Raw genomic sequence first — 144,179 nt, forward strand, 5'->3', positions numbered from 1 at the left:
TTATTTCTGCCGCCAAGCAGTAATGTTAGCATTACTGCGTTCCAGTTTTGAAAGGTAAGAATGATGGCAAAATTACATGTATAAGGGACTTGTCAACTCATGTCTCAGGATGACGAGCGCAGTGGCAGTGCCCCTCAGGTCTTTGCGCTTTACAGCTCTGAGGACACTGCAACTGTTATGGACAGGCGCGTAGCTTACCATCAGGCGCACGACTTGATCGTCCCGTCACTTGATGGTATAAAAAAAATGCAGATTGAATACAACATAAATACAGAATAATGCATTTTTTCATAGCAGTGAAATAGCGCTGACTCAGCACATGCCTAAGTTCCCTAAGGCGCTGATTTTGCGTCAGAAACAACGAAAGGTACTAAATCTAGAAGTTATTTGTAGTGAAGATCTAATACACGACCAGAATGGAAATTGTTCATTAAAATAATAAATGTAATAAAGAGTGAATAGTGCATCTAAAGTACCTATTCAATATGTAAATGCATGTATTTAAATATATGTAAGTGTAACTTTAAGTGAAAATTATGTTTGTGAATATGTTTTAGTGTAATGAATCAAAGTAAAAATGTTTATTTAGAAAGACTACGAAAAAGAGTACATGTGGATATGAAAACTAATATTAATATTAAAATTTCAACAAATTAGACAGAGTTTGTTTGGAAGACTGTTAAGATGTGAAGTTGTTAGTGTAAGAATGTCAATTTCTACTTACTCTTAAATCTTGTATTCATTTATATTTCTTTAATAAAATATTCCTAACTCAGTACAGAGGAATGTCACATGAAACTTTCATATTGTCAACTATAGTAAAGAAAAATGAGTGGAAAATTTAATTAAATTTTTAAATTAAACGAAGAAAAATTCAAGCTTAGTTTCCTGTCGCGCACTCCCCGCTGTTTGATACTGGCTTTTATATTTTTTTCTATTGTTTGGTTCTTGCTTGTTAGTGGCGTTGTTGTATGCAGTATTGTAGAGAATTTTTCTGCTGCTAATCAAAAGTTGTTGCATTCATATCTGCTTGTTAGCAACTCGAGTTAAATTAACGTATTATTTAATTTTGTAAAAGTTGGAGATAAAATGATTTTTTTCGATTGTAAAATCGCGTATATTTGTATTCTCAAACAAATCAAATGTCTCGGAATGTTTACAAGTTCCATGGTCACGGCCAACGAATATATAACCAGAAACAGAGACGAAATGTCTTTTAATTTATTTGAAAACTATTCTGCCAAATCATTACGGTGACAACTGCTCTCCGAATGGCTAGCCCGAATTCGAAACAATTGACGGGTGTCGTCAATTGTTTCACTTTAAATCGACCACTTCAACTAGAACTTTGCTATAATAGACGGAAATTGAAAAACTATGTACATATTTAATATTTAATTACCGATGAAAAGTGATTCAGTTTGTTTCGTAATTAGGTGTTTTGCTGTTTTTCCCACACCACCCAATGGAACAGCTTGCCATAGTTAGAGATATTATCTTTATTACAATAAATACATATCATTTTTGGAATGTACAAGGACGTAGACACAGGTCAGTTGTTGGCGCTGTACTATTTCAACTTTCTAATTTGTGATTTTAGTGCAAGCGAAAGTGTTATAAGGCTCATTTGAAGTCAAGGCTGATGAGTTGCCAGGGATGGATGGCCCTTGTTTCATCTCTATTTCTGGTTATACGCTCAATGGTCACAGCAAGCTGAGACGGTATTAGTTATCAACCAATTTTATTAGCAGTAGAGTTCCTTGTGAAAGAGTTCATCAAATATGAATTTTTATTTTTTATATTATTTACATATCAATTTATAAAGAGCGATCGTTAGAGTTATTTCATCAATTCTAAAAATCAGCTGAGTGAAGCTTCATAGATCTCTCACAGCACGTTAAACCAAATATAATACTGTCGTAACTCAAAAATTATGGAATTAAGAAAACACAATTCGAAAATTCAAAAAAATACTCACTGAATCTTGTTGCGGGAACAATGGGATCATTTTTATTTATTCATGATAATATTAAAATATTTTAAAAAGTACTGAATGGTACAAATTTTTCTTTTTACTTTCAAATCGTGTTTTTACGATTTAATAACTTTTGAGTTAAAACAGTATTTAATTTTACGTGAGAGATATTGCACAAAAACCGATAAAAACAATACAAAAGATTTGTAAAAAACACTGAGAAAAATTCGTAACGTCTGTTTACTCGATCTGTAGCTCAGTTGGTAGATCGCCTAGAGTAGAGAAGTTGGTTTGGCACAGACGTAGGTTCGACTCGTGTCAGGGCGAAGAAATTTTTCATTGTATTGATAATTAATCAATATTTTTATAAATGATGCGTGTGGTGTACATTCGCCAATTTGACTATTTTAAGTTTATGTTGGCTACCTATGAAATACAATACAATATAATATCAACTACATCAACCGCTGGGCTTTAGCCTCGACGTAAGCGGCATGTCACGAACTGATGGCAAACGGAAGGCACTGATGTGGGACGCCACACGTGTCTACACACTAGTCCCATTCTATCTCCAGCACACCAGCAAGAGGACTGGCTCCGCAGGCGAGCTGGCGAAAAGAATAAAGAGCAATAATTACCAGGACCTCGGGTCATCAGTGCAAAATTTTTCGGAAAAATTAATAAACAGTTTCAAAAAAGAAAAACAATTTGAAAGAGATAGATGGATGTTCATCACCTGACACCCGTACTTTCTTATTAAAAACCACTTTAGAGTGGATCTTAGTCAATGTGGAAATATAGAGGTCTAAAAAGATACCACTAACAGTATACTAAATACTTCCCGAAGCCATTATGAAGTTTACGTTTATTCTCCTAACAAATGTAAAAAAGGGTCTTGTTTCAAAGAAATACAAAGAGCAACAAAAGCTCTCGCTCGCACAAAATAATCATGTAAATTGTGCTCTGATGAATTTTAAACATCGCCGCAGACTGTATCGGTTATAATTTAATTGGTTTTTTAAAACTTTTCCAATCTACATTCGAAGTAGGGGGTCGTATTGGGCTGTATTTTTAAACCAACTTCAAAAGAAGATGGATTAGCTGTATTACCAAGGCAGTGGCGAAACTCCTTTTTTATTAAATCGTTCAATTTGATCGTAGAATATGATTATTCAATACAGGAAAGTGAGGATAAAGGACATAATAAATATTGGCCGTAACCTGCGTGGCACAGCACCAACATGACCGAACGATACCGATGACGTTGCTGTACCTGCCGCGACTGCATTAATAAAAATAGAAGTAATTAATTCGCTACTCCGGGAACCCAGTGACGGTTAACTCGTGCGAAATAGCTGCGCTTGGGTTGAATATTTTTTCAGGCAGTTAATTTTAAATAAAAATTAATAATATAAATAACACAAGCGTAACTTCAGTCACATACACCACCAGCAAATATACCCGATACGTGTTTCGCCGAGGTATCATCCGGGGCTGTTGGTTCCTCGACTGCATAACTCCACGAAGACTGAGGGATAGTGGAGTACATCAGACTAAAAGCCAAAAGCACCCCGAGGGTCAAGCGGTTGGAGTTCCGCCACAACGTGAATTTTAATTCATTTGTAGTGAGAATGCCGACAAAACATCTGTCGATCTTCATGATGGAGAAGTTTCGGTGTGTCATATATCAGCGATTCCGAGGCAGGTTATCTGAAACCAGATTGCGCCACACGACCCCGTTAAGTGGGTCATGTTGCCTGATTTAAATGAATAAAATAAAAAAAATATTATAATCAGTATTTATGTTGTATATTTATTAGAAATTATAAGTTTATATATATATTTATATATATATATTTGTCGAGTTAGGTGACGGCGCGAACGAGTCGTGCGCCAGATGGCAAACTACGCCTGTCCATAACAGTTGCAGTGTCCTCAGGGCTGTAAAGCGCAAAGATCTGAGGGGCACTGCCACTGCGCCCGTCACTCTGAGACATGAGTTGACAAGTTCCATATCCCTGTAATTTTACCCTCATTCTTACCTTTCAAAACCGGAACGTAGTAATGCTGACATTACTGCTTGGCGGCAGAAATAGGTAAGGTGGCAGTACTTCCCTGGACGAACTGGCTTTCCTCTGCCTCAAAGGATGTCTGGAAGAGATCGCTTTTTGCGATAAGACCGTCTTTGCCCACTAATCAAATTAACGAATTTGTATCCAAACTTTGTTCTGGCATTGAAAAGTTTATTCATATAAAATTAAACTGTATGTACATATGAATACGGAAACGGAAATTCTCATTCGAATACGCAGTGACTACGGAATTCCACTCATGGCATACCTCTTTCGCTTCCCATATTCTAATCACTTTTTTCATACATTCATTCGTGGTCCTTTTGACCTGACCTTTTTAAGGGATGTACTCGGTACGCTGAGGTCTACCTGATGTTTCGCTCGACGTTCGCTCTAAAAATTGTTTTATAAGAACAGTAATTAATAAATAACCCAGATAATCACACCAATTCATCAACATTATACCACTTCTGGGCATAGGTGAGCTGGGCACGACGACCTCGGTCGTCTAACGGTTTACACTGTGGGCGCTAGATGCGGAACCGATTAGGACCGACTTGGGAAATTAACTTTTCTAAATTCTTTCTGATCTGGGTGTTCTGTTACTCTGGTACTCAAGTACTCTACAGGTACCTATACCTGTAGTAATCAAATTAGTCTAGACAAGACAGTGGGAGTGTCTAGCACATTATTATTATTTATTTATTTAAGTCAAGGCAAGGCAAAACAAGTAGGGCACTGCCACTGCGCCCGTCACCCTGAGACATAAGTTGACAAGTCTCTTTTACGTGATTTATTCCAAACCAGAACACAGTAATACTGACATTACTGCTTGGCGGCAGAAATAGGTAAAGTAGCAGTACTTCCCTCGACGAACTCTTTCACAAGGAGCTCTACTGCTTCTAAAAATATAATAATATACTCGGTTTACTACAAAAAATCTACACAAATAGTAAGTACTTGTTAAGAAATGAACTAACTGTAAGAAAAAAAGAAAAAAAAATGAAAAAAAAGAGATCTGCAGCACATAGAAAAATTCGTTGGGTCTGCTAGTTCGTTTCGTAGCTTAGTTGGGCAAGCGTAGGCCTGGTATGCTGAAGACGCTGGTTCGAATCCAAACGGATCCAATTAATTTTCTCTGCGTTCGATCTTTATATTAATAAATAACTTCTTTATAAAAAAACTGACCTCAAAAATTCGTGGAATTACAGCTATTTGCTTGTGCAGCTATTTAAATCGGTTACCGGAAAGTGCGCGAAATCGGATTCATCCGCAAGTTTGCCACCCTTAGAGGTGGTATATTTCCTTCAAATTTAAATGGGACCAATACTGAGGTACCCTCTTTCCAACAAAATAAGAATCATGATAATCGGTTCAGAAATGCAGTCGCAATCGCGTAACAAACATACAAATTAAAAATAAATTCGAATTCAGAGTCTCTTCCTCCTTTTTTTAAATCGGCTAATAAATATTCATTTTCTCACTGAAATCTCTACACTAACCGGGAAAAGAGCTGATGAACTGTAAACAGCAGAACCGATGTTCATCAGACATAACCAATAACCATTCCCATAAAAGCAGCATTAAAATAAAAAAAACGCAACTCCCCTCTTTTTGCGTTGGTAGATTAAAAAGCTATTTGATTGAATGCTATAAATACAACACACAATATCACCAACAAGATGGAAATAAATCAATCCCTATGTATTTACGAAGTTTGGATAAAACCGTTATTCACCTACACTACTACGCGTTACATAAAGGGATTTAAATCTAGAAGTTTCCACCGACCTTCACAAATATCGCGGTCACACTTTTCGACCTACTTGTTGACTAAGCAATTCCAGATTTATAGCTCCACTGAGGAGCGCCTCTGTCAGCGCGAAATGTCACTTTATTACCTTATTATTCTTCCATTTTCCGCTGCAAAATAACTTTTTCATACACGTACAGGCCACCAGACGCCGGAGTCTACATACAAACTGCCACTTTTCGTTATTGCAATTTTCAACACTATATACACGTTATAAGGTATAATTTTCCACAATTTTGACAGTTTGTGTATGTCAATGTGTGGTCCTTCGTACAGTTGGAGGTTACGTCCGTGGCGGTGAGTTCTGGCAGATTTACGAGGGGATATTTCATCTGCGGCCGCCGGCGATAGCGTGATGTAGCCCCCCTCCCGACTGGGAGACAGGGGGGGACGCTCCCGACCGTTGGACGCTTCTGTGGTTGAAAAACTGAAAATTTTACTCACTTCTAGTCGACAGTCTGTCTTCATAGTGTTGTTAAACCAAAATTCAAGTGCTTCGGAAAATGTATTTTATTTGTTATTTGAATAGTCACAATTCACAAAGTCACATTATACCTGACCCTGATTATTTTCGACTCACCAATGTATTTTTTTATTCTAATTCAGGACAGAAGCATTTTCCCATTAAATTTAATTACCGTAGTTTGTGACGTGGTTGAGTAATAAACAGTTTCAACATCCAAATTTATGTAGTTATAATATTACTGATTTGGAATGAAAAGTATCCAGCCATTTAAATCTGATTCCAGTGTTAAACAACTGTTGATAACAAGCCTTAAGCTTTAGTATCACCTTCGCTAGACATTCAATATTGTCACGATTTTTGTGCTTTGTCCAATTTCCTATAGCGATTGATTCGCTGTCGACTCCCATCCCAGCTTAGTTCGTCACGAAGAAAAATATGTTGACCCTCTTAACGTCTATTCTTACGCGATTTTTTGTCAAGACATCGAATATCCAAGTTAGGGAAGCTCCGCAGTAATTTGTTTTCTAGAATCACTACTTTTCTTCTGATCGGTGGCTCGACAACATAATGTTTATTGACATAGATCACCGGAAGGAAATAAGCGATCGTTCTTTTTAAACGTTCTTATGATAATTGCCAAAATTATTTATCTCGTCGTCTGCACGATTAAGGGATCTGTTATCTAATCGATTTATCTAATATATTGCTTCCTCTAACGTCTTTTACTTTATCTTTATTTATCTTCTATTGTTACAGAGTTTGGAAGAGAGAGAGAAACGACACTCGAGTCATAAGGAGCAGCTGGCGCGGGAACAGCGCTATTTGCGACGGCGGTTGGCTCAGCTGCGAAACTCGCATGACGTCTCCACGCGCAGTCTTAGCGAGACCAGTCTGCCGCACCCGCATGCTACGCGTGCGGATTCGTTGTCTTCGCTCGAGTCCTCATCAGGGGTATCTACTGCGGATCGCTCGCCGTCCTCTGTTTCTGAGAGCGGTAAGTCTTCTTTGTTTTTATATACGCCTGGTGGTAAGCAACTACTACCTATGACAGTTACAATGCCACTCAAAGCTTTGAATCGCAAAGAACTGACAGCTGCCACTGCGCCCAGCATCCTTACTCTTCAAAACCGAAACGCAGTAATGCCCACTGCTTAACAGGTCTCACTTACTGAGGAGCTTTACTGCTGCTAACCTCTTGTTCAATTGCAGTTATAGCCAGCGACCGCGTAAATTGTTTGTATACGAAATATTGTTTCTTCTTGACCGCTGTGGGCGCTGTATAATTTCCCATACAAAATTGTGAAGTAATTTACGCGGTAGCTGGCGACAACCGTCACAGTAAACTCATGGTAGAGGCAGAGAACTGTTTATTATAGGTACCACTGTGAAAGGCAGCTATATGTATTGTTACTTTAGTTTATTTGGGAACAAAGAAAAATGGTTCATCGATACGTGTTTCCAACGTTCCAGTGACTTGCCTAAATCTTTGTTTGCCCTATAATAACATGCTTCCTTACATAATCACAGATTTAAATCTATATAAAGAGGCCATAGTCATCTCATTAATTTAGTGAAAGCGTGTAGTAGGAATGTTATTATCTTAGACACGCGATCCGTCTAGAATACAAATGACTCACAGACAAACATAATCCGGCTCAACGTTCATTCATCAGCGCAGTAAAACGTGTCATTCGTTCATCGTTAAATTTTGAATGAACATTCTGATGAATATTTTAGAATCGCTCAATGTGAGGTTTTGTTTGACAGGCGTTCGGTAGAAATTGGTACTTTACAAGCTTCCCGTAGAAGCGACGTGGCCTTTGAAAGGAGCGCCGATCGTTTTGCTCTAACGCGGTAGAGGGCGCGGGCGGCGTCGCCCTCCCCGGCCTATATTGTTACCTTTTATTTATGCATTAACTTTCGCAATTTAACTGTCAGAAGCACACTTATTCCTTAGGTCGGCGGACGCACATAAATTCCTGAAGCATTGTCGGTTACCGTTCGAAAAACTTTCTCCCCGCATCCCGCTTCGTCTTTTTATTACCATTTATACGATTGATATGGTAAACAAGCCAGTTTTATTGACCGTATAAATAGTTGTTGGGGCGATTAGTCGTCTCATTAAGCCGCTTTATTCGCCCGTTGGCTGCATGATTCGCCACAGGGTCGTATTTATGATGATCTAGCCGCGCCCGGTCTCGACGCGCCCCGCGCCCCTCCGCCGCGTCGTTTGCATGTTGATGTGTCCCTCGTAAAAATAAATATTTGCATCTCTATTGAATGTTTAGGGTAAATAGGAGATTGTAGGGCTTAGTTTCTTCATAAGTTCGCTGGCGACACAGCCGATATGTTCGTTTCCTATTGTCTCAGATCTCATCTTGCCGCCCCTTGGCCCGACCTCAGCCCTGAATTATTCTCGAGTTAAATTCTAACAAGTAATCGACTTTGTAATTAAACTTGAACTGCGGAGTTTTGATATAACTTTTAAGAGCATTCTGCAGTCGTCTCTTTCCATAATATGAGGTTTGAAATGGCACTTTTGACTTAATGAAATCTTTGTATAGGTATACTTTATGAGTTTAGCGCGGTTAATAATGCGTTTTAAATGTTTTAAGCTTTAAAGTACACATTACTCTGTTTAGACGACACTGTTTTATATCAAAGTCGTGCGCTTTTGTTTATGCGACTTGAAAGCCTGCTAAATACGAGATGAATGTTTATTTCGTATCTGAGCGGTGTACAACATACACAAGTAGGTGCGTAGTGTAGCCGGCGTGTGGCGGTAAGTGACAATCTTTCAACGGATATAACTGGCAATTTCCCGCGGCTGATGGGCAGGACGACGAAGGTCGGATCAATTACTGCCCCCGGGCACACGTCATAGATTACTCAGGGTCTCAGTCTGACATTCTAACATGTTACTTATGGATCAGCGGCAAAAAGTTAAAAGAGTCCTTTCGGTTAACGATTATAATTTCATAAATTATATCATAAAGGTTCTCTTTTTTAGTCCTGAATCAAAATTCCATTGCCTATGGTACTCGTCACTGAGCTGAAAAGTTTCATTGAAGTTCTGTACACAGAACTGTAATGAGCTTCAAAAAAAGAACGTCGTATTTTTGCTAATTAAAATATTAATTAGGACGTTATTCAAACGCTATACTGCCCCCTGATTGGTTAAATTGGCCTACAACTCTTGCCAACCGGGCCATAAATCTTTATAAAAAAATATATATTGGTTCAAATACATGCGATAGTGGATAGTAGATAATTTTTTTGGTGACTTCCTAAGCTTACGTTTATCTACAATTCCACCTTGAGAAAATTAGAAACTGGTATTACTAATATTGGGTCATGATTTTGAAAAATTAATATTTTTCCTATACTTTTGCTGTATAATGTTTTTCCAAATTTGACAGTTGACACCTGTCAAAAGTAAACTTTAAAGTCGAAAACGACGGAGCCATTATTAGTAATTTTTTTTAGCTATGATTCTTTTTTTTCGCTGTTGTCCAAATATTTTAAATCTCGTTTTTCTCGAACTTGTTTTTGGCTATACAGTTTTCTTTTATAATTCACGCTAAATAAAACTCAAAAGATATTCCTAAAATATGAGTCTTCGAATTATATTTTACCAACTTTTCCAATTTTACTGAAATTTTCCAGAAAAATTTCCACTATTTGAAGTTTTTCGGAAAATCACCCAACAGTAGTCATAGCTAACGCATGTGCATTACAGTAACATCCGAGAAATTGTCACCTAAAAAAAAACGCTGCTTTTGCTTAAGAATAAAACCGAAAGTAAATAAGATATTAAAAAACCGATTAGAGGGGGTTATAGCCCTTGTTCCGTTGATACCAGACATGTTAATAACACAATTTTGCTAAAATGTTGATTACGTTAGTTATGATAAGGGCAGAAGAGGTGGACGAAGATGATCCACGATTGCCTATAAGATACCTGTTCACCCAGTCCTTTGATATATCCAGCTTACATCGTCCAGAGCAGTAGCAACTAATTTCGATTTTATAGCGTTTTGATAATGATCATTAAAAGCTAGAGGGTTTAGTTATATTTGGCAGAAATTTAAGAGGGTCATTAATACCAACTTTGTTGTTACGAATCAAAGAAAAGGAAAAGCAGCATCACTCATCTCGCGGTTTTGTTCAACCCTCGTTCCTTATTCATTTTGGCAGTGTTATAACGTCATGTCCAGTGATTGATACGATATGCTATACCTTTTTTACATAGTCTGTATTTCTATACTGCATTTCACCGCACCAGGCGTAAACGAATTACAGGAGGCGCGACCGGCAGCAATCGAGTTACCATAATCGCGTGTGTGACGTCACACGACGTCATCGCACAGCTGCGCCACTAAACCGATTTGGATGCTGTGCTAAGTGAATTGCTTTGGAACGGATTTTGTTTTCATCTCGTTGGAGTAGTTTTGGTGGTGTTTATCGTTTCTTATTTAACATAGAGTCGTTTGGTTTAGAAATGTTAGCATGTTGTTTAATTATAGATTTGTCTTGCTATAAGCAAGTTGTGATTAGTTTTTTTTATGATAATAAGTGGATTTGTGCCTGCTCGGTCTTTGGAGGGAGCGATCCCATTTAGTTCATTCGGACAATTTCGGTATTCATTCGGTATTTTGTGTCCTTTAGTTCTTTTAGTTCCTTAGTTCAGTGGGATCTGGGAATTGGTAAGGAATATGAACCGTCTCGGTCTTTCAACGACACGGAATGTAATGATCCGCATGAACGACTTATTGATTTAAATAGGAATGTTTTCCATCTTTCCTACGCCGACTTTATGTGTTTTTGGAATAAAGGATTATCGTACTTACAATTATTTGCTTTGTAATTTTTTTCTTCAATTTCACGTTACAATTTTATTTCAAAATACGCATATTTGTTGTAATTGAGTTTGGTATTTTATATATGTTTATTAATATGTATATATATAACACGTACACCATCACATGGTATATAAATGTGTTCAATTTGATAAAGAAATTTAAAGTAAATATGTAACAAGTTTATTGTATAGGTACTTATAAGTTTATATTTGAGCCTTTAACGAGCTGGCAAGGCTCAATCGTGCATCTCACTCGAACTTGTACTACAAGCAATGATAATCCACTGACTGTCTCATTCTCACCGTCTCGCCTCGCGTCTATGAGCTGAAAAAATGAAAGAAGTAAAAAGACAGGTGAACTAATAAGGAACTAATTGCATTTCGGCCAGTGTCAGGAATTCATTTACTCACGAATTCAATCACAGGGACGAACAAGTCGTGGTGGTAAGCGACACGCCTACCCACAACAGTTGCAATGCTACTTAGAGCTGTAAATTGTAAATGTCGGCGGGCATTGCCACTGCCCCGTCACCCTAAGAAATAAGTTGAAAAGAGTCACCAGCACCCTTACCCTTCAAAACCGAAACGCAATAATGCGCACATTACTTCTGGGTGGCGCTCTACTGCTACTAAAAACTCTCGAATATATTTCTCAATTTATTAACACTGCCGAGGTACAAAACACGAAAAGCATGAGATTGACTATCGACCTGCGTGACAATCGACCATAGGTAATTGTTTGCGGTCACGTACATAACTACCAGACTATCACGGCTTAAATTGTACTATGAATTCGTCATTTTATGGTTACTATCGAGGTACAATATCGAGCGACCATTCATGTCGAAAATATGAGAAGCGTAATTAATAAAGACGACGGAACCCGGACGAACGGACACAGAATCTGCAAACCCCGTATTACCTTTAGGCGTGACACACACAGATAGCGGGTGTGGGTCGGGTCGGGACCGCGGCGGGTCTAATTCCGCCCGCCCGCCCGCTCGGTGTGTTGTCGTCCATATAAATCCCGCTCTCTGTGTGTTTCACGCTTTAAACAGGGTTCCAAATTATCAAGATATGATAAGATATTTCTTTGATAATTATCCTTGTTGATTCATTAATTTTGAACCGAAAATGAGAAACAGCGAGAAAATTAATAAACACAAAGAAAAATGTTTGGGGAAAAAAATTAGTTTTGGTACTTTTGTTTGCGATTGACATTTTAAACGGTTGGATAGGACTTTGATGCACGGTAACATTTCGTTGTTCCAATTAAATTTATAGTGAAAAGTCAGGTATAATATAGAGTTTTTGTAGCAGTATACGTCCTTGTGAAAGAGGTCGTTCAGGGAAGTACTGCCACCTTACCTATTTCTGCCGCCAAGCAGTTGTGTGAGCATTACTATGTTCCGGTTTTGAAGGAATAAGAATGCTGGTAAAATTATATGCACATAGGACTTTATTTATTTGATACATACCTACAGCTATTTTTACAGGACCATCCTAATACAATAGTGTACCGCAATCGTGTAACGTAATCAATCACTTAACATAATATTAAAAACTAAAAATAATAATTATTATTATAGAAAATGAATAACAATTAATTACAGCCAATTTATACTATATAATAATTATTAGTAATAATAAAATAGAATTAATTATGAACAAAACAAAAACAGTGTTGTCTTCATGAACTCGCTCTCAAAACAAATAAAAATGTCAACTTCTTCAGCTACTCGATTTAGTGTATGAATCTATCATAAAGTCGAAAATTTTTTGTCCGAAATAACGTTTGTTTGAATTATCATAACACCGAAAACCGAATTAAAACGAAACAGTTGTTCTTTCAGGATATGTTGAACGTTTATAGCAAAGACACGATTAAGTTCGGTTGGGTTAGGTTAAGTTAGGTTTAAAAGAAAAAACATTTTCCTCTCAAAATTACTTTCGAGGTTATGAAATTTCGACCAAACGTTATTTTTGGAAAGTGTTATTTCGGTCTACTGATAGGTAACCGAATGGTGCGGTTAAGAGGCGCCTTGTTGAGCAGATTTGTTGTTGAGAAGATTGTTTCCAAGTCGCGTTTGACAAATTCAAATACATCTGTATTTGTTCACATGTAATCTCAAATTAATTAAACCCTGCTACTTATTCGTAAGGCAGATTCCCCTGAGTCGAAAGAGTAAGAAATTTCAAGCCACCCCTCTCTTGGTAAATACACATTTGTATACATTGATCTGACTAGCTATATGTATATTTTATCAGGGTACAATGACGGCGAAAAACGATCACAAGGAACCAGCGTATATGGTACTTCCAAGGCCCCTATTAATAAACAGCTCTTTAATACGAAATTAAGTGCGGCAAAGACGTCACTCAGATCTACAGACACGTGTTAAGCGATACAACCTCAAATGGCTTTGTTTGATTTCGCATAATACTGAAAATGTTGAATCATTCAATTTGGAAAAAATATATAATAAAACACTGATTACTATAAATGAACTAAATAGAAAATAGAACACGTAGTATAACCGAATCAGTACGGAAAAAAATTTAATTCCTGTGTTCCTGTATTTACAGACAATAAATATTGGCATTTTGGAAGACACCATTTCAAATGACTAAGGCGATTAATACACTGCACCGCGCTCCGCGACGGAGCGCGCGACGCGGAATCACGCGCGCGGTGGCGGAGACGCAGATCTGCGTCAACGCCCGGTTTAATCCGCGCGGGATCAGCGGTCTAGCGGCCCGCGTCACTTAAACTACTCGCTTCGCAGTTGATCGCCGTAGTGATTGTATATGTAGCCGAGATCCTTCTTTGACATGAATGGTTAATAATACAGAACTGATTTAGGACGCTGCAGTTATACTGTCTATTTGTTTTTGTTTACTCAAATAAAAAGACACCGAAAATATGGGATACATCCCTTTTTACAAACCAGATCGATAACTGGATAATTTCAACTCCATTACAAAGATTTAAGAAAACATGAAGATAAATTTATCGACGTCGAGATCTATTGTAGAAAACTGACAAGTCCTTAAGCTTAAAAATCTGCGCGGTAGTGCGGAGCGCAGTGTGCCATACCATGCGGCGCGGTAAAACCGCGCGCGTCGGACAAGCGTTGTCAGTGTGTTCGACGACGCGTGTTTTCCATACAAACTGAGGTACTTCAGTACAACGTTAAAAACCGCAGCTCCGCGCTCCGTCGCGGTACACGGTACAGTGTGATAATCGCTTAAGATAGTCGACATTATTAAAGTCTTAATATCGTACACTTGGTATAATAATGTGTCAGATAATGCGCCAGACCATTTGCCTGGTCTCAAACTAGGGCATACCCTGTACTACGAGTACCAGAGCAACGGAAATCACTCTAGGGCACTTCCCAGTACACCCAGACTCTCTAGAAAATCGAGCCCGGGACCTTCTCGTTGGGTCGTTGATGTTGTCAAATTGCCACATAATATAAGCATACATCAGCAAATACTTTTATCACACGAGTCATAAAAATAATACCAACAACATGCTAATTTCGTTTGTAAAATGTTTGAACCTCTCTCCTGAAAAGTTGTCATTCCGCAGATATTACCTTATTACATCGATATGGTAGTTACTGGATTTATTGAATCGGATTTAAGTTGTGCTTCATTGCTCTATGATCGTCAGGAATCGGAAGAAGAAAACCTTTCAAGTTATACACATAGAGTAGATAATACCTCTCTCTGAAATGCTTGAACAATCAAAAATAAAAGTTTTAAATAAAAGCATTCTAAAAAACTTTCATAGGTTTCTCACAGATAGTGCTACGGTAAAAAGCCATTAAAACTAAAAACAAAGATCTGCAAAAAGCATATAGAATTCCTGAGGTCTGCTAGCTCAGTTGGAAGAGGGATATCGATATGGTTTGGTGAAAAGGAATTTTTATTTGAGTTCGGACGTTGTATCAATAGTATTAGTAGTGCAATTTTAAGAATATCAAAACAAAAAACACAATTACAAAACTTTTCTATTAAATACACGATCACAGTTAAAGTAATTGCTAGTTACACATAAAAAATATAGAACAAAATGCAATATAATAATTCCTCGCTATCAGAGCGAGGTATAATCAACTATATGTCCTTCAACTTTAGGTAAATACGCGAGTGCATGTTCTGATCTCCGATGCTCACTATCGAGGCACAGTGACAATCGACCATGGTGAACCAGCGCGTGTCGGGAGTATGGGTGGCGTAATTAATATAGCGGGAGGCAAGAGTGTGATAAGCCGCGCGCCACTCGTAAATCACCCTCGCTAATGACGCCCGCGCCGCGTTCCGGGAACGATGTTGTTCCTGCTGGAAGCGACTGACGTAGTTACCTATTTGAACGAAATTAAATCATATCGGATTTCTTTTTTTTTAATAATATCAAGTGACGGGACGAACAAGTCGTGCACCTGATAGTAAATTACACGCCTGTCCATGACAGTTGCAGTGCCACTCAGAGCTTTAAATCGCAAAGATCTGAGGTGCACTGCCACTGCGTCCCGTCACCCTGAGACCGGAGCACAGTAATGCGGCTGAAATAGGTAAGGTGGCATTACTACCCTGGATGTAACTTTCACAAGAAGCACTACTGTTACTAAAGTGTCTAGGCCGTGGATTCGAATTGTAATGGGTGAAATTAGCACAAGATCGAAGTGGATGGCACAAACTATTGGAGGCCTTTACCCAGCAGTGGGTGAAGTCGGGCTGTGGATGATGATTTTGATTACTTATTTGACAGCATTGACTTACAAATAAATGGACGATGGGTCTAATACAAAAACCACGAAAAAAATGTCCCAAGTCAACCTATTTAAACGTAGTGACATGTAAAGGAATATGAAAAAGCTAAAACGTTGAATTTAAATTGTAATGTTATCGCAGTACTGTCTAATTTTGCTTGCTTCGCTGTCAGTCGAACAAACGAAGACTAAAGCGTGTATGACGCTCTGTATACGATTTTAACGCCCTATAAGTTCGGACACTTTTTAGCGCGGACCCGACGTCCATATAATTGTAAGTCAATGTTTGACAGTAATTGTTTCGGACGTTTGTCGTACGTAGAACGAGAGTAGATACGAATCGGACGTAATGCGGGAACGCTCTTACGCAATCCGAGTAAAATGTTATTGTAGAGTGTGCGATTTGTGGTTCATCCATACGTCTTAGATCTCGGTTCGTCCGTCTCATTTCTGGCTCTCGAACAAACAAACAAACTCCGACGTATGCTACGCTCCTTCGCAGATAATAGTTATTAACGAGAGTTATTATTGCTCGATTTCTTAGCGCCGATGACTCTTCCGCTTGCAACCAAATGTTCTTAAAACAAATTGTACAAGCCATTTACGCAAATATATATGCATAAGTGTTGTGTGTTTACTTATTTATTTAGATACTCCGTCGGCTCGTACATTTACGTTGTATTTCTTATTTTTATATACGCTATGTTTTGCCTTTACGCCACATTATTTTTAGATGCCAAGTGACAGGACGAACAAGTCGTGCGCCTGATAGTAAATTACACGCCTGTCCATGACAGCTGCAGTGCCACTCAGAGCTTTAAATCGCAAAGATCTGAGGTGCACTGCCACTGCGTCCCGTCACCCTGAGACCGGAGCACAGTAATACTGACATTACCGCTTGGCGGTTGAAATAGATAAGGTGGCATTACTACCCTGGATGAAACTCTTTTACAAGAAGCACTACTGTTACTAAAATGTCTAGGCCGTGGATTCGAATCTAATGGGTGAAATTAGCACGCCTGTCCGTAACAGTTGCACTGCCATTGCGCCCGTCCCCCTGAGACATAAGTTGTCAAATTCCATATGCCTGTAGTTTCACCAGCCTCTTACCTCTCAAAACCTGAACGCAGTAATGCTCATATTACTGATTGGCGGCAGAAACGGGTAAGGTGGCAGTACTTCCTTGGACGAACTCTTTCACAACGGCTCTACTAAACTATATATATATATATATATATATATCTCGTGAGGTCCGCTGGTTCGTTCCGTGGCTTAGTTGGTATAGCGTCTGGCACGGTATGCTAGAAGACGTGTCGGTCCGAATCCGGCCGGATCGAAGGAATTTTTTCGGAGTGTTCTATCTTTGTATTAATATTTAGAACAAACTAGTGGAGGAATTTCAGAAAAATAATTGAATTCAATAAAAAATTAAAATACAGTGAATAGCGACATCTCTCGCCAGGACTGGTAGCTGCAACGGTATCTAACTGGGTGATAAAACTTTCATAGATTTCTCATAGATGGCGCTATGACTAAAAAGTCGTTGAAAAAACCAAATACAAAGACACGACAACAAGCACATAGAAAAATTCGTGAGGTCCGCTGGTTCGTTCTGTGGCTTAGTTGGTACAGCGTCTGGCACGGTATGCTAGAAGACGTCGGTTCGAATCCGGCCGGATCGAAGGAATTTTTTCTGAATGTTCGATCTTTGTATTAATATATTAACCTTATTTAATATTTGTATTTGTACAATGGCACACTACGTCTCCGGCTCCGATTAGCTGTCCTCTACCTCAAACGTTGTCTGGAAGAGATCGCTCTTAGCGATAAGACCGCCTTTGCCCACATTAGTTTTAAGTTGTTTATATATTGTTCTTGTTCTTGTGTGTGAGCAAAAAAGTGTATATCTATCTACCTCATCAAATTACCGAAATTGTATCCAAACTTTGTTCTGACATTGAAAAGTTTTCCTGGTTAAACTCTTTCACAAAGAGCTCTATTGATACTTAAAAATTAATAAATACTTAATCTACGTATATGATATGAAAAACTATATCGTACGTTAATTTTTTAAATTACTTTCCGAAATTCCTCACGTTGTTATTATATTATAGATGTCGTAGACGCTATCTTTATGTTAATAAAAATGTAATAATAATAATAATAATAACGCACACACTCGACATAGCCCCGCACTAGGGAAACCCTGTGTCGCGGGTGTCATGGACACACAAATAGACAATTACAAATTACACCCAAACTCACGAGACAAATAAATATAGGCCCTACAAATATTTCTCCCGGCCCGGAAATCGAACCTGGGACTTTTGCATGGCAGTCCGGCATGGTAATCGTTCCGCCACGGAGGCAGTTAATATAGTTATCTAAATGACACAGCACCCGCTGTTCTAAAGTAAATTCTCTCAGCTGAATTTTTATCGCAGCATTTCATATCGTATTTTCAGAAAATGGGTGACACTGACCGCCGACAGAAAAATATTACAGCAATACATTCTCCTACATAACTTAAATATTAACTGGCTAAAGATAAAAGCGAGATAAAGGATATGAGAGCCTTGAAAATAAAGAAGGAAAGAAACAAGAAATGTCTTTGCGTCGTTTTTACGTTTTTATAAACAGTATGTTAGTCTTAACGTCCCTTTTAACAAAACTAATGGATGTTACGTATATTTCTGACGGTAAAGAATTATTCACACCGCAACATGGAGCTCTGAACCGAATAACTATGTAACATATCACTATGATTGTTATGATGACCTGTAGTTCGCTTGCACATAAGAACGTGACTTATCAAATGTTGCTGTGTGTTCTAAATAAATAAACAAATAAACTTTGGGATCTCTGAGGCTATGGAACCTGTAAAGAACCCGAAACGTTGGTTTATTATTAAAAAGCAAATATATGCAATTATAGAAGCAATAACTCTTTTTTTTATTATATCGAGGGACGGGATGAACAGGTCGTGCACCTGATGATAAGCTACACGCCTGTCCATAACAGTTGCAGGAGGTTTAAATCGCAAAGATCTGAAAGGCCCTGTCACTGGGCCAGTCACCCTGAGACATAAGTTGACACATGGGACTTGTGCACCAGCGCCCTTCAAAACCGGAACACAGTAATGTTGACATTACTGCTTGGGGGCTTCTGCCCAAAGCTCCTTGTCAAAGTAGCCTTTGACAAGTAGCTCTACTGCTACTAATAACGTTTTTACAAAAAAGAAACCGACCTCAAAAGGTCGTGGAATTACATCTATTTGCCAAGTTTTATTGAAATTGGTTACCGAACCACCTCCACCACTTGCCACCCTTAGAGGTGGAATATTTTCTTTAAATTTAAATGGGACTAGTACTCAGACCAGATCAGATTTCCTCTTTCGAGTAATCGCGTAAAACCTTGTTTATAAAAATTTGTTTCATTTCCAATGTGTAGGCATCAGGAAAACCTAAAAAAACGATATTTTCTGTCATATTTCATTCGTGACAAACGGCACGGCATTAGAAAATTACTATTTGTTTTAAACGTATATGCAATGATTTTCGTCGCGTTTCCAATTGTAATACTATTATCTGTAGACGATCTTATGATTAGTGTTAGTATTACATGACTGCTTTCAATCGCGACCAGTGGACGAGCATGGAAGCGTTCTCGCACTCATTATAATTCTTTAACATATACGTAATAATTGTTTAAAAAAAATAAAAATAATTAAAATGGATTGTCGTCCAAATTGAACTTTGGCAGATACACATGGAATCCATGGCCAAAAATGCAGCTAGGAAGCTTGCCACCCTTTCCAAGGTGAAGCTTTACTTCACACCGGGACAATTGCTTGAGTTGTAGCAAGCACAAGTCCGGTCGTGTATGGAGTACTGCTGCTACATATGGGATGGCTCTGCTAAATACCAACTGACCACTTTGGATTCTATTGAAAATGATGTCGAGGCTTATAGGTAACTAGGATTTAGTAGAGGCGAAGCTGCAGAACCTTGAACACCGCCGTAAAGTAGCCTGCTTATCAATATTCTACAGGATATATCACGGAGAGTGTGCGATGGAATTGCATGAGTTAATTCCGCCTTCCCCTTTCCATCATCGGGGGACTAGACGTAGGATGGGGTTCCACCCCTGTGTTGTGTACATTCCCAGAATTCACACGAAGCGTTTCGCTTCCACATTTATACGACGAGCGGCTAGAGAGTGAAATTCCCTACCTGCGGATTTGTTCCCCGAACGCTATAACTTGGACCTTTTCAAGTCGAGAGTGAATATGCATTATTTAGGTGTGCACGTATCTTCGACCTCAACCGAAAAAAGAAGTCATATGGAACTTTGTACACCTATCCTCAATAATGCGCAAATATCTTTTCTCAAGGAATAAGATACAATTTTCATAATCGACGTACAAGTTATAAATGTTTGTTTAAAATGTTTATTTTAAAATTTTGGTGTGTTTAGTGAGTTCTCCCACGAATTACACTTATTTTGTTAATTTAGTCTGATGTGACCGTGAACTTTTTGCTATCCTGCTGTCAGACAACAACTACACAACACACTACTGATTTCATAAAACATACTTTCTATTACATATCGTATTTAATATCATACTGTTTTTGTAACTAGTGCTATTATAAGTTGATAAAATTGTGAATAAATTTCTATCCATGCCAACAGAGGCTAGCATAGTAAAACAGAGTTCACAATTTGCTAAAAATGGAAAGTTGCCAGAACCAAATTAGGAGGTCATTACATTTGAGGCGCAAAGAGATTGGATCCGATTGAAATTGGACGACAAATTGGATTTGACGGCAGGTTAGCGAAACAGAGGTTGGCAACCTCCAATGCTACCCAATTTACCTAAATGTCATTACGAATTGTGTTACGTGTAATCTTATAGACGGGTAGCTACATTATTAAAAAAGAAAGAAATGTAAAGAGAAAAATAATATGTTCGAAACAAGAAGAGTTTCATGTTATTGACATAAACATACAACAATAATTATTGAAAAACCAGACGGTCACACCAGACTAAATTAACAAAATAAGTGTAATCCGTGGTAGAACTCAATAAACACACCAAAATTTTAAAATAAACATTTTGAACAAACATTTATAACTTGTACGTCTGTTGTGAAAATTGTATCTTATTCCTTGAGAAAAGGTATTCGTGCTTTATTTAATAAAAGTTATAATAAAGCGAGAGTTTGATTACTCATATGACCGTACAGATACTCCCTTATCTCACGTAAAGACATATAATTTAAAAATAAAACGGTTCAAATTAAATGCAATGTTTATTTGCATTGAATAGGTAGTTATTACATTTGAGTTCATCTATTAAGCTATTATTCAAAAGCATGCAAAATGTAATCTTCTAAGTAATCATTTACACTATAATATCCTTTTTAACTAGGTGTTTATACAGGTCAGTTGTCATTCTTGTAAATGTCAGATTTGTTGTTTCAATTGATAAGTCTATTACAAATTTTCATGCACGAGTAATACGAAGTTTTTAAGTAAATTGTACTTTTATATAAGTCTGTCTGGGTTTCTTTTTGCGCGTAGATTAATGTCTATTGATTTTCTAAATAATTTTAGATATTAATAATAATAATAACGCACACACTCAACAGAGCACCGCATTAGGGAAGCCCTGTGTCGCGGGTACTATGGACATACACATAGACAACCACAAATTACACCCAAACTCACGAGAGAAAAAAATGTAGGCCTTACAAATATTTCTCCCGGCCCGGGAATCGAACCTGTTACCCCTGCGTGGCAGTCCGGCATGGTAACCGTTCGGCTACGTAGGCAGTTAATATTGGTCTGTTAACCTTTTTTTATGATACCGAGTGACGCGATTAACAGGTCACGCGCCTGGTGGTAAGTAACAGTCCATAGCAGTTGCTGTATCTCTCAGAGGTTTAAATCGAAAAGATCTGAGGACACCGCCTGTCACACAGAGACATAAGTTGCCAAGTCTTTCAAATTTCACCAGCACCCTTACCCTTCAAAACCGGCACACTGTAAACTGACATTACTGCTTGGCGGCAGAAATAGGTAAGATGGCAGTACTTCCCTGGACGAACTCTGTCAAGGAGCTCTTCTGCTATTACATATTAATTTGTCCTCAATCCGTACACTCGAATGCCCCCAATCACAACCGCTCGTGTTGCCATTTTAGAGCCAGCGCAAATGGTAGTAAACATTGTGATATTCAATATCCTTTTTCCTACCGCCGTTAACCCAATTCACGTTAGTTACGGTTAGAGTCATATATACATATAAATAAGTGCGACTATATTTTTCTTTTAGTTATCTACCTTCAGGCAATGGAAGAATGACAAGGTTGTTCGTGATAACAGCACATTAGGGGAAGGTTTCCCAATCTTGTTAGACAATGCGGTTCTCACTTCGACACGATTCCACTTGACACTGTGTTTGTTTGGCTTTACGATTGTAGTGCGCTTTTTCTTTATAACACCAAACGACTATACCAATTTTCTGGTCTCAAACACTACAGAACACTGGAAGTACTGCCAACTTACCTATTTTTGACGTCAAGCAGTAATGCGTGCATTACTGCGTTCCGGTTTTGAAGGGTACACATGGGACACTTATCAACCTATGTCTCAGGGCGACTGGCGCAGTGGCAGTACCCCTCGCATCTGTGCGATTTAAAGCTCTGAGTCGTACTGTAACTGTTGTGGACAGGCGTGTCGCTTACCAACAGGCGCACGACTTATTCATTCCATATAATATATATTATATAGTATCATTAAAAAAATATAAGTACCTGATTCGACTCCGGAACATCTAAACCTGAAAAGTTCACTTGTCAAATTAGTTCCACCGGGAATTAAACCGGGTCCTCCCCATCCAGTGCCCACAATATATACAGTGGGGCAACCGAGGTCCTCGGTATTAAAAAAACACGTAGCCTGTGTAGTTTCTCTTACAACAGTTATAAAAAAAACGCATATATAATTGAGAAACTCATCAAGTCATAAACAAGGTCACTTTAGATATCAAACTTATATCTGAACAGATAAGGTAAACATTTAATTGATTAGACATTTACAAGTTTTCTAACAAAATATCCGAACATTCAAATATAGAGTTATGTAAATTTTAATTGAATATAAACCTTGTGTCTAAGGCGTTCAAGCAAACTTTCAACTGCATTAGCAAAACGACGAGCGACAAATTTATAACATAATAGGTAATTTAGTACATAAAGTACATTGCATTGGAACATGTTAACAATGCTTTCGGCATTTTCCGTAAAAGTCGAACAGCTCCGAAGCTAGGACTAGAAAATAATAATTTTATATTATAAAGGATGCAAGCTATAAATATTTTGTTGTACAATCACAATGCGAAAAAAATATATTATTGTAGAACTACTATTATATACAATGGCGACGAGGAATTCCCGGATTCGATTCCCAATAGGAGCATGTCAGGAAATAAACTTTTCTAAATTGGTTTTCTGGGAGTGTATTGGTTTTCGTTCTGGGGCTGCCCAGAAGAGCTCTACCTCTAGGTGTTAATTGGTTTCATTGTTTGAAACGTTTTTATTAAATTAGTTCAACACAAAACAAAATTCCACTTTATCGCCATTGCACGTCTATTACGTTACGTAACAATTTTCCATACAATTATAAATCCGCATAACAATTTTTTGCATAATTTATAAATCTGCATAAAAATTATGCACATAATTACAAATACCTGCATAATTAACAGAGATTGCCGCGAGGCAAAGTATGTTCACCGGAACTTCAAGGAAGTGATATACTTAGAGTGAATGTAACCTCCCTCTATAAACCCCCGGATTTATTGTATTGTATTTTTAACCGACTTCAAAAAAGGAGGAGGTTCTCAATTCGTCTGTATGTTTTTTTTTTTGTATGTATGTTACACTATAACTCCGGTATTTGTGAACCGATTTTCATGATTCTTTTTTTGTTGGAAAGGGGGTACTTCCATGGTGGTCCCATTTCATTTTGAAGAAAATCATCCACTTCAAAGGGTAGCTGTTCACGCACGAAGATTCATTTTTATAAATAGCGCCTAACTTTAATTTAGGAGCTATTACTTTAATGGTTGATTTTGCTATTTCTCCAATTCAAGGCGTTTTTCTCTTAATATACTTTGAGTAATGAGAACGAATTTTTATTATCTCCAGTGTCAAGTCCTGTATAGTGGCGAACTAGGGGATATTTCAATAAAACTTAGCAAATAGACGTAATTCCACGTACTTTTGAGGTCGGTTTTTTTAGTACTCTGTACTGATCATTATGTTCAATATTTTTAAGGTGTAAGTAACTAGCAATTACTTTACTCCGGCAGTATAATTAGAAAAAACTTTTGCAACTGTAATAAGTAGTTTTTATATTATTTATCTTTTATGAGTACGCGTAGCATTTTGAATCGGCGTAACAATTTTGCCCATAATTATAAAGCTGCGTAACAATTTAGCGCGTATTCATAAACTGTAATCTATGACGGGAAATTATGCGGATTCAATATTACGTCTAAATTGCGGTTTTATAACTATCGGCAAAATTGTTATGCCAGATAATATAGACCCCTATTCCACAAATATTTCATTTAATATATACGAGTATAGTTATTATATAAGTACGAAAATCAACACGGGACATACTTTGTTAACTAGTGAGTGTCGACCTAATTAAACTTGGATAGTTAGGGGTAATTAGCGCCCTACCCGCACCCCTACCAGGGATGATAACGACGGCCTTATCGGACTGTCTTATCCCTAGCCCATAGCACCCCCAGGATATTACTCTACCCAAGTTTAGGGTGTCTTCTACAATGATTATTAAGCTCGATTACACTAGATTTTACATACATACTAACACGCCTGTCTCCCGCTCGGGTAGGCAGAGACTATGTAACGCCACTCTACAACAAAACCTCTTTCGCCTCTTATTTTAACCTGTTTTTTTAAGAACATCCCCAAACTGCACATTCGCTGTAATGTGTTGTCATCTTACCAACATCAATCCGTTCTACAGAACTAAACGGTCTAATAGACATCTACATAGTTACAGATTTGGATAACAGATGTTATACGACCTATTAAAAAATTTGGATTGTTAGAGAAATAAAAAATGTAATGGAGGAGTTGAACGTTCAAATTTCTGTGACGGCATGTACTAGACTTTAATTTCTAAATTACATTAATTTGTATGTGTTTTTTTAACCTTGACTATATTAAAGTATGGTGGGTGGATGCGGAAAACGGGTGATCGGGCACTATGGCGTATACTCGGGGAGGCTTATGTCCAGTGGACTGCAATAGGCTGATTGATTGATTAATTGATATTGAAGTTTTACTACTATGATATTCAATTATTTTTGTGAAAGTACTCCGATAGTTTGTTAAAATTATTAATACAAAGAGCTTCGAGCCTTCCCGCAGGACGTACTATGATCCCTGCACGTCTGGCGCACCCTGCTGGGTAATAATCAACGAGATCCTTACGCCGATTAGAGTCAAGCGGATGTACATGCACTAGCCTCAGTCATCGAGGATGAGTAGGTAGAGAACTGTGTAAATATACTGAATACACCCAGGAAAACTAATACAGTGGTCCTTCGGTGGGTTCCAAGCCACTCTGACGTCGAGGACAATGAGTCAGCGGATGAACTGGCAAACGCTGGTGCTAGGGAAACCTTTATTGGACCCGAACCCTTCATAGGGATAGCATACAACCTGGCAAAGCTCACTCTGCTAAATGAAAGCACACATCTCTCCCGAGGAGTATGGCTACAGAGCAAGGGTCTTGAGCATTCAAAAGCCCTGATATCCGCCTACAGGAATGACATAAGAATGCTCACTAACAGGGCATTGTGGCTTGAAGAAGTACATAGAAATATTGGGCAGAGAGAGAGAATAGAGAATGTAGATTCTGCCACAAGGCGGATGAAACTCAACAGGAGTTCTACTCACCCAATGCTACCCCGTGATGGGCGTACGAAGTCACAATCAGAGGATATTAAATCTGTCGGAGCCAGGAAAGTCCATCAGGTCTTCAATGCTGTCGGTCTTGACTCTGCAGTTTAATTAGTGGTGATTACAATAGATTAGTCAATAGTCGCAGTGATGAGGAGATGCATAGTCAGAATGAAGTCACCCTAATAATTATAATAATGTATTAAGAGTACCAATAGTTACTTCAAACACAGGCGTCATTCCCAAACAACTGCACAAGTCATTGCATCAGTGGCGAGGCATCCATATAACTCGATTCCCACCGGCTTGCCTAAAATTTTCCACGTATATTCAAAAGACGTAGTATATAAAAATCACGTATATAAAAATCGTACATTTCAAATAATTCATTAATAAACGCTTGAGTAAAGTCCTTCCGAAGCCTTTCCGGTGGATCTTAACCAATGACAGCACGAATAAGCCGCAATCGTCCCGGCATTTATTTCATTAACTGCCTCCGTGGCCGAACGTTTACCACGCCGGACTGCCACGCAGAGGCCCCAGGTTCGATTCCCGGGCCGGGAGAAATATTTGTATGACCTACATTTATTTCTCTCGTGAGTTTGGGTGTAATTTGTGGTTGTCTAAGTGTGTGTCCATGGCACCCGCGACACAGGGTTTCCCTAGTGCGGGGCTATGTTGAGTGTGTGCGTTATTATTATTATTATTATTATTCATGAAATGAATGAAATTCGCTCACATCAAAATACACGCACACATTTACAAAAAAACTTAATGGAATACGACTTTATACGACCTAATAATGGCGGTCCACAACCCGAAGATTATCGGGTTATCATCGAATAGCATTCACGTAAATCTAAATCTTATGTCACTGTATTACGGTTTATTTTTAAACACCGATGACTTTGGCGATAACCGCCAACTTACAAGAAAAAAACTTAATGTTAATTCCTGTAAGTTGCCAGCTATGATATTAGTACAACTAAATTAGAAATATGGTTTTATCTGTGCTTTGATCTGTGTCGTGAGTGCTACTCAATTTATTTGGGTAATAATTTTTATGAAAGAACATTATTTGTTTTTCATTCGCGAGAATAAAAGAGACATAAGATCTCGAAACGCTTGACAACTGGACATTGTTGGAGTCTGATGCCCGCGTTTTAATTATTACTATTACGAAGGTGTTGTCTTGAAATTGATGATTGTATTGTTTGGTGATTGTATTGTAATGCTGGTTAATTTCATAAAATAGTGAGTGTTGTGAGTTGGCTTTCAAATAAAAAACTTGCAGTGACTTGTGTAAAGACTTAAACAATATTGTAATCTCTCAATATTTTTGTGTTTATGTTTATGGGGAATTTAATAAACCCACTAAAACGCTCAAGATTCTGCTAATGCTGACCCAGCAGGCGGCAATAACATTACCGAAAGGTCCAAAAAGGTAGGTATGCAACTCAAAATTATAGAAATTAGGTATTGAAGCTAGTTACTTTTGATTCGTTTTTAAAAGTCATTAATTCACTCAACTTGACCTATTCTTATTGGTGTTGGTGACTTGCTTTTCTATTGTAAAGAAGGAATTAAACCTTATATGGAGTGATTTAAAAATTAGAGTAATTTCATACCAAATCTTATATTTAAAAAATAATAAATTTAGCTCTTGTAATACGCTTCGAAACGTTTTACGCTATGTCGTGGTTTTGAAAACGAATTGTTCTGCATTTATGACGGAAAAATACCCTCCCGAATCCTGTTGCTGTACGATTTTAACGCTCACGCGTTCGATGCATTTGTTGCGACGAAAAATGTACTCAGACTTACGTAAGAACGTAGATGTTAGTGTACAGACATGTGCTATCGTGTTATTATAATTAGTAGTTGCAATTAAAAATTAAAACTGCAAAACTTTCTTCACCGTCCCATATCGAAAGTTTGTTTTTAAATTTTTAAAGTAATTTTCTACATTTGGCACTGAATTTAACAGTGCAAAACAATAACTATATAAACTATAAATATGTAGAAACTTATATGCTAATAAGTGTTGTGTTTAAATGTTGCCAAGACGTTTTTTTAACGGGAAAAGAAGTTTTTGTTAAGTGCTTTTGGTTTAGCTCCGGCTTTACTAACGACAACTTTCACGCCTCGCATTCATTGCATTCTCTGAATCTCCCACCAAACATATACCACTTGTTACAAAAGGCAGCCATTCTTAATACTTGTCGCATTATCAGAAGGTTCTTGCAGATGAACGAGGACGAAGTCGGCATTTGTTACCCACCACCGTCCACATAAACTTAGTGCAAAAATGGATTGTATATACAAATGCTTCAAGGTCATTACACGTCACATTTCCTTCATATTTATACACTGACTTTTACCTAGACGTATAGTAACGCATGCAAATTAACGCCCTTGATAAAAAAAAATAAAATAAATAGAAAATGTTGCCATCACACTTTATAAGATACGAGTTTGAGAAAGTAAGGCGTCGATATAAGAGAGCAAACAAGCATATAAATTGTGTTACATCTAAATATTCGTAAATAAAAGAAAATATTTACGCCGTTGACAATTATAGAGGAGACATCGTTATTTCAAAGAAAATAAAAGAATATCTGAGAATCAAAATCACTTTCAACAAATTGCTTATGCAATAAAACTGTCTCCACCATAAGTCGTGGCAAAAAAAGCTAATAAAAAAGATTTATGTATTTACACTGACTTCCAAAGCCAGTAGGCGAGTTATTCTTACTAAAAGAAACTGGATAATTATTTGTTCATTTTCTTTTATAACCGGTTTTATAGAGGGTGTTATAATATAAAAACAAAACCATATTGTTTTGCTTAATTCTATACTCGACACAAGCACTCCTGACCAACGCCACCAACCTAGTAATGAGCTACACTCTAAGTTAGTTAGAATTTTGTACGAAAAAAAACAATAAGCTTGTTTCGCATGTTATGTTATGTATGTGTACAAAAATATTGACTTAAAGTAAATCATACCGAATTATGGCTCTGAAACAACCTTGTTAATACAAAAACAGATTTCCAAAAGTCATTTAAAAAAAGTTTCTTTCGTAAAAGAGAGAGATTACACTTTTTTGAAACAGCCTATATAAAAGGAGCTATAAATATTACATCCGCTGCCGACTTTCAGCTATTTTTTTATACGTTTCCGAATCTCAGGTATTTTTTGGGCAAAAACAAATAAATAACAAAGTTTTGTGTGGATGCTTCACAAAAGTTCCTCACTAAGGCAGAGGGGCAGAGACTATGTCACAAGGGTGTGGGGGATGTAAGATAAACAAGGGGTATCCGAAGTCTTGTTGTCACCCTGTTCCCTTCCAATAGAAGCTACTGTTATAAACCGGAGAGTGAACACATCGACCAACTTATCGACCCCTTTATCACGAATGGTGTAAGTTACAATTTTAACGGAAAGTTACCTATATAATAGTGCGATTCAGAAATTCAAATTCTCTATTTTAATGTTTTCGTAAAAATTTTAAGGATTTTTTATAATGTAAAGTGACAAATTCCGTTCGGATGGCCGCCAACGCAAAGAATAAAGATTTTTCTAACCGGCTTAATGCGATTCCCTGTCGATAAGGGTGGTCACTTCCTTATGCTCATATTACTTGGCGTATTATGGCAGTACTTCCATGGACGTACTCTTTCACATAGAGCTCTACTGCTACTAAAAACTGGACTACAACCAGTGTCTGTTGCCTCAATGTGGCTACAATCCAGAATACCAACTTAAATTAGTAGTTTTTTTTTTATTACTTAACAGATCTTTGGATAACTGTATGCCAATAATTGTACATGTTTCTGGTAATGCATATCCTTAGGCCCGGCGCCCACGAGGTAGCTCGGCAGGGGATCCTTCGGCATTAGGAATGCCACGCAAGCGCACACTGATGGCAATTATAACGCGGCTTTATTTTGCACTACGATCGTTATCGTTGAAATTGCAACTATAATGTCATAATCTATTTATATTTCTATTTATATTGTCATAATTACTATTCGTCACTAACGATAGATATGTCAAAACAGGTTACAGCCTGATATGCGACCTCTACAGTGCAATAATAAATAGATTGTATTCTTTACCGTTTAAGATCCCGTTATAGCGTCAATCAAAACTGAAAATAGCTATAGGTACTTAAACATTTTAGTTCTCTATTTTGATAGAGTAGTAAAACCTTTGTAGATTCAGATTTTACTCAAACAATAGCCATTGGCTACTTTCCTTCAACGATTTACGAGTATTTGGGACAAACAATCTGTAAATTATTGTCCCGATTTATCGGGAAGTTCCTGCTCGTGACAGGTGCCCACTAACTATAAATAACACCCTGTTTCTTGCTTGTTACCTGTACATTTTATTTATTTCCCTATATTCTTGTTACTTCATAGCTCAGTTATACACTCTGGGAAACGCGTGAGGCATTGGATTCCAGGTGGAAACTGTTAAGTAAACAACCTTTCATAGATTTCTCACAGGCAAAATAGTCGTTAGAACCAAAAACAAACACATAGAGAAATTTGTAAGGTCTGCTGGTTTTGTAAGCGTTCGACCTTTTTATTAGTAATTATAACAATTTAAAACTCAAAAAAAAATCCTAAATGGATAAATGTGATCATTTTTATTTATACATAAAACTTAATTATCCTTTTATAAACAAGAATATATATATATTGGTTTCATTCTCTTTTTTTAAATTTTCTAATCGAGTTTTCTCGTGAGTTTGTGAGCACGTTACCAAATTCTCAACGCCATATTCATTGTAAATAAGTACTATTTCGATACCTCCAATGAACACTATGCCAATTTACCTGTTTGGTTTTTATTTTCTTTTGTTTCTTTTTTTCATAAAAGTCATTTTTTGTTTTTTCCGTATTTTCTTCTTTCGAATTTATGTTTCTATATTTTTTTTCACAAAAAATTCGGGGAGCATAATATAGTATATGAATATGATTGTTTACAAAACATAATAAAATACAGATAAAGTTAAAAGTGTTTAGTGTACTATATGACACTTTTACAAAGGTAAAAAGGTAAAGGTATTGTAAAGTCATGGAACAAAGTTGTTCTTTATGATGTTAGTATAGTCCCTCGAGGTTATTACTATTTTAAAAATAACCCTGTGTACGTATTTGTCATTCTTTCGGCAGCGTCTTTGGCCCACTGGTTAATAGTGTGTACATATTTATTTTAATAAAAAATGATGATGATGTTTTTACTAGTCAGATATTCATTTATTTTTTGTGAAAATCCTCCACTGCTTTGTTATTATTATTATTGACACAAAGATCGAGCAGACCCAAAGAAATATTCCTTAGATCCGACGGGATTCGAACCACTGTCTGTTGCCTCAGCGTGGCTACAATATATATTATATTTATATTATAGTGGCATTGTAAAGCATGCCTGTACCTTGTGAGCGTCATCGTCTCGATACCTCCAATGAACACTATGCCAACTTAATTTTTGGACCAGTTCTGTTTTTATTTTGTTTCTTTGTTTTACAAAATTCGGTATTGTTTTTTTTTCGAGTTTTTTTTTGTTTCTTTAATTTTTTTCACGAAGTTCGGGAAGCGTAATGTTAGTAAAGAAATATCGCTGTTTACAAAAATAACAGAAAAGGACCAAAAATAAAGTTGGCGGCTACAGACTGGGTACATAGGCCTCACGTTGTTTATGCTATCCACCACCATTCTGTGTTAGCCTCACCCATCTGCCTGCAGTAGGTAATAAATACTACTTAATAAGGCGTTATGAGAAAGTGTGAGATTTGTATTTAATCATTTGTATGGGATGACAAATTATTTTTTAATACAGTTGCTCAAAACGTGGTATTTTTCGCACTACAAATCGTGCCGAAAGTTAGATTTTTCGCGCTAGTGCTTTTTACTTTTCCATTTTTTAATTTACTGTTGTTTCCAGTCTTAAATATAGAACTAAAGAGTTTGTATATTTATTTAATATTTATGTGCTTTGTGACGTAAGTCATTCGTCATTAAAACTTATATTTACTGACAAACATCTTATTTGGATAATAAAATACCAAAATATTTTCCATAAAGATGGCTGATTGCGTATTAACAATGACCGGAGGTGAGTATTGCACGAGACCGCTGCGCGCCACGCCACTAAAATAGTAATTTTGATGTGGCTGAATACTGGCAACAGTTGCCATTGTACTCTGAATTTTTATCAGACAAAGAAATGAAAAGATTTTTTTTAATACTGTAAAGGAGGGAGGTTCTTTCGTCCGTTGGATGAGGTTATCAAAACAAGCCAAGTGAAACTCCAAATTGTTCAGAAGATTTGTATTTTCACCTTGTATGTCGCCAATACAATTTCACCCTATATGCGGAAGGTCCGGGCAGTTGTTCCCAGAAGGGACTCGACTCCTGGAAACCGTATGAGCGTACGAAATATCACAAGATCCGGGTAGCAGTTTCCAAGAAGGGACTCAACTCCTGATTGCCTTACTGAGCTCTCTGTATTCTCAGATGTCTCTTCACATTAACAGAATTGTGTTCGAGTAGTCACCATTCGAGGGAAAATCTTAACACCGCGATTCAGAAATAACGCCAAATGGGTCAATGCCATCTAGCCGATTCTTAGAGAACTAAAAGTGAACAATCTTGCTTAAGGCCGTCTATTACATAAAGTAGGTTAGTTACACTTACTGTTTTATTTCACTTTCAATGTAGTTTTTTCGCCAATGTATTAAAAAACGTCGTTTGATACACATGCGAATTTGTGATTTTCGCTTGTCGCGAGTCTTGACCCTCTGGCCTCTGGCTCTGGCCAAGAAGCCTCGAGACTCGTGAATAATGACTAACTTTCCGCACTTGTATCAAAAATAACTATTCTTCGACATTGCGTCGTCCCTTTAATATAGGTACCTTGTTTTTCCTCGTCGCCACTCAAAAAGCTTACTTCATTATCAGCGAGTTGCAGAAAGGAAGGACCTTTAAATTTAGTATCTTCTTAAATATAATGCTAGAGACAGCAGTTTCTTAATAACAGGTTAAATTTAATTAATATTTACGTAATTGGGCGTATAATTATACTGTTATAATGCTGCTATAAAAACTAATTGTTTTAATTGTTAAAAAAAAACCCTTCGCCTGCTAATAAATGCAATATAAAACGACGTTAAAAAACTTGGTTTCCCTTCTTCAATTACAGTTTAATCAAACAGTGGGCTTTGATGGCAATCTCACGCTATTCTGCGATTCTGCAATACCACAAGTACGAACGCATTACAGTCTTGCTTACAAGACTACATGTATTTAAGTATATGGATGTGTATTCTGCATGCATATAATAAATTCAATACAATGAAACTAAAAATCACGTTATATTTACGCGTATACATTGCTCTTTTTTAGTCCCGTACTGGGCGCCATTTTTAAATAGACTTCGAAAGTTATCTCGAGTCACGAGTGTTAACTCGTAAATTTGTTGCTTAGTCGAATACAAGCACATAAATATATATAGGGTTTAACTGCTACTTACTTAACTTTACTAAACTGAATTATAAACACGTATACAGTTACGACACAGATGTGTTTAACTTCTACAGTTAGGAGGGAGGTTTTATTTTAGTTTCCCATTTCAATTCATTTAACTAAAACCAAGTTTTACAATATCTACTACCGTACAACATGGGCAGCGCGCGCCGAATTCCTGAAATACATATAAAATGGCGGCCAATCGCCCCAACCCCCACCCATCGCCTTAAACCAGACAACTTAATGCAAATGACATGGAACATTCAAGGCTCTAGTTTTAATCAGACTAGTCGACCAGCTCCGTAAATCTTTCAAAGAAATAAATCTACGTAACACTCTGAAAGCTAGATTAAAAGTACCTACGGTTGAACGCAACTTGGCATCACAAGACTTTAGCAAAAAAATATCTATAATAAAGTTGACGACTACAAACTGGGTACATAGGCCTGAACTAAGAGACACTGCTGCCCATTTAAGATTTTACGTTAATTAGTTTGATAGCTCTGTGATTATAAGATTTTACGTTAATTAGTTTGATAGCTCTGTGATGCTCGCTGATACATTATAATGCTAGAGACTGTTGCAAACAGCAGATGCCGACCTCGGTGGCCCAAGGGCGCGTTCTCATTATGCCGAAACGTTTTATTTATCGTCGATTGTCGCGTCTAGCCTGTTCCCATATCACGACTATCTATCATGACAATATCGCGGGCGTTTATTTTATCGTTAAAGACTGTCGTGTATAGCTGTTCCCACTAGATCGTGGCGACAGTTTATCGATTCACGACAGCCGCCTTGTCGTTTGCACGACAGAATCGTTTGGAGCTGCGATTATCTGTTGTCACATTTTTATCGTCTCGTTTTATTTATCTGTCATTCTAGCTCTTCCCATTGCCACGACAGCCTGTAGTCGTAACGCCAAAAAAGTCGTGAACGACAAGTTAATCGTGTTGTACTATGTGAACAACTTCATTTAAATATACAAGCCACGACACTTTAAACTACACGACTATCTGTCCTCACGGCATAATGCGAAATTCCCGATAACACCAATTCGAGAGATAAACTTTTCTAAATAGATTCTAGCCTGGGTGTTCTGGCAAGTGCCCCAGAGTGATTTCCGTTACTTTAGTACTCATAATACAGGGGAATCCCTAGTTTAAGACCAGGCAATTGTTGCGATCGTCTGACTCATATTATTATATGCGTGATTGAGGTCTGATAATGAGTAAAAAGGTAATGAATAAAGAGGAGGATAATGTAAATTATGTTAAGATGAATAGTTTTCATGAAAAATACAAAAAACAAACAAACTGGGTATTCTTAACAGTGATCTTCACAACGTATAGGCCTCAATGTATAGGCCTCTGTAATAAGATAGCCGAAAATTTTATGTACGTGATGACAAAAATACATTGTATTTGCCCGTTTAGCTCGTCCAGGTTTTTTCCATCTATATTTCGAATGAATATTATAGACGATAAATGTGAACAAATATTTATTTACAAGGAACAACCCATAAAGTTTCTTACCTATCCTTCTCAGAGGAATCCACCAGTAAATGAGATTAGGTTGTAGTGTCTAATCAATATGACAAGGACGTCTGTCCTCATGTTTGTTTCTTTAGAACTCTAAGGCTACAAATTCGCAACGGCGCGTGATGCGACAAGACTGGACAAGATTTTTCTTATTACAACAATTTTTTGAAATAAAATAAAATGAAGATGTAAAATAAAATTTACATTTCACGATAAATGTACTTGATATTTTATTTTGTACTTCTCTTTTCACCTTTCGTTGCGAACTAATTGTTTTTTATAATAATTGTTTTATTGTTCTTGTTACGTATTGATTGTCAGTGAATGTGTGTCGTGAATTATATATTTTTGCTATCGTTTCTTCGATATTTGTGCTCATTTCTGTCGCCTTCTTCACTCCATTCTCATATAGTCCACTTGACAAATCATAGTGCATAAACTGTTTGTACCTTGAGTCTATAGTACCTAAAATGGCTTTGGTGGTTCTGCATAACAGTTAAAGTGTTGAAACAATCACTTTTGAAAAAATATATAGTAAAATTGATTACTATACGGTGTAAAAACACGATTTCTAAAAATTTTCATGGTACAAAAATAACACAAACTTACCTCGAAATTTTACAAGAATACCGCTGTATTTAATACCAATGACTTTTTTTATATTAACTGAACTAAATAGAACGAGTTTTACACGAGGAGAAAGTTTTCGCGCGGCCGCCGCATGGCGACCTCCCAGTTACCACACTTTCATGTACATTAATGGCGGATCTGAATTCTATTTACTTGGCAACAACATTTAAATTCCTCTGAACTACAACCGCGCGGGCCGCCGCGTAGACCAAATTCAAGCCAGTCTCGCCCGCGTGCCCGGGACGTTCATTTAAGTTAAAACGTAGAAGCTAAATCATAGAGCGTATTTTGCCATGGCAGTTAGACGCACACGGTCGCTGCGCAGGGGCGAAGCGGATCCGCTCGGCGACCGCGCGGGGTGAGGCGATGAAATTCGTGTTGAATAAATGCGCCCATAGACTATACGATATATACCTTTTTCAAATGGCCTTAATTTTGTTGGTAAAAAAATTAATTCTGAAATAAAGCCGACCGAATGTAGTATCTATCGGCTCCGAACAAAAACTATACAAGTAGCCAAATGGACATATCTAGGTGATTTGAATATTACATTACATATTGATTTGAACTTGTGATATCGCAGCTTAATAACCCATAGTGTATTTGCTTAAGCCTACGAGCTCTAATTAGGATTATCAACAAGTATTATCTAGACCTTCATTAAGACTTGACCTCACAAAGGAACCTCTTTCTACATAGCACAAAGGGACCACTCTGTATAACGGTACTTAACACAAAGGCCCGTCTGAAACATATTATATGTATATACATATGTTTCAGACGGGATACATTATATGTATTCATATTTAAGCAACCTTATAGTATATTATATTAGATCATATATTTCACCAATACATGGGATTATGTAGCCATTTTAACCAGAAAATAGGAAGTCAAAAATATAACACACAATTGTTACATTTTACATTTTATGTTATGAAATAAAAAATCATTAATAAGGTAGTAGCATTGACTAACTAACAATTCAATTTCATTTTAATAATTTTAATAAGTTGTCTACTATTTAATTCTTTAACAGCATCCGGTACATAAATAATTTGGATGCTAATACGAACATCGTTCTACTGTAAAATTCCAAATTATAGCGTTAATTTGGCCGTATTTCTATTTGATTCCTTGTATTTCTAGGATTTCTAGTTTTGACTATATTAAAGTTACCTAGGTTTTGTTTCACATAAGCATAGGCCTCGTAAATATACATCGGTAGTATGGTTAATGTCTTTATCTACACACAAATCATAAACCCTCTATGATGTGTTCAAAAACCGCAAATTATGACCAGCATAAAGATAAACTGTTTTGTTAGAACAAATTTTGTTATCTGTGAAAATTTTGTTATTGCATCATTATAACATCGAATTCGATGTTATTATGACATTCAAATTTCGAACATCTCTGAAGAACAAAACAATTTGATTCGACCTCAATTCTAATATCAGTCGAGATGAAGTTTTATTCAAAATGAAATGTCAATAGCAAACAATTTTGACAAATGTCACACGTTACTTGACATCGAACGATATGATAGTTGGGGCCGACTCTAGTTTGTCTATGAATTAAATAAAAAGTACGGTTGTGTGAAGTTTTTATTTGCCGCCATTTCGCCTGTCGTAACATGCGGTTCCTTAACACATCACAGAGAGCTTGTAATATGTGAGTAGATAAAATAATCAGGCATTGCAACACTCGTGAGATGTTGAAACCCACACCCGTATTTTAATGCCTTTTAATGTAGCAGTCACATAAACTACCATTTCTTTTTTAATATAGTTTTCAATTAAGTAACTTTATAATTAAGGGTGCCATGTGTAATTACTGTACAGTGTAGCTCGTATGCTAGTAAACACTTGGCCGGGTACGCCGCACTGCGTTCCCCGTTCAATTTGGGAGCGGAATAAATTCAGCTGTCGAAATATTGTCCCGTTGTTGCTTTGTTGAATTGAATGTTTCGTTTGTGTTTGTTTTACGAATTTGCTATTCATTTTGGTCCCTTTTGTTTCCGTTAATTATTTTGACGTCACCTCATATCGTTGCTTTTCAAGAATACACAAGCCAAAGTTCATATTTTACGTGCTGTACAACTTTTTTGTAGCAATAGAGCTCTTTTTGAAAGAGTGCATTACTGCGTTTCGGTTTTTTTATGTTTTATTTATTAATTTTCATCAGGCAACATGTCCCATATAATATATACCTTAAGCACTAATATACATATAATACAATATAAAAAAAGTAATCTACACGAAGTGCACTTGTCGACGTCGTGTGGCGCATTCTGGTGTCAGGTACCCTGCCTCGGTATATGACACCCTTCGGCTAAAACTCCTTCATGATTTCACGGAACGCTTCCGCGTCCACCTCAGTGCGGCCTGAACATAAGGTTGCTGGTGAAATTACAGGCACATAGGACTTGTCAACTTATGTCACAATATGACGGGCGCAATTATAGTGCCACTCAGAGTCCCGAGTGTAAATTTATAATCAATTAAACTTAATAATATGTTTATAAGGTTTAAATTAAAATCTTAACGCAAACGCGATAGTTAGTTTACATATTTGAAAGCTTATACTAAGGCCTCCAGATCTTTGTGATTTAAGTTATGGACATACATCGCTTACCACTAGGCGCACCGTCCTCCTGTCATACCGTCACCTGGTATCATAAAAAAACTGTTCAGATTATGCAAAAATTTATTGTTAAGAAGACACCTAGCTTTTTACTGGTTAAAACAATCATGCGGCAACATTGGCGCAGCCTACGATTGCTCGGCTTTGGACGCCAGGTGCGACTTAGCGTTTTTAAAGCAATTCCATTTGAGTTCCAATTGAATTAGGTGTTTTTGAGATAGGCCATTATTTTGGTTAGACATAGATATAGGGCTTTAGGTTAGTCTATGACTATGAATTTGTGCCTAAAATTGTACAATAAAATTTTAAAGACTACTTCACTCATTTTAACCGCGCCGGTTTGCAGAAATAACGCTATTTGCTGAATTCGCAAAGTCTCCTATTGAAAAACAGTTTCGAAAGTTGTAACTTGTGATGGTGTACCGTCACATTCAAAACCGAATACTTTCGGAAACCGCGTTACCCGCTCCCTGCAACGGAATTTAATAACGTATTAATTTATATGGAAATATGGTATTTCCTAAATTTAATATCATGTAAATTTGATATCTGTATCAATTTGATCCATATTTTCGGGAAATTCAAATTGCATTTCATATTTATACTTATAAAAAGATGGTACATTACGATATTTCCTGACATAGTTCGGAGTGTACTTGTTTAGTGGCATAATTGACGTAAGCAAGGTGACATTAAAGATATTTAAAAAGAGAGACTTAAAACATTAGCCCTTGCACAGCCACTCTATCGCGTGTGATCAGGGGGCCTACCACAACCTCTTAAAACAATATTACTTTAACCTTACATTGACTTTTCGTACCATGACGCGCTTAGAGTAAGTAAATTATAATGTTAAAACTATGATGTTTTATTGGCAACTTCGTGACTATTTATATTCACTCAGTCATAGTACGTATGACGCGACTTTTGTTCTTATGTCAAATTTAGCAAAAAAAATAGTTGCTCGGACACAGTGGAACACCATATTATTTTCGAATTTATTGTCTAAGTATTGATTTGTAACGATTAAGATTTATGTTGAACTTATTTACTTACATAAATCTCTTCAATATTTTGTTTATTTTTTTATTTAAAAGTTTTTTTTATTTTTATTTAATAGTACATCGGAAATATCCTCTCGTTAAATAAAAATTCGGGATGTTTATTCCGTGAAATTATAACAGCGACATCTATATGCTCCTTGGCGACACTAACAGTTGACACTAGACTATAATTCCGACTTCAGAACGTAACTATCAAGACCCAGCTTGTTTTATTTATTTTTCTTCATGAATAATTGAAAACAACGTGATTTTAATAGATTTTATTATTACATACTTTTTTTAACAGTTAATTTTCTCTGAATGTAAAAACATTAAGTACTTAAACATTATACTACGATAAGACGATTCGCTTAGCTTACCACAAGGCGCCCGATCTTGTTCGTCCCGTCACTTCATATAAAAAAAAAATACTGTCTTACCATTGACTTACAAATAAATAGACGACGGGTCTAATACAAAAACCACGAAAAAAATGTCACAAGTCAACCTATTTAAACGTAGTGACATGTAAAGGAATATGAGAAAGCTAAAACGTTGAATTTAAATTGTAATGTCATCGCAGTACTGTCTAATTTTGCTTGCTTTGCTGTCAGTCGAACAAACGAAGACTAAAGCGTGAATGACGCTCTGTATACGATTTTAACGCCCTATAAGTTCGGACACTTTTTAGCGCGGACCCGACGTCTATATAATTGTAAGTCAATGTGTCTTACTCTCTCATCTGATTAGCAAGTTATACGTCACAAAACTGGGCACGGGTCTATCCCATGACGAAATTTTTATAATTGCAATTACAGATTGCGAACGGTGCAAGTTTTTTCCATTTTAGGTAGACAGTCACGAATGAATCTTTGAAATTAAACTCATAGGTACAACCCGCCATTGGAAATCGAAACGTACCTACATCTCTTAATAAGAAGCAACTATTTCCCCATTACGCTACCACAGCAGAGTACTTCTCCTTTGTTATTAGAAAGAATGTGGTAGAGTTGAAATGCAGATCCCCTGTTTTCCCCCGAGAGGTTACTAGGGTAATTCAAGTATAAATAAGCAACGTATTTGTATTTGATTTTATTCATAAATTCTCGAGTAAGAGATATGTTTGGTTTGATCTTGGAATTAGATTTTTGAGATGAGCTTTTGAATTATTATTCAAGATTAAGACGTGGGGCACGTAAACCCCTGTTCGTATGTGCGGGTAACTGAGTGGGGGTAATTTTGGGGTTATTGAATAACGAAATCGGTCGTGTTTTAGCTTCGGCAATGTTATAATATAACATTTAGATACATACAATGGAAATGTTTACTTTCGTCATTTTCTTTAAAAATAAAATGGCGAAGGAATTAATCCCTTAACTTACTGGCCGTTTGTTCGATTATCAGCAACAGCATTAATACACTAAAATTAATTAATATAATATATATAAAATTTAATATAATATAATATTTTATATATAAAATTTAATACATGAAAAAATTATAATTCATAAACTTAATTTACTTAATTTAGCTCGCAAGTTTTCTGACAATCGCTTCTAGATTGAAAATATATTGTCACCTACCTAAATAAATGTTATTTTAAATCTAATATATGACATGGGGATTTGATGTAAAATTACTATCTAAATGTTTATATCTAATTTTGCCCGTCTCTTTTTAACCGACTTCAAAAAAAAGAAAGAGGATCTCAAATCGACTGTATGTTTTTATTGTATGTATGTTTTTATTGTATGTATGTTACGCGATAACTCCGGTTTGTGAACCGATTTTGATAATGTTTTTTGTGGCATAGAGGGTACCCCAGTATTAGTTTCATTTAAATTTGAAAAAAAGATTCCACCTCTAAGGGTGGCGAACTAGGAGATGAATCCGGTTTCGCACACTTTACGGTAACCGATTTGAATAAAACTTGGCAAATTATATAACTTTTGGCGGTCGGTTTTTTAGTACTGTTTACTGAGATTACGTTATTTCGAGGAATAGTGCACTTTTTCAGGGCAAAGTTTTTCCTTTACCTTAAAACCAGTGGTCGCTTAGTTCTCTTATTAAACTCTGCCATTCTTTTTATTCCAGACGAAGTGGACGTGATAGGCTACACGTCGAATCAGAGCGACAGCGAGTCGCTTGTGTCTGGACACAGCGCTGACAGCGGTGTGGGCGGCGGCGTCGGCCGGCGGCGTGGCGCGCGATCGCCCGTGCAGTCCGCGCCCCACGCGTCCCGCCGCCGCGCCCCTGCGCCCGCGCAGAGCAAATATGCGTGCGAACGCCCGCGCCGCGCCCAGCGCTCCACGAGGGTTTAGGTAAGTATTTTTTATAATACAAGGGGATACAAATGGAAGATAGAACCTCTGAGGCCTACCCACTAAAAACCTGTGTATGCACTCTCACCCACCGTTGCTGGCTCGTGGGAACCCGTTAAAACTCGGTGATCCGATGGGTCCGACCTACATACGACTATAACATTATAAAACGCTTCATTTTGAAATACTACCAATCATTTAGTACCGACAGTTCCTTATTTTCAGAATCATCCACTAGAGATTTCTATTGTTTTACTTCACGCATATATTTTTCTCGTTTTCAGGTGGTAGGTGCGCGGCGCGCGGAGCGGCTGCGGCGTCGGCCCTCGCGCAAACAATTGTAGAACATTTTGTTGATACATTTACTAAGGCGTCTGTTGTTTCTGTGACTGAACTATGACCACGCGCCACCTTCACCCGCCGGCACCCTCATTCGTACCTCAACGACAACAATGGTGTCATATTTTCTCACCAGCGGCGTTCCTGTGCCAGTCTGAGATGTTGAGGTTGCTGGCTATGTGATCCAGCATCACCCACTAGTGAACACCCGCCGGCACTCAGAGGCGGCCGCCCGCGCTCGCCACCCTACGCGACCCTTTCACCGCTTCCTCACGCCTACTACGAACCATCACCGAGTACAAAATTGCCAAATACTTATTCATTTCTCTTCACGTTAATTTATCATGCGTTTCTCATTCCGAATGTAGACCCGGTGCGTGTCCATTCTTTGTGCCGGTGACGTGAAATTCCACGTGTTTCAACCATTTCTACTTGTAGGCAAGCTCTAACATCATAAGTTTCGTTTTCAGGGGCTTTGCCTCTCGTGAATTGAATTTTCGTCTATGCACTATCTAAAGTCTTATTTTTCTATTGTATTACTGACTTTTCTATCGAAATTACTCGTAACTATCATCTATTTGGACAACTTCAAAATTCTCTAGGTACTTATCGTTGTTGATTTCCATGAAAACAAAAAAAAAAGATGCTATATGTCGTAGCGAATGCTGTATAGATAAATATCAATTTTATATTTTGTATATAATTATTTTTCTTGTATAAATTAATCAAATAGTCCTAGATCTGTGGATTAGGCGGTCATAAATGCATATTATTTACATATTATTTTTCGGGTTCACACAAAAAGAAACCCACCAAAAAAATGTTTTTAGTAAGTATCAACATGGACCAGTAAGTCAAGAGGACCGCTACTTGCGATACAAGACAGCGTAGTCGGACATTTAGGGTCGTATTCCAAAACTCTACTCAATGCTCAAGGCAGGACTTGAGTATTGCAGTGAGCACTGAAAATCATACACAAGTCCTTGCCATTAGGGTCGTATTTCCAGTGCTTGTGTTTCCAGTGCAATCCTGACTTGAGCATTGAGTAGAGTTCTAGAATACGACCCTTAGATAGCTATTTTTGTGACTAATTTGTTTTACCTTGACAAGCTGCAACTTATCAAAGCTTAAGAAAATTATAGGGGTGAGGCCAGACGAGTGTAATTATGTGAGTTGAGAGTTGAGTTTTTTGAGTTGCGCAGTTTGCGCTCGACCGAAATTCGGTTGGAGCGCCAGACGAACGCATTTTATTCAGTTGCTTTTTAAGCGTTTTCTACCAAAGTGACCCCTTCCGTCACCCCTACCTCCACCCGCGCCAGCCCGTCACACGATGCGACCGAAAGTCAGTCGTCATTACGCCCATGAGTCGGCAGATAACTCATTTTGCGTCGTCGTCGTCGTGTGAAACAAACCGTACTTTTATATGAAACCGAATGCAGCGCAAATAACGCAACTCACAAAATTACGCTCGTCTGGCCTCACACTTATAATATGATTTCTAGTGATAACAAACAAATCAACTAGATGGCGCTTATTGCACCGATTTTTATAGATAGTGCCGGCTATAATTTTATTTTCGATTAGCGCCATCTACCCATATTAGGAAGAGTTAATTTATAAATTAGTTTGTAACACGCAACGTCAATAGCGACAAGCATATTATATATCAACATTCAGAAAATAATTTAAGCTCATTATCAATATTTGAATAATATTACAACGAAAAAACTGACTTCTTATTATTTCATATTAAAAAGGAATTAATTAATATCTACGATCATTATATGTATAAACTACTTCCAGGCTTTTGATCAGCGCCATCTAGAGAGAAGATGGAGTGTTGACCTTTTTCTGAGTCACGATCTGTATGTAGTACGGAGGTGAGCAGTCCTCTTGAGTCCACGAGGAGAGGTCCATGGTATTAACAAAAATTTTCCACGAATACCTACTAACAAAAAAATATAATTTCGCGGCTATGAAGTAAATAGAGATAACCACATAGTAAGTCGCTTATGTATAACACGGGACTTTTATTTCTTATTATAAAAGTACATAATAGTTCGCCGATAATCGATGGTGTAATTTATGAATTGATCAAAGCTAAAAAGCTACCCTTTTCACTTTAGTCGTATCTGTGTATTTTCAAACAAGGGAATACGGCGTGTTGGCAACAATACACATATAGGGACATAAATCTGTTTTTGATTGCAAGTTACATCAACTTGGGTGAAATGTAAAAATAAATTCGTACAACAAAAAAAACCTCCAGTTTACGAAGCCAGTACCAGTACGATCGAACTCGCTTACGTTTGCACATACAATCAGAGACTTGAAAATCAAAAAGGGCACGTGGCGCAAATCGCGAGCACTGCGTTACAATTTTTATGAAACTGAGGTGCTAACTCCCCGAGCGCTTGTGAATCGGGCGATAGAAACTCAAGGGTTGTATAAATTTCGACCTAATCCGCGCCGCAAATTCATTAAAATTTCAACGCAGCACTCGCGACGGGCGCCCCAATTGGTGTCCTTGTTTTACGAAGAAAGAGGCCAGTGTTAGTTTGGAGGTGCTGCAAAACAACGCCTGTATATTCCTTTGTATTATTATATTAAACATGGCCAACATTTATGTACGATACAATATCACCGACTAACCATCGTATTGTTAAGTATTAATAATGAATAATTATGATCTCACTTCGTCACACTCCCTTCCCAGTAATTCTATATTTTCACTTGTAACATTTTAACATTTTGACGCGAAACAGTACATGGCTCGTTGAAACCATTATCATAGTATAAATAGAAAAGCATGGTAATTCTATACAAACGCAGCAGCGCAATATGAGCGACCGCTGCGTGCTGTCGTCGCACATATTCCGCCGTCGTTCCACGCGCCTTTAAATGATTATACGAACGTGTGCGTCCGCACGAGGGTTGGTGCTGATGCAGGTTTTAGATTTTTGTATGCCTATTTTCTTTTAAATGAACACCCTTACTGTATCTATCTACATTAAAAAGCTTTCTTTTATCTTTGTTATTGCAATAAACTATTTTGTGACTTTTATAAACAAAAGAATAAATCTGCATGAAAACAATCAATCTACCTAGCTTAATCGTTGTGGAATTTTATCAAAGTTATATTTAAAAAAAAAAACAACAGCTGAGCTGGTTTTTCGGCTTACAGTCTGTTGTAAATGATTTCAACATCCTTTTTAAGTTATGTCACAACCCGAACATTCGCAATGAATATCAGCATCGATAAATGCGGCTGCGGATATTTTAATTCATGCAGATTATTGGATGCTGATGTTCGCAACAACCCTAGTTCTTGCAAGGCGCGCGGCGGGAGTGCTCGCATGCAAGTCGCGCTGCTCTATTTGTAGACTTGCCTTATTTATACTGTGCCAATACAGTCTCTAAACGAGAATGGGAAATGGCCATTAACGTTTCTGAAAAATAAATTTTAATTAGATAACATGAGATTCTCGATTAGTGACGGTATTGTTTTCTACTTACAATATTACATCGTTTAACTATCAATATTCTAGAATATCTGTTTTGGAATTAGATTGTAAAAAATAGTAAATTATTAAATTAGATTACCAAATATATTATTTAAAAAATGGAATTTGATGTATTGATAGTTAATCTTTGCACAAGGAGAATATTGAATTACTGACTAGGTATTTTTTTTAATTTATGTGGACATTCATGTACCAAAAATCAATGTAACGGAATGAAAGCAGGACAATATTACACTGTGTCGATACAAAAGCTTGCGAGATAACATCTAGAAGAGTACACTATATTTTTGTTATAAAATGTATCAATTGTTATTTCATTTTGTGAACGCGCGTTTGGGTATGTACAATAAAATTATGATTTGCCAAACATTCTGGGCCCATAAAAACAAACCTCTTCCCTTCAGGCCCTTTTGAATGTGTTTTTTTTTTTTCTCTTAATATATTGGATATAAATCTTATTGTAAATTGTTTTAGGTATGAATGTTATAGATAAGATAGTTGTAACGTATTATCATTTGTAAGTATAAAATGTTTGTTTTAGAAATGACAGTCTGATCTCTTATGGTTATGGATGCGTGTAACTGTCGATCTAGTGGAATTCACGGGCTTTCACATTCTCTCTGTCTTTTGATGAATTGAAACAAAAATGTGAAGAAACAGACTGAACACACCTTAGGCCAACCTGAAAGCAGGCTATCTTATGACGTCATCAGCTTGCTATAAACGTCTTACATTCATAACATACTTTACTAGGTGCACCAAACCTAACAGTATTTATATAGCAGACGCTGTTTTCTCTTTCTCTCATATTACATTAAAAGTACGCGAGAAAGAGAAAGCATTATGCTGAATATAATTCGAATCTTTAATCAGTATAATAATATAGTCTTATTTGATTTTTAGTTCAGGACTTAATCATGAAAAAAACATATTTAAATTACCTCGACGTTTCGGACGTATCGCAACGTCTATGGTCTCGAAATTACTGAGTAACGCCCGACAAGTCGCCGGATATTGCGGCTGTTGTGTGTCGCTCTAGTGACAACCCGAGTGCATAAATAAATAATGAAGACTAAGTGCGAATATTTAGAAAAATTCGTACAGCTAGTAGATGTTGTCACCCGCCTCGTCAGTCCCCTTCGAGACCATAGACGTTGCAATACGTCCGAAACGTCGAGTTAATTAAAATATGTTTTATACATCAAGTCCCGAACTAAAAATCAAATACTGTGTGAAAATCGTGACAGTTTAAATCAAAGTAGTACATAGCCATTGTATAGAAAGGAGAACAGTTTGTAATAGCTCTGCAATTCCAGTGGAACGACAGAGAAGCGGCTAAGCCGCGAGTTTCCGTCGGGCGCCACTCACGACTCGGCGACATCTCCTTGCTAATGGTCAGCTGGTCACGGTAAATTCTACGCTATTATTAACGCTAAACGTATTATTTTACGTCAAAGCTGGCTGTGAGAGAATTTTAGACTGCTATCCAGAGGCCAAGATTAACTATTCCGCTATTGTTTTGTGTTGTTAATAAATAATTAAAAACTACATTTTACTAGACGACATGAAACGTTGGCAGGGTTGAAGTGATGGTATTGTTTGAGTAATGGATGTTGGTTTCTTTAAGCATTACCAGGAATGCAGAGGAGTTCCAGCATTCAACATATTCGAGCTATAAAAACGTATTATTGATGGCCTCTAAGGCTTGAATTATATGCAGTAATTCGGCCGCGCGGTTCCTGTTTTCTCTTTCTCATTTATTTTAAAGCGAGATGTGAAAACAAAAGAAAACAATAGGGGCCGCACAGTCAAGCTGGTGAATGTAATTTAAGCCTAATCTCAAAATCTAGCGAAGCAATTATTTCTTCCGTCTACAGTTTTACGCTGGCAATTTGTGAACGACCAGTCACCGTATGGTCAGTATAATCGCTTATAGATCTTCGTCAGCAAAGAAATTTAGCGTGACAAGTGAACCCGTTAGCAAGGTATTAAAGTGCCCGATGCTTCCGTCAGCTAACCAAACAGGACCTATGCGCCTCTGTCAACTCATCCTTCGACTATGTCAACAAATACATTATTATTTATTTGACAAAATTTATTTATAACTATCACAAAAAATATTTATTTTTTTAAAAGTGCTTTGTCGGTTTTACGGTAAAATCTGTACCTATGTTTTGACTTGTGCTTCACTCAACATTTCGTCTGCGAACTTTTTAATACTCCTTATATTTGGGAAATAGTGTTATTTGTATAGCAGGCATGTAGCCGGGGATACAAAGCCAAGTTAATCCGTTGTCATAAAATTCCCTGATTGGAGGGAGTGATGAGAGCGAGTCTGACCTGGCTATGCGCCTGAACACACAACGTACGATTGCATCTTCGGTTTTATTTGCGACCGGGTGTAGATGGGTGTAAGCGGCGACGGGACGATTTAAGAGTACAAATTTTGTATAAACCCCTACTTGAGTGTTAATTCTAAATGTTAATTTTAAACACGAAACAGGGAACGGTATCGTCAGAGTACGAATCTAGTATAAATGTAGCGCGCGGGCGACTGTAGTTGCCAACCCAGTCTCTGCCTTCGGTGTTGTCTCTTCCTCTAGAACCTATTGCTACAGTGAGTTTAGTTGCTACCTTACGACTGTTCTAATTATTTAGCATAATCGACGCATAGAGCGCTCTTATGTAAGAATGGTATATCACTGTAACGATAGGTACCATTAGAACGTGTGTCGCTGTGTACGCGCGCACATCTTATTAGATAAGAAAATGTGTTATTAGAAAATTGAAATAAATTGTCCCAGCCGACCGGCGCGCGCGCTTGCCACGCGACTGTACTAACAAATTAATCGCTTAAAAATATTAGTCAAGCATGGTAAAATTAAAAAAAAATCTGTTGTAAATATTGGAGCCGAAATTTTTATACAAATTATTTGGAATATTTGGACCAAGCTACAGGGGCGCGGCGAGCGAGCAAAGCCGGGGCGTAGACTGCGGTACTAGATCAGCTCGGTGCATTCGCAGCGACAATGTTAATTAATTCGATTTGACAATTTAACACTGACAGTTCAGTCAATACGCAAACAGATCGCTATTTTTAACACAAATATACACAATAAACTTATAGTGAAAATATTACTAGACCATTACAGCGTCGTTCGACTGAGCTGTCTGTGCTAATTTTTCGCGAGTGAATCGAGCAACGACGTATTTTCGTTGTAATGCAGTCAAGTCGTTGTCTGAACGTAGAGGCAAACATTAGGTACTTGTGACTACTGCCACACTAGCAGCATTATTCAATGTAATTGACGAAACGTGGCACATATAATTTACTATATGTAAAAAGTTATAGAATTAATTTAATAAAATTATAAATAAAAAATTTCTGTTGTATTATTTTAGTTAATGTGACACCTTTTCCAGTTTACGTAAAATACGTAATATTTTTTATGGCAAATTGTACAGCGCTCCTAGCAATCACAAGATGTAACATTTGTAGACAATTTTTTTACGTCGCTAGCTACCGTCATTGTAAACTACCATGAGGTAGGCGCTGAAGGCACTGTATATTATGAGAATAATACTGACATAGGCTAGAAAAATTATAAAACTACTAACGAAAGCAAAACACGAGCAGAATAAATGTAGAGGAGCCTACAATTTTGTATAATTTGCTGTACAACGTTTAAATATTTTAAAAATATAAAAAATGCGAATAATTCGTAGAAAAGATACATTGGTATTGGTATTGGTGCAACGGGCTAGTTTCCGCAACTCGACGTCGAGGCGCCTATTTTGCGTGTGGTGGGTGCAGGGTCCTACTCGTGCCACCCAAGCTCCTCCAGGAATCTCAGCAGCCTCTTCGGTTTTCTGAAGACTTCGGGGAGCGACCTCGGCACTCCAAGGTACTTTGCCCTGTAGTTGGCCACACCGGAGCACTCTAGTAGGATGTGTGCGGCCGTTTCCTCCCCCTCCATGCACGCTCTGCATAGAGGACTGTCCGTGATACCTAAATTGAAAAGGTGTTTATTGTATGGACCATGACCCGTTAGAGCGGCAGATAGAGTGCGCAGCTCTTGTCTTTCAAGTTTGATTAATTTACGAGATAGACTGGCGTTGAGCGTTGGGAGTGCTTCCCTAGCCTGTCTACAAACCGTAAGGGTTGTCCATATGTTATTATGAGAAGATTTTGTACCTTTGAGTATAGTTGTTCTTGACCATTGGTTGGGGAGGGACACTATGGGTTCTGGCCCTACAGCATCCGTCTCCGACCCTTTTCTAGCTAGTTCGTCTGCTGCGTCGTTGCCACGTGAGCCGCTGTGTCCTTTAATCCACTGTAGAATTACGTGGTTGTGTGTACATACCTCCATGAGTGCTTGATGGCATTCATATATAAGCCCTGAGTTCATGTCATAGCTGCTCAGCGCTTGAAGTACTGACATGCTGTCGGAGAGTATTCGAATGGAGTGATTCTTTACTCTTCTCGCTATTATTGCTTCTGCTGCCAACTTGATACCCATACATTCAGCCTGGAATACTGTGTTGTGGTCACCAAGCGGTGTTGATATTCTGATGTTGAGGTCTTCTGAGAACACCCCAGTACCTGTTCCTGAGTTTGTTTTTGATCCGTCAGTGAATACGCGGACCTCTCTGAGGTTTAGTCCTTCGTTGGGATCTTCAAACAATTGTATCCTGTATTTTTTGTCAAAAATGTATTGTTTTGGGATCCTATCCACAGTCGCCTCCAGTAGCGGTTCCTCTTTGACTATCTTGTAAAGGATTTCTGTATGTGGGGTCCTCATGTGCTTCCAAAGGCCGGCTCTCTTTAGTCGCACTGCTGTTGACGCCGCTTCCTGTCTGATAAACAGTGGGAGGGGTCGCAGGTCCAGCATCGCTTCGAGCGCCGCAGTTGGAGTTGTCCTCATGCAGCCGGTCGTCGCCATGCATGCTAGCCTTTGGAATTTGTCCAACTTGTCAGTTGCAGTCGTCAGCTTGGTTCGTGGCCACCAGGCTATCGCACCGTAACTAATCATAGGTCTTATCACCGTTGTGTAAAGCCATAGTGTTATCTTGGGTGAAAGTCCCCATTGTTTACCTACCATTCTACGGCATTGCCAGAAGGTGATAGTAGCTTTTTTAATTTTGTTGTCCAGGTGTTTGTTCCAGTTCAACTTGTTGTCCAGAATTACTCCCAGGTACTTGACATCAGTTGATAATTGTATTTCTGTACTAAAGAGTTTGGGTAGTAGGTAGTTACCCAGTAATCTTTTGTTTGTAAACATTACTAGTTCTGTTTTTGTTGGGTTAACTGTTAGTTCATATGCTCTACACCATCTTTCCACAATCCGGAGTGCAGCTTGTGTGATGTCACAGAGTGTACTGGCATAATTGCCTGTTATCAGTATGGCTATGTCATCAGCATAGCCTATTGTATAGAAGTGTTCTTTGTTAAGGTTGGTGATGAGATCATTTACGACCATGTTCCATAGCAGAGGCGACAGTACTCCTCCTTGAGGGCACCCCTTCGCTACTACGGCCCATGGGGTCTCTTTCGCTGTAGTTCTTATTGTTCTTTGTTTGAGCATATTGCTAATCCAGCTGATCAGCACTTCATCCACTTCGTGTCTTCTTAGTGCTGCTTGTATGCTGGAGAAGTTGGTTTTATCAAAGGCTCCTTCGATATCTATAAAGGTGCCTAGGCAGATTGCCTTGCTTTTAAGGGCCTCTTCTATCTTGCCGACAACGGCATGTAGGGCCGATTCGGTGGACTTGCCTTGGCAGTATGCATGTTGGTTTCCGTGTAATGGAATGTTCTTTAGAGCTCCGTCCCTCAGTTCTCTGTCACATAGCCTCTCTAGCGTCTTCAAAAAGAACGATGTGAGGCTGATCGGCCTGAAGGATTTTGCATCAGTGTAGTCGTTCTTACCTGGTTTTGGTATAAAAATGACTTTTACGTCTCTCCAGCTATGGGGCACATAGCCGAAGGCTAGACAGGCCCGAAAGATGTCAACCAGGTGCCGGGCCAGTGTATCCCCACCCCATTGTAGGAGTGCGGGAAAAACTCCATCTTGGCCCGGAGCTTTGTATGGTTCGAATGTGTTCACTGCCCATTTTGTTTTTTCGTATGTTACTACTTGTTCAGCGTATCGCCAGTTTCGGGTCGATGTGTTGTAGTTCATTTCTTCGCGCCTGTCATCTCGGACGAACCTGCATCCTGGGAAATGTGCTTCCAGTAGGGTTCTTTCCGTTTCTTCAGGGGAAGTTGTGAATGTGTTGTTTGTTTTACGTATTGAACCTAGTTCACTTGCATTTGAGTTCGCTAGGATTTTTCTTACTCTGTTCGCTTGTGCACAAGACGTGATGTTCCCGCAGTAGCCTCGCCATGACGCGGTGCTCCTGAATCGTATGCGTTTCTTTAATTTGGATTTGGCCGTCTTGTAATTTTCCCAGTCCTCATCCGCGCATGTGTTCATTGCTCTATTGAAGTGTCTCCTTACCCTTCTTCGCAGCCTCTCAAGCTCAGGCCCCCACCATTGGTGGCCTTGTCGCGGGGCTGGGTCACTTAATGGGCATGCGGAGTTGTAACTCTTCAATATGTTTGACGTCAGTTCTTTAACCTGTATTTCTATCTGCGCTGTGTCCAGCAGTCTTCCCGGTGCTACCGGTTTCTCCAGGCTCTGGTGTAGTTTGTCAGTGTAAATTTTCCGATCGGTTTTTCTGGGGTTCCGTTTCGGTTGTTGCACTTTGATAACTGTTTCTAAGTTGAATCTTATCCATCTGTGGTCCGAGAGAGATGCTTCTTCGGACACGTGCCAGTCATGGACAAGATTCGCTGCTCCGTCTGACGCTAGGGTTAGGTCTATGATGGTTCTACTCCTTTTATTTACAAAAGTTGGTGTTGTACCTTTATTGAGAATTTGAAGGTTAGTTGTAAATAAGTATTCTGTTAAGTTCTTACCTCTTTCATTCGCGAGTTCCATGCCCCACAGCGGATGGTGGGCATTGGAGTCAGTGGCCACGACAATGTGCTGGCCGTTCTGCTCGCAGTGGTTGATTAGCTGTACCATTTCCTGTGGTGGTGGCACATCAATCTCCGCCATATAGACAGAGGCGAGTACCACTTCAGGCAGGCCCGTGGCCGCGTCAGCTAGAAGCTTTACGGCACACAGGTCTCTGGAACAGAATTGTGTTAGTGGCTGTATGTGTAACTTGTTTGAGTAGTATATACATGTCCGTGGTTTATCTGAGATAGTAGTGGATAGTAGCTTACCTCTCAGATGTGAGAGTCCATTTATTTGGCCGCGGGCGCCGATCCACGGTTCCTGAATCAGCGCCACGGCTGTGTCGTTTGCCTCCAACCACTTCCGAAGCTGAACCGTTGCGGTCTGACTGTGGTGGAGGTTGCACTGGATGACGGTACAATTATTGGGCGAGGGGGACACCGCCATCAGCCGATAGCAGTATGTCGTCCTCATCCTCGCTCAGGCAGATGTCTCCCATCGCCGACACACACTCGTCCTCACTATTGGACGCCACCGTATGGCTGGCGACGTCCACAGGGACGGGGGTCAGGGAGGGCCCTTTTCCTTCTCTGGTGAAACCAGTGGAGGTAGAGGGCACCGGGGAGGCATCTGTTTTGTTGGTTGATGTACCTGCCTTTTCAGGCGGCACATCCGTGTACACTCCTCTTCTGGACCTGAATCGGAGGTAGACCGTGCCTAACTGAAAAGTAAAGCGCCGGCCATGCCCCACGATAACAGGTACCAGGTCCTCAGGTAGGCTTACCACCACAAAAGTGTTTTCTTGTTGCTGTTGCAACCTGTGGACAACCCATCTGTGGACCTCCGCCCACTTGTTCTGCCAAGTGAGTAAGTGTCCGATACGGCGCGCTTCCTCCCAATGACCGGGGATCAGCAGTCCACAGACCACCCTCCGGGGAGCCTCCACCCCATTTTTCAATGAGAGGGGCTCCCCGGTGGGCAGCCTGATGGTGCTGATTGCGTCCTCTAGCCATTGAAAGGTGGCATTGTCCTGGCACCACAGCTTTAGGGACCCGTCGCTATAGACGGGTTTACCTCGGAACTGTGGGCCGACGTCCTCCTCACCGCATTCCTCTGCTCCTTGAGAGAGGCGCTCACAAAGGGCCTTCTGTATCATGTCTGATTCAGGGCTCCTTATGTATCCAGTCTTGGCCGAGGTGATCACCGCTAGAAGTTCCGGTGCGGTGGCCTCGGCATACGTTCTTGACTGGGCGGGCCTCTCGACTTTTTGCCTTTTGCGCTCGCCTCTTGGAGAAAATGTCTCGTCAAGACGGGCACGTTTGGCATAGGTCGAGGACCTCTGTGCCTTTTGTGTTTGTTGGTTCCTTGGGGGGAGGGGGGCCCTTCCAGGGGCGTGCGAGTCCGGTTCAGTGGGTCGCACTAACGCGGTCTCTGCACCATTCCCGCCACCCGCTGGGGGCCGCGCCGCTCCCTCTTTCGGATTACCCTTCATCTCGCGGCGTTCACGTTCACGGAGACGACCCCGTTTGTTCTTTCGGGCAGGGCGTCCCCTGCTCCCGCTGGGAGCTGGAGGTGGTCGCTCGCCTTGGCCACTTTCCCCTTCCATATGGATGGGTGCCGTGGTTTTGGGCTTGCGACTCACCAGAGTCCACCCTGCCTCAAGGGCAGTATATGTTGGGTTCTGCGATGCAGAGCCAGGTGTCTGAGCGGGGGCCACAGAGCACGAGGCTCGGGCCGCTACCGCTGGTGTAGGGCCAGCACCGGCATCGGTACGCGGTTGGCCTTGGGGTTTCCCCTTTGGCCTACCACTCACCGTAGGGCGCTGCTGTACGTTCGAGTTTGTGTTTGATGGGGCACTTTTGGGTTTCCCCTCCAGTACCACCGGTTTTGGGTGATTTGGTGATTTTTGTTGATCTGCAGAATCCATATTGCAGTGTTCTTATGATTCACTCTCCTGATTTCCCACCCACCACGGAGCCCGCACCTTTGGGGATGTCCCATTCGGGACACCAGGATTATCAGGAGAGTATAGGTGCAGAGGTTAGGAGCTCACTGCGCGACATCGGGGGCTCGAAATGTGCGGCTGGCTGACCCGATCAAAGTCAGCCAGGTGTTCCGCACATACTCACCCCGTCAGCATGGCCGAGTCCGTCCCCCCCACACCTCGCCTGTGGCCCTCTGACGGGACACATTGCCGTTTCCCTGTGTTGGCTAGTCACAGGGCTACCGTTTGGCAGGAAATCAGGGCCAAAGGGGGCGTATTGCTTGCCGGGGTCCCCACCCCGCTCGGGCTCAACCCCCCAGGATTCCTTCATCCCTGCGTACGGCGCTCAACTGCGTAGGCATGAACGCAGGAGGATGTAAATTAAGACCGCCCACCACTTGCCATGGTCCACCCTCATAAACGCATGGCCGGGCCGTGTTGATCGCTTCGCGCCCTCACTGGTAAGACTCAGACTGAAGCCGAGAGTTGTCAGTGTTGGCCCCAGGGTGTACCGGCTACACCCTTGGGCTTTCTGTGACAACATGTCATCACAGACTGCTCAAGGACTTCGCACGCGAGAAAAGATACATCTTGCAGTAGTGGTTTTTATTTGTAAATCATGACGACCTCGGAAGCCCAGAGGTTAGACCACAGACATATATCTACATAGACGCCGCAAGTACAGCAATTTGTATGAAAAACCGAACGTGCCACTTTTTATGTATCCACCATGACGTCACAAGAACTATTTAATGATGGGAAACCTTGTCGGGTTCTTGGATGTGAATTAAAGAACACCGATCGTATAGTAATATGTATATTCACTAAAAATGACGCAAGATTGTTTTACAAGTTTGAACACCAAGCAAGTTTTTCACACACGGAGCCGCCATGACATTCTCTATTTTTCACCTCTCTTCTCTTATTGGTCAGCGGTGCTCGCAGGCGCCGTCTCACGGTGGAATGAACTTGAGGGCGCGCAAATTTAAATGTGATTCGCCACAACCTCCTTCCGCGCTAAATCGATTGATGGAACGGAATACACGTATTCCATTCAATTCATTACAATCAAATTTATTACAGTATGTTTGCAAGAGACTGGTTCCTAAACTAAGCCGAAGCCTGTAATATAGGTAACCAGGGTAATTAAGTAAGTAATTATTATGACCTTAGCAATACTAAGGCCATAATAATTTTCGTCCCTTTGTTTTCAAAGTCGATCAGAATCGAGAACAGTGTTGCCTAACGTATACATCACTAAATGTTAAATTTGGCCAAAAGAATGTACAAGCGGCCGTACCACAAAACTGAATGCATTATACAAAAGTGCATTCGTTCGATATTCATGGCGTATTAACAAAGGATCACAAGTATGTCGCGCCAAGTAAAAGCCGCAATGTATTACAAATCATGAGACATACACTGGGTTGCATATTTGTTTCCTCGAAATTCATACAAAACCAAAATAATTGTTTTTAAAATAATTGTGCATTTTGTGATTACAAAATGACTTGCCCGTGGAAGGAAACGTCCCTGTTTACCCTTTTACCCACAGTTATGGTGCTTTTGCAGTTTGTAATGGCTCAATTATGCATTTTTCGCATTTTCGACTGGTGTTTATCTACGAAAACGGTCGAGCGCGTTCTAAAGTGTAGCAGCGGCAAGTGAATTTCACTTACTTTAGGCACGCGAAGTACGTACACTTTCGGCGTCTATCTAGATATATGTCTGTGGGTTAGACTGTGGGCGCTAGAAAAGTACAAAATTTTTTGAAATTGATTCTAATCTGGGTAAGGACCCGGATTTTATTTTGTTGCTCTGGAATTCATAGTCTAAGGACTTATTAAAGGTATTTGAAACTGAACATTTACATTTTTAGGTTTTGAAAACAAAAATAGAAATATGATATTTTATAGGCTGTTGCGCTGTTGCGCTGCGGTTCGTCATTCCATCGGGTCCACCACTTTGGACACTTATGGACAGTTGTTGGGGTCAAGTAAAACTCGTAGTCGGTAGAAATCCGGGAATATATTTATTTATATTTTTTTTTTGAAACTATCAGTTTTTTATTATTACTGAAGATTAAACAAACTCAAAGAAAAACTTTTCGCAAGCTAACTTAGCGTAGCTCACGTCGGCGTCGGGGCATCTTTGCATACTTCGGTTCACACCGTGAAGTAACCTAACCGAGCTAACTAAACTAATCCAACGATCCCGCTAGCTATGTAAATATCGTATTGACGACACCCGTCAATTGTTTCGAACTCGGGCTGGCCAATCGGAGCGCAGTTGTCACAGTATTGATATGGCAGGATAGTTTTCAAACAAATTAAATGACATTTCGTCTCTATTTCTAGTTATATACTCGATGGTTGCATGCTAGATAGCTAAGATAGCTAGCTTGGCTAGCGGCGTGGCCTGCGCTTAATGCACAATACATATCTACGGCGGAAAGGTCAATAAAGAAAAACAAAAACGTCTGGATCAAATACTTCTTTATTATTTCTAAACGACACAATCTGGAATTATCGACCAGCGAATGACCAGAGCATGTTGACTTCGATCTTATTTTACAATTAAAAAAACAACCACGCAGAAAACATTGGCCTATTCTTTGGTTACACAAAATACAGTTGAGGTCAAAAAAGACAACGACTCATCCGAAGAACAAAGTCCGATGTGATTATATAGCGAAAAGAGAATAAGTACGTTACTAGAATAATTTCATTATTCAAACTAAAGCCTATGTGCCTTCACATGTTTTGAGAATTTATCTGATTTTGTTTCGGAAATATAAAATCGAACAACGGTCGATCTGACATCCACAGCGAAGAAGAACGAACGAAATGTAATATGTCCTGAGAACAAGTAGTCTTGCACATAGATCTTTGTTCTACGGATGAGCCCAATTAGACATTGATTCTAATAATGTTAGTAGCGCTCTGGGTCGTGACTTATTCAACAGATGTCTATTGCCATCCAGCAAGCCAACGCTGCTGTATAATGGTAACTTTTGAGCTAGCACGACACTAGGCGGTTTTTGTTTTTGGATTAGAAGAATTTGAGAAAATCTGTGGTAAATTCCAGTTTTTGTATTTTAGTAACTATTGAGGCAGCAAATACCTGACCTTTAGGTTGTAAATTTAAGATCTTTTTTTCTTAATATCTGTTTTTATTGAATACAATTTGCTTTTATAATGGTCATTAAAGTTCAACCTTATTCGTCAGTACTTCAACACCGTTACCATACAAGACAGGGCTCGGCAACCAGCGGCTCTTCCGATGTGAAGTTGCGGCTATTTAGTTCCATACGCAAATATTAAAATCAAATTAAAGTAAGGAGCCAACTAACAAATGAAAATCTAGACTCGTGAAACTGAAAACAACTAGTTATGAGCCAAATTTATCGAAACTTTCAAAAGGCATGCAAAGCCAACGCTTCCATTGATTTACTATTCAATTCTGTAGTTATATTATTTAATTATTTTCATTTTCGAGCATGAGTGTATGAATAAATAGATATTATTTCTTATTTTCAAGTTTTTTATTTTAAATAAAAATCTAATACCTTTATATAAGCTAGACATATTGACTAGAAAAATTTTAGTGGCTCTTTTAAAACTGAAATTGCAATTTTTGGTTCTTTTAACTCAAAAGGTTGCCGAGCCCAGTAGGGCCAACCTTTACGTGCTGTTAAAATGGTTAGGTTATTAAGACTGACCAGGTTTTTTTATGTTCCTGTGCTATCTTCATTTCAATATCATTTAAATAGCTGCTCTCATAATAAAACGGACTATTAGTTAAGAAATGAATACACAAGTGAAGAAATAAGCACTTCATATACTATTTTTTTGACCTCAACTTTAACAATTAGTTAAATAAATGGCACCAACTACAACACCGTGATTTCCACTTAAGTTTTGTAAGTACATAATATACAATTGACTTATTATGCTAAACGAGTATTTACTTTGGAATGTTAACGGCAATACTTTTAATAAAATCAACGAAACTTATACAGGAGGTAGCAAAAAGGTACGACTGTACGACCACGTTGTGTAGGAAAACCACAAGGAAAAGATATTGTGCAACAAAATTTGTTAATTTTTGACTATCATAATATAATGTACTATTTTAATTATTTTTATTGGATGTCACGATGTTTGACCACCATGTTATTCAATTATTTTGTGTAATAGTTCCACTAGTTTATTGTAATTATTAATATGAAGAGGGAACACCTAAAAAAATCTTTCGATCCGGCTGGATTCGAACCAACGTTTTCCAGCAAACCGTGCCAACCGCTATGCCAACTAAGTGGTACGAACTAGCGGACCTTACGGTTTTTTTTACTTAATTACAATTATTAAGCGACATCTCTGTCAGTCGCTGGTAGCTGTAAAGAAATAGACTTCTCACAGATGGCGCTACGGGAAAAAAGTCGTTAAGAACCAAAATTAAAGATCTGAAACAAGCACAAAAAAATCATAGGGTCCGCTAGTTCCTTCTGTGGCTTTCAGTTGGCATAACGTCTGGCACGATTTACTGGAAGACGTTGGTTCGAATCCAGCCGGATCGAAGGTATTTTTTCTAAGTGTTCCCTCTTTGTATTAATAATTATAACAAACTAGTTGAATAATTACACTAAATGAATTTCATGGTGGTCAAACATAGTCACTTTTTATAAAAAACTTAAAAAATTAATAAATAATCCTACTTATATTATGATAGTCCAACATTCAGAAATTTTAAGTAAATCTTTGTATTAATAATGACAAGAAGTACGATTAACATCTGAAATAGGTATGATCGGACCTTTATGGTACACTCTTGCATAATATTAAATCTGGTTTTATATGGGGTTTTCATTGCTAAGGTATTTTGATAGTATGGAAGACTTGGCAAAATAAGTCACGTTATCGAGTACTTTAAGAATCACATGACATTCTATCAGCACGCGTTAACTAGTCGCGGTGGTGCAAAAATGATATGAGAAACTTGTGATAAAATCACGTTTAGTGTTCAAGAGTGTTGATGTTTGTTATGTGTTTGAACACTAATTTTTCCCCTTCGTTCCATTTTTACAATTGATAAGACTTAAATCCAACTCTATGCCGCTTACGATAAGAACGGTCCAAAGCACAAAGTGTTAAGCTTGACGTGCTCTTGACTGTACAACTATGAAAACCCTTTTTAACCAGATCTCAAGGAAACAACGCCGTAAGCTCGTTGAAAGAGCACCGAACATCAATAATATGCAATATCCATTGCAACATTAATTACGATTAATCCACATCTAATAATTAGCTACAAAACCTTAAAATCATTGTACAGGAAGAAATACTATATTAATAAAAACATGGCAAAATATCATTATTCATATTTTTTACATTAAAATACTAATTTGGATTTCAGCCAAACATCTAACAAAGTAATAAAATTGTAATTAAAAACATATTAATCTTAGTGTCTACTTTCAAACCGCAAGAGGCCTAAGAAAACATTTTAAACAGAAAAAGATATTCTAGGATTTATAATCAATTTGTAACAATTGCATACCTTTAAGTATGGCCCATTGGGCAACCTATCACAAACTAGATGTTTTTTTCCCGAAATACCGTTTGTTCGAATTTTCATTACACCAAAAACCGAATTATGACGAAACCGTTGTTCTTTTAGGATATATTGGATGACACAAAGACTCGATTGGGTTCGGTTAAGTCAGGTTTAGAAGAAAAAACATTTTCCTCTCAAAATTACTTTCGAGATTACGAAAATTCGGGCAAACGTTATTTCTGGAAAATGTCATTTCGGACAACTGATAAGTAACCAGCGCAGTGTCCTGGTTCCTGCTGAGAAATAAAACATAAAAATACCATGGACAACATTGAATATTTGAAGGCATCAGCACAGTGTACATTGCTGATATTTACACAGATCTATGTTGTTCAACACTAAATGGAATATCAACAAGCATAATATGCTATCGACCACTGACATACAAATAAATGGACGTCGGGTCTAATACAAAAACCACGAAAAAAAATGTCCGACGCGAACCCATATAAACGTACGACAATCGCGCTGTAAGTCGAACAAACGAAGACTGTTGCGCGATTGACGCTCTGTATGCGATTTTAACGACGTATAGGTATACCTTCCCGACGTCCATTTGTTAGTAGGCCAACGCTATCAACAGAAAAAGACTTTTATCGTTTAAAATAAAAAGGAAAATAAAATATGAATTTCAATAAGTACTTACGGTGTTCACATCTAATAAAAATTATTATCTATTATTTTCGTGGTATGCGCTATTCTAAATTAAACTAATATCTTTGGGTTTACTAAAGCTATTAACAATTTTATATTACTAAATAATACCTATTTACAATACACTAGATGTACCTACATTTTTAGATTTAATAAATGAATAGGTTGTTTGACCATAATTGTTTATTACAAAGATATATCAGTTCTCGTACCGGTCGCGAAAGGTTCATATGAAACGGTTTCTATATTAGTAATTATTTATTATCATTGACTAGTCATTCTCATAGATATTGAATGGAAAATGACATTAATTGCAGAGCTTACTGCGTACTATCAACAAAATTGAAGCTTGACCAGTTCTAACCTTTGTTAAAACCGTTTGATTATATTACTAACATAACTTTAATAGCTAAATTTCGCGAGTTCGTCAATTGCACCTGGCACACACATCTTGGACATCGTCTATAAGGGTGATAAGTAGGCAATTACAAGAGCATTCAAGAGGGCAAGGCCTTAAATGGCCCGAACGTTTGTTATTGTTATACCGCCCGTGTGTCATATAAAGGTTTTCGTCACACTTGCAACGAAGTTAAAAAACACGGAAAATAACATTTTTTGCTCTTTTTACATTACATTGGGTGAAACAAAATTTGTTTTTTTTTATGTATGCTACGGTATCTATGACTAGGTACCTGATAAAAAATTATTATTGAAGACAGTACTTTATTGCATTTGTTGAGATTTTTTGTGAAATAGCTCCATTAGTTTCGTTATGATTATCGTGTCGTTTTGTTATAGTACAAAGATCGAACACAGAAAAATTTTTCGTCGACCCGGTGGGGCTTGAACCCACGTCCATGCTGCACGGTAGTATTGTTCTAACCATCTGAGCCAGTTTCTGGTCCAGTTTATATATTAATACTATTTTCAATAAATAATATCAAGAAGTCTACTGCTTTTTTGTACTATGTATTTGGCGCGAGGCTCCAGCAGACGGCGGTAGCCGAGTCGGCAATGTGTCTGCGCTCCTAGCTGCCTACGGAAACCCTATGATAAAAACACCACTTAGTTCTGCTACATGTTATATTACTATTTACGAGGAAGTGTGATGAAATATATACCTATTACGTTTCAATAGTCTTTTGTTAGTTGACATGAACAAACACGCTGCGGGCGAGACCACTACGTGCTCGCAATTGCCTTCGTACAAAAAGAACTCTTAGGCCACAAATTCGCAATGGCGGTAACACATCCAACACAAGACACAGTATAGGCGCGAACCTTTGACGCCCCGCTGATTGCACCACTATTCCGTATTTGCGGCCTTAAGGTGGCGAAGCGTCAACTTTAGAGATAGTACCTTTTGCATGGCCTTACTTTCTTTAAGTGTCCTTTCCCCGCCACTGAAAAGGGTTGAGGATATGGAAGACACAGATTGGATAAGATCAAACAGATCGCTGTGAGGCTAGCCTCTGTTTATGTGTTATATGTCTAGTTAGTACATTATGCAGGTTTTTCCGATATATTGGCATCTAACAGAAATATCTATTAATTCTGCCGTCCATTAACTAAAACGTGGCTAAGTGACAAATGGTCAAATATTCGTTTATAGCATAAGATAGAGCACAAAATTATCTTTTAAAAACAGTTAAAATTAGTTAACGTACGAATAACGTACATACAGTACGAAAAGTGTTCAATTTAGGTCCGGACTAATTTAGGTTTGCATTGTCCCTGTCCAGGGTATGCCGCGAATATAACGAAATCACATATAAGGCTCCTTTCATAAATGTTTTCAATGATTCGCCAAATGTTTTTAAAATTATACTTTTGCACTATTTAAATGCCGCATAGGCTCTTTTAAGCATCGCATTTGGATTTATTAACTTGGAATTTATTGTTAATGTTTTGTTAGTTCTTGGCAAATGTTGTATGCCTATAATTGGCAAGCATAGTTATAGGATACCACTGTTTATAACGTATTATGATGCGAATTCTTATATATGTTTTGCTGTTATTGTACGTTTTTATAAAAAGTAAATAAAAACATGTTCGACTGTATCGGAACTTTACCTAACGATGCCTAGCTCAAATATCATTCAACAATTTCAATATACTAAAACTGGGTTATGGTTTTTTATGATATCTCAATAAAATACTTTGTCACTTTTACGAGTTTTATTATTATATTATGTAGTTAGCGGACGGCAGAATTATTGACCATGCATGCCATCACCTATTCATTTACCAAAATTGACTACAAATAACACCATTCTAAGTACGGTTGGTATAGGATAAGTTCCAGTGACTGAGCATTTCAAATAATTACTATAATGTAGAACTTAAAGCTCTACAATGTAAATCGTTAATGTTTTACTTTGCGCTCTAAACTATTAGTATTCAAATGTGTTTGTTTTGAACCAATTCTGTCATGCATTCTAAAAGGAGGTATATAGGAATAAAAGTTATTAAGTAGTTTAACAAGAATTATGTCGATGAATATCTCACATTTCCAATAGAGTACCTCTTACAATAATTTGTGAAATATGTATGAGTTATATATTAAGTACATTAGTTTACGAAATTAGCTCGAGATATGCAAGACAGAACCGGAGTCAAATATTAGTTTGAATGGCGTTTACCTGTATTTCTATTTTTTTTACAATTTAGAAGCAGTTATTTTTAACTATAGGTTTTAGGACAACACATACACCTTCAATTAAGTACTATATCAAATCCTGATATCGACACGTATACAGTCAAAACGAACACTGCCTTATCAGTTTTTCGCGAATCAGCTCTAGCTCACGGAAAGAGTATATTTGTCACTCGAAGCGATAAGGCACTTTTCGTGGTGACTGTACTTATTCTTACCATTTCCAATAACGACTTTAGAACACCCGTATTGACTTACCACAACTATAATAATCAATTTTGGTTCATTTCCTTTTTAAAAAAGAAAATATATCTTCATAATCGTTGAAATATTTAATAATAAAGTACAGCATAAATTATTTTTAAAAAGAACTTTAAAATCATCTCACACGACTGTTTAAAACAAAACAATTTTTCTTTTACTGCTGTCCCACCACTATTTAGTAGTGCCGGCCAGGCGTGGTTTGACCTTTAACGGATTTTTTTGTTAAATATGTTTTTATGTTAAATGTTCTTATGTTCTGTTTCCCCAACGTATATCGTAGAAGGGAAAAGGTACATGCTAGGCAAGCGAGTACCGTTCTCGTCCACGTCTTCCCTTACCACCAGGTGAGATTGTGGACAAACGTAAGCCTACTGTTTAAGGACATAAGGGTTAATTTCCACCAAGACTAATTTTCTATGCAACATTTTAATGGGCGAATACGTAAAAGAGCTACTAAAATAATGACAACCAAGTTCTGAGGCTACAAATATGCTTGGATAGGTAGTTCATCACTTGATCATACTCCAATTGCAATTTAGGAGGCTTGTGATTGGTCAAAGTGTCTATAGACAATAATAGCAATTGGATAGGACATTCAGAGGTGTGAATCGAATTTAAAACGGCTTACGAATGACCAAAACAGCTCAAAGACTAGACAACTCTACACAGCTTAAAAGAGCTGCATATATGTTTTAAGTAACAAGGAAATTTCTTTCGAGTTAATCGGACATGGTTTACATATCGCCATTCCGATATTGGTGGAAGCATTCCGAAGACAAAGCGCAAATATCAACAACAAACATCACGTTTCAGTTGAAAGTGGTTAGTAGATTCACTTTCGCAATTCTTGACTGCACTATTGCACAACTTGCAAATATGATTCACAAAGCGAGAACTGCAAACATGTTCTTGTTTTCAACATTTTCTTATCTCCACCAAGGAAATGTTACTTATCACAATCCTGTACAAGCTGCACGCTGTCTTCGTCCCGCCGGCTGGCGTGTGGCCTACGCAGTGGCAGAGGGTGTTGAAGGAGGGAAAACCGCTCGCTCTGCTGGGATTGCTTCTTGCCAAGCGCTGTGCGGATGTGGCTATCTCCTGGAATTAATACGACATAAAATTTCAGTAGCTATAGAGCTCCTTGTGAAAGTGTTCGTCTAGGGAAGAACTGCCACCTTACCTATTTCTGCCGCCAAGTAGTAATGCGTTCCGGTTTTGAACGGTATAAGGGTGCTGGTCAAATTACAGGCACACGGGCGAGGTGGCAGTGCCCCTTTGCAATTTAAAGCACTGCAACTGTTGGACAGGCGTGCCGCTTACCACCCGGCACACGACTAGTTTGTTCCGTCACTTAACATTATTTTAAAAAAAGAATACCCGGATTAATAAAGAGTAAATAATATCGGTATTCGTACGTGTGTGTATAATTGTACTAACGTGTCAATGTGTGTTTACATGTGAGTGAGGTTGAATTGCTACTTACATATATACTTATAATAATAACGCATAGAAACCTAGTCCGCACACGCTAAGTGAGGCAAATTGAAGCGCGCCCAATGGGCCTACACTAAACTAAACTAAAACTAAACTAAACGTCAACTTGCACCGCGAACAGATCAAGAATTTTAGCTAAAAATGACGAAATGTGCGGTAAATAAGTGTAAAAATCCGTCAGACAAACATAAAATAGATACTAACATCACATTCCACAAGGACGTAACGCGTTTCAACTTATATTTTTATATAAATATTCACTAAAACCGAAAATTAACCTACTACTAAAACTAGCCTACATTTTTGCCTCACTTGCGACAGTTCGTTTGATATGAAACTATCATTCTATGCGTTATTATTCTATGCATAAATATAAAGTAATAGAGATTTTGCACCGCCGTTAAAATACTAAAATAAGTGACATTCACTATTATAACATTACTGAACGTAAAATTTGATTTACACGTCAATAAAACCGTCGTAATTGTAATAAATAATTAAAAGATATCTATTTAACTCCTAATGAGTAACACTTTATGTGATCTAGTTCTGCCAAAATAGCACTTATTCCAAAATGTGAAATATTTTTCCAATTTAATCTTAAATATATTTGTCAAGTAGAAAATTGTTTAAGTGTCTGTAATAAACTATAATAACCTATACATAAATTTTAATGATCTTTCACGGGAAGTGAGTAATTAGTTTTTCGTCGTTTATGACAAAATACACTTTTTGAGTTAATACACTATTGTAATAACAGTGCGATATCTCACCTGGTAAAGACAAAGGGCGTCCACATAGACTCAGATCGTGCGATTTCGGGGAGACCGACCGCGATGATCTCGGCCGTCCAGGCGTGTTGTTGTTCCGGTTCTCGTCGTGCCGCGCGCTGTGTCTAGGAGACCGACTGCCTAGCAGCTCCTACATACATCATATTTTATTGCGTTTCATAAATAATAACAACACAGACTGAATCCCAATCTGGGTAGTTCTCAGTACCCGAGCACCAGAATAGGTTAAGTTATAGGTATATATTTTTTACCTAGGTATTCAAAATACTTATAAGTCAGAAATTCGAATAAAAATTACACTTATTGGCCCTCAATATCCCGTCACGCGTTCTAGAGACACATGATGTCCCTAATGATTTTAGGAAAAGCATGTACAAGCAATAACATGTACATGTTATTATAATGTTATTCGTTTTGTATGAAAAATCTTTGTTGTTAAATTTGACCAACTTCTACAGCCCTAATTTTTTTCTTACGGTACAATGAAATCATCCTTATAAGAAACTGAGCCTATAAGCATCAAAAAACTCATTTACTGTTCTGTACAATGAAATGACCCTTTTATGAATCTGAGTCGACCATTAAAAAAAAATTTCATCAATTTTATTCATTTCTATGGACAACTCAGGCTTGACCAAAAAATTGACTATTCCAAACTGGTTTTCACAAAAAAAAAGACTTAGTGGTTCCTAAGGATGGTTAACTACCTCCGTGGCCGAACGGTTACCATTGACTGCCACGCAGAGGTCCCAGGTTCGATTCCCGGGCCGAGAGGAATATTTGTATGACCTACATTTATTTCTCTCGTGAGTTTGGGTGTAATTTGTGGTTGTCTATGTGTGTGTCCATGGCATCCGCGACACAGGATTTCCCTAGTGCGGGGCTATGTTGAGTGTGTGCGTTATTATGTTATTATTATAAAGACAGTTTCCTTGTATCTTCTATGGTTTCGGATTTCCCCATACTGTCCTATTTAAAAAAAGACACTGTATAGATATGATTTTTGTTATGGTGGAGGAAAACACAGCTGCGCGTTGGAGTCGTCGAATCCTAAATAGTTAGTATTCTCTAAGACGTGTGACGAGATACGAGTATTCAGTTGAGAAACAAAATTAAAACAATTACCAAAAAATAAGCATTCATATTTAACTAATAGTATTTAAAAATAATAGTTTAACTTGCTCTACATACCAACCGCGCGCTGTTTGCTGTCATTGAATCACGTTCCTTGTCCACGGGTAACAAATACACATACAATTGTACCATATTAATATAGTGGAAAAAAAATTCATGACCTTGGATTCAAGCCATTTAGTCAAAAATGTTAGTGAAAATCAACATGGAAAGTAACATAAAATTTTAATAGTAATATCATAGTACTAGAATAAAATAATAAAATCCTGTATCTTTTTGCTACGTCTACTATCAGTAAACTGCATACATGCGAAGACATTTTCCAATTTAGCTCAAAATCATATCGACGGCAGAAAGGCAAAAAAGGCCGCTTAAGTTGAAAATGACTTATTCTTGGGTAGTAAAATTTGTGAATAATATTACAACGTTATCACATGTCATCAAATCTGTTTTATGGATTTGAAATCATAATTTTAGCCGAAAGACGGTCCAGTGGTCTAGTTCTCTCCTAAGATCGGCACAACGATCAGCCTTGCATTGTACGAAAACTGGATTCTTCCAGAAAAAAACAGGCTTTTGACTCTTTCAAAAAGGCTTTTACCTGAGAAAAAGCTGTATGCTACAAATAAATTTGTAATTTTTTTTATTTGTTTATTTATTTTAAATTATATTTATTCTATCTAAATTATTATCGCAATAACTACATTTCAAAAAAATTATAAATAAAATTCAGCACTTATTTGAAATTATTTTCAATTATTTTCAATTATTTTCATTTATTTTTCAAGGTTGTAAGTTGTCACAGAGGATGACTGACACCCATAATACAGATTTTTTCTAGACTCAGTGGTCATTTACTTTAAAATGACACTACAGCGTAACTTGTTTAGTTTTAGGTAGCTAGTTTGTAAAGTTAGACCTTGCTCCATAAATTATTATTATTATTTTTACATACATTTTGTTTTCTTCGTTTTAAATTTGGAGAGTGTAATTTTACACTAACTTATTACTAAGACTAATATTGCCGTGCTGCTTACCTTGTTTTTGGATAGTGGTCTATTGTAATTCAATGTAGTCTATTAATGTGCTAAACTGTACCAGTTACGATGTGAGGATTACATTACCTTTAAAATAAATAAACGTATACTTATGTTGAATAATAACATAGCTTTGAAAAATTATTTTATTACAAACAATCTTTTTCATAAGGATTTTAATACTATCCAAAAATATTACCTACCTATAAATATCACTACTTAGCTTCTTTCACTTTAAACAGTCAATATTCAAGGTTAAATTTGTACTCACAATATCTGCTTAACGCGCCTGAATCCAAGGGCATACCTGAACTTGTAGTTGGAGTAGTTTGCGAATCAAGACTCGTGGACAGGGAAAGTGTTTATCGTCCTTATCAGGAATGTATGTAACTTATATTGACGAAATAAAGTTATTAACAACATGTAAATAAGGGGAGACAGAGCAATAGCTCTAACTTCCTGGAATATTCTTCAACTCACTTGCTCAATGTCGCATGAAGGCATGTTCTCAAGACCAAATAAAACACATAGCCTAAGTAACGCTGTAAATAATTCGATTTCGTCAGAATTGCAAGTAAGGCTCCATTTACATTGACGCGGAACGGAATGAAAAGTATTTTAACCGACTTCAAAAAAGGAGGAGGTTCTTAATTGACTGTATTTTTTTTTTGTTACACGATTACTATTTGTATATGTAAACCGATTTTGATGATTCTTTTTTTGTTGGAAAGAGGGTCAGTATTGGTCTCATTTAAATTTAAAGAAAATATTCCACCTCTAAAGGTGGCGGTTCGCGTTGAGACCAAGACAAGAGACCGAGACGATAGACAGAGACAGGAGACCGAGACAAATATCTTCGTCTCCGGTGGTGTACTGTGCGCCAAGACATGCTCAGACAGCGACCACTGTTTAATCAGTATTGCGTTGTCAGTCGTTGGGGACCCGTATACTGGAAAGTTTTGGACAGTGTATTGGAAAGCTATACAGATATCAAGTATAATAATATAATTATTATTATAATTATGTTAATACATAATATTATACTTTAAATTTTCTTCCCTGAATGAGTCAAGCTGCGAGTGAAATAGCGCAGGATGTTGTCATAACATTTCAATTAATTTAGCAGTTTCTTCATCAGAAAACGACGTTATTTTTCACAATAGCGCACGTGCTTTTCGAACGAGATTTCGATACCACGGGTCGCGGTAGAGACAGTCTCACTGTCTATGGTCTCGCGTCGTAGTCGCCTGTCTTGGTGTCACTCACGAACGGAACACATACAAAAGTCTAAAGTCAAGTAAGGATTTTGGTCTCCCGTCTCGGTCTCCTGTCTGTTTCGATGCGAACCGCCACCTTAAGGGTGACAAACTTGAGGATGAATCCGGTTTCGCACACTTTCCGGTAACCGATTTGAAATAAAACTTGGCAAATAGATGAAATTCTGAACTTTCGAAGTCGGTTTTTATTTTAATTTTAGTTGTAACGAAACTGTACATAGCGTAATGAACTGTATGTCATTTGTGTAACGTACAAACTAAATACGCTACGGTAGTATATATAGCGAAAATTCTCCGACAAACGCACGACCTATTTTTTGGCTCGTATCAAGTTTCGACGCCTCCTACGTAAAGTATCGTATGTCGAAATTGCCAAGTTTACTGGGGAGTGTTTTAAAGTTCTCCGTTTCATTCGGCATAGCTTGTTACTCACATAGAGTGATCCTCTAATAGATCATCTAGCCGATATCTAGGATTTTATGATACTCAACGTGTGTAACGAGATTTGCCGAACAAAAGTGAGAAATCTAAAGTCACGTGTTATGCTTATTTCAGTGAATTCAGAACTTTAAAAAGCTCCCCTGTAAACTTGGCAATTTTGACATACGATACTTTACTTGGGAGGCGTCGGTTTGTACGTCTTCTTTCGTCTATTTCTGCTTGCGTCAAAGTAAATTAAGCCTATTGGTTTAAGAGAGAACATAGGTAACTCCTACACCGCACAGCGCTCAGTGTGTAAAGCTGGTAAGACACATAATAGCATGCAAAGCAAAAAGGGACACAATACAAGCATAGGGAGTTTTTGGTTAGGTATATTAGTAACCTTTTCCTGTGAATTGACTGAGTATACGCTATAGGAGAGCGGGCTGGCCGCGCTGAAGTCGAACGCCGACGCTGCTCGGTACGACAGCGAATCTAGAAATTAGTATAAGCGTTTTTGGCTAGTTTAGGTACACAGGTTAAGCTATAAAACAAACTGACACTTTCTACACGACGTAAATTACAATTTTCAACCAAGTAATTTCATGAACCGGAATGAACTGAATGGGAAAAAAACCTGTATTTTTATGATGCCGATTGAAAGGGTCAATCACAAGGATCAATTCTTTTTATACACTTTTTAAGTAATATTACTTTAAAAATTTCAAACAATGTGTCCATGAAGCAAAATATTTTATCTGCAATATTTAAAAGTACTTTCCCTCAGTGTCGCATAACTGTGGGCCACCTGTATATGCCTCATGCGGTTGGTCTGGGAGTATCAGAGTATCATTTACACTAACACTAATCAGACTCTTTACGGGTCCCATAGTCACAGTTAACTAGATCCGAAAGAGTTCTTTGCATTATGCAATGAGACTGAGATTCTAATTCATTTGTGGTCTTTTCTTAGTTACGATTAGACGTGTGTCGATCGTGATCGATCGAATCAAAAATGATTCGAACAGCACCTTTGACCCGATAACCCAGGTTACTAGCTTCTAAATAACCCTATCATTTTAGAGTTTTATGGATCATGCGCGCAATATTCGACTTTCAACAATTCACAATATTATTGTTGCCTCGTTCACTCTCACTTGAAGTCCCCACTCACAACACGGTTCGCCTTCTCACTCTTCGTTTGGGTCGAACATTTGTTCGATAGAGCATTCGTTCGATCGAATCAAAAAGTCAAGCAATCGATCAACGAGTCAATGGGTCAACGGGTTAACGGATTAATGAGTCTACCAATCATTAATCCTAATTGCTCCGTGGCGTAGAGTCCATTACATGGTAATTTTGTAAGTTTAATCTGTTAATTTGGTATGCTGTGATTACTTATAAGTGCACTAGCCAATATTAAAATATTAATGAATAATAAATTAGTAATTTTGAAGTTTTTTGTATTTTTGTTTTGTAGGTGTTACTTTTCCTAGAATGAAATTTTAGTGTCCTAAATGTGGTTTATCAATGATGCATTTAATTTTATACACATTACCCATCAGCAAGAAAGAATAAAAGCTAATTGTATAATTTGACACTTTTAAACGCCATATGGAAGTATAGTGACGACGAGTGACCCACTAAAAGATCGAACATACTCGTATTATGATCGAATCATTTGACCCGATCACATTACGCATGGGTCATAATCGAACCGGGTTACCAAAAATAATCAACCGACATGGGTCTAGTTAGATTTAGATTAGATGATAGAGAAACCAAAGGACAGTGGTTCAAAATATCTCAAAATAATTTTGAGAGCAGAGTCTGTAGAGCCTCTGCACCTCTTAAGCCAATGACTTCTCTAATGGGCATACAATACCAATTTTTGGGCAAAGGTATACCCCAGTATTAAAAAAAAAATGTGCAACGGGCTGGTATCCGCAACTCGACGACAAAGCGCCTATTTTTTTTTTTAATAATAATTACACTAACTTCACACACATAGGTTCCAGAGGCATAGTGTTTAACCTAGTGTAATATTTCTTTTTTTTTGTGATAACCTTTTTTACTAACATAGGCTATAAGTAACTAACATGATATGGACAATGTCTGAAATATATTTTTTAATTTGATTTGATATTCTAAAAGCAAGAAGACGATCAGCTGGTTTAAAATATACACGAGCGAAGCATTGTTAGAAATAATGCCGAAACACGCCAAATAAATGTTATTTCTGTTACACAGCGGCACAATTAAGAACTTTCAACATAGAATAAATAAATTAGAAGTAGTTTAGCATCGATTAGCTTACGATAAGAAATTAATCAGTCAAATACGTTGCCGACACAATTTCCCTATTAGATTAAAGAAGGTAATCATCGAAATAATTCCATCAGTTCTAGTATGAAAATGTGGCAATGATATTTTTAATTACAACAATGCTATGTCTGTTATATTACATCTCGAAAAAAAAGATAAGATGAAGTTAGAGCAATTTAATAAATTCGAGAATTGTGAATAATCTCTATGTTACAATTACTTTAAAAATGTGATTTCACGTCACTTGTATTTATGTTATACACACACTGATACAAGTAGCGGAACAAAAAAGTGAGAATATAATATTTAAATAAATAAGAATTTTTAAATATGTAAGTTTGAAAATGTGTATGTAACGTACATATGCAAATGAAATATATAATATGATATTTATATTTACGATTGCTTTAAACCAAATCAGCAATAATTTATTGTTTGTAATTTCGATACTTAAATGTGGAGGTTTCTAACAGACTTTTTGATATTATTTATATACCGTTTTTTTTTATTATAGCCGTAAACCCTCCCGAAATAAGTAAAATAAAAAAACCAATACACATAAACTAGAAATTATATTAACATTGCCTTAGTGCAGTCTTACTTAACTTTTTCAAAAACTATTTTTATTTAAGGTTTTTTTTTTTTCGAAAACAAACCCTCAAACTGTTTTTTGTTTTAGTTTATTCGTTGAAAATTAAAATAAATTAATGCTAGTTAAACATGTTTTTATTTTCAAATAGACGTAAAATAAATGAACCGGCCCGACTTTCGAGAAAATACAGCATTATTTGAAATTTTATTAGTGCTTCGCTAAGTGTGCCGGTGTATGTATATTTAAAAAAATGCTTTCATTTTTATTTCAATAGGCACGCAAATATTTCAAGCCTCTCAATTGTTTAACCGCTACTGTTAGTAAATAATATTTGAGTGTAAGCAGGTTGCGAAACTTTTTCTTCTTTTTCAAGCGTTTTTTAGGATTGTGTTTCTTTTTACCATGGGGCCAACAGCTGGTGGGTGGCGGTGACCGGATCATATGTTCATGGACTTCCTTAAGGGTGATAGGGTCTTCTTCTACGAAATCTAGGGCTGTACTTCCAAATTCCTGAAAATTGGAGAGAAGTTTGATTTAGGTACATTTAATTAATATATTCAATAGTAAGAGCGGTGGTAACTCAAAGCGAGAGAGAATGAATGCTTCCCAATTTTTAACTGCCACGGGCCGTACGCTTTCCATGGTTTCCGGGTTCGATTCCCTGGCCGGGAGAAATATTTGGATGACCTACATTTATTTCTCTCGTGAGTTTGGATGTAATTGTGGTTATCTATGTCAGTGTCCATGGCACCAGCGATACAGGGTTTCTCTAATGCGGTTTAGTAGTCGTCGATACGAATCCCTTTAGTAACATGTACCTATGACTCCAATTTTCAAGTTACGTACATTTGTAATTGTTTAGTAGCATTAACTCCCGTTGCCCTGCAGTGAGAGGTATAATGGGTTGACGGAAATGATGATTGAATTTATATTTATTTAAAATTTGTATTTTTTGTCACTTTAATTGGCCTTACCAAATAACGTTTTTATTTGTAAGTGGATTTGTGTAATGTTTCATATAAATAAATTTAAAAAGTAAATAAGACATTGCCTCATAAGTCATCATCATCATCACAGGCCTCCCCCAAAGATTTCCAGACCAGCCGATGGGACGCAACGTGCAGCCATCGGTTACCCGCCGCCCTTACCAGGACATCCGTCCATCTAGTAGGGGGCCGTCCTACTGAACGCCTTCCGGTTCGTGGTCTCCATTCAAAAACATTTCTGCCTCAACGGCTGTCAGTTTTACGTGATCTCCTCATTTCTGATTCGATCACGTAGAGAAATGCCGAGCTTTGCTCGCTCGATAGCTCGTTGAGGGACTTTGAGCTTTTTATGAGGCCCATAGTAATGAGCCTCATAAAAAAGTGACCACGTGTCAGAGCCGTAGGTCATCGCTGGCAACACGCACTGCTCGAAGACTTTTGTCTTCAAGGACTGTGGTATTGCGGACGAGAAGACCTCCCGGAGTGTCCCGAAATTGCCTCATTACCATTTTATAAATTTCCTGCTCTAATACCCTTTCTTTCATTCATCTCTATCAGTACGTGATGACGGTTATTCACTGTCTTTATACAAATATCATCATTTATACAACCCGTCAAACCTTTGTTAAACCTTATTACCACTTGAAGTTCAAATGCTACATGTTTTTTAACATGTGATATTAAAAATGAGATGTATTTACCGTTGACTTACAAATAAATGGACGACGGGTCTAATACAAAAACCACGAAAAAAATGTCCCAAGTCAACCTATTTAAACGTAGTGACATGTAAAGGGATATGAAAAAGCTAAACCGTTGAATTTAAATTGTCAATGTCATCGCAGTTCTGTCTAATTTTGCTTGCTTCGCTTCAGTCGAACAAACGAAGACTAAAGCGTGAATGACGCTCTGTATACGATTTTAACGCCCTATAAGTTCGGACACTTTTTAGCGCGGTCCCGACGTCCATATAATTGTAAGTCAATGTTATTTACACATATTTTCATGAAAACTCCGGAAAAGTATAGATTATGGAAGAAGAATAATATTATCTAATCGATGCCTTACTTTCTCAAACTGTTACCTTATGAAGAGTGATTATTCAGGAGAAGGCAAAACTTTCTATTTATTTCAAATTTCTTATTAAGGGTGTTAATTTGGATGCGTTACTTTAAGAATAGGTAAAAGCCAGTGAGTAAATATGAAGTGAAATCGGCCTGCAAAATTGGTATATACAATCCATTTTTGCATTTCAGTAAGAAAGTAAGGCGAAGATATCCAACCAGTGAATTAGCTCGAAATCTTTACAGTCATGGAAAAATGTTCATACATACAGAAAAAAATTTGGGAAAGAAATTTCTTCTTTATTATATATTTTTTCTGAAATTTAAAAAAAATATTTTTATTCAAATTTAGAATTTTTTTTGAACAGTTGCTCAACACTAGTAATTCCTCAAAAATAACAAGTAATAATACGTGAAAAAAAATTCAAGATTACCTGTGACATTAGTATCGTATCATCAGCTTCACACTCCTCTGTATGACTTTCTATGAGGCTTTCTCTGCTTGCCATTATTTGCTGAAACAAAATTAAATACTGTAATTAAATTTACACACAATATATAAATTTAAAATAACGTTTGAGAAATAAGGACAGCAAAGTTCTTTCCTGTTTTTATTGATAAATTAATTACACATTTGACCTCTTGATGGAAAGTGACGATGAGGTCGACGATGGAGCATACACACCTATATAATGCCTATTCAATCTAAACTTTAAAATGCTTATAACGTTCAGGGAATAAATCTGCAGGCAAAGAAATCCACTCCCAAGTACGCTATACAAATGTGGAAGCATAAATTACTGCCTGCTTTTTAAAGTTATCCAGCTGATTTTATATCTAGGCATATACAACTAACTGCATTTACTTAGCACTTAGCATTACTTAACTTAACAACTTAGCATTACTGTGTGCCGGTTTTGAAGTGTGGGTGCTGGTGAAGTTACAGGGCACATGGGACTTGTGAGTTTATGTCTCAGGGTCACGGGCGCAGTGGCAGTGCCCCTCAGATCTTTTCGATTTAAAGTTCTGAGTGGCACTGTAACTGTTATGGACAGACGTGAAGCTTACCATCAGGCGCACGCCTTGTTCGTGCATTTAATATTTTTAAGCTGCATTTCCAAATTAGGCCACGGTGTGGACATTTCACATTTTCATCGCCGTGATGGGTCAAACCCGCGCCTCGCACCGCGCACCGCAGGTGGCAAATGCTATTTATTAGTCGATAACATGAACGGTGTGGACCTAACGAACGCCTGTTGCCACTTGTTTTTAGGATTTTTGATAGCTCATCTACGTTTCTAGACATAAAATAAAATAAATACGAATAATAAGTTTCAATTTCAATTTAAAAGTATCAAACTAAAATCAATGTAAAATCAACAGACGTATGCTGTCGCCGTTAGTTGAAACAGCGCATGTGACAAAAGCTCAAAACCGAGAAAATATTGTTTTAAACATTGAAATAAAATTGAAAAATACCTAGTTTTTTCTTTCGGTAACTTCATACCTTATCCACCTAGAAAAAAATAAAAATAGTGACAGATCGGTCTTTTATTACTGACCACGGCATAACCATACATAACATTTTTTTTTTAATGTCACATTCACCCTTTCAACTATCGGCGGCAGTATGTCAGTTTTAGGCGCGGCCTAAACGTGACACTCGAAAATTCTAGCCGGCGATGAACGTGTTAAGGATTAATTTATTTGGCTAACTGCATTAACGGTGTCGTCAAAAGTTAACGCTATCGTATCACGGCCCAAAACAACCTCGGCAGGTCAAGGACGCGGCTTGAAGGTAAAGTATATTTTCCTTCATTGTGAATACACCAACGTTTTCAAGTAGCCCAATTTCGATTGTCGTTTTCAGATTAAAGTTTGGGATCTTGGGAGATATGGCTGACAAGTCCCGTGTGCCTGTAATTTCAACAGCACCCTTACCCTTCAAAACCAGAACCCAGTAATGCTCACATTACTGCTTGGCAGCATTGATGGTGTTGAACTTTGAACGATATACTAACAGTGTAAAGTTTAAATTATATTAACAATTAAGATTTTCTTATTTCTTTTTAAATTTGAATCTACGGCCAATCAACATCAAGATGTTGTAGTGTTTTGGCGACAACGGTTCTTATAGTAATCAAGGCCTAAGGCACTTCCATTGCTCTTTTTTTCTTCCGAGGTATTATTAAAAAAACGCACTTCAATCGTAAAGCCAAATACACAGTGTGTAGTGGAATGGTGTCGTATACATACACAAAAAAAAATAGTCGAAATGGGAAAAATAAAGGAGGTATTTGAAGCCGGTTAAAAAGGTTTTCATATTTCAAGAAATTTCATCAACTATATAAACCCAGTAAGACCAATAAATTAAAACATATTAATGGCCATGCGTGCACTGCACGCACATAAATTATCAGTGATATGAATAACAACGAAGCTTGATGCAATTATTATGTTAATGATGTGCTTTCACTTGATAATAACATGTGCAATGGAAGTTTACCACTACGATTAAAGACTTATTTGTTTTCTCTATGTCCTCGGACATGTCTGTGAATTTACGATATCGAAATATGAGGTACAACGACGATGTCTAATGTGGTCGTAATACATTTCTAGGATGCTAAAAATAATATAATAATAATAATAATAACGCACACACTCAACATAGCCCCGCACTAGGGAAACCCTGTGTCGCGGGTGCCATGGACACACACATAGACAACCACAAATTACACCCAAACTCACGAGAGAAATAAATGTAGGCCATACAAATGTTTCTCCCGGCCCCGGAATCGAACCTGAGACCTCTGCGTGGCAGCCCGGCATGGTAACCGTTCGGCCACGGAGGCAGTTAAAAAAATATATGACTATTCTCTACTTTACACAGTTAATTAACATGCCGTGGTTTTTATATTGATTCAATATAAAATGTTCAGTTTATGTAATCAATCAATTTTGTCAATATGTTGTTGATACTCCTCTATGGAAAAGCAGCAGGCGGTAACCGCGCAAAAAGTGCTTGGAAATCACTCTGTAAAGCCCGTAGTTGGTTTTTAAGATCCATTATAGCGAAGCGGTGCGTTCCGTACTACATGTTTAAAACATTCATAATTCGTTACTGCCTGTTTATCAACCTGGACCCGATTCAGAACTCTTCGATATTTTAACCGAATCGTTCCATTGGATATTGTTCTTGAATCGAATGGCGCTTTCCAAGCTACTCTGTTAAACGTACAGCGTTTACGGAGCTAGTCGGTAAAATATATCTTTTATATACATTTTTAAGACTTTTAAGGTCCATTTGTTTAGGTACTTAACTAAATGTAAATAATCTTAAGATGTGTATTTAATGAAATATACATTTATAAAATGATTTTTACTTACCTTCAACTGCAAAATACAAATACTTAGCTTCATATGAAATTGCATGCCTATTTTTATTACCTATTGATTTGTAAAGTATATGTTTCAATAAAAAGATGTATCGAGATTCTTTACATTTAGATAAGTACCTAAACAAATGGACTACAAAATATAGGAACGAATTAGTCTTGTATTAAAACAAAGTTAATAAAATTGAACAAAATCCAAACATTATTTAAATTAATAAGAGATTTCCATATTAAATCTTGCTTTGTAAACAATACGTTCGTTCGGACGTTCGGTAACTTTCATTCGGTAACTGTGTTTTGAATAGCCTTTGCCGATCAAGAAGTTCCGAGTAATGGTACGGGTGTGTCCTCATTTCGGTTCGGTTTCGAATACGACAGTTTGACGTTCGATTCGGGTGTTGTGAATAAAAATTAAAAGAAACCGTACGATATCAAATCGAAACAGAGACCCCCTGGTTTTATAACTGCTACTTTTATTACGTTCAATAATAATAATAAGGCATTTATTTCGAAAATTTGTCTTTTTTTATGATATCAAGTGACGGGACGAACGAGTCGTGCACCTGATGGTAAGCTACACGCCTGTCCATAACAGTTGCAATGCCACTCAGAGCATTAATCGCAAAGATCTGAGGGGCACTGTCATTCCCATTACCCTGATATTTAATTTCACCAGCACCATTACCCTTCAAAACCGGAACACAGTAATGGTCACATTACTGCTTGGCGGCGGAAATAGATAAGGTGGCAGTACGTTCCTGGACGAACTCTTTCACAAGGAGCTCTACTGCTACTAAATTTATAATTTATATAAAAATAAAACAACTACATAGTTATTATAATTTAATTATGAGATAACTTGTCTAATTCTTAAGCCAGGATGTGAGGGTCTTTTTACATCTATCTTATTCTATAAAGCAAAGTAGCAATTTAAAGTAAATGGCCAAAAAAAACTTTTGATGGTTATGTGTTTTTTTGAAACCAAGGGAACTTGTAAAAAATATAAAAATATCATTGTTTATCCTTTTATAGCAAAATTTTTATTGAATTGATATTCAATCATTTTTTAAGTGAAATACTCCACTAGTTTGTTATAATTATTAATACAAAGATCGAACACCCAGAAAAAATTCCTTCAATCCGGCCGGATTCGAACTGACGTCTTCTAGCATACTGTGCTAGACGCTATACCAAATAAGCCACGGAACGAACCAACGGACCTCACGAATTTTTCTATGTGTTTGTTGTCATATCTTATTTGGTTTTTTAACAACTGTTATGCTTTTTATGATGTGAAATTGTCATTCTTACAACTATTGAAGTTCTAAAATGAATTTTTCAGTTTATACACTGTTCACTGAGTTGATTGTGCTGGATACTACCAGTTTACATCTCATACTAAATATAATGATCTTAAGACATGAGTGAACTAATAGATAGGGTTATTGGTAAAATACAAATGACCTTGCAGAGTTACTGACTAACATCATAAACGTCAAGTTTTGTTCTATACCAAACTTTTTACAAAACATAATAAATTTACAAAAAATAACCTTTAAGCGCACAGTTACACGAGGAGAATGTTTGCGGCCGCCGCGCGGCGAACGCTCAGTTACCACGCCTTGATATACATTAATGGCGGATCTGAATTCTATTTACTAGGCAATAACATTTAAATTCCTCTGAATAATACAACCGCCGCCCGGCCGCCGCGTAGTTCAAATTCGGGCCAGACTCGCCTGCGTGCCCGGGACACTCATTTAAGTTAAAACGTAAAAGCGAAATAAATTTAGCGTATTTTGCCATTTTTTTTTTTTTTAAATTTTTTTTTTATACCTGACAGGCAAATGACTCCACTCCACCTGATGTTAAGTGGAAAGTGTTATCCAAACGCGAAGGAACCTAGTGCAGCGATGGAATCCTCACTGCACTAGCCACCTCCACCCTGCCTGCCTACAATATGCCTCTTCACGCCTCGTTTGAAGGACCCCATATCATAAGAGGGAGGGAAGACATATGCTGGAAGGGAGTTCCATTTGTCAACAGTGCGGCAGAGAAAGGAGCCACCGAACCTTTTAGTACGCGATGGAATGCGGCAGGTAGTGAAACGGTGACTACGAAGGCCAGCACGCGTGCTTCTGAGCAGGAACGGGGAAGGGGGGATGAGGTTGAACAGCTCCTCAGAGCACTCACCATGGTACATGCGGTAAAACCATGGTGCATAACAGTTAGACCGCGCCTTGGCGACCGTGAGGCGGCCGCGCGAGGTGAGCGCGACAACATTCATGTCGAAGAAATGCGCCCTTAAGTTTTTGTTGTACTATGACACTTTTTACGTCTTTGACTTAATTGTAAGGAGTAAGTAGCAGCACTGGTATTTACGCCAATGCTTTCTTTTGTTACTGCACAGAGTTATGACCATGTAGAGCGATCTATTTCAACATTTTTATTTTTAAATTAAAATAACATCTGGTGAATTATTAAAAGTAATGGACAAAAGTCTATATATATGTATGTCTATATATATATATATGTGTGTGTGTGTATAGTATTTAGAGTTAGGTATATATATTTGCGTGTGATGCACTTTGGTGGCATGGCTTAATGGGCTGCTATCGCTCACCTACATATATGGTACTGGCAGAAAACCAGCACTGTTTGACTTCTCTCGGTCTACAGTATTTATGCTGAGTCAGGGCCATTTTAGCACAAACTGTAGTCTTAAGTACATTAAAATTTTATCAGTTGTTATAGTATTTGTTTGTTTTTCTCACAGTATTTGTTTTTCTCGCAATATGTGTTTTGTATAAATGTGTATAAAATTAATAATGAATGTTCTATGTGCTTTTATTTTATACTCTGTGAAGTGATTGTAAATGTTTTGTTTCTGTTTGTATTTGTGCTGAACAAACGTGTTATCTATCTATCTATCTATCTAAAAGTTGTTGTTTATGATCTTAGTAATACAGTCCTGAGAGATTGTTAGTATTATAAATAATAATAATAAATGATGAAACCCTACGTCGCGGGTGCTATGGACACTCACATAGACAACCACATTATACTCAAACTCATGAGAGAAATAAATGTAGGCCATACAAATATTTCTCAAAGCCCGGGAATCACACAAGGGACCTTTGTGTGGCAGACCAGCATAGTAGCCATTCAGCCATCGGTTTTATTCACCGACTCCAAAAAAAGGAGGAGGTACTCAATTCGACTGTAGTTTTGATTCTTTTTTTGTTGGAAAGAGGATACCTCAGTGATGATCCTATTTAAAAGCAAATATTCCACTTCCAAGGGTGGCAAACTAAGGGATGAATGACTTTTGAGCTAGATTTTTTTAGAACTATGTACTGAGATTGTTTATAAGATATTTTGGTGGTGCCTTATCTCAGTATTTTAGTACTAGTGACTATTTTATTTATTAAAATTTGGATGATAATTAAAATTTCAACTGTATAAAGACAAGTTCATTGTAAAACTGACCAGACCTGTGATCCCGAAAGGACTAACTTGGATACTGGACTTCTTTAAATTGGTTCTGGTTTAGGTGTTACAGTGCCCAGAAGTCAATATAGTTGCTCTAGTAACAATAGGGGCATCTCTTATTATAGACTAGGTAACTAGTATGGTTGTCAGGCACATTACGACATTGTTATTAATATTTCTCTGATGAAAATATTGTTTTGGCTAACATAATTAGGTACCTGTAAGTATGGGTTATCTTGTCTAGATAATCTTAGGGCTTCCATGTCCTGTGCTATGTTCCTCGTCCTTCCAGGCGTTAACAAAACAGCCGAAGCACTACCTATGGCTGGAGACATCACTGCAAATATAAATAAAAGCGTTTTTTCAATGATCCGAGCTTCGTAAGTAAGAGTGCATAAATACATAAAAAAATATGAACACTAACCCGATAACGAGTCGTTGCTACTATCCATTTTATCCTAATTTATAAGTTACTGCACTGTAAACACGATTTAAAATCTCGTGGACTCCATAAACATGAGATTTCCACAATATGAATATATGAATAGGTGAGATTTTTCTACCACTATTTTCACACTTTTTCGATATTTATTCACCTTGAACACTATTGGAAAATTTGGTTATTGTATTAAATTACGTGTTGGTTTGTTTTTATAAGCGTTTTGTGGAAATAATCTACATCTTTTGCGAGTTAGTGAACTGGAAGGTGATAATGATAACGATTGATTGACAGAGTTGACAATCATGTGTTCGTTCAGAAATTACACACTGACAAAACATCTGTTTGCCCGTCAATTTACGTTCGGGAATCGACAGCATTTTTTTCGGGACATTTGGGATGTTCTTACCTTTAGAGGATGGAAAACTTAAGAGAATGGAAATGGAAAATAATCTAAGGGGATGTCACATACAAAAACATAACATAGGTACCCAAGCCTAGATAAATAAATCTTAGAGGATAGTAGATTAGGATGTCGAAGACGGATCCCCTGGTGAACCGTCCCGTCAGTCGATAGGCGCCGGGCCTAAGTGGTGACTGTCAGGATGGCTGGTCGCCTGTCGCATCTGACACTGAGTGTATATTCAAGAATTGCTACCGACTTGCTACTATTTGTTTCTTCGTAAAATTTCCATTGGTTATATTTTTTTAACTAATGTAGATAGGAAGCGTATATCTTTAATTCGTGAAGGTAGCAATAATTGGTAATATATACTTTTTGGAAAATCTGCTCCCTTCATGCTGAACAAAGTGGCAAGAAGCCATCCTGAGGTCAGAATGGCTGGTCAATATTTTTTTTATTTCTTAGAATATATCAAAAGTAGCAATTATTTAGAAAAGGTGGCAAATAGGTAGCAATTCCTAAATATACTCTCAGTGCCAGATGTGACAGACGACCAGCCATCCTGACGGTCACGCCTGATTGTAATGTTGCTAGAATTTATTCAATTTCTTACCGAAAATCAGGGAAATTACTGCACACGCGCGCTTTATTCCACCGTGACCATGATCGAGTTTTTGAAATTTGAGTTATTTTATCCTACATTTTATAAACAAAGTTGCGATAAATTCTAAATTTTCACGACTAGACTAATTCAGTTATAACTAGGCAAGGAGCTGTGGTTATCGAGATTCAAAAACGGTGCGGACGAAATAAGTTTGCTCCAGTGAAGACAGTATAACACCTTAACAACTTCAAAACAACATAACGACTAAACTAGTTTTTTAAGACAATAACCATAGATTTAGTATATACAATAACCGACTAAATCACAACCTTTTTTTAGCGCAATCAGATCCAAGCTAGGTTTCGTGGTTCTCGAGCTTAGACTATTCTATTATTCTTTGTTTTCCATCCTCAAGATCTCGAGATTGAGAAATGGTGCCGCGTGGAATAAGCTTCTTCTTCTTCTTTATTCCAAGGTGGACAGCAGTGTTGGGCAAAATTTAATTGTTCTGGCAATTAAAGATTGACAATTAATTAATTGTCAATTGCGAAACAGCAATTAACGATTGATCAATCGTTAATCGCGTATATCTACAATTAACAATTAATCAATTTTCAATCTTTTCAATGTTTAACAATTAACAATGACAATTATGACAAATTTATAGGGCAATTGGGGGTAGGTTAGGGGGTGGGTTAGGTTAGGATTTGGGTTAGGGGGTTACGGTCTGGGTGGGGGGTTCGGGGTGAGTTAGGGGTCTATTAGGGGGAGGGTCAGCGGGTGGGTTAGGGGTGGCTTATAGGGTGGGTCAGGGCGTAGGTCACGGGGTGGGTCAGGAGGTGGGTTAAATGGTGGGTAAAAGGTCGGTTAGAGGGTAGGTGGGTTGGTGAGTGAGTTTGAGTGGGTGGGTGAGCGGGTGAGTGTGTGGCAGAGTGGGTGTATGGGTGGGTTCGGTTAGGGGGTGAGTCAGTCACCCCTGATCGCCCCCAAACCGGCCCCCCAACCCACACCCCAACCGACCTCCCAACCGGACCCCAACCGGCTCCCTAACCGGCACCCAACCGGCTCCCCAACCGACCCCCCAACCGGCTCCCCAAACCGGCCCGCCAACCGGCCCCCCAACCGACACGTTTATTCGGTAATTTCGGTTTTAATTGTTAGTTTCAATTGGTTCTTAGAACTAAAAAAATTAATTGCAATAAAAATCAATTCACTTGATATCAATTGCAATTAAAAATAAATTGCAATTAAAATCAATTGAAATTGATTTCAATTGATTTTTTATTTTAATTGAATTTCTGATTGAAATTTAATTGATTAACGTCCAACACTGGTGGACAGTAAAATAAAGTAACGACGCGGCAGCGGACAGGCTAAATCTAGTTTGCCCAAAGTATGGATTAAACTGCTGATTATCATAACCGTGGCCTGCGACACATTGCTATTTGATCAATTATAGCAACTTTCCAATGTCGTTATAAGAGAAATCCAGGGGAATATGAAATAAAACGAATCATATGAACACAATATATGAATTTATTAATCTGAACAAAGGCACTACCTTATCTATGAAGGCACCTTCCTGCCGGAACCAGTCTAGTGCGGCAACAATATTGTAAATAATTCTTTTAGTGTCTATAACAAACTCGAAGCAAACTCTATTTACATTATAATTTATGCTTTTCATTGTCAAGTGAGAACAAACAGTTACTACCATATTGAAGAAACTAGCGATGATGTTAAATGTGTAAATTTATAAATGTATAATATATCATAATTTGTTCGTTTAGTATTCGTTGTCGGTCAGCACAAATTGTGTTGCGCTCCCATACGAGAGTATCCTGTCCTTGAGGCCCTTTAGTTTTGCAATATACTGCTTATGAGTTTTTGTATTCGTCCTTTTGTAACGAAGCGCCGTTATCATCTTATCCACTATGTAGTGCAGCCACAGAATATTTGTGTACGGCTCGAAATTCTTCCAATCATTTCTGTTGACAAAAATGAAAAAATTAAAAATGTGGTAGAACTCAACACCAAATGATCTGTGCCTCAAACAAGAGTTTACATGTCCCAAATTAGGGAATTTTGAGTACTAGAATACCAGAAAAACAAAAGTGATTGATCAAGATGATGAGATCGAAAACAATTTAGAAAAGTTTGTTTCTAAATGGATACTGCCAGGAATCGAGCCCGTGATCTATACATTTAGCATTTTTAAATCATATATTCTTTAGTTTACCAATATTACTGGATTTAACATGATAAACTAGCGTGTCAGATATTTACAAATAACAATAATGTTAACTACTACCGTGTTACTAGGTGAAGCCGAAAAAACCCAATACAAAGTTCTATAACAAACACGTAGAATAATTAGCTAGATCTGCTGACTCGATCTGTTGTTCATTAGGTAGAGCGGTAGCCTCGATTTGGCACAGACACAAGTTAAGGTTTTGCTTTTCTTTGCAGCTATATACATTCAAAAGCTAACAATGCTTTGCGCATCCAATATAACACCGTCAGGATGATGTTGCGGCTGTCGCGATTCTGTAGTGCCTCGAACATGTTTGTTAAGGCACGCAAAAACGGTTTCAACGTGGTATTGCGCGAAAAACGAACTCGTTTATAGACAGTGTGGGGCGGCAGTAACAGCATCTAGAAGATGATATCGTCGGTTAAAAGGTAAAACTCACTAATAGCCTAATTGGCCAAAGGGAGATAATTAAGATTTTGTATTTTTTCATTATGAAAAATCACTAAAGGACTGGTATGTATTAAAACATGAAGGACACCACAGACTTACTGAATTTTTCTTGTCATAGATGTTCTTCCCAATAAAGCAAAATTGAAAAAATCTAGTTTTTGAACAAAATGTCACTTAATGAGTTTTACCTTTTAACCGACGATATGTAAAAGATTTGATTGTCCCTTGATGTGGGATCTCACTCAAAGGCTAAGAGTTACTAACACAATTGTGGACCTACTTAAGTTGTCAGGATTATAAATAAATAAATAAAATAACACACACACTCGTGATTGGTCACGCACTAGGGAAACCCTATATCACGTGTGCTATAGACAACTACAAATTACATCCAAACTCGCGGGAGAAACAAATATAGGACATACAAATATTTCTCCCGGCCCGGGAATCGAACCCATGGTCCCACCCAGGTCGAAGGATTTTTTTTTATAATATCAAGTGACGGGACGAACAAGTCCTGCGCCTGATGGTAAGCTACACGCCTGTCCATAACAGTTACAGTACCACTACCCTTACCGTTCAAAACCGAAACACAGTAATGCTGACATTACAGCTTGGTGGCACTGCTATCCTGGACGAACACTTTCACGAGGAGCTCTACTGCTACTAAAATCTCATTTCGCAATGCAGAAATAAATAATACGGACCCCAGCTTATCTCGCATGAGGCGGTAGACCTCGAACTGGTAGTCGCCGACGGTGCCGAAGAGGTCGTCGTCGGCGCCGAGGTCGTTGTAGAGCGCCGCCGACTCGCGGCAGTCGCGCTGCTCGGGCGCGAGCGGGAGCGACAGGCGCGACAGCGAGTAGTCGATGATGGTGGCCGCCACGCCCCGCCGCGGCACGCGGTGCGCGCGCCCGCGCAGCACGAACGTCGCGAACTGCGCCGGGAACAAACGTATTCGTCACTCATCGACTATAACACACTCAACATAGCCCCGCACTAGGGGAACCCTGTGTCGCGGGTGCCATGGACACACACATAGACAACCACAAATTACACCCAAACTCACGAGAGAAATAAATGTACGCCATACAAATATTTCTCCCGGCCCGGGAATCGAAGCTGGGACAGTCCGGCATGGTAACCGTTCGGCCATGGAGGCAGTAACTAAAAAACTAAAAAAGTCGACGACTTCTATTACGGCCTACTCCTACAGCCCTGACTGGTTCGCCTGGAGCTGCAGATTGTAATATCGCACCCTTCAAGGAAGAATGGTATAAGTGGAGTTACGTCAACATGTTGATTGCTCCATTAGATACAGAAAAATGTAACAGCACATTGCAGGTAGAGTTACAAGAACTGGAGAGGATGTAGTTATATTTTTCTGTGTCTAATGGAGCAATACACATATATGACGTAATTAATAATTATGCAAGGTTATTCGTAAAATACTATCAACCTCCCAGATACATATTAATAACTAGATATTACTAACATCAAGCAACCTGTGACTAATGTTAATCTGAATTCTGGGGCTCTAGTGAAAAGAGGTACAAGTCAAACAAGCCAACTTTACAAGGGAGACGCGAAAATGAAATATGATATTTAAGCGTTAAGTGTTTTTGGCGTCTCCCGTCAACTTTACAAAAGTTGGCTTTTTTACTTGTACCCATGTTCACTTGAGCCACAGCTATTATATCCGAGTCTCTAGTTAAAAGGGGTACAAGTCAAACAAACCAACTTTACAAGGGAGACGTGAAAAAATGTTATGATATTAAGCTTTAACTGTTTTTCCCGTCTCCCGCCAACTTTAGAGCCACAGCTGTTATATCAGAGTCTTTAGTGAAAACGGGCACAAGTAAAAAAAAGCCAACTTTACAAGGAAACACGAAAAGTACTAAATGCTTAATATCATATTAAGCTTTAACTGGTTCCCCCTTTTCAGTAAAGCCACAGATATTATAACAACGAAAATTTCAAAATATCGGTCATAAGAATTTTGCAATGTGTATGAACGTATATTCATAAAGAGCAACCCCTAGTGTTTCTTGGTCATTCTTCTAAGGGAATCCTGTCTTACGAATGTTTTATCAATATAGTGTGTAGTTTAATCAATATGACGTTTTCAAGTGTAATTTGCTTACCTATGAAATAAAAATTATTTGAGTTTGAGCAAATAATTTTAATGTATCTAACCTTTTGATCAGTAGGCTTTATCAATACGTTTCCCCAGTGCAAGTCGCGATGTTCGAACTGGAAGGCTTCCTCCCCCACTGCCAAACCGAACGCAATCTGCAAATGACAAATATAATATAAAACATCGATTATATAGGATAATTAATTGTACAAACTGTTGTATATGACTTTGTTATTGAACAATGTCATATAAATAAACCATTATTTACGCCTGTTTTTATTGTGGGTTTGATTTTTATTCGCAATTTCAACATTACATCTACATATATTTTAAAAATAGACGACACAAAGCTGGGAACACATTTAGCGAAAATTGCGCCGCTGAATATCGTACGCGCATTAACGCCCGGCCACTGGGAATTTAAAATACATTGCAAGCGATACGTTGCAACTGCCACATCTAACCGTTGTTAAATTCTTATTACCGTTTTGTCCCTCGCAATGCGTTGGCGTAAAATCTTTACTGTCATTTTAAATGTTTGAATCCTTTAACGAACGAACGATACTATACTGGTCTGCCACGCAGAGGTCCCGGTTTCGATTCCCGGGTCGGGAGAAATATTTGTATGGCCTACATTTATTTCTCTCGTGAGTTTGGGTGTAATTTGTGGTTGCCTATGTGTATGTCCATGGCAGCCGCGACACGGGGTTTTCCTAGTGCGGGGCTATGTTGAGTGTGTGCGTTATTTATTTATTTATATCGACTAACGATTCATGATACATTGATAATACAATCTGTCAGACGGGACGCAAGCGCATGTCAAAGGTATCAAATAAAGATCCCCAAAAACGGAAAGTACCATGGCAAAACAAAAACACAAATCAAGTAAAACATATTGGCGAAGAACAATAGTGTTTGAACAAAACTCTCGCATAAATCTTTAGACTGTTTTCAAAACTTATTTTCGAGGTCCAGTGTTTAGTGACGCAGATATTTTAGCGGTTGAACAGTGTTAATGTGTTAGAATTTAGATTATCAAAAAAACAGATAGCACATTTGAAACAATTGCTTTTATATTAGTTTGCTTTTAATGTTGCGTTCAAATAAAAAAGGGATTTTTGTATGGCATTCATAGGGTCAATTCAATGCTCAAGTCAGGATTTGAGTATGGTTTAAAGCACTCGAAATCATACTCAAGTCCCTTCCATTAGGGTCGTATTTCCAGTGCTTTAAACCATACTCAAATCCTGACTTGAGCATTGAGTAGAGTTCTAGAATACGACCCTTAGTCTATCGTGCTATGGCTACGTAACAACGCAACGCATATTTTTTTACCATTGCAAAAGCGCGTAGAAAATCATAGAATGATCGAACAACTGCAGGCGACGTATCTGTTTCAAACTGGCTTTTAAGTTTTGTTATGGATGTCGCAAAGTACGTCGCTTATTTTGGCTTTTTAACAATCTTAGTAGGTTAGAACAACATGCGAGTGTTTTATTCGAACAAAAACAAAATAAATTATTAAACAAAAACAATCACACTTGAACACCAAAAGCAGGAATGGTCACCGCAGAGGATAAGTGAAAATCTAGTCAAGATAATGGAGACACTTGAACTAAAAATTCACTTATCATCCGAAGGAACCAACGGGCCATGCAATCGGGATACTGAAAAAAAAAACAAAAACTTGCGAGCCTTTTTAATAAGATCACCATAAGCAATATACACATAATAAAGATGGCGCCAGGGCAGTGGCAGTGCTGTACTAGTGTTGCCATACCCCACATAAAATTGACGCAGTGCTGAAGCATGATAATAAATAGAGTGTCACCCTAAACATTTAAATTCGCGAACGTACATTTACAAATATGGTCTTTAAGTTTTAGTGTGGACTTTGTAAAAAACTCTATACATTTAAGCCTTGTCAGCTAGCAGTTAATAGTAGGCAGCAAAATTAAGCTTTCAATATAAAGAAATCCATTGTTAAGTAACCTATAGACGGAGATCTTCTTGAAAAGGCTCGACAAATAAAAAATAAATAAATGCAAAGATCATTGCTAAAAAAAATTATGACATAAATGCTGATAAGTAAATAGTGCCTAGTGTCCATTGTTCATTGTAAATGAGTCATGAGTTTTTTTCTTTATTTGCAGCTTAGTCAAATGAATAACGCGAAGTTGTGGTCAAATCATCAGGATCCCACGGCACCCATAACACCCAGGCTTGCGGGCAACGCCGATGGAGTTTCAATGCGGTATGCCCCCCACTATGGGGGAGTCCCACGTAACTTCGGAGCCACCCCAGCCTCGGGCGTAAAGTATTTCTCCACCGCAAAAAAAAAATAACATTCAGATTACAGTGTTAAAGTCTATAGCGACTGCGGAAAATATTTGTTTATCTTGTGACCGCCATAGGGTGCTGTTTAATTAACCATACTTATAAGTCACGCGGCCTTAAGACAAAGTTTCAATTTCTCTTCCTAATACCCTACCCTACTTGGCATTTTTGGAGGGTGGGCCAATTAATTTTAGTCCTGAATACAAAACAATTAGACGGGAGACTAATATTCAGAAAACGGTTTATACGGTAATATGGTGTTGAGGTGGTGTATACGGCCTAGCTGTTTTGAACAATAAAACGTGTTAATGTTATCTATTTTTTTAAATGTGACCATAGCCTCTTGCTCAATTGCGATAACCATATCAAGAACGTTTAGTTTCTCTGATATTTTAGATTATTATTATAGACAAGGCAATGTAGATTACAGAATAGATACAGCACGTGAATACGATAAGTAATTTTATTTATAACTATCGCATTTTAATATTCGTTCATGGTTATACATTATAAATGTAATTCTTCATAGTAAAAGGTGTTCATATTGATATGTTTAGTTGACATCTACACCACTCATATGAACAAATGGTAAATTTTAACTGCATGAAAAAATATTCAATACAAGTGCAGGTATTTTGCACGATTTGACCTTGGTGTAGTAGCAATATAACTTAAATCTATGTTTATTAACGCATAGACACGTTCCAAGTGCCTAAAAATCCGCATGACTTCATATCGAATTTTAATGAGCCCGTTTTAATTATTCAGTTGCATCGAGTATATAAACAGAAATAGAGACGAAATGTCATGTAATTTGTTTGAAAACTATTCTGCCAAATCATTACAGTGACAACTGCACTCCGATTGGCTAGCCCTAATTCGAACCAATTGACGGGTGTCGTTAATTGTTTCACTTCAAATTGACCAGTTTAACTTGAACTTTGCTATAATGGACAATTAACGACTGCGGAAAATTGAAAAATTACATGTTTAATATTAATTACCAATGAAATGTTATTCCGTTTGTTTTGTAATTAGATGTTTTGCTGTTTTTACTACATCACCGTATAAAACAGCCCAAAATAGAGATATTATATTTATTACAATAAATAGAGAATATTTTCGGAATATACGGAGACGTACTTACAGGTCAGTTGTTGGCTCTGCACTTATTCAGCTTTCTAATTTGTGATTTCAGTGCAAACGAGAGTTGATATTTAAAAGTGATATAAGGCCCATTTACCTGATGCCAGGGGTGGATGGCCCCTATTTCGTCTCTATTTCTGGTTACGTACTCGATGTTCAGTTGAGACAAAGTTGATTTTCGTTAAATGCATAAATATTTTGAGGAGTCTTGAAGTAAAAATATATAAGACATGACCATTTTAAATGTATGGACATTTATTGCTAGCACGAAAGTTCTATTCTAGAGCGGTCCCTGGACGCAAAACACTCAGCCTTTATGACTCTTTAGTAGAGGAAAAGTTTTACAACATGTTAAAGTAATTAGGAAGAATGAAACGACAACATAACATCGATCTAAACACAGTAGTAAAATATGAGTCATGTGCCCGACCGTATGATTAAGCCACGCGCGGCGATTGTTCTAGCGATTACGTCGTCCGCCGGTGATACGTCAGCGTGGAATAATGCATCAAATATACAATTGGGCGTACTACCGCGAGGCTATCGCATTGCGTCATATCGGCACAATTTCGTAAAACGATTCGATCTTTAATTCACGGGTAATTAGTTTCGAATTCCTATTTATAAACATGGCGTGCATTTTCAAATAAAGGTAACTTCCGCTTTGACGGTAAGAAGTTTTTTAAAATTCTATATTGTGATGCAAATAAATTATGTTTTCGTAAAATTGCAAACAATGTCCATTAGTGTTGTATGTCATGATCTTATGAAGTCCCTTGAGCTTTTTATTACAATTACTAACCTGGGTTTCTCTTGGCTCAAATTTAGTCAACGATATAGAGGAAATTCAGCTACGTCTATTAGAATTTCTGAAAATTTACTCCTAATTACCCAATTTTAAGCCAAGTTATGTTGGGCACGGATCTTTAAATAGACGTTACTAGTTAGTAGTTACATATATAAGTAAAACGAAAGACCGTCATATTTTCTATTTGTGAATTGATTCGTATCGTAATTTGCATAAAATTGAATTAAATAATACCTCAGAATAATAGAACTAGTCACTTTAATGGATTTCATTTGTTTACAATCCATTGACCTGGTTTCAAGATCTTTGGCCTCTAGTTCACTGAAAGTAAACCGCTGTCACGGTTACGATAGACGCAGGGCAGTTTTATCAACAAACTTGTAAGATAAAAGAATCGATTTCGGCAAGAAGAGGTGTGTAGGTGACGCAACTTACGATTTCGGTGAATTATATTATTATTATAACATTGATCACGAAACTCTCCGTTGAAATACACAATTACGTCCAGTCCAAGAGGACAATATGGCTGACACAAAAAGTCAATATAGGTAGCTAACATAATGTAAAACAATGCTTAAGCGACGTAAATACACTGGCTATTTGTACATGCAGTAGCATTTGACACTCCAGAGAAGAAAGGGCATAAAAACCATCTGTATTATGATAACATTTTAAGCTTTTTCGATCTGTCTACATGAAGTTGGAAAAACATAGTTATGAAAATAAAATAGATCTATAAAAATTATTATGATCAATAACATTTCTGTTTTTTACACTCGTCTCTTCTCTGAAATATCGATATCTCTTCCAATGCCACTGTACGAATAAATGCATGTGTAATATGTACTGTGTTTTTGATGGTTTCATCTATTTGCACTGTACCTGAAAAAGTTAAGGATGTTGCCAGAGAATAAGAACCAATTAGTATTATCACTAAAAGAAATGTCTCTTGTAGTTTATTTAGATAAAAAAATATGCAAATTGAAAAGGCTGTCAACCTGATTACTGTGGATATGACCGCCCATAGATATGTGCGAGAGCAAGCAAATATCTTAGTATCGCAAATGTATTGCCGACCTTGAGACATACGATATTAAGTATCCTGTAACACAGCTAGCTGCCATTTTCATTATTTACAAATAGTAGTGTCTGAAAATAAAGTTGATTCTTGTTTGCTGGAGTTGTCCTTGAACCTTTTTCAGTCGAGTGTACTGCTACAAATAAAAATACCTGCAAGAACAGCGCATGCGCCTGTTCAGCGCTGTTGAACTGATAGCTCTCGAGATCTTGTCCGGCGTTGGCAAGTTCCAGCACAATGTATTGCTGGTCGACGGGCAGTATGGCCGGGTTATCGTTTTCCGAGCCGTTGCACTCGTCGTATAATTCCCACAGATCGAGTAGTCGGGATGGATAACTGCCGTATACAGAACGTACAGCTAGCACCTGTAATTTAACACAAAGTTGTGAAGTTAGCTGTAATAATCAAGTTGAAAAAGCGCTCGCCTCTCATGGCAGGAAGTTTGGGCGGGATTTTAACAATTGAGTCATTCAGAAAATGTGAAATCTTGATCTAGCGTGCAGCTTCACCAACTTAGCGATTTTTATTTTATATTTAATTCACTAGATTAAGCGACATTTTATTTCTATTTAACGACTTTTTTGGTGCCTATTTAATTAGTAGCAGTAGAACTCCTTGAGAAAGAGTTAGTCCAGAAGGGCTAGCACGACAGGTCGCGACTTGCAGGGACATACTGCCACCTTACGTTCCGGTTTTGAAAGGTGCTGGTGAAATTACAGGCACATGAGACTTATCAACTTATGTCTCGGGGTGCAGTGCAGTGCCCCTGACATCTTTGCGTTTTTAAAGCTCTGAGTGGCAGTGCTACTGTTATGGACAGGCGTGTCGCTTACCACCAGCCATACGACTTGTACGTCAAGTCACTTGGTATCATAAAAAAATCACATTCATCTTTTAATATAAGTTAGTGAAATTATCTGAATTATTTTATGCGTTACTCAATATGGTAAGTTTCTCATTTGTGGTGTATTGATATTTTGTCTGTGCTATGACCATAAAGGTCTCGCCAGTGAAATGATCCTTATATTGAGTATCATGAGCGTCGATTTTCCATATGGAGTGGAAATACACTTTTAGCGACAATTAACGACTTTTGAACGTTCTGTCTAGCGACATTTACTTTAGTCTAGTTGGCAACACTGTTAGCGTGTAAAATTGATTACCGCAAGGCTGATAAATAAGGTAGAACTGACAATGTACCACCGAAAACCGAAAACAAAAACATTGTAAATTATTATTGATACAAAGACATTGTAAATTGTGGTGTATCCGTATGCAAATTGTGTTCCATAACGTTTACCTGTTTCGATCTCAGATTTAAATAACATTTACTAATTTGTTTCCTGCACGAGGTGAATGAGAACATCGTGAGAAACCCAGCACAATACATCTTAATAATGACAGTGAGTGTGGGACTGTACTGCCCTGCCTCCCATCTTCATTATCTTCGGTAAAGTTCTAACATTTGCCTATGTCAAAATTCGTATAAGAAAGCAAATTATACTGAACCAACATTGGATCACGAACGTGATTAGTTTGAAGTCACGCTTTCCGATTGGTCAGATCATGCCCGCGAAACTTCTTCGTAGATTGAGATTAAAATATGAAAGCGATTAATTTTGCCTTAGGCGATGTTATAACTTCACTAACTATATAATGTTACTGTTTTGCGGAACTGACTGGATCGGAAGATGCGATTTATAGTAACCATAGCATAATTAACTTTATATCATTTGTGTAACGTACAAACTACATAGATACGAGCTCAAAAACAGGTCACGCGTATTCCGGACAATTCTCGTGGCCTCACAATACACATTTACTAATCATTTCCTAGATTTGCAAGTTAAGAAAAGCATCGAATTTTTTTGCCAATAAAGCTTAAAAAAATATCAATATACATACATATACGTAATACTAAATGTGAACCCGGATTCATTGTAAAGGAACTAGATTTTTTTTTTGTTTTTATACATATATCAATAGTAATTACTTGCCAGATATAAAAAAAAAGATTTCATAAAAAAGTTATTATAATTATAAGCAAAAAAACCTGAACTAGAATTTCTCTAAAGCTTTAGTAATGAACACCCGGTAATTCGACACTTACCAATAAGGAACGTGTTACTATGATAGAAAATTTTGTTCTAAATTTTATTAGAAATTAGAAATTAATTTAAAAAAGAAGTCTAACATTAGCGCGTGTCGGTCACTGCCGGCACCACCTTAATTACTCAATAGAAAACATATGGTAAGAACGTTTATATTAATGTAGAAGTGTTTATTATTAAGTATGTAATTAGTAAACGATGTACACGTGGCAAGATTAAATTACAAGCCGTGCATAGCTGACGTCAGTCATATGAAATGCGTAAATTATAAGACAAGTGACCTTGTTTCATTGCCATTACGGATAAAGTCGTTTGACAACTATGCACGCAAATATGACGCACATGTCAGTGGCGTTTGCGTTAATTGATGACGTCTTAGTGTTATAAAAGAACCCATCACAAACTGGTTCCGATTTCATCTATGGTCTTAGGTTTTTATAAATAGATCTAGAACATGTTTTTTGTACGTGTTGTATTCATATTTTAGTAGGTATTGCTTTTTTCTATATTATGGCGTCAGTTTAATTGTTAAATAATTGCAAACTAAACCTAATTTAAGTATATAATCAATTGCTAATTACCCTATACTACATATTAAACAATGTCATCTTTGCTTATAAATTTAAATGTTGTACTCTGTACCGCAGAGGCTAAAGACTAAGGCCTTCAACCAGTGTGTCCTGTCAGTATTCACCTATGGCATGGAAACAACGACTCTAACAAAGAAATCAGCACGAGTCGCACAGAGGGCAATGGAAAGAGCAATGTTAGGAATAACATTTGCTCGATCGGATACAGAATGAGCGTATTCGACGGATAACCAAAGTCGGGACGTTGTTCACAACATTGATACTATGAAATGGAAATGGGCAGGACACAGCTAGAATGGATCCAGATCGGGGGATAAGGAAGATCATGGAGTGGCGACTATGGGCCAGCACGCGCGGTAGAGGTCGTTCGCCCCTTCGGTTGAATGACGTTAAAATTGTAGCGGGCCGTAAACGGATGCATGTGGCACGGGAGCGAGGTAAATGGAGAGATACGGAGGAGGCCTATATCCGAAGATGACTAGAGTAGAGGCTGCTTGATGATGATTGACGATGAAGGACTTTGTACTTACGTAATTTGTGGATATAAAGAACTTACTATTATCGATAAAACACAATAGCCGACTTTCGTTTACTTTTGTTGAGATTTTAATGTACCTACTCATGATTTACATGTATGTGGTCTTAAAATATGCATTCGTTTATGGACGGTCTAAACAAAATGACATCACCTGTGTACTTTTGTTGAATTAAAGGAACTTTGTATATGTTCCGCATTTGCCAGAATCAAAGTCAAAAAATCTTGACGTGTCTAATAATGTCAGGACTACAGGAAGGACAGGAATACAGGACTCGACTTTAAAATTAAGAGGTTCGAGTTTTTGTCAAAAAGACTCAGTCGTTTTCAGTGAGTTCTAATTCAAAGAAAACATTACAATATTATTATGTGTGTTTGATTGATTGATTAATTTAACAAAAATGTTTCAATTTCTTACACCATGCGTCTCATATGACTCGCGATTACCGAGACTATAAGGTCCTTTTATTCCTATAAACATTTTAAGTAATGATTTGGTTTTTAATCCCTGCGGTTAAAAGACTTCCACTCAAATTAGACTTCAGTTTTAATCGTATGACTCAAGACTTAAGGGTTAAAATTCTAGTCTAGTTGTGAGACATTTAAAATAAGTCGAGCTTTTTTAATAGGCCTTAAAAAGACTGAGTCTCTTTCATCACTATATTTTTCCCATTTCACCAGTTTAATTGCACAACATCCTTTATATTTATATCCAAACAATACTATAACAGATGAAGCGGAAATTACTGTTCTAAGACAGTAAATAAAAGAAGAACAATCCTTATCTATCAGGGAATTTTTAAAGAACAAAGACGTCCGTTTATCGCACGAGTCTATCATAGAAACGTCTTATCAACGTCTACAGACAGACATTTTGCCCGTTGCCCCCTTCATTGCGTGATAAGCGTGCTGCTTTGCCGTTTGAAATGTCACGCTATATCTGCCAGTCTCATTTAAATAGTAGACTTGTTATATCATTTCGTAAATTGACTAATGATAATAAATGAAGGTGAACACATACTTAGCATCGGATACATTATATACAAATTATGAAGGATAATAATAAATAGAGTTTATATCGAGTTCTTAGGTTTTCGCGATTGTTACACATAGGAAATGAAACTATTTTTCCGGATTTAAATCGCGTATATTTGTTTTTTCAAACAAACCGACGTTTCGGGCCCTTTACAGGTCGCATGGTCACGGTTGACTTGACACGGTCACGGTTGTTGTTTATGTCAGTAACATATGTTCTATTGACGACCTCAAAGGCTCAGCGGACAGCTGTGTGGAGGTCCCGCTAGGGTCAATTTGGGAAATAAATTTTCAAAATTCCTTCTGGTTTCGATGTTCGGGACCGATAATTCCCAAAGTGGTCATATCGACCCCCAGAGGCTCAAGGCGTCCATGTCACCGGAAATAATACTTATTTTGTACAATCAACTTCTATACCAACGTGTTTTCACAAATAAATTAAATGATTCGTTCTGTAGCTCAGTTGGGAGACCGTCAGCCACAGTCGCTGGTTTGAGTCCAGCCGGATCAAAGATTTTTTTTCTCCGTTCGATCTTTGTATTAATAATTAGAATAAATTACAGTTATTATGAATTATAAATGGCTATCAGTATATGTAATGTAGCCTGGAAGAAATTATTACTCAGCAAAATGGTCGCCTATCCTACATAAGCTCATTACGTTATACTTAAATTACTGTTCTACGTCGTCATTGTAATTTTAATGTGCAATAAAGAATATTTAATACATTCAATGGATATACTCGTAAATAATACGTTGCGCCAAGTGATTGAAATAAACAAATAGATACATACAACATTTGCGTCCTTCTTTCCAGATAAAGACGATAACGGCTAAATATGCCCCACATTCCGTTATCAAAACCTTGGAACAGTCTTCCCATTGATTGGAGTAATTCGTGCGGATCTAATTCATCATTAACTCATTATACCTCCTACGGCTGAGCAAAGGTCTTCTCTTCAACATGCAAGTTTCATGGCAATGTTTTACTTCACAATTAGCAAGAGGTATTACTGGTAAACATTCACGAATGTACGTAATTAATTAATGTCATAAAGTACCTGCAGTCACAGGGATTCTTTCAATGGAGAAACAACATTCTCCCACTGGGCTACAACGGCTCAAGATATAATTAGTTGTTTCGAAAGCCAAAGAAAGTTGCAACGACAATGGGTTAATGCAATGTCATTAGAAAACACCGCCTTTATTATAGTGAATAGGTTACAGTGAGTTGTTTTCTATGGCGTGTTTAAAAAACCGTTATCTTCCAACAATAGTGATTTACAATTAATTGTTGCATAAATATTTGACGGAACGGCACGGTGAACTTCAGGTTTAGGTTTATATAATACCATAAACTCATAGCAGGTTCCACGGGTGGGAGCATGGATATTTGTAACTAGTGTAGCATGCACACAGAACAATAAATACAGTGAAAGTGGTTAGTTAGCGTCTGACGCGTATGTCTCGATAGACCTATCTGAGCTCAGTCCGCCATTTTAGCTTTGTATGGTATGGTTGTGTCATTCATTCGTCCAAATTCTCTAAAATCCTAAAAAAATGCCTTATAGTGTGTATGCCCTATATGTTTTGGAGTGCAATTATATTACCCTTGGTGGTATTTTACATCATCCGAAAATGTCATTTTAATAAATTTTCAATTGTGTTCATCGAATTTTTTTGTTGCGAGAAACGTAAAAAGTAAAAAAAGTAAAAGTAAAGCTTATACTCCTGCAATAACTCCAATTCATCGTCGTTCAGCAATGAACCGCTAGATGGCAGTATATTGATTGAAATTTCAATATAAAATTAAAACGTCGTAAGTTGCAATAAAGGTATTGAACTTTCAACGATATGGTGACAGGATAAAGTTTAAATTATATTAACAATCCAGAATTTGTTATTTCTTTTTAAATTTGAAACTACGACCAATCAATCAATATCAAGATTTTGAATTGATTGGCATCGATCTCTCTCAAAGATCATAACAACGGCCTAACGCTGCCCACATCCAGGAATTTCTCGTAAACCTGGCCGCCCCTTGACAGGCAAAAGCTCCTGTGGCATTCCTGCATGCAACTATACTAACAATTCTTACGCGGTTTCCTTATTAGGTATGCCCAAACATGCCGACATAATATCGTGCTCGCCCCTAGCTTCTCTTCAGATCAGTCGCAACGTAGCAAGCTGGTTTATTACCAGGTTTATATTTAAAAATGGTTCCGAAATATCGGGAATAACGCCTATATAATATCTCATAATCATTATATTTTTTTCGGCTGTTTTCGTGATAACATCGATTTTGAAATTGCTATTTGCATGTTTTTATTTAGAAATTCCGCATAATTTACATACTTCTCAATAACGAAAAAAACCTTAACTGATACCATAACGTTGTGTGGCGACGGGTCTATCGACTTCACTAAAGCGAAATACTAAGAAACAAAAGGCGGTCACGCGTTAAGGCGCTCACTCCTGTCTACTAAATCCTATACATTTATAGACGTGGTCAGAACGACTTCAGTATGCGTCACGCCTTAAAAAATAACAAAGCACACGGAACGCGAACCGCGTGACCCCATTCTCTTTACGGAGTCCCTTATAAGAGCTTCGGCTCACCAGGCTATCTCAAACTTAGTGTTAACCTTGCTTTATTCCAATTTTGACAAATAAGTAAAATAAACATTGTTTTTGAGATAAACCAAAACCACTCCGTATAGTGGACGTGTATTTTATATAAAAGTCATACAAATGATATATGATACAAATTGGTTGTACGGAGTGAAAGTGCGTCCATATGCACGAGTGGCGAAGTCGTGGTGGGGAATGCGTCGCTAATCATCGCGTTACGTCATTCTAGGAACACTGCTGATTTTACCGAGTCTTGGCATTTGAACGGTACAGCGGGTATAATATGAAGCAAACAAAAGCGTCGGTCGTTACCGGTCTCTTTCACTCTTTACATCAAACAAAGAAAGATTAAAGATTATCTGGCAGTTGTTCTTAATCTCCTCTAGACTTTAGAGATTTACATCTAAATACATTGGAAAATAATACTACGCATCTCAATCGGTGTTGTGGTTCAATGGACGCGGTCTGACGTTAGGTTGCTTATTTTATTTAGCTGATTATGTTTCTTGTTATCGACTGATAAAAAAGCTTCTACCTTTCCTTTGCAGCATAATAATTATTGTCTTCTAAACTCTATAAAATATACAAGTAAATGTTTAACATAGAGTGTAGATATGGGGCATAAACTAGATAAATTGTGTCTCATTCACAGTAAAAGTAGAGACAGTTAAAAAATATTTGATATATCGTGGGGGATAGTGCAAATCCGCGTATGTAGTATTGCACTAAACCAAATTTTATAGGAAAGGGATACAATGTTATTATTTTGTTATTTTAATGGCTCCGACTTTCGTTTTTGCACACTAAGCATTAATTAATATTGTCTACGGACTGATAACAACAGATCCCCGTAATGTGTCCCAAATCACAGTAATGTGGTTGCCATGACATTTACGTGGATTTGATTTGGTTACTAAAGTATTGAAATTGAAAGTCATAATCGAATGCTAGTTACGCGTAATTGCACTATCCCCGACGATATTATAATCTAGCACAGATTTGGTATTGTACTGTATGAATATGTCCTAACGATGGACACAGGTGTCCTCTAAGGCATAGATTCAATTTTTTCTTGACTTAAGTTGACTCACATTTATCCGCAATCTCTACTAATGGAAAGTGAAGATGTGGTTGGTACACGCTCGTCTAGGTGTCCGTTCACTTCAATATTTGATTGAAAATTCCTTTATAAATACTTGAAACCTTATTGATGATATTGCGCACAAGTTTCGTGCTAATTTTACGATCTGTAAACAATCCGATTTTTAAGATTGTTGTCAAAATGACGGTTTACAAAACCCAAAATTCGCGATCAACAACCCTACTAGTATCATTATAGGTCACACGAATCTACAGATACTATTGTTTTTGTATGCGTGGGCCTTTAATGTTTCGAAGAAGGTTGTTCATAAAATTTAAGTTCTTGCTTTTAACATAAACTTGAATATTATGTGACTAGTTTAATCACACAAGTTTAGGTTCATAACTGAAATAAGGGCCTGTACGACCTTTAGTTAAATAAAAGCTCTCAGCGATCTTCAACAAAATCAACACGAACATAAACGGTAACTTAAGATCATATCAACACAAATTAGTTGCGATGGTTAGGTTATGTTAACTGTTAAGCAAGATGGAGATACCTTACCTAGGATATATCTGTTCAAAAACTAGAATTTTAAAGTGTGCACGGAAACGGAAATAGACGCAGACGGCTCGTAAATAATTACCAAACGGTGGGAAAAATAAAAATCCATAGTAAAAACGTCGAGGTCAATAAACATGACATTCGCTTTATATCGTCACTCTGCCTCTGATGACCAGTTGTCGTAATTAGCATTTGACAAAATCTTCAGAGCCACATATTTTCAATTTGACATTTCACTGAGGTATTGCTAGGGTGAATCTCTATCTCGGGTTATATTCATATACAGGGCTTACCACGGCTTGGGTTTATAATATATTGCAGAAAAATCCTCAATTTTTTAAAGTTTTTTATTTAGTAACATGCTCAATCGGAGGACCGGGAAAAATATGTTGATACGATATTTCTTACTTATATCTTTTTATCTCACAACTTCAATCGGAATCATATAAATGCAGAATTCTTATGACACATTTGGTCGGACGATTTGAATTTTGTAAATGTCTTTGAATGCAGTAATACATACTTTTAAAAATAAAATAATATATCCATGAAGCAAAACGTGATAACTAGAATATTTAAAGTACTTTCTCCTCGTGTGTCATTGCCATGGGACTCCGAATATATACGCAATGTCAGCATGTTTTTGATAATTACTGAAAATCATATTTTTTTTAAGGATGTTACTCAAGCGGAGTATGAAATGGTTTTAAAAAGTAGCCTTCAAAAAATCTCATAGGAAGGTCAACACTCTAGACTAATTGAAAACATGAAAACTTGTGTCATTAGCCTCTCAGTCCTCGCCAGCCGCGGTCACAGATAGCTTAGATAACATAAAACAATAAGCCATTTTCTGTGTAGTTTGTTAATATTTACAATAGTACTACTAACAACATGAAATTGCGTGGAAAATTAGTTATTCAAATATTCCATTTGCGTGTTATTACTAAAGATCGGAGTCGGCGTATTTAACCAGACTTGAAGGAAGTATTTACCTGAATGTCAAGGAAGGTATACACACATCGAGTGGAGAGTGCTGTCCTCAAATCCCTTGTATTCTATTTTGTCTTGCAATTACTTTACTACAGCAGTGTATTTAAAAGGGAAGTTTCGTATTTGTAAATAAAAACTTAATAATTTAGTTCTGATGTTTTTCCATTAGAGGGAGGTATTATTCGCGCTATGTGTATAAAGGAACTTTTGGTAATTACCAAATATGTATTTACATATATTCAGTCTATTCCGGCATGCCTCATTATAAACAAGCCGTAAAAGTATTGGTGGAGTTTCATGATAACTAAAACGTAGCTCCTACAAAAGCAACAAGATCAAGATTTTTTTTATATCAAATATGATACAACATCATACACATTGTTCAGTAGGGCTAGCACGAATGGGCGCGGCTTGCGTGAGAGCGACATAAAGCGCGGGATGTCTATGCGAGAACAGCAGTATCTCGCGCTTACCCTTCAAAACCGGAACGCAGCAATACTGACATTACTGTTTAGCAGCAGAAAGAGGTAAAGTGGCAGTACTTAACTGGACGAACTCTTTCAGCTCTACTGCTACGTACTTATCAGCAAACTTGAAACCTACCCAATTCCAAAACAGTTTAGTTTTGCATGTCCCCGTCTCTTATATAAGTTGACTTTTTTTTTAAACCTTATGTATATAATAAAAATATTATCTACGTATATTATATTATCCACCATTGCCTGCATAGAAAAAAAACATTTATGATGGTAACGCGTCGACTTTGCCGATAGTACATTCAGGCCTAAACACTCTACTTAGATGAGGTAAGCGAGAGTGGAACGTACATGGGTTGGTGGTGAATAACTGAAATGACAGAAGAGAACCGGCTAGTAAAAACATTAGCATGGGGTCTAGTGCATAGCAATAGAATGTACTTAGGTTCACTCCACACAATGGAATAGCATGTGCCAATGTTTCAATACATCTATTGTTTAAAGGTTATTATAATACTTAAGCTATGTAAGAGCTACAACACGTGTTCTATTACATAAACGTACGTAATTAGTTGCATTTTTCAGATTGCCAGGTGTTCAAGGGTTTATTACTTTTTTAAGATAGCACGTGACGTAACGACCAAGTGGTGCGAAAGGTGGTTAGCATTGAGTATATATAACCAGAAATAGAGACGAAATAGGGGCCATCCATCCAAATTGGGCCTTATATCACTTTTAAATATCAACTCCCGTTTGCACTGAAATCACAAATCAGAAAGCTGAAATAGTACACCGCCAACAATTGACGTGTGTGTACGTCTCCGAATATTTCAAAAATAATCTGTATTTATTGTAATAAACATAATATCTGTAACAATGAAGGCTGTTCCATTCGGTGGTGTGGGAAAACCAGCAAAACATCTAATTACCAAACAAACAGAATCACATTTCATCGGTAATTAAATATGTCATTTTTCAATTTTCGTCCATAATAGCAAAGCTCAAGTTAAATTGAGTGAAACACTTAACGACACTCGTCAATTGTTTAGAATTCGGGCTGGCCAATCATAGCGCAGTTGTCCCCGAAATTATATGACAGAATAGTTTTCAAACAAATTAAATGACATTTCGTCTCTATTTCTGGTTACTTTTGGAGGTATTGTTTGCATGTTGTTTTTGTATATATGTTACACGATAACTCCGATCTTGATGATACTTTTTTTGTTAAAAGAGGGTAACCTCAGTAGTGGTCCCATTTAAATTTGAAGTAAATATTCCACATCTAAGGGTGGCAAACTAGGGGATGAATCCGGTTTCGCGCACTTTCCGATAACCAATTCCAATAAAACTTGGCAAATAGATGTAATTCGACTAACTTTCGAGGTCGGTTATTTTTATAAAAAGTTACAATTATTAGCATGGTATAATAAGACAAGTACGGTAACTCCATACAAACGTAGCAGCGCGGCTTGTATGTGTGCGCGCCAGTCGCGTGCCGTGTCCGGACGCACACGTTCACGTAATCTCACGTTGCATAGTATGTTTTCAGTTTAGGGGTCGGTAAAGTGATTATTGTTGAGACACGAGTGAGAAAGTCGTTCATAATTACAATGTGATATTGTAAACTCATTGTTAATATAAAACAATACGCAGGAAAATACATGATACAAACGATACATATGTCAATTTTCGTTAACAATATGTGAGTTTATATTTAATTGTGTGAAGGCAATGTTCTTGTTTGTTTAATTAGTTATTTTAATATTTATAATATGGCAAGGAAGTTTGTTTGCTACAACAGGTGTAACAGAAAGGCGTGATCATTTATAAACGGGGCTGAGTGAGCCAGAAATCATATATTTTTTTTTTTTTTAAGATTCGTCTAACTAAGTAACAAACACCACTATGTAACAAATTTCCAAAATGGTTCTGTTTCTGGTTTGACGGTATTAGTTTCTGTTTAATTGAAGAGCGAGTGTAGAAAATAGTAGCCATAGCCCTGCTTATATACTATAACTGCTATAACTTTGCTTCTGCACCTGTCACAATGGTATTTACATTGCTGCCTATTTACATAGGCTACATAGTGGTATTTACATAATGTCGCAAATCTATACATTTCTAGGTTCTTTGTCATCAATTTGCAGAATTTTGGTTGTAAGATACTGTTGATTTTATGTCTTCGAGAGAAATCTGAGAATTTGGACGTCTCCGTAATGGTACACAAATGTCAACTTTCGTTGCCCTGCCCACAAGTGCAAAGTTTTACACACAGGACAATTAGAAAATGATATTGATAACCCAGAAACAAAAATCATGTCACATGTTGTAATTTTTTAGTTTGAGTAACGTACGAAGCGTAGGGGTAACTTATTTTTTGTGCTAAAGTTGTTTGTCACCAGTTGAAAATTATAGGACATTTTCTTTACACTCTGTATAACCTATCATGTTCCACACTTCACTACGCTGCTGTTGATCAAAACTGTCTATCACTAAATAAACAAAGTTGACTTACCTCATTAAAGATGTCAGTTGCGTTCTCCAGAGAATGCAAGTCCAATGCGTCAATCTCCTTGCCTTCATCAAAGTGACGTTCAATTTCGGCTATGGGAGCGCGTAGTGCGCTCAATTCCCTGTTGAACGAGTAAATAATAATAATAATAACTTTATTCAGGAATGCAGTAATTTGCAATTTATTTAAAGCAAAATTTATTAATAATCAAAATAAAACAAAAAAAAATAAGATCACAGTATAAAAATGTAAACAATGTGAAAACTCTAAATAAAAAAAATAATACCATAAATCCAAATCTTAAAGTAAGTTTGCAAATAAAAATACTTTAAATATACAGACAGCAGCACATCAATTTCGTTGCACTGGAGGTCATATTTGAACCAAAGTGTTATAGCTTGATGTGCTGTCGTCTAATACTGTACATATAATATTTTCGAAAACTTGTAATACTTAGATCTTTTGATTGAGTATGTATCAAGAGCTTATGTAAAGAAAGAGTTGTTGTACTATTCAAATTCTGTAACTAAAAACAATATTCTCTATCGTTATAAAGTTATTTTGTTTTATATTTTCCCTATTAAATACCAGTTTTTAAGGTTACTTCGGAACTTGAAATGCCACAATGTTTCAAGACAATAATTTACAGTGGTGCAAGTTCGTTAGTACCTATAGTATCTAAATTTGAATTCTGACAAAAAGAATGCTTTCGTATTGTTATGTATTTTGTCATACCGTTCTATATAATCCAACACTAATGAAGGAATGATTCACATTGGCTCCGAGTGTTCAGAAAATGCCAGTCCATTCAATGAAAGCAGTGACTCATACCTTAGCCGATATCTAATGAAACTAAATCACCTTTTACAACGTAATGAAATGACTCACTAGTAAATATTGACAAAGTAACGCAATAATGTGCAATTTTAGATTAGTTTGTATCCCTTTATCAATAGGACACTGATTGCTATTCAACAAATAAAAACACATTAATGTTGGCACAGTTGTGCTACTATGCAACGGTATGAAATTTCTTTAGTTCATTTATAATTCTACCTTTATTAGTCTTTGTTCATGTTCCGGTTAGGGACAATGACTGAATTACATCTACAGTGACAATATTTAAAAGCTGTTTGGTTGACACACCTAATTTATGCAATATTTCTTTTTAATTAGTTTTCAATTTAAAAAAATCTAATGCAAGGTGAAAAACTAAAAATGGTCAATAAAAAAAATCCATACTCTCTATAGTTGTGCATACTCTATCGTCGACCTCATTGTCACTTTCCATCAGATGAGATGGAGGTCAAATGCGAACTTACTTTTTAATAAAAAAGAAAAATCCGTCCAAAGAAAAATAAGCGTCCAGTTACACGGTGCGAAAGTTTTCACGTGGCCGCCGCGCGTCGACCGCCCAGTTACCAAGCTTTCACGTACATTCATGGCGAATCTGAATTCTATGTACTAGGCAACAACATTTCAATTCCTTGGAATAACACAACTGCGCGGTCGCCGCGTAGACCAAAGACAAACCAGGCTCGTCCGCACGCCCGGGACCCTCATTTAAGTTAAAACGTAAAAGCTAGTCAAAGTCAAATAATCATTTATTCCATAGGTAAAATTTTTACATTTGGAAACGTATTTTTTACGCTGACCTCCCTGAGAAGAACGAGCAAGAAACTGTAGGGATTGCTCTTTTCAAATAAACTTAAATGACTTTGAATCATAATTCTATGGAATCTAGACTCTTGTTGTCTTCCCATATTCTTTATCTAACACATACTCTTCAATTTTGTAATATGACTTTTCAATTAAAATACTTTTAATCTAAGTTTTAAACTTAAGAAATGATAATCTTAATATATTCTCCGGAATCTTATTGTAAAAATGTATACAGTTCCCTATAAAAGAATCGTTTACCTTAGTTTACGATAGAAAAACGATAGCTAAATAAATAGAGCGTATTTTGCCATGACAGTTAGATGCACGCGGTCGTTGCACGGCGGCCACGCAGTCTCCGGCGTGAGCGCGATGAAATTCATGTCGAATAAACGCGCCCTAAAGGTTTCTTGATAATACAAATGACACATAAAAACAAATAGAACTGTAAAGATGTTTAGACTCACATAGCAATCACAATTTCAGAAATGATCTCGTGGAAGTCCTTCTGTTGCTCCCCATTGACGCGGGTGGTGCCGGCTATAGGCACTATCTTCATCACACGCGCGCGTCCATCGGGCGCCCGCCACAGAAACACTTCTCCGTACAGGCCTTCGCCGATCTTGTGGCAGTTCTTTAATACCCTGTATAACGACATTCAATTTTAAGGCCTAAAACATTATAATCTTTATTACAATAGCAGAAAGAAAGACTTAGGCTCATTTTGCTTTAGTGACAATGACTTATTGACATGCATCAGTTGAGAGTTGTCAAAGTTTCTGCTCATTAATAAACATCATTCAGCAATTAATTACAACTCAAGATCATTAAATCATCATCAATTAAATCAGGTGAGATGGTGTCATCCAAAACGCCCTTGTTTATAGTCTATTAACACATGAGAGGTTGAGATGTATCGGGATCTAAGTAATATCTCAGCCAATATGCACTTAATATAGGGTCTAGGTTATATAGGGTAATAAGAGCCTTTATTTTAAGGGTGCTGGTGAAATTTCCGGCACATAGGACTTATCAATGTTATGTTTCAGGGAGACAGGCACGTGCCTCTCAGATCTATGCCATTAAAATCATTCCTGGCCATTTGATACTTGCGATTATATCTCTGAATGGCACTACAACTATCATAAGTCGGCATGTCACTTACCACCAGGTTTATGATATCATAAAAAAAATTAAATGATCAGGACTCTCTTCACTAATTTTACTTGTTTTCACTCAATTCTCCACTAATAAGTTCGTTTTCAACTTTTGTTCACAGAGAAAATCTTTGCAATATTAAACAGCCCAAAGAGTCACACAGTGCGCATAATATGTTAATCAAATAATATGTCTAAGTTCTAATGTACGCACTGTACAGAGCATACAATCAATTGAAAATATAGTATAACTGTGAATGTGCAAGAAATTTAAATGGACAGAGTAACTGAGGCAGTATTAAGCACATCAGAGAAATGGATAAGTATCTGAACAGCCGATATAGGCTAGTTCATCATTTAAGTAATTAAAATGGTAAAATGTATTAAGAATAAACAGACCTGTATGAAGAAATATGCAAGTGGAGGAGCATAAGAGATTTGTCAAGAGCATAGCAAGTGCAGATTCAGTCTCTGCCTACTAGAGTGGGAAACTGGTGTGATGATAGTGTGTATGTAAAATTGTAGAATACACAACAAAAAGAACCAAGAACTTAATCTTTATTTATACGAATTTTGTACTTGGGGAAAATGCCCAAAAACTACATAGAAACCATATTAAAATGCCAGCATATTTAAAAAGCAAGAATAAAAGAGGTCACCTTTAGCTTCACATCACTACAATGCCTAAAGGTCACAAGCCATTGAACTTGACACCTCTATAAATGCCAGTGCATTTTTCTACATATCTACACCTAACACCACCTGCTCTTGAATATTTGCCAAGTTTGCTTGAGTACTGTAAGTATAGTTGTATATTTATAGTTCTTACTAATACTAGATGAGAAATAGTTTCTTTTAGGTATACAACTTTTAATATTGAAAAAAACTACATATTGTAGGGGATAGTGCAGATTCACTGATCTGTATGTTGGTAAAAAGCGAGTATCTGCACCAAACCATATTTCACAGGAGAGGGATTCAATGTTACTACTTTGTTATTGCAATGGCTACAACTTTCATTTTTGCACAGAAAGCATTCATTTACGTTGTCTGGAGACTGATAACGAGATTCACATAAATCACACTAATTAATATTCACACAAGATTTACGCAGATTTAATTTGGCCACTAAATTACAGAAATGGAGACTCATAATTAAATTGCACCCCTCATGGAAGATGTTTATTGCTTCGTGTTTGACGTAACCCCACTTATGCCACTCTTCCTTGAGGGGTAACCAATACCTATATATAAATTTTAATTTCGTCTAGTATCAATGATAGGATTTGTCGTCGCACTGTGTTCGGATCCATGCTTTTGCACTGTATTTTTAAAGTGGATTATAATTGATGTTGATAGAAATGAACAAAAACTACCATTTGGCATTAATAAAACAAGAACAAGTCAAAATGTGACTTATCAGTTTTTGTTCTGATGGTCCTCAATTGTAACAACCAATGATAATAATATGCATTACTAAGCACTTTGCATTAATTTTAGTTCTTCAGAATAATTATATATTTACCTAAACTTCCAAGAGGTAATACACAGTGTAAAGACCTCCCTCTGAAATATTAGAATTATTATAGGTGCTGTATTTCGTCTACATTTTTCATGTGCCACTAACAATTTACAATCATATTTTTCTTTGTCTTTTTTAAATACAAATATTTTGTTTTTGTCTTTTATTTTTAACCATTGTGGGATTTAAGAGGGAGGTATTATCGCATCTGTGAATTACTTAAAGCTTAGGTAAATATCTCTGCATATTCCAATCTCTGTTAATGAAGGTTATTTTTATTATTTATATAAGAAGGTATGCCACATTACAAAAGGTATTGTACAAAAATTAAATTTATAAGGGTAGATCTAAAACAATGCAGCATGAAAATTAAGATGATGACTAATTTGCAGAATTACATTACTGTGGTAATAAAGCGAACTTGTCTACCCGACCTACTTAAAGACAGTTTTTTCAATACAAGGTCATATCAACAATGACATGCTCTATACAGATATTGAACTGAAATGTAGTGGTACTTACGTATCTGGATAGCATTCATCAAACAATATAGCGTTTGTTTGATTGCAGCGTCGCAGCACGTAATCTCGGGCAGTGGCAACGCGCGTGGCCTCATGGAATTTCTCTAACACAGTAACCTCGCCGTCTGTGATCGAGAGCTTCGATAACTCGACAATCGTATCATCACAGTCCTCAAGAAATCCTGGAAAATACAACGCGTCAATATACCTGTACGACATCAAGGCGGGGTATGACACATACGAGGAAGTTCTTTAGTGAATGGACTTTCCCCTGTCTTAATGATTACGCATCATGTTACGTGCTTTAAATTTCGAATTGTACAGTAGAATACATCTTAAACAAGCCCTCTCAAATATAAAACTAACCTGGGTATTGCGGGGAAAGATGCATGCACTTAGCTTTAGACACTTTTCACTGAACAAAGACGCAGAACCAAGCTATTATCCCGTTAGGGATAATGGCAGTCAAATCAATCAAAAAACACAAATAAACACTAAAGTTTCTTATGTCTCGTTATTATTAGTGAATAATAACGTTTATAATTCACCACTACACGTTTCAACGCTCAATTAATTTATAAAATAAAAATAAAATTATGGACAATGACCAAACGACAGCGTCTTGCGTCTTCTTCCGCGAATTTAGAGATGCGCTTTGTGATGCCGACTAAAGTAACGGTACATTAGTAATAGTAGCAGTGTACAAATCAGTCACTGATATAATGTATTAGTTACTGAAGTTACTCGTTTATTACTAAAGTGTAATGAGGAAACTGTGTGAGATACATTTATTCCTATATTAACCACGTCGACCGTCAACACGGACAGATCATGATGTCTGGACATAGGAAAATGGGCATCGTCATTTACGTGACTCGTAAAAGTATTGCTTCGAGCAGGGCAGTCCATGCCGATGCCGCGCGGTACTGTGTCAACACATTTTATTTTCAACAAATGTGTTTTGTACTAGTATAGAGAAACGAGTTTTTTGTATGTGTTTACACGATATTGCATACTTTGTTTGTTTAAAAATCTTGAAAATGCTAAGAAATATAATATTAATTGTTCACTGTATCCATAACAAAATAAGAATGTGTAATAAGAAAAACACCAGTTTAAAAAATGGCATATTTTGGAAATTGTATTTTTTACACGGTAATGTAGACTGCAAAGGCGACCAATTGCTGCCGTCCATCCAGATTAAACTTCGTATCAAAAAGTACAGCGGACCCACAGAGTCCTATGCACGGGATATCTACGACGATTTGAGTGATGGCGTCATAACACGTAAATTAGTGGCCGTTGACATGGCATTGCAAAAATAAAACAACTATAGGAAATTATGCACACAGCTTATTAAATATTAGTAATCATAATTAATAACCTATGTTAGTAATAAAACTACAACTACAGAATTATGCGTATATAATCCATACTCGTCAAAACAAAGACAAAGAAAATAGCAGGTATCGAACATAGGTATGGCAAAAGTGTAATCCAACTCTATATACGGCCACAGATTATACTCTACGGTATTGCCAAGTCAAAATATATTTTCTACCGCATCAAAGGTACAAGAAAATGTTGTGAAAACTTACCTTTCAAATCCTCAAGTACAGTTGTACTACTTAGGCTTATTCTGGAACTATTAGTTTCCTGAAAGGAAAATTCAGGTTTTTAATTAAAGAATAAAAACCAAAATGAAAAATGTGCAAATGACACAATTACTTACTTTTACAATCCGAATAGTTGATTTGCTCGGTTTACACACGAATGTACTTCTGCGACTATGAATTGATTCATTATGTAGTGTACCTGAAACGAAATTTTCTTAGAAAACAGCATTTTTATCGATAGTCACGCAAATCGAATTACAAACCTGACATTACACAGAAACTTTGGATGGAGGTGACAAATTGGACTTGAATTTGGAATTATTTTTTTTGTTGTAATCAGTTAAGTATTTTTAACCAGTCACAAAAGTCTTTCAAATTTATATCCTTTGAAGACATTATTATTATCATCGAAAAAGTTTGCATATCTGAGATAGTTAAACTAAAAAGAGAAGGTAACCTTTGTCCTGCATATCCATAGTGTGAATAACACTTTGCCTGTACTTTCTTCCTTTTGAATGTAGATCCTCTTCATCTAGTAAAGAATGATTTACAGGATCATTCATAGTCATTCTTCTATAAATACTGAGTGATCTTTCCCATTTTTTGCCAGGTTGTAAGACTATATTTGGTCTTATTTCTGATGCACAATCATTAAATCTATCCATATTTTCATGCATATTTATGTCCCCAGATATTTCAACAATGCTCCTAGCTGTAACATTAGCATCTGTTTTCTTATATTTTTCATTGTCAATCTGATTTAAAGTGTTGTCTAACATTGTGTCCTTTACATCAATACATTCCTTTCCTTCAACACATTCAGTCTTTTTGTTATTAACATTTATACCTGAATCATTATTTTCTAAATATATTTTATTATTACTAAGTACAGTCTTATCGAATTCAGCACTGCTGTTACTGTCCAAGGAGCCATTTAGTACAAATATTGAAGAATTGTTAGTCCGTTCATTTCTTCTTCTAGTAGTTACAAAACTTCTACACTCTTCCAGTTCTTCTTGAATGGCTTCATTTTCTTCTGAATTACGAGTAGTTTCACTTAGACCATAAACGGATTGCTCTATATCCCCTTTAATGTCTACATCACCATCTTCTTCAAATACATTAGTCTCTGATTGTAAGCAATCTGACTCTTCTTCACTATCTTGAAAACTAACAAAATCTTTACTTGACTTACTATTGTCGCTTTTATCATTTAAATTAGATGCATATTCAGGCATTTTAGCATAATATTTATGAAATAATGATGAATTCATTCTCTCAAGTATTATTACAGAATCTTTGATAACTTCATTAATGTCTTCTTTAAAACTTTGTTCACTGTTACAGGTATTGTATAAAGATTCTCTTTCAAAACTGTGGGAGTCTATTGGAGAGTGACCAATTTTACTATCATCTGGAAGACTTATAGATAAACTTTCTTCGCTTTCTGTATCCTGTTCACTATTCTTGTCCAAATCTTTCTTGTTCCAATTAGTGTTTTCTTCAATGTAACTTGCATTATTTTCATCTTTTAAACATTGGTAATTTTCTTGACTATCATTAGACTGAGAATCGGAACTAATGTTATTGTCTACATCGACTTCAGAAAAGCCTAGGAAAGGCTGAATTGGCATGGAAAACTGTATTGAAAGATTATTTTCATCATTAGAAACATGATGTATATCTTGAGAACTTAGATGTTTACCAACACTTGAGCAATCTTTTGATTTCTGCTTGCCTTTTGACAGTTTTACACTTGGTAGAATTAAGGAATCATTTTTCACTTCTGTAATTATTTCAGCAGCTGCTTTAGTAATAGTACTTTCTGAGTATCCTAAAAATGGTTCAATTTCACTAGTTTCTAGTTGTACCTGAATCTTGTTAGTTCTAGATTCATTATTCAGTACATAATGTGGACTGCTCTTATCAACTGAGCTTTTAGAATTAGTATCTTTAGACGAAAATAAAGGATTGCTAAGTCTTTTAACCTCACATACATCATCAGGTAAAAAATTTGTTTTAGGTGAACCAACACTTCCTATTGATTTAGATTCATTGTCAATTGTTTTGGGCATAAATTCGGTATTATGATTTGGTTCATGGTCCTCCATAACTGTAACATAATTTGGACTATCTTCTAGATCTGCCATATGTATTGGGGAGAATTTGTAGATAGATTTACTTCTCGTCTTATCAGCGAAAGGTGTACTACTCAAAGGTGATGTTTTCAGTAAAGGTGAATTGAAATTCTTTGTCAATCGATTTTTATACATTTTTTTCACAGATCCATGTGAATATTTCTGATGTAAATTGCTCAATAGTGATAAATTTTGGATTATTTTGTTGATTGAATTGTCATATTTGGGACTTGGGTTTGCGGCACTTTCAATAATAAGCTCATGTGCTCCAATGTCTGTTGCATTTTGTGATGTGTCATTATTATTTGTTGTATTCTCATTGTCAGAGTCTGAAAATATAGATTTATAACATTCAAAGGTGGATCAAAAACTTGAATAATTGCTTATAACAAAAATATAGTAAAATACATACCAAAATTGTAACTGCTGGAATAGTTAATTTTCTTTTTTGGTGCTTTCTTCCTTGTGTATGACTTACTTTCCCTGAAAATTTAATTCGAAATTTAATTCGTATTTTATACGAGGGTTACCTTGGTTCGATGTTACCGCAAATTAGGTTCATGTTTTTACTTCTTATTTGTTTATATTACTTATTAATTATTTTAGTAAAAGTACAGTTAAGTCTAACAAATATGTACGCACCTTAATTATAGATAAAACATTTATCTTGTAATATTTGTAACATATACGTAAAGATCAATTCAAACTAAACAATTAGAAGAATAATACTTACTTCGCAAGATTATCGAAAAGATTCTTTTCCTTAGGCTGTTTAGATTCTACTTTGCAAGCAGGAGATGACTCTAGCAATAAGTCAAACAAATCAGGTGCCTTTTTAACGTGGAAAGATTTATGAGGTGTCAAAAATATTGACTCTGAAAACGATTCTTTAGGCGGAGGTGTCGCCTCTTTTACTATCCTTTTTACGTATTTTCTCTTCCTTACTCTATTCGGAGCGACATTATACTGATTCCAGGATCCCACTGAAGATAACTCCCGCTTGGTTTGCTTAATATTTTGTATGTAATATGCATCAAAAACGGAACTTTTCTCATCCATAGTATGTAACACATCTCGATGATCCAAGCCGCCGCCAGTATCCTTTTTAGATCTATAAGTTCGCCGCATAATATCAAAATATTCTTTAATAGTTTATTAAATTACGAATTCATTTATTTACACACTGAAATAAATAAACACATTCAAACTTCAAACGGAAAAAATTATCGCCATTTTGGTAAAATTGGTCAGCGACTAGGGATGTACTTGCACGTTACGATTCGATTTTTATGAAGATCGATTCAAGTTAATACCAGCTATAAAATATTATAGCTATTTTTAGTATAGATTCGTTTCAATATTAAGGCGAATCGAATCGTCTAGATGGTATGCTATGGTAGTCAAGAAATTGGTATTGATAAATTTGTTTACATTCAATAAATTTATAATCTATTACAGACAAATGCGGACACTATTTAGCTTACCTGCATTGTTTAATAAGTGGTACTAAGCAAATAATGAATCATCTATTCATCATCAGTTTTTCTTCATAGCTGTATTTCATTTAATATTTCATCGTGCTTAGTCGTTTGAGTAATGATTTTACTAAAAATGGAAGTAAATTAATTTGCTACTCTGCGAACCCAGTGAAGGTTAAATCGTGCAAAATAGCTGCGCTTGTGTTGAATATTTTTTCATACCTTCACTGGGTTGGCAAATAAATTTACTTCCATTTTTATTAACATGGACTTCCGCAAAGTAAAGCCTGAATCTATTAATTACTTAATGATTTTACCTAAGACTCCACCGATTAAATCCAGTGTGTGGTTCAATTTTGTAAAAATTGATAAAGAAAATGCAAAATGTGCACATGTACCTACCTACCGCAAAAACGACAATACCACGAACTTGCTAATCATATAATATAGAGACACCATTTGATTTCTTCAAGTGGTCAACAGCACATCAAGTTACACCTTGACGTATATTGTTCCGTTGCACTGGAGGCGATTTTCGAACAAAAATGTGTAGTCTGATGACCTGTTGTCCGTACATACAAAAATGGAAAATAAAGATAACAAGGCTTTGAATTTTAAGTTGTATGATATTATTTTTTTAAAGATGTAAAGGATTGGCATCTGTGAAATAATAAAAAAAAGATTGAAATATTATTATGGTAATTAAATCATATAATACCTATAGAAAATATTAAATTATTTATTACAAATACAAATTTTGAAACGATTTTTATGAGATCAGTTCAATGAACCGATACGTGGATCGATTCAGAGGCATAACATGATCCATTCGATCCCCAAAATCAATTCAAAGCAAAAAATCGTGCATTCGTAGCCTTTGACAGACGGCAGCAAAGAGTAGAGTAAGGCTAACTCACACTGGCACAGAGTCGAAGTGTCGCGACGCGTCACGTTTTTCGCCTATAGTATATTCATCTCTATTTTACCATTATTAAGGTACAAATTTATGTTATGCAAATATGCAAACGGGCGTCGACGCTTGGATGCAGTCGAGCGGCTTCGCGCGTCACTTGAGCGCAGTGAAGCGTCAGACGCCGACCACACTGTGATCCGGGCGCACTACAGCGAGCGTCGTCGCGCGACGACGCGTGTCGCCAAGCCAAGTTGAAAAACAAGACGCGACGCGACGCTTCGACTCTGCGCCAGTGTGAGTTGAGCCTAATACGACGACTGTTTTTGGGAGAAAAAAAGGAGTCGTCACCGTCGCAGCAGGCTTGTATAGTTCATGACCTACGAATTATTAGGAATATATTAGTTACACTGACCGACATGAACTAGTTCGTCTTGCACGGTTTTAATAGCTCATCGTTCTTTTTAGTCCAGTTAGAACTAGGAACTGTCTGCGTTGATAGTTTGCCTGTCTTTTATACAGTAGGAACGGTGCGAGCGGGACAAATAGCGATCTTTCACTACTTTTAGTACAAGTTCAAGTGGGATGCACGATTGAACGTTCCCAGCTTGTTCTAAGTCTCTAATACGTATCTACATTATGTATACATATATACAAGCTTGCAAAAAGTAATATTTTTTGGTAGGTATCTGTATGTATAATATCAACTTACGTGTACGAATATCTATTTGAAATTGTTGTATCTAAATATTGATTTTTAAACACACCATTCTAACTAAAATTCTTATTTTGTAAAAAAAAGGATATTTAGTTAGAATGACAATCTTTAAACCTGTAAAATATGAAGGAAAACCAAATACTGATTCCATACAAATAGTATTTTTAAATATATAGTACAGTGTAGTATTGACCTCATAATACTAGACGTCCGTAGTAGTTCATGTGAATAAAATTACTAGTTTGCAGCGTTCGTTCAATTTCCGAGCAAGGACAAGACGAACTAAGGAACTAGATGAACTAAATTAACTAGAAGACCGACCTAGTTCAGTTGACCGATTAACTAAGTAGGATCGCTCCCTAGGCACAAGTCTACGTCGCAGCGTAGCCTTCAATCGATATTATACTTATAATAATGCCTTTAATGATAAAGCCATGCACCATCCTGTAATCAAGTTAGTTAAACACGGTTTACAATGCTAGTTGTTATACATTGTAACACATGGCGTTACTTACTAATCAGAGAAAACAAATGAAACACCGTTTAAACTTTAAACACAAGTTTAAACTTTTTTTTTCATTGCAAGTCGTGGAATGTATGAACGTAAATATTAAAAAATATAAATGTTTTTCTACAACCTTGATTTTTGTATATAGGTAGGTACGATTTTATTGTTATGTGTGTGTTGTAGTGTTATTTTTACGGTAAGGTTTTTCAGTATCACAAGTAGCAGCAGGAAACAAACATTTCGCATATTGTTTTCAGCTTGCTCATGTTTCTGTCATTTTTGTTTCCATAGAAGTCGACAGCAATTCCAAGTGCAGCATAGATCAGTGAACAGTGTATGTTCGATTCGAATCGTAGTGTATATCGACTTATGTATTATTGTTCAATCACATGGTCCTAATTTTGATAGGACACTGGAAGATATTACCGTGTTCATCTAATAGTAGCTGAATGGTGAAATAGGGTGAATTTCACTTTCCGAATTTCAATGGCACTTTTTGGGTGATTTTTGTAAAACCCTTTTTTCTTTTGGTTTTAAGGTTTTAAACGTACAAATAAGTTCAAGCAATGTCAATTATAAAATCACGGAAATATTTAAGATAAATACAACAAAAAAAAATAGATATTTTAGGTCACACGAATGAGATTGCAGTAATACGAATGATTTTCTCATAAACATAAATGAGAAAGACGGCACAATAATGAGACATTATTATTACAACACACATTTTATCGTTCACAAAAGAACATTTAACAACATTTAACATGTAACAAATATTTTAATATAACTTCCTGTACCAAAATCCTTCTCATCCGTGTAAGACCATCTATCTATCTATCTATCTATATGTAATTAATAAATAAATCTAAATAAGTATTTTGTTAATGTCATATAAACTTTGTTGTACATCAATATATCATCACCACTATCAACATCATCATCATAATCACCATTATCATCAGCATCATTACTATTCACATCATCATCACTACAATTATCATCGTCATCATGATGATGATTGTGATACCACCATAACCACCATCATCATTGTCACCACCGCCATCACCATCTAATTGTTATATTTCAAATAAATGTTTGGCTTAAAGTAACTATTTGACTTAAAAGTAGACAAGAATGAGAGCGACAATGATGATATTTGGATACATTTTTAATTGTCAAGTGTATAAAATATGCTGAACCGTTATAAAAGTGCATTGATTTTAAAGTTCCCTTTGTCTAATTGATGTACAATAAAGTTTATAATACTAATACCACAGATAATACAATACTATACTAGTACTAAATACTTATTTAGGGTCGTATTCTAGAACTCTACTCAATACTCAAGTCAGGACTTGAGTATTGCAGTGAGCATTGAAAATCATACTCAAGTCCTTGTCATTAGGGTCGTATTTCCAGTGCTTGAAATCATACTCAAGTCTGCTCAAATCCTGACTTGAGCGTTGAGTAGAGTTCTGCAATACGACCCTTAGGCTCGTATTCTAGAACTCTACTCAATGCTCAAGTCAGGATTTGAGTATGGTTTAAAGCATTCGAAATCATACTCAAGTCCCTGCCATTAGGGTCGTATTTCCAGTGCTTGTGTTTCAATTGCAATCCTGACTTGAGCATTGAGTAGAGTTCTGGAATACGACCCTTAGATACATTGCTTTACATGAATAAGAACGATTCAGTCACTAGCGCTGAAATTGGTATTTAGGTCGATTTTTTGCTAAAACGGAGATGCACAGCTTACTTCACTGTGTACACTCCAATCCGACAGGAGCCCCTTCTCACGTGTGCGAAGGGTGAAGGTGATGCGGTATGAACTTTTGTTATTAAGAGGTTTTTAGTTGAATTGACATTAATGATAAGAAAAATTGAAACACATTTTGTATTCCCAAGAAAACATCTTTGTTTATAATAAATTGGAAAGTTACGGTATGTATTCGACGTGTAAGTTATTAGAGTTTATCCTCGAAATATTGCGATTTCCACGTGTTTAATTTTGTTCTTTTCTTAAAATTAGGGCGACAGACGTGGAACCGGCTCCCATGAGTGAGAAATTGCTCACTTTTTAAATTTTTATTTATTACTGTGACGTAGTAAAGTAGTCAGACTAAGTAAGCAAGCAATCATATTTAATAAACAATGCTTAGCATTCATGTAATAACATAAAAGTTATTGAAAGGGACATCGAGATACCGAGGTCGGTGGTATCTTTTCGCTTGCTTTATTAACAACGTATAGTATAGAGGTAGTATAAACAAAAACAAACACTTGATATTATTAATGAAGAGCTTGTGTTTATTGTGGTCTACTTGTACAGAAAATAATGAATTTATATTACAATTAACGATTAAGTATGTACCAAAAGATAAAATATATATGGCATAATATTTGTATTAAGTAACAATTTCTTTTTAACATAAAATAAGAGAGAATAACAAAGGGTAAATATGAAACTAAACAATATCTTTGTAGTGGTAAAGCAACAAAGTACAAAAAAATCTGTTTATTTGATTGCAGCTTTACTGAGCTCGCCAACCCAAGTGGCGATTATGGCAAAAAGTAAAAAGTTTTCTTTAGCTCAAACAAAATAGGGAGTCCTTTGTTTCAAAAGTATCACCGTCACAAATCTGAATCTTTTACGATGGTCACGAATCGGGCAAACCCAAACCTTTTTAAGTAAAACAAACGCATAAAAGCTTTTTAGACTTGAATAGCCCTAAATAGTATCTTTCGAGAAACAGATGCCGCCGGCAGTGTATTCTGTCAGTCCCTTTGCCGTACACAACAGAAATACCTTATAAAGGATGGAGTGTTCCGTACTTTCTGGTACACTGCAGGAGAAATGGCGAGGGAGGAACTAAATTAAAAAGTTGTCCTGTCCACACTATACGAAAAACTAAATTTAAGTCCAGAGCATCTGTTTCTTTCTATAACAATTAGAAAAGGATAGATTGAATTTTAGTTACAGTAGTTTTTGCAATTGGTTCAATATTAACTGGCGTAGTCATTAGCAGCAACAATAGGATTAAGTGCTACCATGTAAATTTTTTGCATACACTTGCAGTGGACAGAACTTCAAAAGAACTTGATATTTTCTCTCTTTCTATTTTAAGTCTGATAATATTTGCAAATTGAAATATTACTGTTGTTTTTCAAAATTCGAGGTGGTCAATTCTATATCAGTATACAGTGTTTTTTTTAATGGGACAGTATGGGGAAATCCGAAATCATAGAAGATACAAGGAAGCTGTCTTGGGATCCACTAAGACTTTTTTGTGAGAACAATTTTAGCATAGTAAATTTTTGGTCCATAAAAATGATAAATTAATAGAATAAATATAATAAATTTTTTTTTAGTGCTAATCAACTCAGTTTCATGAAGGGATCATTTCATTGTATGGCACGGATTTCATGAAATATTTTTCGTACAAAATGAATAAAATTTACTAATTCTTTTTAATGCTGATAGACTCAGTTTCTTATAATAATGATTTTATTGTATTGGAGGAAAAGAATCAGGATAGCAGAAGTTAGTAAAATTTTACAAAATGTTATTCATTTTGTATGACAATTTTTTTTAAGAAACAACCAAATTTGTTTTCACAAAAAAGACTTAATAATCTATGACGGTTCCCTTCCATTCCTATCTTCTATGGTTTCGGGTTTCCCCATACTGTCCCATTAGAAAAAACACTGTGTATATTTTGTCTATAAACAATCTAACATTTTATTTCTACAACTTGCAACATAAACTCATTTTAAATGATTCTATAAATATTGAAAAGGATCAAAATACGTCGGTTATTACATCGTACTATGAAACAAAATGGCACCAAAACTCCTTCTTTAAAGATACATCGTTTTTTGAGGGTCAAGTTTATTATCCCTATTGCTTTTATTCAAATGGGAACACATCAGTTAATATTGAATCAACTATACTTATGTCAGAAGTAAATTTCTTCTAATAATAGGGGTTTAAATATGAAATTGCCGATTTATTTTACTGGCCACTTTAAATTAAAATTAAACCTGTATGGTGTCCGATTTCAGAGTGAAACGTTTTTCACACGAAAAGTAAAACATGCTTAACTTAAAAAACATGATATTTGATTGTTCGACTTTCAATTGTTTTTACATTCAGCTTTTAACGTGAAGACAGATACAGCGAAAATCTGAGTACCTAATTTTCGAATACGAATTTCCACATGGAGTTAACGTAGCAGAAACTGTCAATGCTGTATTTGGAGAGGATACGGCAAACGCCGGCAATACGGCAAATTACGACTTGAAGAAAGAACCACGAGGAAGACCAGTCACAAATGTAAATAACGTTGAATTGAAGGTAATGATGGAAGCCGATCCGTATCAAACTACCACGAAACGTCATGGTTTAATGTTAGCATACCCACAATATGACATATGGCGTTTGAATAATGACGACGGAACTCGCAGCAAAACAGCTTCACCGTTATTGCTCTATGGTAACGCAACACCTCACACTGCTTGAGAAACAGTTTTACTACTACAAGACCTGCAGATATAAATTATCCATCATCCCACATATTCGTCGGACCTCGCCCCGACCGACTACCATTTTTTCCCGCAATTTGATTTTTTTTTGTATGGAAATAAAATTCCCAGGAAGCAGTACAAAAATCCCTTCACACAGCTGTGGAGTCCAGGTCTCCAGACTTCTATCGCAAAGGTTTAAATGACCTTCCGATTACATGGCAGAAATGTATAGACAACAAGGGAAAAAACTTTGATTAAACAAATATATTTAATCTTAAAAAAAATTGTTTTAATTTTTCAGTGCGAAACGGCAATTTCATACTTTAACCCCTAATATTTATGGATTAACTAATTTGACAACTTTGAACTAGAATGAACGCTTTGTTCAGTTCTTAATTTAAAAATTATGATTTTAAATTAAGTTTGCCCGATTAGTACCCAATGTTTGTCTGTTGCTATTTCTTACAAATCATACATTACTTGTATTTAACTATTAAGAACTTCCTATCTTAGTATTCACATAGAAATTACGTAATGAATATCAAATTACTAGTTAAGTCAAAGATTGCTAATCTTTGGCAAATTCTCTTCAGGGTCATTCTCGGGTTAGTATTCTCTGCCTAATTTCCGTGGTAATTTTTATTATTTAAGTATTTGATTGTTCATATACTTTAACCAAAAATTGCCACAGAAGTTAAGCAGCGAACACTATCGCGTGAACGCCCGTTTCATAAATTCATGGACCAATATAATGAGGCAGGTAACAAAATTGTAAGGCTAGCTTTAGTAGACATCTTTATATGTATAAAGAATGTAAAGGACCTTAAATAATAATCTTGGTTCTATTATAAGTCAAGTTATTTCATACTATCCAGTCCACTTAATTCTGCTAGCTGCCCAATTGTATTGCCCTTGTGTTTGTTAGTACGTTGATTAATAAAAATATACCATGATTGATTTCATGCAATTTACATACAAATGCTACAATGTTGTATTATAAAAAATCGTAGCTTCTTTAATAAACATTTAAAAAGACAATAAAGTAAACCAATTTACTGTATAGTCGCTACGAAAAGTGATTTACTACTGAGTAATTTTCAGCTGCCTAATTGCGGTGGCAATTTTTATTATTTAAGTATTGGAGCATATTATCATGAAACATTAAATAATATTTCAAGATACTACACACTGATAAGAAATAATAGTTCATGATAATATTGTAGAATATTCAAATAATAAAAATTGCCACTGAAATTAGGTAAGAACAGTAACCTGAAAATGAACCTTCTGATTTTTTAGTATGGTGATAAATTAAATTGTATCAGCTTAACTTCACTATATTTATGCAATTTAATGTTAATTATCGTGATTTTTATATTGCTTTTAATATATTTCATAATTGTAAAATTAATAACATAGCTTGTGTACGAGATTAACAATTAAATAAGTTATTATCATTGCAGGGCCATTACAGGGTTCAAATACTGGTTCACTATTACGCAACACCTCTCTTAATCCACATGTAACAATGAATAAATGAATTATGAACCTACCTTTACCTTTCTCAGCTTTCACCAGCGAACACTTTCTAGTAATCGTCGTAAGTCCGCCTTTTTTATACACGAATATAACTTATTAATAGAATAAATAGACACGAGCTTCAGATAAAGACGTGAAGTGTTATTATTTCGTCGCTATGAGAAGTTTGCGCAATGCCAGTTACATGAATTAGACAGGAAATAGACAATAGACAAAAAAAAAAAGACAAAAAAATTGGCAAGTTACTTATGTTAGCCGTTGCGTTCCTAATTTAGGTACGTACTTAGGTACTGAGAAAGGTATGGTCAGGACATGATACAACCAATAATTTGCGTTCTATTTTCAAAATCTGAAAACCCAATTTCGATGACAACTTCTTTTGACATCAGCGGCTTCATTTAAACGACGCGAAGCTTAACAAACACTTTTAGTAGCGACTGTACATCAATAAGACCAAAACCTTAGAAATAAATAACAATAAAGACTGACCTCTGAGTTTTGAATTCCAAAAGCTATTTACAAACTGCAAAATCTTATAAGTACTAAGCATCATCCAGTAATTGTGGACTTAAGGTAGTTATTACAAAAGATATATTTATTTACCACAAAATATTTTCAAATATGTACTATGAGTGTGATCCAAAACCAAGAGGCAGACGGAATGGCGTAACATAGTATTTTTACATTGATTTTGAACTCAATGAAAGTTAGCAAAAGGGTCATTAGCAAGTATTCCAAATCACTTATCTCTTTATGAAACAAAATAACAGTACGATCCAGTAAGTGGAACGTGTAAGGGTATAAAATATATGTAAGCAGAGCCTTTTAGGATATATAGGCTGAATGAGATCATGTGTAAGTAGGCATACAGATCTCAAATAAATGCTGTTGAACAGTGACGCATCATTTCTCTACTTTCCTTTAACCATTTATGGTATTAGTTATCGAAAAACAAACATCAGATAATTTCCAACAAGGTTTGAGTTGATGCTATAAAATTTACGAGTCGGTTTAGTTTAGTATTGTTTTTTATTTAGTTAGCGAAAACATGGCGCCGAGCAAAATTAGCCCAGTGGCCGACAAAACCTAAAATGAGGTCCTGAATAGTGTTTGTATTTTGTAAAATTTGCCAAATTATGTTTAGTTTCTGAATGGCGCCTTTTGCTAACAACAATAATAATTCATGTCATCTATTAAAAAAGTAACCTAACAATAAAATTAAATGTGGTCGAGATAATAGCCAATGTAACCAGTAAAATAAAGAATCAAAATTATAACATTATAAACTGAATACTAAAGATAAAGTATTCAAATGCGAACATCACTTATTTATTAAAATGCTGAAACACACAGTAAACGGTCACACAGTGTTAAGCAGCCAAGTGTGAGGAGTATACTTTGTAAACTGCTTAGAGAGATTTTTTTACTTTGTAAACAGTTACATTACAGATATTTAGGCTCTGAATCACGAAATTTGTAGTTACGGCCGTTTTCCCACTATGGTTGAGTTTCAATCGGGGCTAGAACCAAGAATGTATGACAACGTGACTTGATTCGACAGTAGTTATACAATATAACGCACACACTCATACATACGAAACCCTGTATCACGGGTGCCAAGGACACACACGTAGACAACCACAAAATTACACCATACCAACATTTACGTGTATGTACAGCCCGGGAATCGAAACCGGGACCTCTGGGTGGCAGTGCAGCATGGTAACTGTCTGGCCAAGTAGGCAGTATATTATGACAAGTATAGTAACGTCATACAAACGTAGTAACAATAATCTCGAGATGCGCTGTCGATACATAGCGCTCGTCGTCCTACGCGCCTTTCATTATTATTCGAATGTGTGCGTCCGTACACGGCGCGCGGCGGGCGTGCACACATACAATCTGCGCTGCTACGTTTGTATGGAGTTACCATACTTATTTATTCTACCATATAAATAAGTATAACCATAGCGAGTAGGGCGGGCCCCTGTTAAACAGCGATTCGACCGCGAAGTTCCAGCTAAACTCGCAGTGCCTGTGGTATTAGATGAGAGCCTAATCTCGCCTATGTGTAAACTAATTTACAGAACCGAGGCTCAAGTCAATTGTTCACAAAAACGGAGATGGGCACCGCGCAAAATATGAGCAGAATAGGACCTTCTCGCAGAAGGTTGAGCGAAGAAATAAATAGATAGATAAACATTTTATTTACTAATATGACACAAATACAAATTCAAAAAAAGAAAAAATAAAATTTATCACAGCAGCGAAATGGCTCTGACTCAGCTTATACCTAAGTGCCATAAGCGTCGGTTTCCAGTCAGAACTAACGAGAGAATGGTACTGCAACTGTTATGGACAGGCGTGTAGCTTACAATCAGGTGCACGACTTGTTCGTCTCGTCACTTAGTTATTACAAAAAAAGGACGATTTGTAAAAAGAAAAACAACTAAGAACGAATAAAATTATTCATTTATGTAAGTTATGTAATAAATATATATAAGTATAAATTTAAATTAAATTAATTGTAAGTGTAAATTTCGATAGTGATTGCTTTAGTGTAATAAATAAATGAAAGTAAAAATAAATATTTTGGAAAGGCAAGGGAAAAAATTCAACACACCAGACAGATTTTTGTAGCGAGAGTAGGTGTGCTGGTACAGTGTCGATAAGGACCCGGATGGAGTACAACTTACTCATATTAGTGAAGTGAAAGGATATAATTTGAAACTCTGCATCACTGCGTCTTGGGGTCGCCCGTTTCATAAACGTCATATGCCACAATCCAGCAGAGACAGTAGATGTGTCACATGCCAGCTGCGGCAGTAAAGTTACTACATGACAGCAGTGACTGTAGAGGTACCACATGACGGCAGCGGCAATATATTACCGCGTATTCATATTTTTAAACATGTAGTGTTCTCTGTATTGAGGATATATTATTAAAATAAATTCGAATGGTCACTTTTCTCGTCTCCTGCCCTCGGAGCATCTCCGTTTTGATAGATAATTGACCAAATTACTATGGTTCAAAGTAAACTTTATTACTTAAGTTAATAAAGTGCATCTGTGTGCTTAGTTATTGCACATTCACAACAACTGATGAATATGAGCTTAAATACCCAGTTTATCTAATTTCTAATACTAAGTTTATGAGTTGCTCCATAATATGTAAACAGCTCATTTTATGTGTTATTATATTATCAATGTTTAGTATGGTTTCATAAAATGATCTGTTGATTTTCAGTAGAAGAAACTTTGCTTACCATAAACTTTAAGCTATCCAAGAGTGAGCAGACAATCTCGATTGCAGTAGGCCTTCACATAAAAGTACTGTTGTACTGTACTTGAAGAAGTTTAATGCATGATGACGGTTACACATGGTAGGCTAGGCAAAGATTCTTTAACAGAATAAAATCTACTATTTTGTGCAGACAATTCACGGAAATATCACAATGTTTATATAAATTCGGTCGCATTCCTCATGATCACAAATTATGAAAACACATTTATTGGACGTGGTGACATTGTAGCCAAATTATGAGTGGGGCTTGCCAGTGGATCCTCCATTTCAGATTCATTTACCTTTGCTTCGATCGTAGCTTGTTTGACAGCCTCTTTGTATGCTCCACGCTTTTTCTTGTTAAATCGCAACTGCAACATTAGATAATATAGAGTTACATACATATTCTGCATTTTGATCAATCAATTCAAATCAATTGACAGTAGGATTGTAAAGGATGTTACGCACTAGGTGGACAGAATTATTTAGGCAAGCATAGTACAGATAACCACCAACCTACCGGCTAAATGGCGTAATAATCTGTTGTTAGTAGCAAGTCTAAATAAATAAACAAAGCTAACTCAAGACTCTGTCTGTATTTCATGCTTTGGCCAGAGTCCCCTAAACATCAAACTTAGAGAGTAGCGGTTATGTAGTGGTTTTATGCCAGAGAAATAGAGGACAATGTGGCAGCACATAAGCTTACAAGTTCAAAGCCGAAGAAGTCTTCAATCAGCCTTGAGCCTGACTAAGCTCGGTCTTAAGGATCAAGACAAGCCAATGGTCTTGAACCCTGAAGTCAAAGTCAAATAATCATTTATTAAAATTTTACACTTGAAAACGTCATTTTTAAGCTACTGCTCGTTCACTACGCTGACCTCCTTGAGAAGAACGAGCAAGAAACTCTAGGGATTATCTTTTCAAATAATGCTATGGAATACACTTTTAATCATAATTGTGTGGAATCTAGACTCATGTTGTCTTTCCAAACATCTTCATCTAACACATACTCTTCAATTAAAATACTTTTAACGTAAGTTTTAAACTAGGAAATGGAGCGAACGAGGAAATAATAATATATGCTCCGGAATCTTATTGTAAAAACGTATACACTTCTCCATAAAAGAATTGCTTGCCTTAGCTAAACGATTCGTGGTACCATGAGTTTGGACTTAGTTCTAAGGTTAATATTATGGACATCTCGATACTTCCCATGTAAGTTGTTGTAAGTCATAATACCATTTTTTGCTTTTTAATATAAATATATTATCCTTTTTAATTTATATTATAGGTTCCATGTTTGGAAGTAAACATAACACTAAGTGTTTTCATTATTTTTAAATATGGAACCTACAATATGCATAAAAAAGTTTAAATTTAACTTAAAAAGTAAAAAATGGTATTTTGACTTACAACTTTCTTAATGAAATTAGGTATATTTTTATTATTAGGCATATAAAATATTTGAGTAAATGTACTGTGATGCATGTCCACAGTCATGATACCAGTCTCCTTAAACTTTTTTCTGAGAGAAACCCAAGAACCTAAACGGTACACAGAACGAATCACTCGTTTTTGCAACACAAATATGGTTTGTACATCTGCCGCTCTACCCCACATGAAAGTTCTGTAGGACATTATACTATGGAAGTAAGTAAACTAGTCTAGCAGTAGCAACATCGGTAAGCTCACGTATTCTACGGACTGCGTATGCAGCAAAGCTTAATCTGATGACTAAAGAAGATATATGTGGAAACGATTGTTTACTATCTAAGGTCACTCCTACAAGTCTTTTTGGGAGTGACTGTTAACAAAGCTTAGTTAACAAGGTGTAACTTTTCAACATTTACTTCTATGATTGGACTCGTCGATTATAGCCTCCGGTTTCGTACGCGGCCGAAGGGTCGATTATTAGGTAATTCAAATTTAATCATTAGGTAATTCAAATTTAAAACACTTTGTCTTCTTGGCACTGAGCAATTAATTGTTAGCATTAAACCAATAAACTACCTTTGAGAGGGTATCGTAAATATTGTCATAGTTGTAGTCTGCCTGTTTTAAAAAACAAGGATGTGTCGTCAGCAAACAATACTATTTCGCAAAGGTCCTTAACAAAGAATGGTAGATTATTAATATGGATCGGGTCCTGAATTACAGCCACAGTATCAACTCATCACTGCAGAGGCTGACAGTGACTAGAAATAAAAATATACTCTGGATGCTAGTCGCGGTTCTTACGAGCTACTCGTAAGGGTATGCACATACTGATAAGAGACATATATGCATCTTGTATGCCAATGTTGCCCTACGATTAGCATATCTCTGCTTAGTCGGATATATCTGACATGGATGAGTCCAGTTAGACCTCTGAAAACCATACATTTCTATAAATATGTACATTTTGGCTCTGAGATATAATTAGAGGTGTTTACAACAGATGGAAATACTCGTGGTAGGGACATTTGGCTGCATAGGTCCTGAAAAGAATCCTATTAGGATGGCTAGTAGTAATTCGAGTTGATGAAGTGATATACACATTCAAAGTATGCCAACAATAAATTATAATAGCTGACTTAGGTATGCGGATGTGACGGTGCTTAGTAAACATTGATGACGTATTCTCAAGCATATTATTGATCAAGAGAATTCCCAGTTGTTGTGAAGTATTGTTAAAAATCAATGATGTGTAAAAAAAGCAATACACAAATAAATATTATTGGCTTTCTTCTTCAAATATATTGACTATACTGTTGGCTTATGAATTATGTATAACCATAGAGTAGTATGTTAACAGACAGAAAAAAATAAATTAGAAGTAGTGTTTTTTTAATGGGACAGTATGCGGAAATCTGAAACCATAGAAGATACACAGAAACTGTCTCAAGAACGTGTCTTTTTTTTGAAAACTATTTTGGCATCTAGTAAATTTTTTGGTCAAGTGTGAGTTGTCCATAAAAATTTATAAAATTGGTCAAAAATTTTTTAGTGTTGATCTTATGCAAGGTCTATTGTACAGGACGAAAAAAATCAGAACAGCAGAAGTTGGTCAAAATTCATAAAACAAAAAAAAATTAAAAATTTTCATGACTCGCATCACATATTTTTATGGTCAACTCATGCTTGACAAAAAACTTGACTATTCCAAAATTGTTTTCACAGAAAAAAAGATTTTATGGTTCCTAAGACAGTTTCCTTGTATCTTCTATGGTTTCGAATTTCCCCATACTGTCTCATTTAAAGAAAACACTCTGTATATATTCAGAGCGTTTTCAAAATATTATTGCTTAAAAGTAAGTATAATAAGATTTGTTGTTTGAAAAAACAAATATACGCGATTTAAATCCGGAAAAATAGTTTCATTCCTATGTATAACAATCGCGAAAACCTAAGAACTCGATATATAATAAGATTGTTGATAAGACTTAATGCAAATTTATTGTGTGTCTTGTTTCTCACAAATTAAATCTATTGCAGAAATAACTATATTATCTTAGTAATAAACAAGTTGTGTTCAAAATAAGGAAAATGTAAAAAAAATTACCTTGTAATCTTCTAAGAATGGGCTAAGGCTGTCACACGGCATTAGAGATGATGTTGTTGAAGCGTACCATGCCACATGAGCTCTGGATGTAGGAGTGACACTCAGAACTCGGCCTGGCCACCACGGGAACCCAATAACTTTACCCCATACTATGTCACCTGGAGAAACACGGAGTAACCGTCCTCCTGCACCCTCTGTGGCATTCGCAGGAAATTCTGGTACAGTTTCACTTTCCCAATCCGATCCACTGTCCTGTTCGCTCCTACGTTCATAGGAGTTACTACTCAGCCTTCTCAGGCTTATAGAAAGTTTCTGTTTTAAGCAGTGCTCTTTAATATCACTAAAATAGTCAATAGATTCACCATCTACCATCTTACTTGTATTTTCATCTCTTTTTTTCTGTAGCTTGCTTTTCTTTTTATGTTTTACTTTATGCTTATGTTTCTTTTCTAACGGATCAGATGTGGGACTGTTAGAAACATTGTTACGAGGTGATAAAGCCCCTATGTGTTTTGGTGATATTTTACCTATAGTATTATATTTCTTTGCCTGCTTTTTAGCTTTTTTCAAGGCCTTTTTAGCAGCCTTCATATCAGGTTTCGTCATGTCACATGACACACCTGAGTCTTCATTAAAATCACCAGTTAATGGTGGTATTTTCACCACTGTGCCTTCTCCTTCTCCAAAACAAATTTTCAAAGTCCGTGCACTTTGGAACATTGAATTGAACGAAACATCATCTTTATCACAGTCATTGTCATCGGATACACTCACGAAAGCCATTTCTTTGGGTGCAGTGCCTTCACCTTCAGTTTTAATGTGCTTCTCACTAGACTTATTTGAATTCCGCGATCCACCTTTCATAGCACTCGTTATTTCACTCGGTTGCAGTCTCGAAAGCTTTGGGATTAACATACTGCCCATTAGGTAATTCTTGTGGACTTTGGTTGACTCAGAACTCTCTAGAGGCGAATCGTCATCGGAATCTAATTTGCGTTTTTTGGACACGTCCACATTTTCGCTGTTCTCGTTACATATTCCTTGGCAGTTTGAACATAACACCTTCCGTGGTCGCAATCGCACCGTCATCTTTTGCTGCTGTTTGCCCTTCGGCCCAGGCTTTTTCGACTTGGAAACAAACTCATTCGCATATTGAGGCTCTTGGTAAATGTACCTTTGACTAACGGAATGTAGCTTTTCATCCTTCTCCTCGGTGGTCGCAGACTGTCTGGTGAACGCTGGGTGCAAACTATACACTCCAAAAGGCAAATTACTGCAAAAGAACGAGTAACAAAGCCGAAATATTAGGTGATCTCAGCAATAATCGATAAACTGTTAAACCCCTAAACTACAATACCAACCCTTTGCTGGAGTCCAGAAGCACTCCTTGGAATTTTTTATCCTCAGCAGAATAAGATACCACTAATAAATCAGCGAGAGCTTCTTCCACGTTCACTAAAATCTGAGAATTCTTTTGAATCGTCATATCGGCTGTTGCAACCTCAGCCGCCATATTCTACATAGACAATTTTTCAGTTTACGTATTTTTCATAGTTAGTCGCATGAGTATGAGCAGTATTCAGCCATTTAAATTCAATATTCCAATTGCCCAACTTTTAGACTCTTTACATTGATTAAATTATATATTATATCACACCATTTATTTCTTCTACGCTATAACAGGATATTCCAACATTGATTCTAACATAAAAACAAACAAAGCATTGCTTTTTTTATGAGTTGGCAATCATAACTGCGTATTTTGTAACGATAACATTCTGTGATCGAACGGTACAGTGGGTAAAATGCAGAGGTCATGGTTAAAAAAATAAAGGAACGTATGTCTTATTAGTTTGAAAAAGGAACACACAATGACTCTTGAATAATTGAGTTGATTCAGTACATACCTAAAGTGTTCTGTGATGATGACTGATACCCAGTATAATTCACAAAGTACTTTTGTATATTAAACTTATATTAGATAATATTCTTATCTATGGATGACACTTCTCCCTCACAACTTGTCACCTGAACTCACCTGTCGAAGTAGCTATTTTATTAAAATACGGATGTAAATAATTGTAAATAACGCATTTGCAACATTGACAATTCGCCAGCACAAGTAATTTTTGTTTCTAGTTCGGTTCCCTCACGTTCACCCGTGCGCCGGGTCCTTCGCCCTCCGTCCTCCGTCCCACCCTCCCTTGCCTCTGGTGTGGAAAGGATGGATGCGGCTGCAGCACCTACTCAGATAGTAATCGAGGTAGTGTCGTGTTGACCAGAGGTAGAGGCATACCTCGCGTTGCAGTGGGTTTTGTTTATTACAACTTTTATCTGATAACTTTGTGATTATATAGTTGTTGCCGTAAGTATTATGTGTGTTAAGTTTTATTACAGAAATTGTAATAGCATGTGTGGTGGATTGAAAACTTACATAATCCGTTTATTTACTACAAAAACATTGTTTTTGCAAAGTAATATGTATGAGTTATGTTGAAATGTAAACTCAAGGCCTCTGATTTATTGAGACTGTTTGTTAAGGACTTAAACTTGGGTGTTTTTTTTTGTTTCAAATGATTTATTAATTGATTCATAAGTACCTTGCCAAAATATTTAAAAAAAAGACACCATATAGTATATAGGAAAAGCCATCAACACAAAATTAAGTAATATTTTCAAAGGTCTTCACATTTTGTTGCAACAATAAAAATAAAGCATGGAGAATCATTTTATCAAGTGATTATTATGCAAAAATATTAAAGCTTTTATGACTGTAGTTGGAGAGTCATAGATTTATTAAAATTCTAAACCACAATAAAAGTATAGCATAAATTTGTTTATGGTTCAAGGACTGTTATTAATATTATTATTTAAGGAATTATTATTATTATTATTTATTTGTTGAGCGTTGAATGTAGAACCATTAGCTGAAACAAGTAACAATAATTAATTGAAACTCAATATGTAATAAGTAGTAATAACTTAAACTAAAAATTGATGTAGTAAAACTTCAAAAACCTGCCTTTTTTCCTGCAAGGACCTTCTCCGAAGTGATAAAAGAACAATGCAATGTCTGTGGCCCACTACTGAGCATTTTGTTCCAAACTCTTTGAATGTTAAAAACTTTTAGAATCTTTCTTTTTTTTTTAATAGGGAATGCCTTTAGATCTATGTAAAAAAAGTGTGAGCTTTTTTTACTACGCATTTAGTTCTACTTAGTGTTCAAAAATTTGTAGCTGGAGTTGTAAATAAGTAAAGTAAATAGGGTAAAGGCACCTGTAGTCAGTCTTTTAACGGGAATTTCAATTTCAAAATCTTAGTTATTTGTACAGAGTAGGTCGGATAAAAAATGTACCACTCTGTTCGATCAATCATTTATTATAGTTTCAATATAAATAATGTAACAAATAAAAATCTTCTGTACTAATATTATATTTAGGTTTAAAGAAAAAATGGCACTTTTTCCCAGTCGTCAGCCTCTAAATCCAATAAACAGCCTCCTGTGTACCCTGTACTCAGCCTTAATACTTCTCAATAATAATAAGATCAAAATCAACAATAATTAAATGTGAAAATCAACGGATATATGGGATACGCGTGTATCGGTCTTGGTGTAATTAAAAAGTTTTTTTCAAATGGTGCTGACTACTGGGTTTTTCACAAAATTGTATAGAGAATGTTAAGTTAAATTTGAACATTTTATTGTAACGGTTTTAACGATAAAATTTTTATCATGATTTGTCATGAAAAGCGGCCCCTGGAGGCTGAGCTTTGGATTTCATATAAAAAGCAAAGTCTCCAATAGATAGATTATTACAGTATTAATGAAATTGAATAGATAAACTAACACACAAGTGGAGAAAAAACTGTCACTTTTAACATCGAAACATAACTTTTCTTACCTGTTATGAGAACATCACTTGCTGAGAAAAAAATGGCGGACATGTCACAACGGCTCTTGTCGACTGACGGCACCTGTTTAGACGAGTTTATTTCTGCTCCTGACCTCTTATCGCACTAGTCGCGTATTGTATTGATAAATGAGGAATCAAAGCTTAATTTTATCAACTTACGATTTATTAATTCAAAAAATACCGCTTATTTATTTATAAGCAATTAAACACGCAAAAAGGCTGACTACAGGATCGTGGCTGGCTACTGGTGCTCTTACCCTACATACTCTTATACATATAGTTAGGTATAATACCCAAAGAAAAAATCAATATTCCTTAGTATTTTTTAATTTGATTATTTTGTAACTAAATATAATTTAATAATTTGCATTCAACAACATAACTTGGCTTTTGGTCAGCCCCACATGCAGTGTGAAAGTTTTTTGTTTGCTCTGATAGTTTCATATTATTGTAATAAATGAATTCTATTGTTAATAAGAAAAGACTGTGCTTAACAATAATTTCTTGGAAAATTAATAACTACATGTAGGTAGTGCATTAAGTTATTTAACATTTATACATTTCAAGTTTTTTTTTGTATCAGGCAATGGCGACAGAACACAGAATAGACATTACCAAACCTCTATGGGACCAGAATACATTTACGGGCCGCTTCAAGCATTTCTGGTTGATTACTAACCCGGTGCTATCTTTGGCGAGTGAGAAAGAACTTTATGCTGCTAAGGATTTATATATAAAGTACCAGTAAGTATAATTTTATGAATAGTACTTACTGTTTGTAATAAACACAGTCAATGGTACTAAATACATGTTTGTAATTTTAGTAGCAGAAAAGCTCTTCTTCTTCTTCTTCTGGTTTCGAAGGGTAAGGGTGCTGGTGAAATTACAGGCACATGGGACTTGTCAACTTAAGTCTCAGGATGACGGGCGCAGTGGCATTGCCCCTCAGATCTTTGCAATTTAATGCTCTGAGTGGCACTGCAACTGTTATGGACAGCCGTGTAGCTTCAGGCGCGCAACTCGTTCGTTCTGTCACTTGACATTTAAAAAAAAGAAAGATACAGGCTGTAAGAAAAATAATTCTCATATTCATTTGATGAACTACAATGGAAAAGTACAAGATTGCAGTAAAGTTTGTGTGGTAGTTAAATTTGTTCAGTCTTGCACATTAAAGCACCCTATGACCAGAAGGCTAGCTACTTTAGCAAAGAAATAACCTTAATTATTCAAAGATGAAACATCACGACACGGTGCTCTTTCAATTTTCTTACAGTAGTCCTTAAAGTGTGTTTCCTAAACAAATTAATTCGTCAATGTGAATAATAATTTTATAAATAAAAATAAAACTCGTGTTTTACAGATAAACTTACATAACTTAAAACTTAACTTACTTAACCATTGACTTACAAATAAATGGACGACGGGTCTAATACAAAAACCACGAAAAAAATGTCCCAAGTCAACCTATTCGAAATTTAAATTGTAATGTCATCGCAGTATCGCGCTGTCAGTAGAACAACTGAAGACTAAAGCGGAGTGTCGCGCTCTGTATACGATTTTAGCGCCTTACAAGTGCGGACACTTTTTAGCGCGGACCCGACGTCCATATAATTGTAAGTCAATGTACTTAACTTCAAAAAATAAGCAGGTTTTCCCATCTCTAAATGTGAGCATTACTGGGTTTCGGTTTTAAAAGGTGCTGATGAAATTACAGACACATGGGACTTGTCAACTTATGTGTCAGGGTGCCGGGCGCAGTGGCAGTGCTCCTTAGATCTTTACGATTTAAAGTTCTGAGTGCCACTGGAACTCCTATGTATTGGCGTATCACTTGTTCATCCCGTCACTTGGTATTTAAAAAAAGTAATATTTGAAAACTTATTTTTGTATATAGGTATTATAGGTAGATACATACGTCTTTTATTACTACCACTCAATCCAATGATATTTCATTGCCATAAAACTGTGTTTAAATAAAATAATAATAATAATAATAATAATAATAAGTATAGAGACTAAAAATACTACAATCAATACATAATATTAATTTTTTAAATTAGTCTCTACTTGTCAATTAACAGAAAAAAAACTTGTTTTTAATCGAAAGACAGCGAGCGGAACGTTCGAACATTGTTTTGCATTTATTGAAATTCCTCAATTTCTGAAAAAAAAAAAGAAAAAAAAATAGAATTCTATAGTCGTGACGAAGTCGGAATTTAGAAATTCAGTCTGTGACCCGAGTTAATTGAGGTCAAAGGTCACTACCATTTTGCGCCCGTAAATGTGCAGGACTGAAAAAAGTAAAATAAGATAATCTCAGTACAGAGTACTAAAAAAAACCGACCTCAAAAGTACGTGGAATTACGTCTATTTGCTAAGTTTTATTGAAATATCCCATAATTCGCCACTATACAGGACTTGACACTGGAGATAATAAAAATCGGTTCTCACTACTCACAAGTATATTGAGAGAAAAACGCCATGAATTGGAGAAATAGCAAAATCAACCATTAAAATAATTGCTCCTAAATTAAAGTTAAGGCGCTATTTATAAAAATGAATCTTCATGCGTGAACAGCCACCCTTAGAGGTGGATGATTTTCTTCAAAATAAAATGGGATCACTATGGAAGTACCCCCTTTCCAACAAAAAAAGCATCATGAAAATTGGTTCACAAATACCGGAGTTATCGCGTAATATGCATACAAAAAAACACAGTCGAATTGAGAACCTCCTCCTTTTTTGAAGTCGGTTAAAAAATGCTGCTCTTTGGTGGTGGGAATCAACATCTGCCTAGTTTACCTTTGGAAGTTTTTTAATAGGTACATTCATTCGATTGTTTTGCTTCTCTTACATTACTTTTATTGTAAATCTGCGTATTTTATATTCCTAATTATCTAAATTGTTTTGTGATTCGTTCTCTAGTCTTGCACATTTCCGTCCATTAACTATAACGCGACCTAGTGACAAGTGGTCAAATATCCGCTTTAAATAGCATAATATAGAGCTCCAAATTCTCTGTTTAAAACTAACTGAACGTGTTGGACTTATACATATAAGCGTGTATCCGAACTTACCGTAATGATGCATAGCTAAAATATCAATAACTACTTTCAATATTCTAAAGGACTGTCCACACATCAGGGCCGTGCCCGGGACGTGGACGGGGCGTGCTAGTTGTAGTAGGACACGGACATGTGTGAACGAGTTCATACAAAATGTACGCAACGATATTTTTTTGAGCCTCTGGCGGAGCACGGCTCGTCCACGTCCCGGGCACGGCCCGGATATGTGTGTATAGACCTTAAAACTGGGTTATGTTTTATTATGATATCTCAAAAAATGGTTTTGTCACATAGCCGCGTTTTGGTTGGCTAGATCTTCCTTGCGCCTAATGTAAAGTTATTGACATGACTGATTAAACATTCTTATTTCCTCTACAGACAAAATAAAGAACCGCCAAACACGAAATGGGAGGACTTAGTTAGAGCGAAACAGCTATACGAATCAGCGTTTCATCCGGACAGTGGAGAACTGCAAAATGTATTTGGAAGAATGTCCTTCCAGATGCCCGGAGGATGTCTAATTACTGGTGCTATGTTGCAGTGGTACAAGTAAGAACATAACGTTGTAAATTATGTGTATTAGAATCTCATGGCACTAAATAATAATATTTGTAGCAGTAGAACTCCTTGTTTGTCCAGGGTAGTACTGCCACCTTGCCTATTTCTGTCGCCAAGCAGTAATGTCAGCATTACTGCGTTCCGGTTTTGAAGGGTTACGGGTGCTGGTGACATTACAGGCACATGGGACTTGTCAACTTATGTCTCAGGGTGACAGGCGCAGTGGCAGTGCCCCTCAGATCTTTGCGACTACACTGCAACTGTTATGGACAGGCGTGTAGCTTACCATCAGGCGCACAACATGTTCGTCCCGTCACTTAGTATTATAAAACTAAAAAAATAAGAAAATGAAAAATTGGGTTTTATTATGGCAACGTTAAATTGGCATCTTCGTCGTCTTTACATTTAACAAATGTAACCAATTGGAATTATATAATGAACGTTTATTCTCAATGTTGCTAGTCACAATACAGTTTCCCAATTTGTCACAACATCCAGGCAAACCTTTAATTTTTTTGTTGTAATAAATAATAACCTTTTTTTAGAAACTAAATAATATTCAAGCTGGGTAAAAGCTGAAATTATATACTAAGAATAATTACGCATTTTAGTGTTTTAAGATTTCATATAAAACATTTGTTAGCAAGCTTGTTAGAGCATTAAAAAACAATCCGCTTAAAAAAAACCTAGAATGTTGCTATTACCCTATTACCTTCATATTAGCAGAGACTCGTGCACTTTAAACTAATTCAATACGAATAAGTCTTTCGAAAGCTAGACTTATCCCCAGAAGGATGCTAAACACGTGGTTTTATAAAAAAATATTAGATGTATAACAAAATACTGGCTTCCAAGAAGTAACTTGGAAGAAATATGAGCCCTATACATATATACATATCATCACGCATGTCTCCCACTAGAGTAGACGGGCACTATGGACCTACACTTGCTACGCTCCTGACAAATCTCCTTCGCCTCCTCTACTGCCATCAATCTCTTCATAGATGCTCGTTTATTCTTGGTACTTATAACCCGGCCTTTTTTAAGGACATCCTCAATCTGATTGAGATATGTTCGCCGAGGTCTACCTCTCCCCACGCTTCAATCCGCACTCGCTCTATACATTTGTGCCGTCATTCTACCAACATTCATTCTTTCTACATGACCAAACCATCTAAGCATCCCTCTCTCTATGCTGGTCACTACATCATCTTTCATACCACAACGCTCTCTTAATCTGTTGGGCATTCTATCTTTAATACTAACACCGCACATATTACGCAAAGCTCTCATTTCTACAGCATTCACCCTAATTTAAAAATTGCCATCGTAATAGATACAGAACAACTTACATTTTTAACAAAAATAAGTTATTTACATATTACTATTTCCAAATTTTATCTTCTATGTTGTAAAATAATTCATTTTCGTTCTTTAACGAACAACAATTTTCGACAAATTGATTATTTAATTAGTACATACAATATCGAGTTCTTAGGTTTTCGCGATGTTACACATAGGAAATGAAACTATTTTTCCGGATTTAAGTCGCGTATATTTGTTTTTTCAACCAAACCGACGTTTCGGGCCCATAACAGGTCCCATGTCCCAGTCAACCGTGACCATGGGACCTGTAAAGGGCCGGAAACGTCGGTTTGTTTGAAAAAATACAAATATACGCGATTTAAATCCGGAAAAATAGTTTCATTTCCTAGTACATACAATATCATTAAACATAAGTCTACTTTACACTATTAGTATAAACAGATATGTCTGAGTATTTATTATTTATAAGTATTTCAGTGTTTGAATCTGCATTTATTTATTATATTATATATATTTATATTACATTTAAGATAAGGTAAGATAAACATAATAAACGGATAAATAGAAAGGGCTAAAGTTCAAATTTGTACGTCACAAAATATCGCGCCGCGGTTCAAATGTTTCGAAATTTCCATACAAAAGGAATCACTGAAGAGAAGCGGAAACCTGGAATATTCAGGTCAGAATGAATTGGCATCTTTTATGGTGACCTGTACTATCCTCGTCCACATTTCAATTATCGTCACAAGATTGTGTTTTAAACAATAATGAGCTGTTGTGATAGAATATTATATAATATTTCACGATACCATAACAAAATTGCCACGTTAATTAGGCAGAGAAGACTAACCTAAAGAATGACCCACATACCATCAATCCTACCTCCCAAAGGTAGGGACTTCATTCTGTTCACTCCTGACAGACCTCGTTCATTTCCTCCATTTGCATCATTATTGTCATTATCTTGAGCAATTTCACACATGTTTTTAAGTTATGGTACGTACATATAACTTGCTTTTATTTATGTCCGAAATATATAACTTTTATTATTTGGATATCTGTCGCCTCTCCCATGGCCAAAAACATATATTTTGAGTTTTAAATGAGAGAGGCGATGGACCCCGGTACTGGCACAGTCGGCCGGCCGCCGGCGTCTTGGGTTCAAGATATCCAGCTGCACCAAAACGGTGCATGTGTTGAAAGCACAGAAGTCCAACCACCTCAAGTTGTTAGTTAGGCTGGCTGGAATGAACCTGTTTAAGTTAATAACAATTAGGTTTATCTTAATGGAGGCCACAACCTTTAGACCAGTTTCGGCTTTCACGAGACGTCTATTATAAATACCCTTCTATTATATTACGGACCTAAATGAGTCACCTGACTAGTCCTTCGCAATGACAAACAGAATGCGTGTCAATATTTTTGCACGACACACCCACCTAGCGTCGTATTACGTAGCATGTTTTAAAAATAATTCCCCAAGGTGTTTGGCAGTCGGCCTTGGTCAGTTAATGCTCTTATGACTTATTCTGTATGACTACTGACTGTATGGAATGCTTTTCACTGTTTCAATTACGTAATTTGTTGCAATACAATAACTTTATTGCAAAAGATAGCGAAATAGGTACATAGATGTGCCTGCTCCTAAACTAGGATCCCCTGTACCTACTTTTATTCAGAACATTTATGATTCGAAACGCTGATTTTACTTTTTATTAAAGAAATAAACATATCATTATCGAAATCCATTTCATCACGACACGCATTAATTGCAAACATGCAGTCAATCTGTTAGCAGCATAACGGCAGACGGGCAGTCTAAAATATACAATAAATCTATGAAATGAAAATGAAAAGAAGGAACCATAATTATTATATGTATAATCATTATAAAGCTATACGATTAAGAACTCTAAGGGCGCGTTCCTATTATGTCGTGACGACAGATAGTCGCGCAGTTTAAAGTATTGTGGCTTGTATATTTAAATGAAGTTGTTTACACGATTAACTGTCGGTCACTTTTGACGTTACGACGGCAGACTGTCGTGGCAATGGGAAGAGCTAGAACGTCAGTCGTCCAACGATAAATAAAACGTCACTATAAAATGTGACGATAGAAAATCGCAGCTTCATACGATTCTGTCGTGCAAACGATAAGGCGGCTGCCGTGAACCGATAAATTGGACATAATTATGGAAACAAGAACCAACCCACACCTCAAGTGAAATTGAGTTGTGTATTTAGGTAGAACACACCAGACGTGTCCTTTACCCGCTCACAAAAGATCCTGGCAATATACCAAGCCTAAAAGGAGAAAATAAAAGTCCTTCAGGGTATCAACCCTAAATAAGTAACTTTTTAATAGTTAAAAAGAACCATGCTGCTTAACTTCATATAATGTGTTTTTTATAATATGTTAAACAGATCCATGTCACATGTACTGAAGTACTGTAGACATTTAGCGTTTTAATTACGAAAACTAAATAAAAAGATACATAATGTTTTCCATTTATTGCTATATAATATAATAGTTTCCCTATATCATTCTCAATGCTACACATAACTCACGTTGTTTGTCTCAAATAACTTACCTATTTATTTCTTCACACTGTTTTTACAAAAATCAAATTATCTCGAAAGTGACATTTTGTGGGTTGGTTCTAGTTTGCATAACTAAGTCCAATTGTCGTCACGATCTAGTGGGAACAGCTAGACACGACAGTCGTTCAACGATAAAATAAACGTCCACGACACAGTTATGACAGATAGTCGTGATATGGGAACAGGCTAAACGCGACAGTCGTCCAACGATAAATAAAACGTTACGACGTAATGGAAACGCGCCGTAAGGCATCCAACACTGCATTAGAGTCCCTTCTTTTATAGTTTATTTTAATATTATCATAACTTGCTTTACATTTGTTTTACTTGTATTTAGACAATGTTTTAAAATTGTTATCTCTTATCTACCAACCTGAAAAAAATATTTCCATACGCATCCCACTATAGTAACAAAGTAATGCCCTGCATTATAGGCCTCTCTTAACAGATTAAAAAAATTACTTTCATGGAAATGGGCAAAAATTAACTGGACAAAAAACCAATTTTGCCAATGTCGTTTCCTAGATTGGTTCCACCATGGATCAGGCCCGACATTAGAAGCACCCAGTATTTACCGCAGAACCTCTGATGTCGTCTCAAACCGAATGATGTAACAAAGGCACTCCATACAAAGATAAGCGTGTATGGGTTTCGTATCGCAATCTTGTTTTAATGTTATTAGGATTTTTATGGTTGTTGCGGCCTGAAATTCAAGTTACTATATGCTACGTTCTTGATGTTCCTTAAGCCTCTTGATTGACTTGAAATTCGCCTTAATTTTTACCATTAAACCAGCTCAGTAACGGAGCGTCGGGGGTACAGAGGGGGGGCCTTGGCTCCGGGTGGCACAGCAAGGGCGGCAGCGAGTGCGACCGAGCTTTAACTGGTCAAAATTATTATTATTTTACTTAAAATTAGAAAATAAATTTCAGTAATTGAGAAAACGATATCTTGAACAATACAAAGATGGCGACGCCAGGCGAACATAAAAACACAATAGAGCCGAGCGTGCCCGTACGAACTACTTTTACAATCGTGATAATGACAAAAATGATGTCCTAAATGAACATAGAGCCCCAATTATTTTACGGTAGAAAAATCTCTATTTACACGTAACGAGTAGTCAAAGGCAGTAGAGATCAAGATGTTTTATGGAATGAGACAGATGTAGTAGTTGTTACATTACCTTTAGATGTGCAAAATATTGACACAAATTTATTTTTGACAAACGTTTTATAGACACTAAAATTACACAATTATTTGAATGAAAGCAGAAATGATAACACTTGATTTAAATCTAAAAAATCTGTAACGTGTTTTCAATAAAATAATTTCGCGAGTATTTGAAACAGACGCCATAAGTTCAAATGAAATAAAATCAAATAAAATAAATAAATAAAAAATAAAATATGTTATGTTATTTTAAATAAAGTTATAAAAACGAAATTAATACGGTAGGCCGTATCTAGTATTGGCAGCAAGCGTAGTTAGCGAATACATCTGCGGTAGTGCATATAGTTGTCACATTAGATTGTGTTCCGTTTTGTTATTTTTTGGATGACGGTAGAATTTTATTTGTTTGTTTTTATTTGTTTTTTTTTATATGTGTATTGTATGTGTATGTCTGTTGTGCATGTGTATACGTATATATTATTTTGTATTATATTATATTTCATAT

At 36.7% G+C, this 144,179-nt stretch overlaps 5 protein-coding genes across 8 annotated transcripts in view; 2 read left to right on the top strand and 3 right to left on the bottom strand.

Moving 5' to 3' along the window:
- LOC113229444 (max dimerization protein 1-like) overlaps window positions 1-42,166 on the top strand; it is a 578,146-nt gene extending 535,980 nt beyond the window's left edge. For both annotated transcript variants that reach the window (XM_026463034.1, XM_026463032.1), the window contains exons 5-7: window positions 7,083-7,320; window positions 41,468-41,694; window positions 41,979-42,166. In XM_026463034.1, the coding sequence (XP_026318819.1) occupies window positions 7,083-7,320; window positions 41,468-41,694 (465 nt within the window). In that variant the 3' untranslated portion in view covers window positions 41,979-42,166. The remainder of the gene's footprint in view (window positions 1-7,082; window positions 7,321-41,467; window positions 41,695-41,978) is intronic.
- Window positions 42,167-63,861: 21,695 nt separating this feature from the next.
- Window positions 63,862-82,313, bottom strand: LOC113229696. The gene is made up of 7 exons (XM_026463380.1): window positions 82,167-82,313; window positions 81,961-82,079; window positions 75,287-75,367; window positions 73,204-73,312; window positions 70,289-70,380; window positions 66,000-66,147; window positions 63,862-64,830 (listed from the first exon to the last, which is right to left on the bottom strand). The coding sequence occupies exons 1-7, from the start codon at window positions 82,192-82,194 to the stop codon at window positions 64,679-64,681; spliced, it is 729 nt and encodes a 242-aa protein (XP_026319165.1). The 5' UTR covers window positions 82,195-82,313; the 3' UTR covers window positions 63,862-64,678.
- A 2,454-nt stretch (window positions 82,314-84,767) lies between these two features.
- On the bottom strand, window positions 84,768-112,700 carry LOC113229531 (putative serine/threonine-protein kinase haspin homolog). Of its 2 annotated transcripts, XM_026463162.1 has the most exons (10): window positions 112,662-112,700; window positions 112,515-112,597; window positions 112,381-112,438; window positions 110,784-110,964; window positions 108,050-108,226; window positions 105,927-106,044; window positions 93,551-93,763; window positions 88,089-88,184; window positions 86,600-86,829; window positions 84,768-85,176 (listed from the first exon to the last, which is right to left on the bottom strand). In XM_026463162.1, the coding sequence occupies exons 1-10, from the start codon at window positions 112,666-112,668 to the stop codon at window positions 84,975-84,977; spliced, it is 1,365 nt and encodes a 454-aa protein (XP_026318947.1). In that variant the 5' UTR covers window positions 112,669-112,700; the 3' UTR covers window positions 84,768-84,974. The 2 variants fall into 2 exon arrangements, with proteins under 2 accessions (XP_026318947.1, XP_026318948.1); XM_026463163.1 differs by lacking the exons at window positions 112,381-112,438; window positions 112,515-112,597; window positions 112,662-112,700 and adding an exon at window positions 111,149-111,320 and having other exon boundaries at window positions 84,770-85,176.
- Window positions 112,701-126,714: 14,014 nt separating this feature from the next.
- LOC113229608 (PWWP domain-containing protein 2A-like) lies at window positions 126,715-132,550 on the bottom strand. The gene is made up of 3 exons (XM_026463268.1): window positions 132,399-132,550; window positions 131,038-132,310; window positions 126,715-127,867 (listed from the first exon to the last, which is right to left on the bottom strand). Exons 1-3 carry the CDS (start codon window positions 132,548-132,550, stop codon window positions 127,709-127,711), a joined length of 1,584 nt encoding a protein of 527 aa, XP_026319053.1. The 3' UTR covers window positions 126,715-127,708.
- Window positions 132,551-133,182: 632 nt separating this feature from the next.
- Window positions 133,183-144,179, top strand: part of LOC113229601 (sideroflexin-2) — a 26,842-nt gene continuing 15,845 nt past the window's right edge. Inside the window, exons 1-3 of one of the 2 annotated variants that reach the window (XM_026463258.1) lie at window positions 133,183-133,300; window positions 135,535-135,695; window positions 138,395-138,565. In XM_026463258.1, coding sequence (XP_026319043.1) covers window positions 133,262-133,300; window positions 135,535-135,695; window positions 138,395-138,565 — 371 coding nt within the window. In that variant the 5' untranslated portion in view covers window positions 133,183-133,261. Of the gene's footprint in view, window positions 133,403-135,534; window positions 135,696-138,394; window positions 138,566-144,179 lie in introns of both variants that reach the window. The other variant, XM_026463259.1, reaches the window with a different exon arrangement.

This window comes from Hyposmocoma kahamanoa, unplaced genomic scaffold (genome assembly GCF_003589595.1).
Source record: "Hyposmocoma kahamanoa isolate Upper Pololo Valley unplaced genomic scaffold, ASM358959v1 62, whole genome shotgun sequence".
Taxonomy (NCBI): domain Eukaryota; kingdom Metazoa; phylum Arthropoda; class Insecta; order Lepidoptera; family Cosmopterigidae; genus Hyposmocoma; species Hyposmocoma kahamanoa.

Coding starts and splice junctions, on each gene's coding strand:
- LOC113229531 (XM_026463162.1), bottom strand. Junction 110,965..112,380: donor TGTACTTGAGGATTTGAAAG/GTAAGTTTTCAC, acceptor TGTATTTTCCAG/GATTTCTTGAGGACTGTGAT. Junction 106,045..108,049: donor TCTGAAATTGTGATTGCTAT/GTGAGTCTAAAC, acceptor CTCGTTCAACAG/GGAATTGAGCGCACTACGCG.
- LOC113229696 (XM_026463380.1), bottom strand. CDS start 82,194: ATGGATAGTAGCAACGACTCGTTATCGG. Junction 70,381..73,203: donor CACCAGCTGTTGGCCCCATG/GTAAAAAGAAAC, acceptor ACTAATTTCTAG/ATTCGCTGTCGTACCGAGCA. Junction 64,831..65,999: donor ACGCCCTTTGTCTTTACCAG/GTGAGATATCGC, acceptor TATTAATTCCAG/GAGATAGCCACATCCGCACA.
- LOC113229608 (XM_026463268.1), bottom strand. CDS start 132,550: ATGGCGGCTGAGGTTGCAACAGCCGATATGACGATTCAAAAGAATTCT. Junction 132,311..132,398: donor CTTCTGGACTCCAGCAAAGG/GTTGGTATTGTA, acceptor GTTCTTTTGCAG/TAATTTGCCTTTTGGAGTGT. Junction 127,868..131,037: donor CATTCTTAGAAGATTACAAG/GTAATTTTTTTT, acceptor CTAATGTTGCAG/TTGCGATTTAACAAGAAAAA.